At 47.3% G+C, this 144,179-nt stretch overlaps 1 protein-coding gene across 1 annotated transcript; it reads right to left on the minus strand.

Moving 5' to 3' along the window:
- Nucleotides 1-7,341: 7,341 nt before the first annotated feature.
- Nucleotides 7,342-120,833, minus strand: CABLES1 (Cdk5 and Abl enzyme substrate 1). The gene is made up of 10 exons (XM_047087043.1): nucleotides 119,977-120,833; nucleotides 73,745-73,816; nucleotides 68,252-68,344; nucleotides 49,538-49,615; nucleotides 30,629-30,725; nucleotides 29,178-29,334; nucleotides 27,932-28,035; nucleotides 13,273-13,379; nucleotides 11,866-12,073; nucleotides 7,342-8,724 (listed from the first exon to the last, which is right to left on the minus strand). The coding sequence occupies exons 1-10, from the start codon at nucleotides 120,831-120,833 to the stop codon at nucleotides 8,584-8,586; spliced, it is 1,914 nt and encodes a 637-aa protein (XP_046942999.1). The 3' UTR covers nucleotides 7,342-8,583.
- Between the last annotated feature and the right edge of the window lie 23,346 nt (nucleotides 120,834-144,179).

Raw genomic sequence — 144,179 nt, forward strand, 5'->3', positions numbered from 1 at the left:
GACTGCGAGCCTCCAAAACTGTGAGAAACTGACTTTCTGTTGCTGCCCGGACTGCGGGGCTGTGGCTACGCGGTAATGCACCTGTGATACGCGGTGTGGCCTGGGGCGTCTGCTGGGCGGTGAGGGTGAGGAGGTAGCCTCGTCCCAGCCCGGGGTGTTGTTGTGAGTGCTGGCTGCATAGCAGCTGGCTAGGCGGGGTCCGTCTCCCTGCTCGACTGCCCTGGTTCTTCGGGGTGAGCTGTGAAACGGGTGGCATTTCCACCTGGGCTCTGATGGAGACGCGGTGCCAGCGCCTTTGGCTTCTGAGACTCTGGTGTCGGCCCGGTGCAGACGCGGTTGCAGGGCCAAGGGTCAGGGCCCCCCCCCCACTCTCTAGGCTGTTTGTCACCACTCCCTCCCCTGAGTGGGGGACCCAGGCTACCAGGCCCGGCCGCCAGGCCCACTCTGCCCAGGCTTCCTGGTTCTGGGCACGGGAAACCTTTGGGAGGGAGGAGATTAGGGGGAGAGAAGCCACCGGGCGGCTCCACCTGGCAGGGTGACACCTGGGGCTGTGGAGGGAGGGAGCTCTGGTGACACAAGGACTTGGGGTTGCTGCCGTCAGCACGTGGCGGGTAACGAGCTAAAGACAGCAACGAGGCATCCAGGGCCCATTTGCTGGCCGACAGGTGTGGGAGCAGCCACCTTGTGGAGGCAGTCACTGCGCCTCACCCAGCTCGTGGGTCCCTGAGCCGCAGCCAGCACCCCTGTCCCCCCCCAGCAGTGGGGACAAGAATGGAGAGGCGCCTCTCGGGGGTGTGAGAACACGAGCGAAATACCGCTGTGCGCTGCCCGGCACCACGGCCCTCCGACTAGAAACGTGGGATGTGGGATGGGGACATCCGAGTCCTCAGGGCCAGCTCTGGCTGAGGGCTGGTGTAACCGTGCTGTGAACGGGGCGGGGCATACACCGTTTCCGTCTCCGGCCCCGCTCCACGCCTCCGCGCTCTGCCGCTGGTGACCTGGTGACCGTGCGGGAGGGGCTTGTTCCTGGGTCGTGAGAAAATGACATCCAATGCCGTGGGGGGCAGGGGGGCGGGTGTCTGTGAGTGTGTCCGTGTGCGTGTCTGAGTGTGTGGAGGCACGAGGACCCGTCGGGCCTGGTTCACAGGATGAGCGGGCTCAGCTGTGGCCTTGGGTGGGCGCGCAGGTGGCTCAGGCTGGGCCCTGCAGCGCAGGCCACGCCCACAGGCCGTCCTCCGTGTCTCTCCCCCAAAGTGAGGGAGGTCGCTGAGGCTCCCGCTGGGCTGTGAGAGAGCTGGGTGCTCTTCAGCGTCAGCCAGGCAGCTGCACAGTGCTCGCCATCCCAGCCGTCCTAGTGCTCGGGGCCCTCGGGCTGCTCACCACCACTGTCTTTATACCTTTACACACCTGCCTGCCTCTTTGGCCTGCGGGAGTTCTCCTCTAAAAACTTAGGGCTAGAGGGGTCCCTGGGTGGCTCAGTTGGTTAAGGGTCTGACTTCAGCCCAGGTCGCGATCTGAAGGTTTGTGGGTTCGAGCCCCATGCTGGGCTCTGTGCTGACAGCTCAGAGCCTGGAGCCTGCTTTGGATTCTGTGTCTCCTCTCTGCTCCTCCCCTGCTCACTTGCTCATGCGCGCATGTGTGCGCGCGCGCTCTCTCTCAAAAATAAATACTAAAAAAAAAAAAAAAAATTAAGGCTGAAATCCCTAGCAGCCTGAATGCATCAATGTCCCATCAGGCCTGAGGGGTACCTTTTGGGAGGACTGACACAGTGACCCCCACCTCACCTACTGCACCCCAGTAGGACTAGGATTGAGCTGGTGGGTGGGGTCTGGAACTCAAGAGTTTTTTTTTTTTTTTAATTTTTTTTTTTAACGTTTATTTATTTTTGAGACAGAGGCAGAGCATGAACGGGGGAGGGTCAGAGAGAGGGAGACACAGAATCTGAAACAGGCTCCAGGCTCTGAGCTGTCAGCACAGAGCCCGACGCGGGGCTCGAACTCACGGACCGCGAGATCATGACCTGAGCCGAAGTCGGACGCTTAACCGACTGAGCCACCCAGGCGCCCCTCAAGAGTTTTAAAAAAATAATTGATAGTAGTTCTGCCAGAAGATGCCATCAGCCTCCCTCCTATGGACCCACTGATTTTTTTTTTTTTTTTTGGTTTTGTTTTGTTTTGTCATCTTTGATGATCAGCTCCTGTTCAAAGCCCCTCATGAAGGAATGACCAAGAACCCTGAGGTTTCAAAGGAAGGCCCATTTGGTGGAGAGGGGGCCTGGATACCACCCTGAGGAGGGCCGTTTTCAGAATCAGGTTCATTGTAGCCAAACTGTCTTTTTTTTTTTTTTTTAATGTTTATTTTGAGAGAGAGAGAGAACATGTGCAAGCAGGGGAGGGGCAGAGAGAGAGAGAGAGAGAGTGTCCCAAGCAGGCTCAGTGCTGTCAGCACAGAGCCTGATGTGGGGCTTGAACCCACCAACCCTGAGATCATGACCTGAGCCAAAACAGAGTCAGATGCTTAACTGACTGAGCCACCCAAGCGCCACGCCCCCTGCCTTTTTAAGGCACATGATTTTTTTGACTGTTCTCACTTCTTCTTAATGGTTCAGTGGGACAGTTTTCACTGTTTCTTTCCAGAATGATTTGGAAGTATAGAATGCTTGTTTTCCCAATTGCTCCTGCTTGATGAAACACGGTGTCACTAGCCTGTCAACTGGGTGTGCCAGGTGGGGTTGGCACTTGCAATAGGGAGGCAAGTAAAGTGAGTTCAGTGAGCAAACTGTTTATGGACGTGTGGATGGGTTAAGGGACCATGAAGGCCAAGAGGCCCCAGGACTAGCAGGGCCCTTTGGGTGAGGTGGGGGTTGGGCTGTGGAGCCAGAGAGCTGGACCTCCTTCTCCTCCTTCTCTTTTTTTATCCTCGGCAGAGCCAAATCAGCAGCCAGAGGGCGAGGGCGCTTGGGTGCTGTGGTCTGTGGGGTCAGAGCTGAGCAAGACCTGAGCAGAGAACCGACTGATAATTCGCCCCATGAAGGGATTGTTTTGTGATGATGGCTCGTTAGACTTGACCAACATTTATTTGGTGAATTCTGCGCACCACGCACTGCGCTGAGTGCTTGGGGATGTGGCAGCGAGTACTGTTCCTGTCCTCCTGAACCCTGTGGTCTAGAGTAACAGTTAATGACCGTGAAATGGTCTCTGTGCACGTCTGACGAGGCCTGTGTTCTCCAAGTAACATTTGAGGGTGGAGGGGTGAAGTCTCAAGCAGCTCATAACCCCTAAGCCGTTCTCTGGACTCCACTGCAGTGTGGCCTTTCCTGCCAGCTGACTGCCTGCCCAGGTTGTACTTGGCCTCATCTTAGAGAAAAACAAATATGCGTTTCCTAGTCATCTACGGATAGGAGGGATAGCAGCCAGGGAACATGCAGAGTCAAGAGGCAAAGAGAATTTGTGATAATTATAACACACAGTGGAAAACCCATACATAAACAATGGGAAACTGGTCGGATGTTGGTGGCCACCGACGCTGGCACGTTACACTGTGATCTTCCACTTAGATGCAAAAGCCCCTTGGCTCACCTGTTGCAGAAGCGTGTTTTCTACAAAGCCCCTGTTCTCCCAGGGCCCGGAAGCATGTCCCACATCAGCCGCGAAGCCTGCTCGTATCCCAGAGGACAGTGCTCTGGACTTAGCAGCTCCAGATCCCTTCTTCTTTCTGCACAGAAAGGGCTGGTGGCTGCTGTGTGGGTGGGGGGAAGGCCCCCCCTCCCCTGAGGGGCCATCAGGGCAGCAGTTCAAGGGGGACATCTGAGGGCAGCTGAGCAACGGCCTCCCGCTTTCTTAGCTTCTCTGTTTTGACCCAGCTTGAGGCAGGACAGCTGGTTGGGCTTTGGAATGAGACAGACCTGGATTTGAATCCTGCCTTTACCATTTCATAACCGTGTGCTCTTGGGAAAGTGACTTTCAGAGCCTGTCTCTCCATCTGTGAAACGGGAGCATGACCCCTAATTTTATAGTTTGTTTAAGGGTTGACTAAGAACATGTGCTCTAAGTGCCTAGCACAGGTCTGGCGTGTGGAATCTGATTGGTGAGTATGAAGTCCTCCCCGGCTCTGCCCCACCAGCCATCAGTGCACAACGTCCAACCGCCTATCACAGTTCGTGACTCTGGCTTCTCATCAGCCCGCCCAGGCGCCGTGGTAAGGAGTCCCCAGTTTCATCCTGCCTGTCTTTGTGGGCTCCACTCCTAGGACCAAACAATGGCTCTAACTTGGCCTGCCTTGTCATCCAGGTACCAGGCTGACCCCTGGGCAGCAATTATTACCAGCCTGCTGCCTTGGACTCCTCCACTCCAGGCCTGCCCTGGAGCTTGGCTTTTGAGCGTCTGCATTCAGGGGTCCCTCTGGAGATTAGTATCATGGCTCCTGGTAGAGGTGCCTTCTACCCACCCCCAGTAGTCCTTCCTTAACCTCTGGAAGCCCCTTGGGGGCAGGCTCTTGGGGTCCTCTTGTCACCCACAGAGCCCAATGTATTTAAAAATGGTAGGTGGACCCCAATGAAAAAGCAAAATGGAGGTGTGCTCACCCGTGATGTCCCCAAGGTCATGACTATCCAGCCCCCACAGCAGCCCTGGGGAGTTGCGTTTAGTACCAAACTCTTCAGCCATAGGCCCAAGAGCCCGGGGCATAGACCTTGTCTGAGCAGCAACACCAATCAACATTAGATGAGGCAATCTCCTGTGAGCCAGCTCCGATTTACAGTAAATGAGCTGTCGCTCTGTCCAGTTGAGATCTTTCTGGCCATGTGCATCCAGAGAATGTTAGAGGCGGTGGCTTAGGGAATCCAATGTCAAAAGTACCTTTCTGCGAGAGACTGGTGGTATGTTACTGTTGTTGAATTAACCATCTCCAGTGTCTGCCTCTTTTTCTATCTTAGATAACTCTGTATGATAGGTGGTTATTTTTTTTTAGACAAAAAGGTTTTCTGTGCTTATTTGGAACAGTGACTCTAAGACATTAATGTCTGTGGATCTTCATGAAATCTCGGGAAGCTGCAGATTCTGCCTTTGGAACAAGCCCCCAAGTGATGTCGATGCTGTGGTCCTTGGACCACACTTTGAGTAGCCGGACAGTAGTGGCGATGGTATGTAGGCAAGCACCTTACTTGCCAGGGGCGTTTGCATGCTTCAGCCCTGTGTTGCAGACTTTCTGGAGTCTGTCCCTTTATGGGGTGGGGGCTCTGAGCTAGCACTCTAGCATTCCGCAGGGAGGTCCTTTGGCAGTAAGATCATTTCTTTCACCGATCCTTGGTGTTAACGACACGTGACTCCGGATTTATAGCCTTGATGTTTCCTCTCTTCCCCGGCTGCCAGCGCTCTCCTACCTGGCCCTGTCGTGACGTGGCCGGCGTGGTCCTTAACAGCCCTGACAGCCTTCAGAAGAGAAACTCAAGACTACCCCTAGGATGTTCCCCTCATACACCCCATTCTTTGAAGGACTCCCCCCTCCACCCCATCACTGGACATGACTAACAGGTAACAAAACTACCTGGCTCAAATGTTCTCCAGCAGATTGCAAGGCGAGGGTGGGGGGCATGGCAGCTTCAGGCTCTGAGTTGTGGAGGTGGCCAGAGGGAGAGGCCTGCCACCCTGAGCCAGAGACGTCTGAAACAAGTCAGCAGCAGGGGCTGTAAGTTTTATTGTTTGCTGTTGGGGCAGGAAGGGGACAGGACAGAGTAACAAGGAGATGGGAAGGGATATCCAATGTCACCTGCTGCCACATCAGGAGGGTAGGTAGGGGCTGTGGTATGGAGTGGTTTATGTGCAGTAAGGGACCACCCCGAAATGGGCCTGCTGGGTGAAGACCATAGAAACGGGAGTAGGGGGGAGGTTTAAGTTAAAAACAAGAAAACCCCACAAAACGATCAGCTTTGCATTTGGCGTGTTTCCTGTGTCCATCTAGGTTTGACTGGGGGAAATGGAGGGAAAGAAGTGACCTCTGCCGTCACTGGGCTGGCTCAGGCCCCCCTGGGGCAGCTGCTCTGGGAGGCGGGGGCCCTTCCTCCCCCGTGGCTGCCCTAGCCTGTCGGCTCGGTTGGGTTTCATCTCTTACCTAACAGTCCAGTCCGAGGAGAGGCCAGTCTGGGGGAACCATGTGAGGCAGAGCAGCTAGTGCTAGCCTGTGGGACATGTGGCCGGGTGTGGCTTCCCCACAGACATTTGTGCATGGGGAGAGCTGGAGAGGCATCGCAGCAAGTCTGAGGAAGCTGGGCTGGCAAGGGCTAAAACCGCCCCTTGTGGTGGAGGGTGAAAGGGCAGAAACTCACGGTCTTCTAGAACAGTCTGTGGAGTGGCCTCCTCTCCACACAGACTCAGGCTCCCTGACTCCTAGTCAAAGCCCTGGGATGTACCAGATTATGGGGGCTGCTCTGGCAATGACCATCCCTTACCTCGGTCTCATCCTCCTTTACCTTCAAAAAGCTCAGGTTAAGGACAAGCAAAAAGAAGCCTTTTGACAAAAATCTTTCCTTCTTAGTACCCCTCCCAACTAAATTAAAACTCCCCACTCAACAAATCCACAGGCCAAAATAGTTTAAAACTGTCTTAAAAAAAATGGACCAAGTTCAGCTTGCTAACTTTGCTAAAAACTAAATGGCCCCCCATTCAAAAATACTAGCCTGATTTAAGACACAGGAAGGACCTCGGTGGCATGTGTTACCCTATCAGATGTCCCTCTGAGCCTGGCAGGAGATTCAAGGCAGATGGACAGTGGGGAGCTCCGTGGGCAATTTTAGATGCTAGTGGCCTTGCTCCTCAGAAAGGCTTTCCATCTGCCAGGCACTCACCAGGGAGCCGAGCAGGTGGAGAGTCTGGGGTGGCTTATCAGAGAGCAAGTGACAGACACCAGGAGGCGAAGGTCAAGAGGATGTTTCCTTCAGGTGACAGAGACGCTCCAAACACTATGCTTCGTTCCCAATTTGCTTCACGAACAGCGGGTGCCCCTTACACGTTGACTTAGAGATCACGTTCGTCTAGCCCCCACCTGTCTTACAACTGAATCCAGCCAAGGAAATGCGTTGGCAAAGTATTTAGTACGAAGTTCAGTTAACTCTAGGACTCTGGAGCAGGGGAGTATTCAATCTGTTCTCTCCCCAGCTGTTCCTTGAATTCCTGTCCTGTGTGGCGATTTTTTTTTGGCTCCGCTAACCAAAGCTGTGCACGCTCAGCTTCCCTGTCACCCGTTCTCTGGGGTGACCGGAGAAGCTCCCACTCTGTGTGCAGATGGGGACGGGGCAGGGCATGAGGTGACTGGTGACATATCTGCATCTACACATACACACATGTATATAGAAACAAAATATTTTAATTCTTTTTACATGGCCACAGGCTTTCTTGTCAGGTGAACTCCAGCAGGCACCTCTCGTGGCTGTGAGGGGATGGTGTGGTGACGTCATCCCAGCCAGTCCATATAAGCTACAGTCCCCATTCGGCACAGCCAGCCTTATGTGGCAGATACGTCGCTGCCTCCTCAGGTGACCGAACCGCAGCTCAAGAGCAGTTTATCCCAGAGGTCAGAAGCCTCGAAACACCCATCATGCGTCTTACCCCTATTCTGGAATCTTATAAAACATTATATATATATATATATATATATATATATATAGCACAATAAACGTGCTTATTACGCACTCTAACATAGAGTACAGGAACACACACCACGGAGCACAATCCCAGCCGTCTCCACGGTGGGAAAAGTGCGAAGGTCAAACGCATACACAAGGTGTGGCAGCAGAAAGGTATAGAGCACCACGCTCCATGCCTTTCTACACGACCCGACACCGCGAACTTGTCATCTTTGTCCCGTTGGTGGTAGGAGCATTAACAGAAACTACGTCACCTTCTAAGGGCAGGGGATGCCAGACAATCTGGTGTGGAGCGGAGAGTTATTACGATCCAGAGCTGATCTAGAACTAACTGCTGAAGGTCAGCCTGGCTCACGACCCCAGGTGGAGGTCTGCTCTCTGGCGGGCGGGACCGGCTTTGGGGGCCGAGGGCTGACGTGATATGTCAGACACACACATTCTCACACTCACACGCTCCGGGGGAAAGTGCATTTCCAAGAGCTGATACGAAAACAGATTGGCACACTCTTTTGACACAGTGAGGGTATGTTTTCAAAGCGTTCCCCCAGCTGCTGCAAATTCACCTCCCCGCTCTGCTCTAGAACTTTGCACTGAGTTGGACCAGGTCTGGAGAGAAGGCCCTGCACCGCACTGGCGAGGTCTGTGCATGCCCGGGAAGAACAGCAGGGAGGGGACAGCTGCAGAGTGTCGCCAGGGGAAAGGGGAAAGGCCCTGTGCCATCTTACGCACGGTTCTCCCCTTCCCCTGCTGAGTAATAAACTGCTCGTGGGTCATCCCAGCTAGCCAGACCAAGACTCCCTGAAAAGTTTCCGGTACTGCCCTACACGAAAACATGTGGAGAGGAAAAAAGGCTGGTATGTCGAGTTCTATTTTTGCATTTCCAGTAGTAAGTGCTGTTCTGCAAGCTCAGAGGAAGTGGTCCCTGGCCCTTCTTAGGGCCTGTGCTAGGAGCTCTGCACCAGGCGTCTGTAATGGGGCATGACCTCGTGCTCCGGCAGATGAAGAGCAAACTCCAAGGCCACTAACACTGGGAATTCAAAGGCAATCAGTTCTCGTCTATTCAGCCGGAACTTCTCTTCCAGTTTCTGCAACAGAATGAAAGGAAACCAAGAGCATATCAGCTTTGCAATCAAAGTCCTTGCCTTTCTCCACATGTAAGCTCCCTACCCACCAGCCCATGAGTGTTTACAGAGAAACCCATTACAGGCAAGACTGTGGAGGAAGAAAGGGAGGCAGGCTTCAGCTGTACTTCCCGCTCTCAGTCCTGGTGAAAGACTCGAACGTCCCCGAGGACCCACGGTCCCACGACTTCATTTACTCTCTCAATCTTATAAGTTCAATGTGACATTTATGCCCACTTTACAGAGGAGAGAAAACAGGGTCAAGTGGGTAAATAGTTGAGCCTAAGGTGAAATGGGACAGTAAATGGCAACGCTGAGATACCAACTCAATTGAGATTTCAACTCCACCTGTTACAAGTAGCTTATTCAGGCTTAGAGGGAAGACTAAAAAGATCGCACATCACCTACAACAGCAATGACCACCTGGGAAGTTCAGGATTGGGTGGGCGGACTCTATGTAGTTTGGTCCTTTCACACACGAAGACCCAAGACCTGTTGAGATCAGCTCCCTTCCAGGGTGTCACACAGCCTGAGTGTGTGCATGTGAACGGCCGGAGCACGCGGCTGTGTTTAGCTTGCACCCAGGGGCTCCCCGCTGGCACCAGAATACACACCATGAAGCACCTCAGCCATCTCTGTGGCTGGGCGGGGGGGGGGCGGGGGAGTGCGAAGGTCAAACACACACGGTTTGGCAGCAGAAAGCACCACGCTCCATGCCTTTCCACACGACCCAACGCTGAGAATTGGTCATTTTTGTCCCATTGGCAGTAGGGGTAGAAACAAACTATGTCGTCTAAGGGCAGAGGATGCCAATCTGGTGTGGGGCGGAGCTCAATCCACCCAGCTGTGGGCGCTGCTGGAGTAGAGATGAAGGAGAACGACCAGGGGAGGGTGGGCAGGGAAGGCCTTGTTTTTGCCAGGACACATTCTGCTCTGGCTTAGCCGGTTTGGGCTTAAAAAACAGAACAAAACTCCCCCGCAGAGCCACTGGTGGCCACTGATTATAACAGGGCTGGGACCCTGTGTCAAATTAACTGCTACTGCAAATGTGAAAACCACTGCCTGTATATCCTGCATGGACACACTGTCTGGTTTATTACTCGGCTACAACTAAATGTACACAACCTCACACTTGTCAAGATTATTAGTTCAGTTAGTATCTATGTAAACCTGTTGATTCTCAGATTTAGTAACCAAAGTTCCCCTCCATGTTCCTAAAAGTATATACTATATAAGCTAGAGGATTATGCACCATTTCTTAGAAGCAGCAAAGCACTGACCTAAAGAACATTCTTTCTTCCACTGATGGATGAACGGATAAACAAAATGGGCAATACACATAGAGTGGAATATTATCTAGTCTTAAAAAGGAAGGAAGTTCTAACACACGTTACAAAATGGATGAATCTTGAAGACCTAATGCAAGGAGATAAAGCCAGTCACAAAAGACAGTGTGTGATTCCACTTCCGTGAGGTCCCTAGAACAGACTAGCTCAGAGAGGCAGAAAGCAGAATGCTGGTGGCCAGGGCCTGGGAGGCAGAGGGAGTGGAGAGTTATTGCCTAATGGGAAAAGAGTTTCAGTTTTGCAAGTGAAAAGGTTCTGGAGCTGGATGGTGGTGATGGCCACAACAATATGAGTGTACTTAATACCACTCAACTGTAAACTTACGAATAATTAAAATGGTAAATTAAAGCAAAAAGAATGCTCTTTCTTATGTGGGGAATACCTACATTAGCTTCCTTTCTGCTCTCCTTTGCCACGGAGACAGCTGCACAACTAGACATAAAGGGCATCGTGTTAGGCATGTCTTGTGTTTTCTGTATTCTGAGGTTTGACATCTGGGGCCTTGCTGATCCTGGAGGCACGGCCACTTTCAGGGTCAGCCAATTCCTAGAGAGGGTGGACAACCTGCCTGGGGGCACACCTTTCATACCCAAAACAACCGATCCAAGGCCTGCACCCCAACCTTCTCTGGGCCTCTATCCACCCGCCCTAATGACGCAGGGCCAGGAGGTAAGTAGGGCGGCCCCCATGCCCTGAAGTCTACTGAAATTAGTCTAACTATCCAGTCCTAAGCCTGCTTAGGCTGCCTTGCCTGTTCCTTCCTGTGGAAGCCAGAGTGAAGACTCCTGCCCCCAGTGTCCCTTTCTCCCTCCGCCTCCTAACCAACCCTGGTACTTCCCCACATGGCCCCCCCAAGGTATGCTGCCTACCCCGCCAAATGCATGTTGGCACCCTATCCTCTAGCATGATATTAACTGGGAGGCTTTAGGACATGGTCAGGTTGAGGAGCTGATACGTGGAGTCCTCACAATGTGATTGGTGCCCCTGTAAGAAGAGACCAGGGAGCCTGCTTGCTCTTTCTGTGCAAGGGGAGGACACTGCGAGGAGGAAGCCATCCACAAGCCAAGGAGATGACTCTCACCAGGAGATGAAGCAGCTGGCACCTTGGTTTTGAACTTCCCAGTCTCCAGAACTGGGAAAAACCAATATTTAAGCTGCCCTGTCCATGGTATTTTGTTATGGCAGATAGAGCTAAGAGACTTCTTTTGGGAACTGTGTAAGCTAACTTTTCAATGGCAACTGTCTCCTGATCTGTTGGCTTTACTATATCTCAAATTTTCTATGAATACACTGTATTTTAAAACGGGCATTCACATATCCATCTAAGATCAAGGTTGCTTTTCTTTGATGGGGCTCTCCTTTAAAAGAAGCTACTACTGAATCAAACCCACACCTTTCCCCAAAGACGAGGCAACTAAGTCCACAAGAAGCCAAGGTCTGATGGACACGCTGTGGGTCACATTGCTCCTAAGTCCCCTTTCCATTACAGTGGCTTCTGTGGCTTTGAGAATAATTTCACCCCTCATGGTGTCCAAAAATTAATTTTTATGGCCAGACCCAATATGGGGGGGGGGGATCTTGTCAAAGTGGATCATCCCTCTGTTCTAGGACAGCCTTAGATGTGGGGCCAGACATCTGCTGCAGGATGACCTCACGGCCCTGGTCTCGCAGTGGCTACTAACAATCGGAATTCTGGGTGGGATCATCGACCAGGCTCTTCCCAGGTGCTCCCTCAGCCAACAGGACTCAGGTCACTTACGTCAATTAAATGCTTGACTTCGTGTTTTTTGAGGTCACTTCCGATTTTGGCTGCTAATAGTACACATGCTCCAGCACAAAGCTTCCGGTTCTGTTTGTTTAGCTTTCCCTTGAGGGCGAGCTTCTCAAAATAGACAAAGGCCATGGCCACCGTGGGCTCCTCAAAGCCGCAGTCCTCCTGGGCAAGCTTCCGCATCTCTCGCTTTAGACTAGAGAAAGACAGGAAGAAAGGAAGATTATTAGAACTTGGGAGTTTCAGAGGACCCCAAAGAAAAACATTAATCCATCCTGAAAGCATTTCCTTTTTCTCATTCCCAGAATGGTGACGTGGAATCGGACTAAATCCCTAGGAGTGAGAAAATTCCATTACATGTGGGCAACAGACTTAGGCTGCTGGGGCTCTTCTCTGCTGGTGGAATTGTATAGACGATGTCAGTAAGGGACACAGAGGACCCCACTGAACCCAGGTGGTCTGAGAGTCTCTGGGAACTAGGAGTAGAGCTACCCAAAGGGAAAGAGGAAAACTATGATGGGGAACTATGATCATTCCAGAGAGGCACTTTCAGCAATAAATTAGGTGCTTGGTATCAACTCTGCTGAGTATCAGTCACGTTCAAGAACCATGACAGAAGAGGAGTTTAGGCTAACAGCACAACAGCCAGTGTGCTTAGGAACGCTGCCCAGCTAACGGACAAAGTGTGAAAACTTTTTTTTCTTACGTCTCTGGCTTGGAACATGCCAGAATCAAATCAGTATTGGGAGACACAGCATGTAAATATTGGCACATACTCCAACACTGTGTTGGCGTATAGTCTAGCCCTCATCGCTACGCGCACTGAAAATCTGTCCTGGCACGCAGATACAACATCAGTCAGCTCCTCTCCAGCCTGGCAGATGTGGGTCACCACAAAGTCAATCCAATCAGCTGTAGGGGAAATACAGGCCTGATTTTACTTTGGCTGTTTTACTAACTGCTTAAAGCTTAAAGGTAGGGCTTGGCTGTCAACTCTTGGGTGGACGACTGTGGGTGAAGCATTACCTCAAATGCTGTGATGCCTACTCTTTTCTGTTTTGTCTACACTGGAGAAAACAGGGAGTGGTAGGTTTCCTATTTTGAGTTTTCTGTAACATAACTCTTACTGAACTGATTATTCTTTCACTTAAGGAAACCACCCTCAGATGCATGTCAAGAGCTCATGTCAAGAGCTCTGCCATCGGTCCTGCTTCCCTTGGCTCTCACTCATGGAGGCAGGGGCCAGCCAGCATCAGATGAGCTTCTTTTTGCTGAACATGCCTGTGTTTTATTTCCCCAGAACTACAGGAAGAACCATCATACAAAGCGTGAGCTTAATGCATGCCAAGTGAGAGTCGGAATGGAAAGTTCAAGTGGATGTCGATCCTCACATACCTCCTTATTTTGCTGAGTGTTAGTTTAATGTGAGGAAATTTCTCCTTGAAGGTCTCATTCATGTCCTTCTTGAGATCTGAGGGCTTCACGTAGTCAATGACGGTGGTCTGTAAAACATCAGACAACCCGGGTCACTCATTAAAATAAGGGTTCTGGGTGGCAGTTACGTATACGTTACAGCCACCTCACAACTTCTGACACCACCAAGCAATGGGGAAGCCAAGAGGAGAGCCACAGCATGGGCCCTGTTGAACCCGAAAGCCTGAATGGGACGTGGTCTCTGGAGATAGATGGAATCCCTGTGACAACAGGACCTGGTGACATCTGAAAACACCGGCCTCGAGACAATCAGGAGTCAGTGTCTGGAAGGAGTGGAGCCCCTCCTTCAGTTCCTGTAGTTCAGCCTGTTATTCATACAGCATAGTGTTTACAGCATCGAGTGTGGACCCACACACGTGGGTTCAATCCACACTTAACTAGTCGTCTGGCTGTGGGACACTTCCACAACCCCAAACATCAGGTTTCACATCTGTAAAATGAAAACAGTTAACAATACCTACTTCATATGACTACAGGAGAAGTAAAGTGCTCTGTGCGGTGCATGGCATACAGCAAGCACTCGATAAATGTTAGCTATTATTTTTTTTAACTGTGGCAAAATATACATCACGTAAAAGGTACCATCTTAAGCATTTAAAAGCATGCAGTTCAGTGGCATGAAGGACACTCACATTGTTTTGCAGTCATCACTGCCATCCGTCTCTAGAAATTTCATCTTCTTGCAAAACCAAAACTGTGCACCCATTAAACAATGCCCTACCCCTCCACCCCCCACCCCAGCTCCTACTGGCAACCACCATTCTGCTTTGGACTGGACTTCTCCAGGCACCTCATTCAAGTGCGATCACACAGCATTTGTCCTTTTGTGCCTGGCTTGTTTCACTCACTATCGTGTCCTCCAGGTTCAACTGCAGTGCAGGGGTCACAATCCCCTTCCTTTTTAAGGCCGAATCACATTCCATTGTGCATACTTGATGTCAGCTATAGTTAATAGTCCTTTAAACCTTGGGTTTCCTCCTCTCCCCCCACCTCACCCTTTTAGCAGGCTCCATGCCCAACGTGGGGATTGAACTTACAACCCCTAGATCAAGAGTGGCATGCTCTACCGACTGAGTCAGCCAGGTGCCCCTCCCCTCCCCCTTCCTCATCCTATCCGTCCTTAAGACAGGTTCCTCCAAGCCTCTTCTGAGTAGCCAGGTCTTCCCTGCTCATCTGTGCTCTACACTGTTAACTCTGAATCAGACACAGTCTCTGGCTCGGTCTCACCAGCGTAGCCTCATCCCCTCTCAGGAGCGTGCTTTCAAAGGGCAGCAACAACGCACGACTTCTGGCTGGCCATAGCCAGAGGCAATAGCCTTCGCCAGGCAAAGCCAGAAAAAGAAGAAACAGATTCTGACAAGAAGGCCCGTTCCCATGGATGGCTGCTGCCAGCCTCTTCACGGGCAACAGCCTGGCCTTTTCCAGAAGATGCGTTAAAGGTTTCCTCAATGGTTCTAACAAAGGTTGGCAACTATCTGTAAACACCTCTATTCAGGAGATGCTTGGTTGGGCAGGATGTTCATTTTTATTTTCTTCAGGATTTTAATTTTTAAGCAATCTCTACACTCAGCGTGGGGCTCAAACCCTCAACTCCAAGATCAAGAGCTGCACACTCTAGGACTGAGAGGGGCCAGCCAAGCACCCTTGGATGGACAGGATTTTAGCACAGGCACATGAAATGCCTCTGGTGTCAGTCAATAACCAAGAGGAAACAAAGAGCAAGCATGTCCAAATTCACACTGATCTGAACGGCACCTTCTGAACAGCAGCTTTGGGGACTAAAAGCAAACCAGAGCAACAGTAACTCAAACAGTTGCACTGAACTTGTTCAGAACTTTCTCAAATTCTGGGTGGAAGTAGACTTGGGGCAATGCCCAGAGTCCTTCCTTGGAGCCATGTCTTTCTGGCCCTATCAAGAAGGCTCTCCCTCAGCTGGCCCGGGACATGCCCATCCTGGTAGCCACCGTGTGCACCTGCGACGTGCCAGCAAGGGGCAGGGGAGTGGTGATGCGGCAGCAGTGTGCAAACATACACATGCACACGCACTTGCGTGCAGCGACGTTCTGCTGAGCAGTGAGGCAGAGTGCACGGGACTTCATGGAGGCCACTTACTGCCAAGGTCTGGCAGAGAACGCTTCCCCTGTGGCAGCCCTCCAAGATGGCTTTGTCATCCCGAACAAACATCTCCTCTGGGCCGAACAGGATGTAAGAGTTCTCACTTAGGAAACAGGCAGAATGGGGAACTACGTCTGACATTCTTATCTCAAGCTGGACCCACCGGCCAATCAGCCAATCCTTCTGTTTCCTAAACCCCCAGCCCCCCACCCCTCTCTTCTACCCCTCCCCAAGCATCCTGAACTCTGCGACAGCCTCTCCTACTCTTCCTCGGCGGATGAAAGCTCAAGGTTTGCTGTGACATAAGCAGGCTCAAGCAAACACTCATGGGCCCTTGTTGGGGACTGAAGCCCTGTGAGCCCCAAGCAAGGATATCCTAGACTGGGAAGGGTGGTCTGGATCCTTCTCTGTGGCAACCACAGCAGCCCTGCTTTCCTCGGTCTTCTATATAGATCACACAGCACTGCTTGCTCTCTCACCGGCAGAAAAGCAGCTTGTAGGTGCGTTCCAGCCACCTCATCTCACAGATGTGGAAGCAGAGGCTCAGAGGGGGAGAGGGGTGAAGGGGTGAAGGGGTGAAGGGGCAGGGCCAGCACTGGGAGCCGGGTCTCCCAGCTCACCACATGCACTGACTTCTTGTTTCCCTTCTCTATCGGGCCAAAATGAGAGCAGTGGACAGCCTGAGACTGCCAGCAGGTGGAAACGTCTGGGTGCTGGTCAGTGGCTCTGCCTCCAGCAAGCTGGGCAACTCCGAGAAAGACGTTTGACCTCCTTGGGCCTCACCTTCCCTTCTCTGAAATGAGGGAAGAATACCTCCTGTGGCTGCTTCATAGGTTTGTTTACACTGAAGATCAAACAAAGAGAACAGAACGTACCTAAAGGACCCTGGAGAATTTTATCGAGAACACGGAAATGGGAGATGGCACAAAACAGGGTTCTGCTCCAGGCGCACAGAGTCAGGGTGTGAGGGTGGGGCCCTGGATCCACATCATGATGTCACCCAGGTGACTTTCCTACGCATCACAGTCTCCTCCCCTGGCTAGCATCCAGGCCACTGTCCCAGTGATTCATCTTCACATACGCTGTGGCCTAGATACCCAGCCCTCTCCTGGGAACACGCCTTTTGCCGTACTTTCTACTCCTTTACAGCTAGGATTCCAAATACAATTCTGGTGCTTCCTGTCCAGTGCTCCGGCACGAGGAGGCAGCACTGAAGCTGAGGCCATGCTTCTGTTGATTCTGCTGCCAAGAAAAGTCATGGCGGGAGTCCTGGTTTCCCACTCTACCGGTGTAGACCACAGCAGGGCAGCACGGATCTGAAGCCAGGGGCAGTGGCAGCTTCCTAGAGGTGGAAACACCACCATGCCTGAAACCAGCAGCTGGTGTAGCTTCCCAACCAGCAACTGCGGGGTGTGTGTGGGGGTGCTGATCAAGGATGAGGCAAGGCACAGCTCCCCTGCTGGCCTGGCTCTGCAGAGTGGGCTCAGGATCATTCCTGAAATCCCAGCTTAGGTCGTCTTGTCAGCCTCCACAGTGATTCTAGAAGCTGTTTAGTGTCCTGTGATAAATCCTTTTCTTTGTAAACTAGCTCACAAGGATGCTCTTCTTCGTAGTTGAACCATAACTGATGCACACACTACATGGGTAAGGGCAGAGCTGCTGAGTCCTCTAAAGGCCCCAATGTCCTCAGTTCCCTGGGGCACTGAGTCTTGCCCCGGGCCCTCACATACCACTTCCTGACCAGTCCTAACTTTAGAAGGACCCCATGAAGACCAAGAACCCCACTCAGCCTGCAGCCCTGGGCCTAGTCCTTTCAGGGGACACTCTTGTTTTCATAAGCAGCCCTGTCCTAGCTCTTAGGGTACAGAGCAGGGAACTACTTTTCCTGAGGGCAGGAGAAATAGACATGTGCATTTATTTCAAGGCTGGCCCTGGAGATAGGGGGGTGCGGGGGGGGGGGCAGTGAGCTGATGCTGTGAATCCCCCGACCAGTGCCTGTCCCCTAGTGAGGGCAGCACACGGCAGCCACAGGGATGGCCAAGCCCTCGAGTTCATCTCCTAGAGCTGTAGAAGTGGCACTCCGTCACCCTGGTGGAGTTTCCAGCCATATGGCTGTGCCCTAGCCACTGTTCCCCCAGCACGGAGTGGAAAGCCTACTGGCAGCCTGGTCCTCCGCTTATTATTTGGCCGTCACTGGGCTACTCTTTGGGTCTTTTCTAAAGTAGATATGGTGCATTTTGGGGTGGGGGATCTCTGCAAACCTCCACCTGTGTCATTTCCTGACCTCCAAGTGGTTGGCAGCCTCCAGGATAGTGTGGAGAGGGAAGGTACGGGATAGACATGAGAGAGCTGGGCCCAGCATTTCCAGGGTGGCTGCTCTGACAAGTCCAAGGGCATCTGGGGAAGGGGATGGGCATACGGACTCCTGGAGGCTTCCTGCTGCCACACCTGAAGCAGGTGCCCAATGACACCGCCATTTCAGTTCACTTGCTTACATGGATGGCGGTGAGGCAGGCTGGCTTCAGGGGCGCTGAAATGCCTCCAAGACTCAAGACCGGTAGGATGGTGGTGGTAAATTGTGGACGTATCTGAGCACCTAGGCGGACTGAGAATGCAAAAGTGGTTGCATTAGTTTCCTGTGGCTGCTGTAACCAAGCACCATCAACTGCGAGGCTTAAATAACAGAAATTTATGGTCTCAGTTCTGGAGGCTAGAAGTCTGACATTTAGGTGTCAGATGAGTTCTGTTCCTTCTAAGACTATGGCTAGAATCCTTCCTTGCTCCTTCCTAGCTTCTGGTAGTCCCAGGCATCCCCTGGCTTGTACATGCATCACTGTAGTCTCTGCCGATCATCACATGGGGTCCTCCCCATGTGTCGGTGTTCACATGGCTGTCCTCTATCTCTGTTTATAAAGACACCAAGTCGTGTTGGATTAGGGCCCACCTTACTCCAGTACAACTTCATCTTAACTAGTTTATATCTGCAAACACTCTATTTCTAAATGAGGTCACAGTTTGAGGTACTAGGGGTTAGGACCTCAACCTGTTTTTTGGGGACACCATTCAAGCCAGCGCAGTGGCGCTTGCTCATAATGGTGCTGCTACACAGCCTCTCTGTTCTTCCCAGGCTGGACGTAGCTGCCCCCACTGGCCTTAGCTCTGACCCAGGCAGGAGGTGTTTGTTGGCCTTGGCCTCAGTCTGAGGGAGTACTTTCCATGGCTCTCTCTTCGGTCTTACTTTTGTCTCTTTTTCTGAGCTGTGGCTCTGTGGGAGAAGATCACAAACTCTGGAGCCAGAACCCCAGGATTCTGTGAAACTGCTAAGTGTTCTCTGCTTCAGTTTCTTCTTCTGGCTTCTCCATCATCTGCTTATGTCAACAGCTGCAGGACAACTGGCCATCTGTAGGGCTCAAATTCAACTGCTTGGGGTACACAATCAGGGCAGCTGAGTGGGAAGCCCCCAAAGCGACCATCTGCTTCCAGACCCTTACATGCTGCACCCTTGGGCCCACTGACCCATACTGGCCCCGCATGGACCAGACTCTGTGTATTGGGCAAATCACCCTGAGCCCAGGGCCACTATGTCAGGCAGTTTCCAGAGGAGATGACAGTCCTTGCTGTCTTCAGCTCCAGTTCCCACTGAGAACCACTCTCTGGAATACAGCAGCCACAGTTCCACTGCGTGGTCCTATCTGTCTTGGGGGGCCATAAGAGATTTTGATAGGCTGGACCTCCTGACCACCTGGAAGGCACCTCTCCTCCTTCCAGTGACAGAGGTGAGTGAAGGTGGCAGTACCGGAGGCTGAGATATGGGCACGGGGTAGTTACTCATTCCTTCTGGCTTGAGAGACAATGAATTAAAAGTGAGGCCAGTGCTACGTACCAGCTCTCCTACGAGTCTAACTGTGTAAAGACTCCCAATGCCCAGGTTTTGCCAGCACACATCACTACAAATCAAAGTGCTAATAACCAGGCTGTGGTTCCTTCCTGGTCTGGGACAGACCAAGTGACCACTGTTTTCCATGCCACCTAATTCTAGGCCATAGGATTTGCCAGACGTAGGGCTCCTTGTGGCCCACTGCAGAGGCTGACAGCTGGGACAGGCCGCATGGCAGGCAGACAGCTCCAGCCCTGTGGTGCTTGCAATTTTGCAGAGAGGGCCATTCCACTCTTGGGATAAGAGGTAGCTTCAGTGCACTTTCGTGCAGCTGCCTGGCTGCAAGGAAGCTGTGTGTGCACAGCCACATAAAAGGGAAGAGAGGAAGGTCAGCTGGGAGGAGACTATCCCAAACGCAGAATGTCCTGAGACGCAGTTTGGAAGGGGACTGGCCTGCTTGAGATAGGAGGCACAGTCAGGAAGGCTCAGTGGGGGGCTGACACCAAGGCTCCCTTCCGAGATGACAAGAAAAGATGGTAAGACCAGAACTTAGTCATCTAGCTGGAAAAGTCTACCATATCTATTGTGGACATACTGAGACACCTTTTGCTTTTTTAAAAAAAAAAACAGAGATTGACTTATGTTAGGAGAGAGGGAAATGACCTTGACCCGCACCTGGCCCATAGCACCAGTCACAGCGCTGTGCAGTGGGGGCCTCACAGTGGGGTTGGATGCAACGGGAGACAGTGGAGACAGGCAAGGCAGGCAGGTGTGTGTGGGGGGTACATGTACCCCAATGACAATGCCGGAGAACAAAGAGGGGCTCAGAGCTGGTCTGGTTTCAACAGAAACAATATAAAAGGTGCTTCCATTTTGAACCTGAGAACTTTCTCCTTCCTTCTCTATCCTCCTGCCGTGCACATCTCTCCAAGCATTCTTACAAACAGCTCTGAACAGATGTGGGCTTGCTGTAGACTCTGCTAAGGTTCCCTTCTGGGTCACAGGATCCCCTGGGGGCAGAACATTCCAAAGGAAGGATGGGTATCGGGCAGTGATCTCTGCAAGCTCCTTCCAACACCAACAGCCACTGCACGGCCGGGGCTATCCTGCCTGACTGCACTTGTCCCCTGTCCATCGGCGCTCCGAGCTCAGCAGGGCACTGGGAAGCAGATGTTCTGTGCTCGCTAAGGTAATTAAGCAGAGTGGTGGCCTCACCTAGATCAATCTAACCACGAACAGCTGTGCATTTCAGCTCTTCTACGCATTTTTCCTTTTCCCTAAGAGGACAGTAAATCACAAGGAAAACTATGGGAATGAGCAGAGGGCCTTCGCAGCCCCGGGCAGCATTTGTTGCTATTTCTACCCATCGGATTCCAAATACATAATCCCGGATTTACTCTCCCTCCCTTCCCCTTAGGGGAGCAGCTCTTCAATTTCCCTTACCAAAATGAAACCGTTTGCAAATCAAGGAGAGAAACCACAGGAAAAACTGCTTTTGCTTCAGGGTTACACTCTTACATGGATTTACCAGGAAGGGCAAGGTAGGCATAGAGCTTCAGGTATTTGTCAAATACTTATATGGTCCTATAGAAACTTCTAGAGTCCACTCACCTGAGAGGACACTGGGTAGGTGTGGCTTTAAGTTCACACACATACATAATGTATTTGGATGCACTTTTACTATTTTTTAAAATGTTTTATTTACTTTGAGAGTGAGCGAGAGTGTCTGCGGGGCAGAAACATAGGGAGAGAGAATTCCCAGCAGGCTCCATGCTGGAGATTAGGATTCTCTCTCTCCCCCTTCCCTGCTCATACTCACTCTCTCAAAATAAATAAACCTTAGGAAAAAAGAGATCACAAAATGGGCACTAAACCTGAAATAAACACACAGAAAGGAAGCAGATGCTACAACATCTTGGTAAAATGTAAAGCTAGTATTTCATTTTGCATTATTTTTATAAGAAAAAAAAAGATTAAAAGAAAACCACAATACTGATGCATGCTACAGCATGGATACATGCTGAAAACATTATCCAAGTAAAAGCCAGACATAAAAGGCCACATGGTATATGATTCCATTTTTATGAAATGTCCAGAATAGACAAGTGTCCAGAGACAGAAAGTAGATTAGTGGTTGCCCAGGGCTCAGGGGGTGGAGGGTTAAGGGTACAGGGGCTTCTTTTGAGGATGATGAAAATGTCCTGAAACTGATTATGGTGATGGCTACACAACTTTGTGAATATTCTAAAAACCACTTAATTGTACACTTTATTTAATTTTTATATTTTAGTAGGCTCTACGCCCAACATGGGGCTTGAATTTACAATCCCAAGGTCAAGAGTAGCATGTTCCACAGACTGAGCCAGACACCCCTGAACACTTTTAAAAAAGTGAATCGTAGGATATGTGAATTACATCCAATAAAGCTGTCACACACAACCCCTTCCTCCCAAAAAAACCCTAAAACCAAAACACAAAATGCACCACATAATGCAATAGGGCATTTAAAAAGGCATTTTATTTTGGGGCACCTGGGTGACTCAGTCGGGTGGAGCCTGCTTAAGATTCTCTCCAACCCCCCATTCTGCCCCTCTTCCCACCTCATGTGTGGGCTTTCTCAAAATAAAAAAAAAATAATTGTATTTTAACACTTGCATCAAAAGCTGTGGGACAAAGATCCCACTGCTCAGCTTCTGTGCAGGTGCCTGACAGATTTTCCCTGGAGCTGGGGAAGCTCTAAAGCCCTTCCAAGTCTCCAGAAAGGACTAGCACTTTGGTTATTGTAATGACACATTACTTTTCCTAATGAGGGTCTCCTGAATTGAAGGAGCTTTTAAAGCACCTTGAAACCTGAGGGCCTTACAGGGAGGAGCCCCTGGGGCTCAAGCTACTTCATCTTCTCTATAAACCCACACTGCAGACAGGTAAGTAGGAAATCAAGACAGCTTGCGGTGAAAAAGACATACAGTGAGGGAAAGCTGGGCCAACTGCCTGCCACACAGAAGGCTGAATTCGTCTTCCTTTGGTTGAGTCTTTATTATCCACTGCTCAGCATTTCCTACTGTGCGGAAAAAGTTCTAGGACACATTCCCACAACACTGGGGAGGTCTGGGGGTAGGAAGGAGGGGTTTTTCTAGGAGTATTTAGACTGTAATATTAAGTAAATACAAGCATAGGCACTTTATCAAGAAGATCAATCCAAGAGGTGTCCTCTCAAGATTGATACAGATATCGTAAAGGTTATTAGTCGGTTTTTTTTTCTGCTGTCAGAACAGGTCGAGAGGGACTTCTTCCTGAGAAAGGAAAAGGATCCAGAAATCCATTCAAATAACCTTAACTCTGTTGGCACTAGCTCAGTCAGCTCTTTTGCCTACTTTCTCCTCTTAATTGCTCTCCACACCCATAAAGGGAAGAAAAAACAAAACCACTACTGACTTCAGCTGCCAGGTTCTAATGATAAACAACCACTCTCTGGTGAAATTTTAATGACAGGCCAGGCGGCGCATAAGGCAGGAAGCCCCCGCTTCTGACTCGAGGCCTCACGGCTGCCCTCACCACACTGAGAAACACCATCATTAAGCTAAGGCCCTGTGAGAACCCACATGCAGCCAGGAGGCTCAACATACTTTCCTATTCTGTGGTCACCGTCTAGAAACTTTAGGGCCAAAACCACAGGCCCTACTTGTAGCTGAGACTTGGTTTCCAGACCTGCCCCAGGAATCCTTTTTTCTTTACTTCAAAATTTTCCCTTTGCCCTTTCACACTGGCTAATAGTGGAAGTGACTTGCGTACATCAAGGTTAAAAACCAACCTAAGTCTATGTGTGAGGCCAGTTTTAAAGAGGTGCCACTTAAACTTTATATGTAACAGGCTTCTTTCTAGGCCTCAGGGAATTGTTTGCCTCTGGAACGCTTCCACTTTAAGACATGTCCCAACTGTGGCAACACAAGCGGCCTTTTTATATCACACTTAGAACACACAGGAATGAAAATATATGTCCAACTACATCCCGGCTCGCTAACATCACCTACATAATGACTCAGAAAGCCTACTCTTAGGTATTTATCTGTCCAAGAGAAATGAAAATATATGTCCACCAAAGACCTGTAGAAGAATGCTCATAGCTGCAATATTCATAGTGCCTCCAAACTGGAAACTATGGTATACCCATACAATAGAATCCTACTCAGCAATTAAAAAAAAACAAACTACTGACACCTGCAACATGAGTGAATCTCACCTATTAAATCGTATGAAAGAAGATGGGCCAAAAAAAAAAAGCACATAGTATATGATTCCACTTATTTAAAGTGCCAGAGTAGGCAAACTAGTTTATGGTGACAGAAGTCAAAAGAGCAGTTGCCTAGGGGCACTTGGGTGGCTCAGTCGGTTGAGCTTCCGACTTCAGCTCAGGTCATGGTCTCGCAGTTTGTGAGTTTGAGCCCCGTGTCAGGCTCTGTGCTAACCAACAGCTCAGAGCCTAGAGCCTGCTTTGGTTTCTGTATCTCTCTCTCTCTCTCTCTCCCCCCTCCTCTGCTCATGCTCTGCCTCTCTGTGTCTCTCAAAAGTAAATAAACGTTAAAAAAAAAAAAAAAAAAAAAAAAAGCAGCTGCCTTGCCAGGAACAGGTGGGAGGGAGAACAGGATGGACAGGAGGGAACTAAGGGGAAAGAAATGTTCTATCTCCATTAAAGTAGAGGTTACAAAAATCATGGAACTGTACATTTAAAATGTGTACATTTGATCACATGTAAATTACACCTCCATATGAAAAGAGAAAAAAAGTTAATGGCTGCCACTGGATGTGATGGGGTGAAAGGTTTAGCTCATCACTTTCAAGGCTGCCTGATTCTGCAGAGGCCACACGAACATCTCAGACCCTGAATTTCCACAGAAACAGAACACTCCAAAACACTGGACAACAGTCCCTGGCTCTCCTGAGGCCTCTGCTGGGCTGGCCTCACCTGAGCTGCCCTGGGGACCTCAGGGAGATAAGCATAGGCAGCAGGACCCCACAGGCCTTGGGAGTATTAAGGGAGATGGGCATCTTCCGGCAAAGGCCACTACAGGAAGCCCCAGAGAGGGGAGAGAGGAGCCGGGGTGCACAGACTTTGTACAGGTCTGACGTCCACCCACCGGGGGTGCCCTGCCAATGATGAGGGTTCACATCCCAAGAGGAAAGCTCTAAGGCTGGGTTTCTCTACACAGAGGGCCTCACACCCACCTACAGGCCAAGATGTGCCTCAGACCCTCAATGAAGGTTTTCAACAGCCTGGGTCAAGTAACCCTATACCTCTGTCTACCCTGGTAGCCAGAGCCTATTACAAGCACAGTTCCCTGTGCCCGGGGTCGAGTAGGTATGGAACGTCTGTCAGGATCATCATTCTATGGGCCTGCCTTCTCCACCTGTGCGTGTGTGGGAGTATACATGTATGTGCATGTGCGTAGAGGGAAGGACAGTGACTTTTACTGTTAAAAATCTTGATTTTATACACTCGCTCTCTTCCACCCCTTCTACATGACAGTCTTGTGCATAGGCCCCTCCCACCAAGGCCTGGCAAGGCTGCTCCTTCTTACCCCTCACACTCCCCTTCAATGCTATGTCCTCAGGGGAGCCTTCCTGCAGGCTGGCCTCCAACCTCCACCCCCCCAACCCTGCCCCCATCATCTCCTAACCACTTTTCTTCACCCTCCTCCTGACTGCAGTGACTTGTCTACTTGTTCACTGTCTGACTTCCCCACCCACTAGAAGGTTGACGAAAACACTATGTAAGGGAGAACCTGGCCTGACACATAGTAGGGCCTCAGTCAGTATTGGCTGAATGGACAAATTCTATGAGTTCAAGCAAACCAACATGAATCAAAAACAAAACGCTCGCACTTACTCGTGCAAGTTCGCTGCATGTGAAACAGCTCTATTCCATGCCTGCTTCTAAACAGGAAGTTTCCTGGGAGCCAGTCTGAGGCTCTTTGTAACACATGACATGCACATCAGTGATAGAGGACTATGCTGGAAAGCAAATGCCCCACATTTTATCAAAGTACCAATATCTGTGGCCAGAGTAGGAGACGTACATCTTATGGAGCTGACTAGGAAATGCGGCTCACAAGCAATTTTGTTCTCTAAAACGTGTACTGTTACAGGAAGCACAGGCTGTAGATTCAACGTGGTGAAATGAAAAATGAGCCAGTTGGGAACATAAAACAAGGAGGATAGGACGTATATGCTGACTTGGCGAATCATCTGGCACACCGTCCAAGGACGAAAAATCATTTGTGTGCACAGGCACGCAAATGTAGACTGTGGCCCAGAACCTTAAAGCTCACAGTGAAATCATTTAAAGAAAAGAAGATGTAGTACCAGCCTGACACCAGGCCTGTAGAAGGAAAGGTCAATGTTATCACCAGACAGAACATGATCTAGAGAAGAGCTTCCTACCAAACCCCAAGGTCAATCAAAAATAGTGCCCCCCTCTTATTCTCTTGGTTACCTAGAAATCTGGTAACCTGTTGGCCCAAAGAACTATTTTCATGCCCTACCCCAAGGTCAGCAGTTCTGCCACTGACTGCTGAGGGACATGGGGGTCACGGGCCAAGTGAGAAGAGGACCAAGCCAGGAGTTCTAGCCTCGGGCCCCACTTCCTGTCTGGCAACTATGACAGCCTCACTCAAACTCCCCGAACCACAGTTTCCAGCCCCGTCACTTAGTGAATAAAAAGCAGTGAACATAAAGAATCTTAGTCTTACACAAGCCATGACATTTCAGTTGCTCCCTCCTTAACATTAGGGCGATGATTCTGATAATTTATTACACACTTGTGGGCTAGCTTACATGAATAAACTCTGGCTTTGTGAAAGAAGTAAATCATCTTTTTTTTTTTTTTTAAGTTTATTTTTAGAAAGAAAGAGCGTGAGCATGGGGGAGGAGCAGAAATAGAGAAGAGAGAATCCCAAGGAGGCTCTGCGCTCTAAGCACAGAGCCAACATGGGGCTCTATCCCATGAACCGTGAGATCGTGATCTGAGCCGAAATCAAGAGTCAGATGCTCAACCAACTGAACATCCAGGTGCCCCAAGTAGTATATAATCTTAACAGGTCATAGAGTGGAATAAAAATTACACATGGCTCTGGTCTTGCTTTCTGTGTTTAGGAGGTGGGGGAAGAGGATGGGAGAGTAAGAAACGGGCAATTTTTTTTTTTTTTAATTTTTCAACGTTTATTTATTTTTGGGACAGAGAGAGACAGAGCATGAACGGGGGAGAGGCAGAGAGAGACGGAGACACAGAATCGGAAACAGGCTCCAGGCTCTGAGCCATCAGCCCAGAGCCCGACGCGGGGCTCGAACTCATGGACCGCGAGATCGTGACCTGGCTGAAGTCGGACGCTTAACCGACTGCGCCACCCAGGCGCCCCAGAAACGGGCAATTTTAAACTAAGTACCTCTGGTAATTCATTCAGACTCAGCACAGCGTATTAGAATAGGATATATGCTGGAAAGCCACCGGCAAGGTCCCGAGTTCTGCCTGCTGTTCCTCTGATGTCAGCCACTTGCCAAATGTTCAGGGGAGAAGGAGAGGCTGGAGCGTGGAATGCCACTGCTGAGAACTCTCAGCTCAGAGCGCGTGTGCAGGGGCTCGTTCAGTAAATGGGCTCCTGGCCCTTGCTTTTACAGACACATGAGCCCAAAACAGAAGAAGGACCCTCTGCTCCCTCCCAAAGTTAAGGCCGTGGAGAGCGACAAGGGTGGTGGAGGAACAAGGGAACCAGAGCCGGGTGTTGTGAACTGTGCCCGCCCCATCTGGGCCCATCAGGGAGGCAGCAGGGGCATTCCGGGTCAGTGCTCTCCCACCCAATGTGTGTGGCAGGCCTGGCGTGGCAGGTTTCCCACAAGCTCAGCTCTCTCCTCCTCCCACAGCTGCCCAGGATCTGCCGGCCGCTGAGCTGGGGCAAGTCCGCCCCAAGAAAGGACACACGACCCCATCAGGCCCCACTGGTGTCTGGAGAAACGGCAGCCCAAGTGGTGGGAAATGGTGGTCAGCCAAAAGCAGAAACCGAAATTACACAAAGGGAAAAACAGGAAGAGTCCATGAAGTAAAAATGGCAGGGGAAGATTTTGCATTTAACGCCCACATCGTCCTACCTTCACTCTCCCAGGAGATAATTCTGTCATCGGGAGCCCAGTGCCAAACGTTTGCTCGGAGTGCACATGGAGACCTCCAGTCACCATCGATCTCCAGACAAAGCTGAGCTTGATGGGCCCGGTCCTCCCCTAGCGGGGCCTACGAATGTATAAGCTCAGTTGTGTCCCCTCAGAGGTGAGGTCCCCAGCACCGAGCTGGGGGCCAAAGTGGTGTACACAGGCCAGGTGACCAGCCCGTGCTGGTCCTTCCGTAAGCAGCTCACACTGCTTGAGGGGAGACCTCAAGAAGCTTCCCTGGCCAACCAGCGTTTGAACAAGCCCCCCTACCCCAGAGAGCAGCCATCTGTTAGGGTGAGAATACCACCTCCAAGCTACTCCTCAGAGGCAGAGGGGGTGAGCAAAACGGACTGTTTCTCCCCCGCTACTCACCATGTATGAAGGAAAGATCAGAACTCGCTTGTGCTTGCCACAAGGCCACTGGGGGTCATCCAGGAGATTTGGGTCATAGTCCGTGAAGTCTCCCAGGTCACTACCTAAGGATCACACACAAAATGATCAATAGGGGCCCCAGACTCTCAGAAGCAGAGGTGGGGTACAGGGGGAGTGCAAACGCCCAGTACAAAGTTACACCGATGCAAGGCTGGCCTCAGGCCATTTAGCCCAGAGTCACATCGCACACTCTGACCCGCAGGAGACGTCTCTGCATGCCAATGAGCTGTATCCCCTGCAAAAGGGTTCACCAAATACTTAAAATTCCATTGTGACAGGTTTTCCACCTTAGAAAATTATGTATGAATCTCCCTGACCTGGGAGAGCACAAAACCTCAATGGGCGTGAAAGATACAGCAAACAATGAGATCACAAAATGTGGCACTAAAAAAATGCATTTGCTAAACCTGCAGATCAAATTGGTAACTCCAGTGGTGCCATGTGAGCAGCACATTTGTGGTGTGAGCGCCTCCAGGCAGGCCACCATGTCTGTACAAACACAGACAAGAGCAGGCGCCAGTGCAAACAGCTGTACGTGGCCAGAGTCGGTGGATACACCAGGACAGTATGGCCAAGCTCAGCACCTGGGCAGGCCTGAGGAACTTCCGGCTCACCTGGAGTTTCTCCAAGAGTGGAAATAATACTGCCTCATACAGTTTTCTCCCTTGTTCACTTCTTACGGAGGTGTGGAGGCCAAGCTGGAAGCAAGCAAGCCTTCCTTCACAGGCCATGTTAGTTCACCCACCACGAGACTCATAAAGTTCTCACACCTGATCCTGTGTTTCTGGCCCATTAATTGAAAAAGCCAAATCTGAACACTGTGAAAATATAGGCAAGAACCAGGTTGAGATAAGTTGGTAGATTATCTCTGAGTGGTAGAGAGAGGCTGAAGGGAGCGGGGTGGGTCCAGCCATATCTGCACGATACAGCATATGGCATTTCTCCTTGTGGGAGCTTGAGAGTCAGTGGCTGAAATATCTCAATGGTGGGGTCCCCCTATGGCCTGGCTGCATGGCCACACGCATGGCCTAAAATCGGGCTTGCCCAAAAGTCATGTCACCCGTGGGATGAGCTCACGCTCCAGAGGCATGCTTCCTCCAGTCTGTACACAGAGAGACCCACGCACACTGTGCACCGAGGCACCTTCCACCATGCGCTGCCCGGGGCCAGCCCGGCCCAAGGTTACCTGTGTCGAGGCTCCCCTGGGTGCTGCTTGCGCGTCCTATGGAGAGGCTGCGGTGGCTCAGGTTACGGAACTGGGAGAAGGAGGAGGTGGAGTCTATGGTATTTCTCCGGGCTCCGAAGGCATTTGTGGGTAACAGAAACTGGGTGTAAGAAACAGTCTAAAAGGTGAAGATAAAAATCGACAAAATGGATTATTCCCAGACAATGTTAGGTTTGCATCCTGACCAAGCTAAGTTATCACACCAAGTTCACATCCATATTCTTAGCTCTGCCCAAGGAGACCTGAAATCTGTTTTTGGCATTTATTGGTGCCAAAACCTAAACTCAACTGACTTAAGGCTAGGTAAAAGTTTAAATTTACTGTACTTTGGGTGAATGCTCATGTCCTATAACAGAAATATTAGTGTTTGGTAACCATCCCAGAAGCTGTTGGGATGTTGTGTAATACAGGAGGCACATACCACACATGGCTGTTTTTTTCTGAACAGCACACGAGTTTTAATGACCCACCAAGTACGGAATTCCAAAACACGTCAGGCTCCAAGAGTCTCTGATAAAAGGGCTGTGGCCTCCTGCATGTTTTTTTGGCAGATGCGATCTCTGATGCTTGTTTCTAGCTCACCTCTCTCATTCCCAGGTGAGCACTCAAACTTCAGGAATGGAGATGGAACAAGTGTTTTTTTGTTTCACCTGCTTGGAAAAGTGCACCTCATGCACGCCTACTTGTGGCTCGGGGCTGATGCCGTCTGGGCACAGTGGGGACCAGTTGTTCCGGGAGAGGGGCTGTGGGAGGTCACGTGCTGCCCCAGCAGCTTCAGCTACCCTGAGATAGCTTCCCCAAATACTTGCACTGTCTCCACAAACAGGCTTTTGAAGCGCTTACAAAGACCACCTGGATCGAGCACCAAAAGGTCAACTTCATCTTTCAACCTTCACTCCTCAGGCTTCCACCCAGCAGCTCACTCACTGGGTCGTGGACAGGGAGGAATGCGACAGCCTTCCTGCTAGGTGCTCACTATGGTTGACAGACTCAGCTTCTCAGGACCACAGGAAGCCCTCTTCCCCCCCCCCCCCCCCCCGCAAACTTTCTAGTAGCAAGAATGCTGCTGGCTGACAGCATCAGTTAATGCATGTTCAAACCACCCGTCACTCCATTCCAGAAGAGGCACAGGTGTGCTTGTCTGAGACAGTGGTCAGTATCATGGATTCCATCATAAACTGTGCTGGAGGAGAAATACATGTGCTATTTCATCACTGGCTCGGGGGTGGGGGGAGGCAGGGTTCCACATGCACGCTAGGGGAACAGGGATGGGCTGGCATCACCCACCAGGAAGGGGCCCCAGACTCGGCTCCTCCACCACGAGCAAGGGTCCCGGTCTGTCACGCTGCCTCTGCTTCCCAACCCTGGGGGTGTCGGCACAAACCTGCTGGGTGGAAGCCAGAAAGCCTTACCTTCCCATCAGCTCCCAGCTCCACGCCTTCAAGGCCAATGATCTCTTTCAAGCTCACGGCACCTGTTGACTGTTTCCCTCCATCCAACTTCAAATCCCTGGGGAGGACAAGCCCAAGAAAAAATGCTTTGGTGTGTACCCAAAAGAGCCATGATGATGTTTACTATACACGACACCACAGTCACACTGACAAAAATGACCAAGCAGTCCCTGGCCAACAGCATGTCCCTTTGTCCTGCCTCTGAGGCCCATTAGCAATACTGAGGACAGTTCTACCTTGGTTCATCCACTTTGACATAAATGAAATCCAATCAAACAGAAAGCCTGAAGATGAAAGTCAGTTTCAGAAGCTGATGGACCACTGATGTCCCTCTCTGCTGCACAAGGCCCCTTTGCTGAGAGTCATCTTACCGGAAGCTAGACAGCAATCTCTGGGTATGGTGGGACAATGGTTCTCTTGGGCTCCCGCTGCTGGATTCATTTTAAAGCTGGGGGAGACCTCCTCTCCTTGCCACCCCCTTTTTTAGATGGGAGTTAATAAATTCGTGTCTAAACAGTTCTCATTATTACTGCATTAATGAAGGAATTAATGCCACCATAGTCACCCTAGCTATCTCACCAAGGGACCTAGGAAGTGAGTATTTTTCTGTAAAAGAATAATCTCCAGTATTAACAACAAGCATTTATACAGCACTTCACAATTTACCAAGACTTCCACACACCATCTTTCATTCTTTAAAATGATATTATAAGGTATTGTTACGATCTTATTTTATAGATGAGAAAGACGAAGCCCACAGTAGGTTAAGTAGCTTGCCAAGACACAAGATAGTATGTTGTAGAGACTGGTTTTGCATCCAATGTTGTTTCCAGTACATCACATTGCCTAAAAGATGCGAGACAAGCTGGCTGTGGTTATGCTCAGGCGTTAACTGCTCACATTGTCAAGGTCCGTCCCCCTCCTTACAGTAGTCCTCAGACTTGGCTGCAGATTAGAATCACCTGGAGTTCTCTGACCAACTACCACTGCCTGGCTCCCGTCCACAGACATTCTGTTTCAGTTGGAATGGGGTGCAACCTGGGTATCAGTTTTAAACACTTCCCACGGGATTCTAAAACACAGCCACATTTGGGAAGGACTTCCAGTTTCTGTGTCTATGGTGCTTGTTATACACAGCCACCTCAGGCTGGTAGTGTTCTTGCTGTGTGGCCTGGAGAGAAGCACCATATTCAGGGGCTGTCTTCCACAAACTAAGCAAGAGAAAAATGTTAAAGGCAAGACTCTCCAGGCCAAAGATCAAGAAATCAAAGAAAAAGAGAGGGAGCCGGGTGAGTGAGGGGAAGAGAGACAAGAGACATCCCCTTCTGTGAAGGAAAACAGGCATTTTCTGATTTAGCTGAGCAATCACTAGCTCTAAAACCCTACCTTATAATGAAAGAGTGATTAACAGCTGTAAAAGAAAGAGCCCAAATTTGCATCAAATATTGCATTTTTTAAATATTGCGGGGTACCTGGGTGGTTCAGTCAGTTGGGTGTCTGACTTTGGCTCAGGTCGTGATCTCACGGTTCGTGCATTCGAGCCCCACATCGGTCTCTGTGCTGACAGCTCAGAGCCTGGAGCCTGCTTTGGATTCTCTCTGACCCTCCCCTGCTCGTGTTCTGTCTCTCTCTTTCTCTCACAGAAATAAACATTGGGGGAAAAAATTTATATATATATATATATATATATATATATATATATATATATATGAATAAAAGGTACTCTCCTTGGGATGCCATGGTATTGCCATGTTCAAAACTCTCTGGAGCCCCTTTGGAAATTGATAAAGTCTTACAAAAAAAAAAAAAAAGGCAAATAACCAACTTTCCCAATCTTCAAGCTTTATACTTATATATATTTTTGCTCTGAACACTGTTGCTTGAATCAGAATGCCCCCTCCCACCCTCATACCCTACTAACCAGATTTGACTGTAAATCACTTCGGGTAATTTCAGACCTCAAACTCACCCCTTAGGGATGGTGCAGAATTAGGACATTAACATCCAGAACTGTAAACACTTTGTCATCATCCCGTCCTGAGCTCCAAAAATATTCTGAGCAATGGGAGTCCTTTCGGGATGTGCCTACCTTTTCCCAGGGGCACCTTCTCTGCGGGGGGGAACATGCTCACTGAGGGTCAAGGCGTCCAGGATGATTTAAGTCACATCACTTTATAAACATGCCGAGCGAACAGTGACCTGCATTCTAGTCTCTGACCTCAAATCGGCAGCTGGAAGGACCAAGCAAGCAGGTGGAAGCAGAGTGGGGCTCAGCGAGGCCACCAGGACCTTGGGATGGCACACGCCAGAGACCACCTGCCCTTCCGCCCTGCCTCCTACGTGAGCCATCCAGGCTGTCTCTCAGGCTTCCTGAAGCGATGGACAGAGATGATGCCTGCACTAACAAAAGGAAACGCCTACAGAGCAAGAACCTGAACCAGGCAACAAGGCAAAAGTAGCCATGGTGGGCAAGGAGAAGGGATGGCTGCGGCAGCCCAGGAGGCAAGTGGGTACAAAGACAGCAGCGCCTTGTGTCTTATTAAAGGACCTACAGCTCGCTTCCGGGACTTCCTTCTTGCCCAAAGCACAACCCAGCAAGCACGTGCCTCAAATTCCCAACTCCCAAACAACTGTTTCCTTGTTTCTATTTTGCCAGACAGAGAATGTTATTTAGGGCTGAAACTAATTTAAAAGCAGGGCCTATCTTTATGGGGTGAGAAAACAGAAAGAAATGAGGATGACAAAACATGCCCATTTTAAGAGTGCTCTGGCTGCAGGCAGGGACAGAGGCTCATTCCATGATTGTATCCTGTCTACACCATGTCTGATGTGTAGTATTGACTTAAGAAGCCAGGCAGTCTGGCTCTTTGCTGCCTTACCAGTGCTCATTTATACAGATGGCATGGGACATGGGTGTCTATCATGTCCCTTAACATCAGTCTCAATTTGCTCACAGGCTCCTGATTCCCTGGACAGCCTTGCCTTTGCCAGCGGGCCCCCTCCTTGCTGTACGTACACATCCCAGTTCACAGAATCAAACCAGCCACGCTCAAACCACACTCCCCCTGCTGATGCCACCCCCAAGGGAAATGGAGCTATAACACACATTAAATTTTATGTGCTCACATAAAATCCAAGATTCCTCTTAGGAGATAAATCCCAAAACCCATTTAAAGATTTAAACAGGGGTTCTTAGACCCGGTGATTATTCCAATACCTCAGGACACTCTGGACAACATGGGAGAGAGAGGGCAACAGGCAAAGCCCCACCACACCTAGCCACAGGAACCCATCTCTAGAGAGTGTGTGAGTCTGCTCACCATAGCCATCCCTGCCCACCACCCTTCGCTTGTTACCATTCTCCTTTGTCAATAACCAAAGCCAAGCAGAGTCGGAAAAAAGTCAGGAGAGTAGTAGATCCAACCTCAACTGTTCCTAGAAAAAACACACATTACTCACTGTAGACCAGCTCTGCCCAATAGCACTTCCTACAGTGAGGGAAACATCCTGTCTGCGTGGTCTGATGCGGTAGCCACTAGCTCTCTGTGGCAACTGGGTGCTTGAAGTGTGATGAGTTGACTGAGGAACTGAACTGTTTATTTTAGTTAATTTAAATTCAAATAGCTAGCAAGGGAACATGGCTAGCAGCTCCAGTACTGGACCAAGTAAGCCTTCCCACAAGTGGCCTGGCCACTGCCTCAGGATGTTTACTTCCCAGGCCCCAGCTCACTGAGGAGAGATGGTGTCAGGTGTCCCAGAAGGGGTGGGAAAGAGGCGGGACCCTGCAGATGGGAGCCAGCACAGGATTACCCTCAGTGGGGAGGGAAAGGATTATGGGACCCAAGTTCAAAGGGGACCCACACCCTGCACTCCAGCACCTTGGGAACTGGGCTCCTGGCTGTGATCAGATGCACATTATATGTGGGGCACACAGCAGCACATCCTTTTGCCTCGAAGGCCACGGGGACGGGGTGATAAGGGTTTCAGCGACACCAAGCACATTTGCGAACAATGAGCAGCGGTGCTCCCCAAATCCGAGGCATTACAAAAGACTCTAGGTCCTTTGCACATCCTGGTGGGGAGAAAGGAGGATGCCCAGTGATAATTATGTTTTAATTTCCTTTCAGCCTTGGGGTGTGGGGGATGGGCTAATTGTTCATATTAAGATTTTTTTTTTTTTTTTAAAGAAGAAATGAGGCATTTCCTGCACACCACATCTGGTACACTCCTATCTGCTCCATTTGAACTTCAAAACTTCACCCACATGGTAATAAATATCACAACCGCTCCAGAAAATTGATAGCTTCACGGCAGCGGTTGAGGGCATGCTTTCCCATTTTTTCTGGCTCAGGTTCAAGATGAGGTTGTCGCTAACTTCAGGACTGCCACTTTGGTGGAACTGAATTAGAAGCACACTCGTGCACACATCTGCTTGCATAGTGGCATGTCCATGGAACATGACATCCACATCTCGTGTAAGCGATTTCAATATGTTGGTTTCTTTTACTGGCTTTTGAATTTCTATATAGTAAGACTCGTGGCAACTGACAAAAGACGGCTTTCACAAAGAGGCTGACAAACTTCTCTAGGTTCCTTAGCTAAGTGCTCTCGTAAGAGTTGCTGAAATCTTGCATTAACATGAGCCATACAAAAATGCTGTTGCTTGCCCGTTTTGACCTACATACATAGCGATTTCACATCGTGCCACCTAATTTACAGACAAAGTAACTGCTCAGGACTCACATGTGAGTGTGAAGCAAATGAGAGACCTATGACCCAGGAAGCCCCACTGTTTGGGGAGCCAGGAAGAGTTGCCTTTCTGTAAAAGGAACTCTGAACAGTGTTGTTGGTTCATCCAAAAAGAATATGTAAAAAACTCCAGTGAAAAAGAATTAGGCAAAAGTCCTAGGGGAGTAGTGATAAAATCTTGATGTTTTCTAAGATCATTGTTCTAAATTCTCATTAAAATGGTGTATGAAAACAGTCTGGCTCAAAAGCCAGCATGAACCCTCCAGTACCAGGAGACAGAACTGAATTAACACGGAGCTGCAGCTGTAAGTAATTAAAAGCAAACTGAAGTTGGACTTTCCAGTTTCTTTGAAAAGCCTAGAAGATTATTTTTCCCAGATACATCCAGAGTCCAAATATTAATTTACTTATGTTCCACCTCCTTCTAAAAATGGAATAGAGACAAGTTCAAATACCCTATATGGATACTATCCAAAATTGTGTGCATTAAGGTTTAAATGCTGTAGCTTGCATTCAGAGATGAATATGGTTAGTTAGGTCATAGGAAAGGATCTCATTTGGACAGACGCACTAACAGAGCCAGCGGTGAGGAACCACGGACAATGCAAGGGTCTGTTTTCTTCTCTTCCACAGGCCTGGGTGACGCTACAGCTCAGACCTACTTAGCTGTAAGAGCTCATTTCTCATCCATTCAAGTTTCTTTTGCAGAGGCTGTAGGCAACAGACAACACTTTGAAAACCCAGCACAAAGGTTTTCTTACAAAGTCTGGCCACTGGGGGTGGATGGGAGGTGGTTTAAGGGGGGACAGGGCAGGGGCTCACAGAAGATGGGGGAGGGGATGAAAACAGAAGATGAAAATGCATTTGGGGAGACAGCCAGGCAACAGTTCTACCCTTCAGCAAGGGGCAGAAATATAGGTTGGTTCTTTGTGGAGTGGAGCCCTATTCTTCACAGGATGGCCCCATAATTCTTTTAATGTAGCTCTCCTCGAAAGTCTATGACTTCGTGGTTGGAAACCCCCTGGACCTGTCTCTGTTTTGGCTCCCACAGCAAAGAGTGGATGAGTGTGATTTTGCAGTTGTGGAATCATCTGGTCAGAGCAGATGGCCAATCTAGATATCCTGGTGCCCAAAGGGGATTACCTAGGTTGTTATTAACCTCACAATGTCCCAAGTCCTGATTTCATCCCGTGTAACAGGTAAAATGATCTCCCATTACCGATGCTCACGAAGCAGTAATGCACGCAACTGATCAAACGAGATTCCTTGTTAGGTAACAAGAAGTTCAAGGTTAAGGCCCTTTCCTAAAGGAGCATGTGATTAGCAAACCAATATTACTCCTAATAAAAAAAGATATGATTTAAATACTTAACACCTGGGAAGTGGAAATGTGTGCATAATCCAATTAACTAGCTTCCAGGGCTTCCAGCTTCCAAGATGGCCCAACCTCCACTTGTGATCGTTTCTCTAATGGCGCTCTAAACTCGAGACCTTGTAATGCCAGACAGAAGCACCACTGGGCACTCGCTCTTTAAGGAACAACAACAGGTTGAACACTTTGATGCACAAATAATTTAAAAACCAATTAAATATTAATAGGATTTCCAGATCCTTTTAAAAAAGAGAGAGATTTGCTGCAGAGAGTAAAGCTTGAAAGCTGGATTAAGAAATACCACTTGTGAGCTAATTTTAATTAAGAGATTATGCATCCGCTGGAACCCTGTGATATAAAAACATTTATCATCTTTTAAGAAATCCTATTTCTCGCCTCTTCAGATAAAATACAGCTGCCATCTTGGATTGAGTCTGCTTACTTGTAGCAGAGCTGAACGTTACACCACCATAGTTTAGAGTCAATGGAACAAAGCCCAGGGCTGACAGGAAAAAGTGAAATCAAAGCAGCTTTTAGTCTACAAGTCCTGCCCCTCACACTCAGCACTTCACCGATAAGCCATCCCCCAAGGGTAACTGGCAGACAATGAAGGGGCCTTAATGTAGCTTACACCAAAATCTTTGTCTAATGGCAGCTCCTATAAACAGCCGGATAACGGCATGATTCATCCATGAGCTCATTCCAGAATATGTCTCTGTGTGGGAATATGGTTGGTGTGAGCAAAGAAACACAATTTGTGAGTGTGTAATTTTCCACAATGAAAAGAGATGTTCTGGGGGAAACTGGGTAGGGAGGAAGGAGGGGGATAGGCCAGAGCCAGGGAGGAGGCTTTTAGGCTTGGAGGCCCTCTCTCAGAAGAAGTGGTTTTGTATGTCACAAAACAATCAACGCTCAGGAAACAGACCCAAGAAGATGACCTCATCTGAAATGTCCCCACGACAAAAGCTAAGGACATAAGCAAATATCACGTGGGCACTGCTATTTTAAAACATGCTCCCAGAGATACCTTGTGCTCCACTGGGAAGCCATTTGCTTTATCACATGGTCTCAGATACATCTGTAGGAGAATCCAGAGATTATCATTCAATCAGGTCTGGTTATATGAATGGGTCCGTTCCTACACACATCATCATCAAGCTGGAATCATCTATTTTGATTATTTTACATAACCCTGAGTCACAAGTTAACTGGATTCACTGCTACCTCCTGATCAGATCTGTACATACAGAAATACCTAATGATGTCTGTCTGTTTCAGGAAATAAAGTGCATCTGGGCATTTGTGTCAGTCCCCATATACAGAGATAGTCCTGGCACTGGCCCCCAATACAATGCCTGTAGTCTCTCACTCACCAATGGATTGTGTTCCAAAGCCTTTGAGTTGGCCGTCTGGAACTTGGAATGTATTTTCCCACGGACATGATGTTACAAATGGAGATTGCCCACACAATGCTCTTTTAGCCTCTAATGTCACCAAACTAGCCCCACAGTAAGAGCAAGAACTCTGGTTGTAGGAGCAACAGGTCAGAGGGTGAAAGAGGGTGAAGAAATAGGAAAAAGCTGTCTCCCTCTTGGTTTCCTCATTTGGGACTAACCTTCAGTGACATTGTAAAGGGGGTCAAGTTTGCATTCTTTCTACCTCTCTCTGTGAACCTCCTTTTCCTTCTCAGGACCCCAGGATCCTTACTCCTAAGCTGTTCCAGTCTTTCACAGTCTCTCCCGCTTTCTACTTCATTTAAAAAAAAATTTTTTTTTAATGTTTATTTTGTGTGAGAGCAGGGGCAGAGAGAGAGAGAGAGAGAGAGAGAGAGAGAGAGAGAGAGAGAGAGAGAGAGAAACACAGAATCCAAAGCAGGCTCCAAGCTCTGAGCTGTCAGCACAGAGCCCGATGCGGGGCTCGAACTCACCAACCGCAAGATCATGACCTGAGCCGAAGTTGGAAGCTTAACCTACTGAGCTGCCCAGGCACCCCTCCTGCTTTCTACTTCTGAACCCATAAATTCCTTTGCAGCTCCTGGCCCCATGGTGATGGCAAAGCAGTCCAGGGGACAGGGCTGGTGGCACAAATGGAGGGGCAGTGGTCTTAGGTAGAGATATGGACGAGTGGTTTATCAAGTGGGGTCTGCCTGCTTGAGAGTCAGGAAACTTGCTTGCAATTCATTTTGTAAGCAAAAGGTTGCCAAGCCAAACCACAGATCCACACGAAAAGAGAAGGCAGTGACTCATGTGGATAAAAGGCAAAAAGACTCAGTCGGGCCTTGGCAAACTGTTGATTGAAAGAAGAAGAGCTGGTTTAGGGCTGGGACTCTTCCCAGAAAATAGTATAATTTACAAGCTTAATCTGAGAAGGGTGTTTACAGCTATGGGAAGGTTTGATGTTACAGTTATAGTGAAAAAGACGCGCAACATCTGTTCCTCTTCTCAGTGACCAGCTTCTGATAGCTTGTTCTGAAAGGTGGGATGTGGCAAAGCTTCTTCCCACCGGGAAGATCAGAACAAAACAATCAGCTCTTCATATTCCATACAAGCACATGCACTAGGGGATAAGAAAGAAAGAAAAAAAAAAGACTGGAAGGAAATAAACCAAAATGTTAATGAAGGTTTTGTTTAGGAGCTAAGGCTCAATAATTTTTACCTTCCTTTTATTTTTTATTTATTTATTTATTTTTTTAATTTTTTTTTTCAACGTTTATTTATTTTTGGGACAGAGAGAGACAGAGCATGAACGGGGGAGGGGCAGAGAGAGAGGGAGACACAGAATCGGAAACAGGCTCCAGGCTCTGAGCCATCAGCCCAGAGCCTGACGCGGGGCTCGAACTCACGGACCGCGAGATCATGACCTGGCTGAAGTCGGACGCTTAACCGACTGCGCCACCCAGGCGCCCCCCTTCCTTTTATTTTTACATACATTCTAGATTTTTAAAAAATAAGCAGTTAACCACCGAGGAAAACAATTTAAAGACCAAATGAAAGCAGATCTGAAGATGAATCCCTTATGTCCGTAGAAACAAAGCGCTGATGAACTCATCACGAATCGGACTGAGATTTGCTGTGTTGGGGCAGATTTAGGAAGAACAATGAAATAGCTCTGTGACTGGACAGAACAGAACCAAAGTGAACATTTAATGAGTATCTACTACAGCCTGGCAAGGTACTCAGAGCTTTCATATGTAATATTTCATTTAATACTCTCAAAACTCTAAAGCTGACATCATAGCCACTTTTACAGATGAGAAAGCCTGGGATCAGCAAAGCAAGTTAATTTGCAGGGACCCAGGATTCTGCCTGACCGCATCTCCATCAAACACAACCTATGCTCCCTGGCTTCAGATGCCCACCGGCACCAAAGGCAGGGATGTTAGATAAGGACTGTGGTTTTCCTAATGGGACCTTGAAGCACAGAGTAAAAGTGAGTGGGATTCTCATTCTCACCTACTCTTCTGGAGTAACTCTGTGGTTAGCTATTTATTGGCATTTTGTGTAAACTTGTATTGGAGGAGCGGTTTCTTCAGCAAAATGTCTGAAAACCACAGGACTGAACAGTCTCCAAGTTCCTTCTAGCTCTGAAGGTACATCTTTGGAGTTTAAGGGTGCTCCTTGCCATTGAATTCTGAGAAAAGGCATTACCTGGTGTCAGGTATCCTTTGGTGAGTTAGCCTGGGGACACCCAGAGAAGAGGCAACGCCCTTATGACCAGAAAGGGCTTCTACACCCTTACAAGTGGTTTTTGCTCACCAAACTCAGCCTGTAGGCCTGCTGTTATGAGTAAAAATCCACCCCTATTCATGATTAACGGAACTCAAATGCAGTTTACCTGAAAGGAGTTAGTGCAGCCTGTAACCAGTCTTCAATCTAAGCATGCCAACAAATCCTGATATCTTCCTAACGCATGCACTTGATTAGACATGGCCATGCTGGTCCCCAGAAAAGGCCGGACAGTGAGGACCAGTGTGTGTGTGTGTGTGTGTGTGTGTGTGTGTGTGTGTGTGCGCACGCGCGCATGTGCGAAAGTGTGGGTGGGTGGTGGGGAGAAGGACCAAGGCAAGAGCTTCACTTTACCTGATATGGAAAGGGGCTCCAGAGACAAGAGGAAGCTCCCCACTGCCTGGGAGTACTGGGCCAGGGAAAACCACCTCCTTCTAACTCTATGCAAAAGTCAAACCAAAGATGTCCTTGGTTTAAGCTTTAAGCAAGAGCAGTAAACACAAAAGGAAAATCACATGTTGATCACGGGCTAGATAAGCAAGCCAGCTAAAAGCCAGGGAACTCTGATGGGGCTTGGGCAGACCAGGTGGGACATCAGCAAAAGGCCCTTGGCATTCTTGGGTTTAATATTCAGAGTGTTGAGTATTTGTGAGCAACTCAAGCAGCACAGCAGGAGTGATCCATGGTGTTGGTGAAGCCAATAAGAACTGCCCAAACTGCGAGGCTACCATGTGGAGCAGTCACCTGGCCGGGTAGGTCAGGTAAGGGAACCTAGTTGGGGCTTAGCACCTGTATCCTGACACCTCTTTTGTCACTGTAGGCTTAGCAACTTTCATTGTGGACGTGATCATCACCTGCAGAAAAGCAGGGCCCAGAGGTCCATGACAGATCATCCTTGTTGGCACCTTCCAGGCCCCTCCTTCTCCTTGCCCATCCAGCACCACCATTTCTATCAAGTTGCCAACAGGGATGGGGTGCCAGGGTGAGGACTCCAGGGAGTACTTGCTCCTGTTGAAGCAGCCAATCTGGCCATCGTTTTTTGGCACAACGATACATTCATAAAATTAGCCACTCTCAAAAGCCCAGAGACACAGTCCTCAGACATACTGTTTTTACTTATTCATTCAACAATTACAGAGTGTCTACTATGCACACTGAAGTGCTAGAGAGGCCTTGAGAACTAAGACACAACCCACACCTTCAAGCAGGATGAGGACAAATTACAAAGGAGTTAAAATATATTTGTTAAGTGCTATGACAGGCCTATAGGTACCATGGAACACAAGTGGGCTCTCAGCAGGGCTTTGAGATGGGGCATTAGGAAGACCGTGAGGGTGGCCTGAGAAAGCTGCCCGGAGGGGAGATCTGAGTTCCATCTCAGTAAGAAGCTTAAATGGGGTGAGGGGCAGGAAGTCTTTCAAACTTTGCACCAAATATATAAAAGCCCCAAAAGCAAGAAGAACCTGACACGTAGCCAGGCATCTCGCTACGGCCAAGAGAGGCCATGGGAAGAAGGGTTAGACAGGAGAACTGAGGCCAGCCCAAGGCCCTCTATCTGCCGACTAGTCTATAAAATCCTGAGAGGCTTTTAAGCAGGGGTGATAAGCTTTGAGTCAGAAAAATGACAAGTAGACAAGAGTAGAACCGTCCAGGGTGCAAGGGCTCCCACATATCTGACTATGGTTGGGTTTTTCTCAGCTGAATGATAATCACAGATGAAGGCTGGGGTCAGGAGCCAGCAGCGGTGATGGCGAGAACTGAAGGGGTGGGGAAGGGAATGGGAGGCTGGGGCCCAGGGCTGGGAGGCTGCTTCTACCTGCGGGGTGGACATGTATGGAGTCTGATTAGACATGGTCTTCTCATTAAATTGGAAAAAAAAAAACCAAAAAACAAAATGAAGGTGAAACAGACATCTTCAGATAAAAGAAAACTGGAAGCAATGGATCTGTACTACAAGAAATAGTACAGGAAGAGCAATTTCTTCAAGATGAAATGAAAAGATATCCAATGGAAAGTTTAGAACTTTGGGAAAGAAGGAACGCTGGAATGGGTTAAGTATCTGGGTAAATGCAAAGTCTTTTTGGTCCTTTTGCCATTTTCCTCTATCTCTTTACAAATTACATGCCTGTATGAAAACACTGAGAACATCTTCTTTCAGTGAAGCATGTTTGGGTGAGGGGGAGGGACCCCTTACTTCCCTGAGGGTTCCCTCCTGGGGCTGAGACCGGGTTAGGGCTGGAGTCCTTTGGTGGCCTCCACAGGTTCAGTTTGGCCACAGGTGGTTCTTCAGTAAGCCACTACGGCAGAGATCACCGACTGGCCCGCAGTACCCAGGAAGGCCAAACACTCCATTTCCCAGACTCTCGCAGGCAGCAGAGGCTCTATGGAGCAGAAGCCCTCATGTGGAGGCTGGAGGCGGAAATAACTTTGAGTGGGGGTGGGGATCAGAACTTTTGGCAAGTGTAGGTGGAGGCATAAACAGCAGGGTTTTTACAGAAAGAAGCCCAGAGTGTGGCTGCATGTCTGTCCCAGCCGCACTGCCTCCTACTGGGCTGCTCTTGGGTGTTGTTACTGGTTTCTCTGTCTTTCCGGAACATTCTCTGAATGCCCCCTACCCCCAATCCACGGCCTTCCCACAACAGTCAGTGAGGATCCTGTTGTCAGAGTGTACCCCACCCTGCACTCCACCCCTCCGTGCCCATCAGAGCCACTGTGAGTTGATGAGACAGGCAAGACTCTGAATTCTTAAACTAGAAGAGCAGGAACAAAGGACAGTTATTAGGAGCGCTTTGTTTATCTAACAGAGGATTTCCTCAAGTGTTGTATGTGAACAAACTCTGTAAATCAAATGGTATTTTAAGCAATAAAAGAGCTTATTATTAAGAAAGCAAACAAGCTTTTCATTTTTAAAAAGCCTCGTCACCAACCCTTTTGCAAGGACGTGTTTGGTGCTGTGATACAGTCCTCGACTGTAACTACTTAGCATACTTTCTCAAAGAGAGGCATTTTCCACACAGGATATAGACAGGAGGAAGACCCTCACCAGCCCCTAAATTGCTTCGGTGGTGGTGTTTGTGGGGTGACCTGGCCGTGGCTGGGTAGCTACTGGGGAGATGTAAGCAAGTAGCACTCAGGGTCATGACCTAGTGATGCCCACAGACAGCCAGGGTGTCCGCACCATGTCAACACCTGCATTACGTGACCACCCCCACTCTCCACGGGCATTCCTACTCTACAGTGGACGAACACTCAGATGAGGGGAATTATACAGATTATTTTCACCCAAGGCTCCACCCAAAGATGCTGGGGGCTTGGCCTTGGAGGAGCCAGGCTGCAGCATAAACTGGCAACCTCTAAAGCCTTCGGAAGGTCACCACCCACCAGCACGAAGACCACTGCGTCCCCAGGAGGTGGCTCTCCTGTGGCACATACACAGACCTCCACCATCACCCAGATACACACTAGACAGCCAATGTCGCCCACTTGTCACTAGTTCCGGGCCAGCAAGTGCGGCCCCAAGCCACAACAGTGAAGAAAAACACACTTGGCTCTCAGCTGTGTGTCAGTGCTTTGGGACCTGCACCTATGGGGTCTGTCTGCCCCAAAGCAGAGAACACAGCACCTCACGGAGCCTGCAGCCTGTCTGCCCTCCCTCTTACCTCTTGGCACTGCTACTAGGCCAATCTCTTCCCCAACCTTGTAACTGCAAACTGATAACCCCAGAACCCACCTGACAAGGCTGTCGCAAAGATTCAATGAGCAGATGTGTGATGGCACTCAGCACAGTGCCTGGGATACTGGAAGCATGACTTCTGCTTCAGCTCACATTACTTTCTCCATCTTGTTCACACAAATGCTTGACCTTATCAGCTCTTCCTAAGAAAATAGGCTCTTTTCTCAAATACCTTTAGCTATACATCAAAGCAGGGAAAACAGCTTGAAGAGTACGGCAGCTGCTAAATAACCAGGGCAGTCCGCGTTAAGCAGAAGCTCTAAAAATCACAGTGAGTGGTCCTATTGTCAGCTTGGAAGTATAAACCTGGTGGCACGCAAAGTGATCCTAAACATTTCACACCGTTCTCAACCCTGGGCTGATTAAGCCCCTGTCCTTGTAGCCTACACCAGGAAACTATGTACCAAATAAAACCGCAAAGTCACCAGACCTGCACTTTTTTAAAAAATCTCAAATTTAAAAAAAATTGAATGGAGAATTATTCAGAGGGGAACTCCAGAAGCACCTGATCACTAGTGGATGGGAAGTGTGAATGGCACACCTCATTCATAAACTCCTCGTTCAACCAGACTTCCAGCTTCCACATTAGCAAAATCGACAAGGATGACAACGTGTGCAGGACCTTGGAAAGTCTGGTCAAACGTCCATGTTGTACTGAGACCTGGAGCGGCTGAGTGATGGGTCTGTGGCAGTGACATCCCAGGACAGCTCACTTCTGTCCCTACCCCCTTCCCCTTACTACCTAGGTCTAACCACTTAGCTGTTGGTCAGCAACAGGATTCCCACTTGGTTGGGGCTTTACCAAATTCTTTCAACAAGCCAAGCATCACAGAGACTCCCCACCACATCCCCCAAAGTTCCTAAGGGGCCAGACCATCTTCTAACATCCTCGGAAGTCAATGGTGAGGCTGGAATGTCCTTCCCCACTTCTCTAAGACCTCACGTTTCTATGTCTTGATGAAGAGCTGCCAACTCTGGGGAGCATTCCGTGATCCCTCCGTCTGAATTCACTGAACTCCCTCCTCTATGCTCCAGATGCACACTGCTTAGGACTCATTTCGTTGTTTGCTCTTGTGTCTGATGGTCAGTGTCTTTACTACCTTGTGTCTCCTACCGTTAGAGGGTAACGAGGAAAGACACATTTTCCTGTGCACCACTGTATCCCTACTGCTTAGAACAGTGTGCCTGGCAAACAGCATGTTCTGTGAAGGAGTGAATTCTGCTATGCAGCAGGATTGCCTGAATCTCTACCCAGGAGGCAGGCAGGGATGGCAATGTATTGGGAAGGGGAAGGAAACTCACATAACAAACTCTTGGCTTTTTACTGTTGATAGTAGACTCAATGTAAATGTGGATCTTGATAAAGATTTGGGGGAAGTTAAAGCACTCTGTAGCACCTCTTTGTGGCTCCCCAGCTGTCCTGGATTGGTTGTTTACATGTCTGGCTTCCTGGCTCAATAATAAGCTCCTAGAGAGTGGGTCTTCCTCATCCTACACCCTCCCAGCCTCGATCAAGGCCTTGCACCCGCAAGGGGTAGAAAAAATGCATGAGTGAACAAATAAGTAAATGAATAAATGGTAAAACCTCTCCTAAGACTGGCCTGTCTGCTTTGATCAACTGATGTCAAGACCCAAAGTTAAGTGCTCAGTTCAGCTGAAAACCAAGAACAAAGCTTTGGGGTCAGGGTGGGAGGCAGGGCGAGCCAAGATATGAGAGTCAGACTTGGGAAGCTCCAGTGCAGCATGAGAAGCCAGAAAGCAAAACCAGAAAGAGGTAAGGCCATCCTGATAGATGCTTTCCTTGTAAAAGAGGTTCAAGTACACACTGGACGAACTTCTGAGTTTCCTGTTTTTAAAACTTCCTTGTGATGAAGTTGGAGCTGAACATCATCCCTTTTAGCAGTGGGGGTTTACGCGTGTCTGGCATAATCATGCGCCTGTGGCTCAGTCCACGTGCAGAAGCACAAAAGAAATGTGGCGGCTGGAAACCACAAGGTCAGCAGGTTAAGATGGCTGGGGTACAGGGTTCTGGTGCTGCTGGTGCTGCTGGGCATCCACCTCCATGCCCGAGGGGTCCCAGCTCTGAAGCAGCGAGGCCAGGCCAGGTCATCTCTGAAGTTCTTTCCAGCCCTGAAATTCTATGATTTGTGTCCCAGTCACACAGAGTTAACTCTTAGCATAAAAGGAATTTTCCACAGCAGAAAGGTATTAGTTACTACAGGCATGAACTAAAGCACTGTAAAAATATATATGCATATAATTTACTAGCATAAATAATTTTATTATTTGAGCACAGTGGTTTCCCAATAATTAGTGAAAAATAATCCTAAGTTTAAGTGGCATTCACTAATAAGATGTCTGCTCATCGAAAAATTTAAAAAGCAGAATCGCTTCTTCACCTTACCACTAAATGACAGTATTTTGAATGGTGTGCAGAGTTTCTCATGTGAGTATTTAAGTAGAATGTGCTGCAGAAAGAAACAGGCATGGTCTTTTCTGTTAGGTATTGCAATTGATCTGATTATGTGTTTTGTTATAGAAAATTAACCTTACTGCACTTTGGTTTCCTCATCTATAAAGTTTGAAAGAGTTTATTCATATCTAAAATGTAAAAGGTTATGTCCTGTGACCCCACAAACTCACTCTGCTTCTTAATCTGGGCCAACCGGCAGAACAGCTGTATCTGCCAGTAACCCTATGACAGATCTTCCTGAAACATCCAGGGCCTTGTCAGCAGCAGCCAAGGAGACTGCGGCACTGACAGACACCTGTTTCCCAGCACACTAGCTGGGATTTCCTCCAGGTGTTAAAATGGGGGGGGGCACATATTTCCAACAAGGACGTCAAACAGTTTGGGTGATCTCTTCCTGGGTAATTTAAATTTAAATGTGTTCCCATGAGTTCTGCATAAAATGCAATGATCTTCAAAGTAACGACACAGGTAGTAACTTGATATCCCCATTCTACAGAAGAACAAGCAGAGGCTCAGAGACAAGTAATTTGCCCAAGCAAAAAACTATAAGTCTCCCAAGTTCTCCATGCTGACCTCCCACATTCTGTTTAAGAATTTGGAGACCCTGACAAGTGGGCCCCACCTACCTCTTTGTGTGAGGTGCTGTGCTGGACCTTGTGTACTCAGTTGCCCCAGGAGCCTCAGTTAACCCCTGCGAGGCAGTTACCATAAAAGCTCCATTTCAGAGATGGGTTTCTGTGATTATGAAGCCTGTTTTGCCCATTGGCCAGAGTGAGTCAGGGAAAGTCCTAGAGCTGGTCAGAGTTGGGTTCAAATTCCCATTCTGGCCCAAAGTCGATGTTTGAGACTGTAACTCTTAAAGATCAGTGGTCCTATCTATAAAACAGGGTAAGTACTTCGGTACCCTAGTGAGGGGGCCCCAGAATTTGGAAATAAGATCACCATTCCAGAATGAAAACAGGCATGAACAGTTCCAAGATGAAAGCACAGAGAAGCCAGATTATGTTAAAGACACTGAATAAGTTCTCAACCAGGAAGACTTGGCAATCATCTGACTGAGTATCTTTAGCCTTAATTAGAAGTAGTAATTATGTGTGAAATTTCAACGTGCCTTGGTTTAAGTTCCAGGGGGCAGGAACCAGGCACAAGTTTCGCTACGTTTATCCCAGTACCTAGTCACATAGTAAGCACTCAATAAATGAACCAATGCAACATAGCTGAGGGAAGAATACATCAATCAGAAAGGCTAGCAAGGGCAGCCCAGAGAAATAAGGCTAACTCCACAGTGACCATCTAAGCTCGCGGTGAGGGGAAATATTTACACAGCCTTCCACTGCTGATTCAGATCTCCCTGGAAATGTGCTCATAAGCTGGTCACACTGCAGCAATCCGAGCCCTGGGGCCATTACTTGTATAAGAAGTTTAACAAACTTGCCTTCTGGGTCACACATAGGTCCGTGAGCTGGTACAATCTAGTCTCCATGAGGAATAAGCCTGCTCTCAGGTGCAGCCGAACCTGGGACCACAGTAGGTTGGTAAGGTAAAGCAGGCCTCCTCACAAGGTCTCCTGTGGGCAGCCCTGCTGGCCACACCCAGGTGGCCCCTGAACCTCTGAGCCGAAGGATTTGCTGTTACTTTTCCATGAACACCTACTTTTGCAAGGTTGTTGTAAGGATGCAGGGAGTGAAAAGGACTGGCATAAGGTCCTCAATCAATAGTAAGATTACCATTGCTCTTTCAGACACATCTAATAAATGACTGAGTCACAATTCCACGAACAAAATGTGCCACTTTCTGTCCCACGAAGCTTATGGTGTAGAGTACAGACAGAAGTGAACTGAACGGATAGAAGTCTGACAAGTCTATGTAGGAAAGGGAAAGCCATGATGAGCAGGAGCAACCAGCAGAGCTCATGGAAGACAGACTACGGTGAATCTGCCCCAAGGCCACACTGCCCTCCCACAGGGTGGTGGTCATGAGCAGGTAGGGTGTGGTTGTCACAGTGTCTAGAGGGCACTTCCAGCATTTAGTTTATAGAGCCAACATCCCACAAGGCTCCCGCATCCCATGCAGTAAACTGTTCTACCCTACATATCAGCATCTCCCTGACCTCAAACACAATATGCAGTGACAGGTGAGGGACAAAGCAGTCAAGACTCAGAGGAAATGAGCACAGAGTTCGGCATGGGGAATGAGGAGGAGAGGCTCTGCAAGGACAAAGCCTCACTTACCTACTTTTCTTCAGAGCGAAAGGAGGAGCTGGTTGATCTAGAGAAGTAAGCGTTCCTTTGGCCTGTGGTGAATCGCATAGGGCTGTTCCTGGTACCATTTTGCTTTGGTATTTACTCCGGCTTCCTGGTCAGTTCCCAGCCCCAAGCCCAAAATGCAAAGAGGCAGGATGTCCACATGGTTTGTATGATTCCTTACCTCACCTACCTTTCTCCGAAAGTTGACATGGCCCTGAGGAATGGGGTGGGTCCCCATGTTGCTCGTTTTACAGTATTGGAAGAGGTGACAAAATGCACATTTAGAAATAGCAGGCAATATGGAGAGGACTGGCACGGGCGCGCGCGCGCGCGCGCGCACACACACACACACACACACACACACACACACACACACATGCGTGCGCACAAATAACAAGGAAGCTTTCTGGCTGAAAAGAAAGTGGAGCTTTTTTTCTTTCAAGTTTACAAATCCTGAATTTGCAGTGTCAAAGGCAAGGCATGTTCTTTGAATGGGAAGGGTAGCCACATTATGCACAAGGTGTCACAACTTTTCACCCAGAGAACTATAAAGCAAGCATGCATATACATACCCTGCTTGGGCACTGTCACGATAGGGCAGCACTGAAAATATACTACAGAAGGATCTTCTGCCACTGATAAGGACTATTCTAAAAAATAAAAATAAAAAGAACAAACAACAAACAAACAAACTAAATGCAAACACTCTTAAATTAAAAAAAAAAACAAAACCGTAGCAATTAAGCATTCATGGAATTCACAGCAATATTTGCACACTCCTGCCGCCTCCTCTGGCAGATGGTGTTCTGTGCTCCTTGCAAAATGCAACCTCAGCACAGCACAAGTACATGGCTTTCTCCTCATCCGAAGGTTAGCGCGTGTGACACGGGCGAGAGTCTCTAAGGCGCACACACGCATCATTTCTCTGCTGAGAGCTCCTGGCTGGGGGCTGCACGGCAAGACAGAGCAGACAGAGCCACGAGTCTGGGGGCCCAGTGTTGCCAACAGTCATGCCACATTTAAACCACCCTTGTCTAGGGGCGCCTGGGTGGCGCAGTCGGTTAAGCGTCCGACTTCAGCCAGGTCACGATCTTGCGGTCTGTGAGTTCGAGCCCCGCGTCAGGCTCTGGGCTGATGGCTCAGAGCCTGGAGCCTGTTTCCGATTCTGTGTCTCCCTCTCTCTCTGCCCCTCCCCCGTTCATGCTCTGTCTCTCTCTCTCCCAAAAATAAATAAACGTTGAAAAAAAAAAAAAGAATTTTTTTAAACCACCCTTGTCTACTCTGCAGTGAACAATGCAAGAGCACTAGTGCCAGAAACCGTGAGCAAGAGAGACATTCAGATGCCATTACGATCGTCAGGTTTTTTATGTGCTGGCAGAATGTTAGGTTCTGAGAATAAATTAAGGGAACAATTACATAATCAGTCTTATCTTCCATTCCTGCTATAAAGAAACTACTGGAAACAGTTCTGCATTATGCTCTTATGCAATCAAAGGCCACTTAGGAAAATATTAGGAAAAAAACCTCAAAAAAGTACTTATCCTAGCATATGAAAATAACTTTTGCCAAAGACAACTGCTGATTAAAAAAATGAGAAACAAGTGGAGGATGTTAAAAAAAAACGAACGTTCTTTAACACAATAGCAACAAACATCAGATACGGAACTTACTGACTTTTGTAATCTTTTCCTTCAATAATCATGATGATACAACCAGAGAAACGACTACTACTAACTGTATCAAGGTTTGGAGATTCTGCCCTTGTTTTAAAACTGTGATATTAAACTGTCGACCTGCCTAGCATAAAGTCGGGTTCCCCAGCATGGCAGAGCAGGCCCTCTGTCTTCTGGCTCTTTCTGCCTCTCTGGTCTCAACAAACATGACATCCCTTTGGCACTTCATCATCCACCCATCCTAAAGGACTTGCTGTCCCCCACCTTTAAAAGACCGCTGCTGTTTCATACCCCTGTCCTTTGCATGCTATTTCTTCTGCCTGCTATGCCCAACTTGGTAGGCTTAGTGAACTCCTACGTAGTCTTCAAAACCTAGCTCAGAAGTCCCCGCCCCAGGAAGCATTTTCTCTCCCTTCACTGAGTTACTCATTCCCTTTTTGGTGCTGTTGCTGGCTCCGGATTTCCACTGCCAGGAGTGCACCGATCACAGAGGGCTGCTCACCACTGCCTCCCTCTTCTTCTACAAGGGGCGTCCAGAGGCTGAATACATGGCAGCCCCTCCATCAACAGTGTGGGCAGTGCTGTGCTTCAGAGCAGCACCTGAGTGTCCATCCCCGGGAAGGCAGGACCATGGCTGTCTGTTCATCCCATGGGGATTCATCTGACATAGTTAAGGGGGTGGAAGCAACAGTCCCAGCTGCAAACAGCTGTGTCACCTTTGCGTGACTTCGGACCAGTGTCAGTTTCCTCAACTAAAACGACAGGATAAAACTGCTAACTAGCCTATTGGAACGCTGTAAAGAGTAAATGAGTCTATCCTGGGAAAGCCCTCAGAACAGTGCCTGGCAAATAATGCACACTTGATAAATATTAACTGATTTTACTGGGGACCACCTTATTGGGTTGAGGGAGGTTTCACCCTGGATTCTGAATCTCTTCAGAGCTCTCTGCTAAAACACACAGGCCCGCGGGGCACCTGGGTGGTTCAGTCGGTTGAGCATCCGACTTTGGCTCAGGTCGTGATCTCACGATTCGTGGGTTCGAGCCCCACGTCGGGCTCTGTGCTGACGGCTCAGAGCCTGGGGCAGGCTTTGGATTCTGTGTCTCCCTCTCTCTCTGCCCCTACCCCACTCATGCTGTCTCTGTCTCTCAAAAATAAACATAAAAAAAAAAAAACAAAAACACAGGCCCGCAAGATGTGAAAGGTGCACTCCCAGGACAGCTGAGGGATGACACACGTGGCCCGTCTAACAACCTACACATAACACTCACACGGGCGGGGGGGGGGGGGGTCTCTCTCCTCTCAAGGGAGAGGTTTCTCGTCAGATACCACGGACCCAAACCCTGTCACTGCTGCCAGAACAGAAGTGTCACAGAGTGGACCACCAAGGCGTCAAGGGCCAAGAGGTAAATAAATTGTGAGCACACCACCTTGCGAAACAGCAACCAGGCTCCTTGGGCTCTTACTCGGAGAGACCAGAGACAGATCCTGACGCTGTAATGCCTGTGTCCATTTATTTAAGCAGACATAATAATAATATTTAAAACTTACTAAGTATCCATTAGATGCCCCATTCTAAATGCTTCAAATGAAGAGAGCAAGTAAATGACATGCCAACAGTGACACACTAGCAGGTGAGACCCATTGGGGATCTGAAGCCATGCTCTTTGCCACTATGTGCCTTGATGCTTTGCCCTTCTCTAAGACTTACTAGAAGAGTCTGCTCCTGTAGGTTTGACGGGGTATTCATGGACTTCCTAGACCCAAGAAGTCTGCCTTCATCCACATTTTCTAGGGTGGCTTTCCAGCCTGGCCTGCAGGTCACCAGGCTAGGAATGGGTGGGGCCAGAGGGTGACCCATCACAACAGCCCAGATAGAAGTTGCCAGCACCACCGATGCCTCACTCTCCTGCTCTGCTCAGCCTGGGCCCTTTTCCAGACAGAAAGAGGTTCTTCACACAACCCCCACCATCCCCGGCCATCCACCCATGAGAAAAGCCTGGAACTGCCCATTCCTGGTGGTGCTCAACATCCGTGCCTTCTGCAACACAGAGGAAGGAATGTGTTGAGCAAACTCAACTGGCTTAGTGTTAGTTCATTTTCTTCATTACTTTGTGCTAACGTACAGTTCCTTCCCACACACTGAATTTGTTTGGACATTTTTAATAGAACGAGAAAATGAGAGAACATAAATGCATGTGAAATTAAATATTCTTTCCAAAGTTCCAACCACAATGTGTCTATTAGCAAACAGGCAGCATTAGAGTTCTGCTAAATGAGTGCTCATCTGTGTGGTCCTCACCATTTAGGTCTAGGAGAGGCTGACAGCCTGAGTCTCATTCAGAAAAACATGTTATTCTAACACATAGGTCAGGTTTACCAACTATGAATATGGAACGTTTTCCAGCAATCCAGTAGGGTTGGTCCTTTCACAGTTGACCATTCTCAAGCAGCTGGAGTGGGGAGGAGAAAAATAAGGACCACTGAATCTTTGGGCACTTCCCTTCCTTTTTGGGGTTGAACCATCCTGTTGACTTCCACTTTATGCAGGGTTCAGAGGAGGAATACAGAGCAGAGACCCACACAGCAGCTCTGCACAAGTTTGTGGCTGTTCCTGGGGAGTTTGAAAGAGCTGAAAGAGTTCCCAGGTACGCATCCAACGTGTTTCCTGAAGTAGCTCTGAATCCAGGAGGGGCTTCGGCCTTAGCCAGAGCAGGCAAATAACAACAAGTGGCAAGCTCTCGCCTTTTGTCTCCTCCAAGAGCAACTCTGAGCAGTGTAAACCTAAAGGCAGGCCCCTCGTAACCAAGTGCTATGCCCCAAAGCTGGAGTGTTCCTGTGAATTTGCAGCTTTCCTCTCTGTGAGTACTGGGGAAATCTCCATCATCATGGTGATGTCCAAGAAGAAAATCAGATTTATTTGCCTTCTTAAAGTGCTTCTGTATTTGTGGAAGAATTCAATCAGATGGCAGTTGTCAAGAATGACAGAAGACAGCCAAACTCCATTTCCAGTGGGCTTCGGAAATTGGCCACCTCCATGTCTTGGCCTCCAACCGATACAGTTATTTTCTTGGATGCCCAAATTGCATGCAGAAAGTCCACATAATTTTCCTTTCTGTAACATTTAACACTTTACTTGGAGTCAAAATGACCAGAAAGCATTACACAAAAGATTGTAACTTCAAAAGAGGAATTAACTCCAGAAGGATAGGTCTTTAAGGAATTAAAGATCACATTTCCATACAAACATCTGCCAAAGAAGGAAAAAAAAAAAAAGACAAAAAAACAAAATAAAACAACAAAGGGAAAATCTCCTAGGGCTGCAGCCCACATGGGGAGAGCTGCTTCTGGATAGACAACATTTTCCAAACCCTTCCAGGAAGCATGAAGAGCACTGTCTTTCTTCTTCATAAAACTTCATTTCTTTGCTTAGGAAAGTGTTTCTGGTATGAGGAAACCAGGGCTTCAGGCCACAAAGCTTCCAAAGGCACACACTGCCTCTGAGATACTGGAGTGTTCCAAATAGCCAGGAGATACACAACGGGCCCCATGGCTAACAGAGCACCACAGACCATAGTCATTACATCCACTCTCGACCCTTTAGACCGGAGCCAGCAATGTCTGACCAGGGAATATTTCATGACATCCTGGACCCTCAAATGTCCCCTCTTACGCCAAAAACTGGCTTTTTGTTCTATTTCCAGAATCCTGGGGCATCTCTGTTGGCTGTAAGAAAGTTCACTCTCTCCCGGGTGGAATACTCCATTATAGCAGAAATATGCTCTTAAGGACATAAAACAAGCAACTAACGTTTACTCTAAAGTTAAAGAAAATCACACTCGCAACAATGGTGGATGAGCATGAACACAGCCCAGGGTGACACTTTAGGTACTGGGGACAAGTGAATACCGCATTCCCTAGTTCTGTAGCTCATGCCCTACACGAAAGAGAAAGAACACACTTTTAAATGCTGGGGTCAGCGGTTGAACTGTGTTCCCTAAAAAGACACGCTGAAATCCTAACATGTTGAAGTCCGTGGCACCTTGAACTTTGCATATGTCATCAAGTTGGGATGAGGTCATCCTGAACTAGGGTGGGCATTAGAACCAATGGCTGGATTTAATCAGGACAGACATTGGGGACCCTCCCGTACACACAGAGAAGGCCACGTGACAATGGAGGCAGGGACTGGAGTGGCGCAGCCAAAAGCCTAAGATGCCCCGCCTGGGATTGCCGGCCCCCCTCAGGAGCCAGAATGGGCGAGAGGTGACACTTCCCTAAGAGCCTTCAGAGGGCACACGGCCCTGCTGACACCTTAATTGTGGACTCGTGGCCTCCGGAGCTGCGAGAGCACACATTTTTGTTGTTTTAAGCCACCCAGTCTGGCAGCCCTGGAAAGTGAACACAGCTGGCGTGCAGTCACTTTATTCCCATGGCTGCGCAGTGCCACCCATCTCCCGCTCGGCCGTCTTCCCTGCGCTCGTGCACGGTTGCTGGTGCACAGAGAAGGTAAAGCTGTGAAGACTGATGCCAGAAAACAAATGAGTTTTGTGAAATCAGAGAACTAGAGCCTGCCAGGCACTTTCTCTTCCCAGCCCCCGCTCCCCCCCCCAGCTGCTTCCTCCTCCCACAGTGCTATGTTACAAGCTGGGGGGGGGGCTTGACACCCCTCTCTCTCTTTCTGAAGGGCTGATTACATACTTGAATGAAAATTAAAACAAAACCAAAACGTTCTGTTTCCTCTATTTAAACTCTCATTAGCCATGGGTGGGGGCGATGCTTTTCCTCCTTAGGAACAGGCCCCTAACCGCGGCATGTGCTGAGCTTGGGAGGAGGGCAAAGAGCAGACAACCTGCAGAATTCCAAGCCCTTTCTTCACAAAGAGATCTGTCTCTTCCATCCTGAAATGTAAGAAAAGCAATCTCCCAATTCTGGGAGTCAGAGGAAGGAAGGAAGGAAGGAAGAAAGGAAGGAAGGAAGAAAGGAAGGAAGGAAGGAAGGAAGGAAGGAAGGAAGGAAGGAAGGAAGGAAGAAAGAGAGGGAGGGAGGAAGGAGCCTGTGGAGAGGAGGGACCTAGAAGCCTGAGCACGAGGCAGGGCTGAGGCCAGGGGCAGGGCAGGCCAAGGAGGAGCAGTGGGGTTCCAAGAGGTGAGAGGAGGGAATACAGAGCACCAGATGAAGGGAAACATGGTGATCACAGTGATGTGTCAGGCCCCCAGCTGGTCGGGGTGAAGGAACTGGAGGCCCCAGGGCTGGCATGGATTAGACAGCAGAAAGCACCTGAGGGTCTCCGCTCAGTAGCCTGCAAATACAAGCTGGTGAGATTCTCATCAACGGATGTGTGCATCTCCTTCTCACGACTGCTCACACCGCCCCAATCTTCACAGCCCCCCCGGGACTGCCAACACTGCTAGCACCCGAGCACAGCCCCTCACTGCCGGCTCAGGAGGCACACTTTATCTCACAGAGCAGGAGTGGTGGAGGGCTCCCGAGAAATAGCTGTGTGTGCTCTTCCGCTCCTCTCTCCCTTCCACAGATACTTTCTGAGCACTTACTCTGCCAGACCTTGGGGATCGGAACTGACAAAGCCAAGAGCTCCCTGCTCACAAAGCTTCCAGTTGGGTAGGAGGTACATTTACACACGGGTGGGAGTGCCCTGACTGAGAAGTAGAGGTTGTTATCTGAGGGACCGGTAACCTGGCCTGAAGGAGGCAAAGTGGGCTTCCTGGAAGAAGTGACACCAAAGTTAAGACCTAAGGGATACGGGGCAAGGAGAAGATAAACTGGCGGAGGGACTGCCTAAGTCAATGCTGGGAGGAGAAACAGCAGAAAGCCTCTTGAGGAACGCAGTGTGCAAGAAAACTCTGCTGACCTCCATGTGCCTGAATCACCAGGGTGAGTCACTCTGACCAACACTCACCACACACTCAAAGCTCAGGTGGGGAGGCTTGTTCTCTAGAATATACACTCTGAGTTGTTTACTTACGAAGAGTTAATTATGCACATCCCCAACCTGTTTACTCCAGTTGTGCTTGCTACTTGTATTTGTTCAACAAAAGCTACACAAACTGATCAAATGTGAAGGGGAAAAGGAGATAATGCTGTAAAAACACCAAGTGCTTTAAAACATATTCAAGCAAGGCAAGTCACTGAAAAAACTGGGGGGGGGGGTTACTAGAAAGATTAGGAAAACACTGAATATCCAATTGGATTTTGCACTTAGATTCTTGGGTCACTTTATTTTTTTTTTTATTTTTCTTAATGTTTTTATTTATTTTTGAGACAGAGAGAGACAGAGCCTGAGCAGGGGAGGGGCAGAGAGAAAGGGAGACACAGAATCCGAAGCAGGCTCCAGGCTCTGAGCCATCAGCACAGAGGCCGACGCGGGGCTCGAACTCACAGACTGTGAGATCATGACCTGAGCCAAAGTCGGAAGCTTAACCGACTGAGCCACCCAGGCGCCCCTCTTGAGTCACTTTAAAGAAGTCTAATCTGGGGGTGCCTGGCTGGTTTTGTCGGAAGAGTATGTGACTCCTGATCTTGGGGTCAGGAGTTCAAGTCCCACGTTGGGTGCAGAGATTGCTTAAAAACATAATAATCTTAAAAATAAATAAAATCTTTTAAATAATAAAATAAATCCAATCTGGACATGGCAGCAATAGGTGGGAATAACGATATGTGGCTTTGATGCCACAGACAGAGTCTGATCCATGGGCCCAAAAGCAAAGAAAAACCTTTTTTTGGCATCAAAAAACCTGCTGAATGGGGCACCAGAGTGGCACAGTCAGTTAAGTATCCGACTCTTGATCTCAGCTCAGGTCACAATCTCACAGTTTTAGGAGTTCGAGCCCCACGTCCGTTGGGATTTTCTCTCCCCCTCTCTGCCCCTCCCCCCTCTTGCACTTTCTCTCAAAATAAAATAAAAATAAACTTCAAAAAATAAAATAAAATGTCCTCAATAAAACAAACAAACAAAACAAGAAACCTGCTGAACGGATGACCACCAATATGCTTTAAGTTAAAGCACAATATTTCAGCTCCATATGTAATTTCTGTGGCTATTTCTTCCATGGATCACTAAACTCTTCTCATAACCATGCAACTACTGTAAATAATTCTGCATAGCTAGATGGTGGCTTGGCAGTAGAGGAGGAGCAGAAACAGGTTAAGGTTGCAGGCCAGCTCCTGAAAGGCTTCCCAAACTGGGGAGGGAGTGGGTCCCGAGGCACAAGAAGCCTGGGGGTGGTTAAGATGGTGACTGGTGACCGTGACGGTGACAGTGACCATGACCGAAACTGTGGCTAGGTGAGCTCCCCACAACAGGACAGGCAGTGGAGCTCCTAACAGCCACGCGAGTAAGAAAGGGAGTGTGTCTGCAGGGGCTGCCGTAACAAGGGGCCACGTGCTGAATGGCTTACACACCAGAACTGGTGGTCTCTTGCTCTGGGCGGCCCAGAGTCCCAGTCCAAGGTGTCCACCAGGCCGTGCTCCCTCTGATGAAGGCACCAAAGAAGGGTCTGCTCCAGGCCGCTCTGCCAGCTTCTGGCAGTGCCTCAGCAGGCAGCAATATAACACACGGCATTCTCCTTGTGTGCAGGTCTGTCTCCAAATTTCCCCCTTTTAACAAGGGCACCAATATTAAGATTATGGGCCTACCTTGCTCTGGTACAATCTCAACTAATTACATCTGCAACAACTCTATTTCCAAATAAGATCACATTCTGAAGTACTGGGGTTGGGACTCAGCCTAAGAATTCACTAACAGGGAGATGGGAGGAAAACAAGCCGAGCGCAAGTTTAAGGGAGTCTCCCCTCGAGCCCTGGAGCCCTCTGCTACCTGCTCTCCTGCACTTCCAGGATAGCACTGGTAGCTGTGTCGCAGGCCCTGGCCCGAAGCCATCTGCATTATGGTTTTCTCCTCCAATTGCTGCATACCACTGGTGGGGACCACGATCTGGTCTCCCCCGGGGCCCCCAAGCCCTCTCACCAAGCAGAGAATTGAAGCAGAACCACCAAGAGAAGGTTCTGCCCAACTCCCAAACTCTTTCTCTGTGGCTCATTTTACTTCCTGTAAATCAAACCGGTTGAAAAGCAACAAGTGCTTGTACACTTTGAATACATCTGTGCATGCGAAGCACTGACAGTAATCCCTGCAAAGCTTGGTGCAGAGTCCCAGTATAACCTCCCTGTTTCTTAGACACAAATAATAGAAGCTAGCATGTGGTGCGCACCCCAAGGCACAAGCATCCCTGGCGGTGGTCTACGTGCCCAGCTCCTCCCTCGCTCCTGCCACTCGCAGCACCAGGGAAGGTGCAAAGGAAAGCCACTGGGTCAGCACACCGGGGGGTGATCCTGGGGGCCGTTTCGGGCCAATCTAAGTGAGGCTTGGGGATTGCCGAAGGCTTCTTCAGTCTGTCTGCTCGTAGCCCCCAGGCCTGAGGTTGTGCTGTCGGCTGGTTACAGACAGACGAATACAAATAAGGATGCCTCTGCGCCAGCCAGTGCTACTGGGGAATGGCGGGTTCTGGTTTTGTAAGGAGCAACAAGAGTTCTTTGATGGGAAAAGCCTGTTTGGGAAGGGCAGATGTTGCACGGAGCCTCACAGAAGAGGCTCACCATCTATCAAGTCAGATGCATTCATTTGAGGGAGAAAAGGCAATGCCATTTTTCCACTTTCAAGAAGGCCAGTCCACAACTTAACTAGGGGTTTTATTTTTTTTGAGATGTGCCATTTCCTCCAACTCATTTTTCAAACTAAACTAGGCTGACAGATTGGGACTGATGAGATCACAGGCAAGCTCTTAATTTAGTTATTACCCGTCCCCTGCCCTCCCTCCAAAATTTTCAGTATAAAAAGGAAAGGCTGCAACCTGACTTCAGTTACCATACTTTTACCAACTGACTTTGGAAAGCAGATAAAGGGCGCCGAAATCTTTTATATTTTTTCCTTCCTACTGAGTCCACACTTCAAAGACGCAATGGTCTAGCTCACTTCTTTGTCATTCTCAAACCCTTTTAAACCTCTTTGAAAATTCCTTCCAAAGGAGGAGACAGTCCAGTCAGTCACGGCAAAGAACATTTCTCTGCCTGTTCTGAGTGAAATGGTTCTCAAAGCAGACCCGGGAGGTGGGCACTTCCAGTGTACTTGGCAGCCAGACGTCTGAAAACCAGATGACTTCCAAACAGTGCCAAATAATGGCTATATGCCTGAGGGGGGGGGGTCACCCATCTGAAATGACGGCTCTTGTCTCCTATCATTCTCAAAGACAAATGTTTGTGGCTCGGGAACTGGAAGCACCAGGAGAAAAGGTCCTTTCCTAATAGGACCATGAGGGTCACTAAGACGTTCCTGAAAGGTCACTGGGCCACCTGCTAGTCTTTGATCTTCAGGCTTAGAGGCTCCACTTTCCATTCCGATGGCCCAGTTCTACCTCACCAGCAATCAGCTCTCCACTCGTACTAGCTGGCCTTGTAATGTTGGTCATTTTCAAAGGTGTATCTTGTCCCTGAGGACGAGGTTTGCCTTCACTTGTGTTTAACCTCTTGTCGCCAGCAGACAGTGGGGCTCTTAGCACAGATGAAGAGGAAATCAAAGGGTACCTGGCTTTTCTCTACTCAGCAGCAGATCCCGCTTGCCAACCACCCTCCTTCACAGGATTTTCGGGGAGCCTGTTCCAGACACTCTGGCATGGGATCACTGTTGATCACTGGTCACCTCTCTTTTGTGACAGAGGGTTTTGCTCATATATTTGTAACAACTTTCTAGAGACCTCAAGTCATTTTTAGAAGTTTATTTTGAGACAGAATGAGTAGGGGAAGAGCAGAGAAAGGGGAAGAGAGAGAATCCCAAGCAGGCTTGATCCTGTGAGCCATGAGATCATGACCTGAGCTAAAATCAAGAGTTGGACGCCCAACCAAGGCACCCAGGCACCACTCAAGTCATTTTTAAACTTCATTATCGGGGCGCCTGGGTGGCGCAGTCGGTTAAGCGTCCGACTTCAGCTAGGTCACGATCTCGCAGTCCGTGAGTTCGAGCCCCGCTGTCAGGCTCTGGGCTGATGGCTCGGAGCCTGGAGCCTGTTTCCGATTCTGTGTCTCCCTCTCTCTGCCCCTCCCCCGTTCATGCTCTGTCTCTCTCTGTCCCAAAAATAAATAAACGTTAAAAAAAAAAAAAAAAAAAACAAAAAACTTCATTATCAGGGGCACCTGGGTGGCTCGATTGGTTAAGCGTCTGACTTCGGCTCAGGTCATGATCTTGTGGTTTGAGCCCCACACAGGGCTCATTGCTGATAGCTTAGAGCCTGGAGTCTGCTTTGGGTTCTGTGTCTCCCTCTCTGCCCCTCCCCTGCTCATGCTATCAAAAATACATAAATCTTAAAAAAATCTTTTAAAAAACTTGTCTCTTTTAAAAGACAATACACAATAAACACATTCCCTAATTTTCTGTAAGAATAAGGTTACCAAAAAGGTCCTGCAATGCTTGCCCTTGATGGTTGGTTAAGCTCCTGTTCAAATGCAAGTCAGACCACACTGGTCCTCTCTGCTCAGCATCCTCCATGGCTCTCATCTTGCTGACAATAAAAGCAGACATCATCACAATCTATCCTGCAGGACTTCTCAGGGTTCATCTCCTCCTCTCTCCCTCTCTCTACTCCACCGACACCAGCTTTCCTAAAGTTCCTCAGACACACTCGTCAGTGAATGTTCCAGCCTTAGTGACTCTGCAGTTGCCATCCCACCCACCTTCCATGTCCTTCCCCACTGGCGGGGACGGCACAGGGTTGGCTCCCTCACCTCCTTCAGACCTCTGCTTAAAAGTCTCATCAGTGAAGCCTTGGCCCACCACACGCCCTGTCTCCACACCCCCAACCCCTCAGCTACTTCAGCTTTCCTCCACAGCACATCTGTCCCATCTCTGACAGGACAGGTTTTCTTGGCTGCCTCCCCAGCTAGCCAGTAAGTCCTTAAAGCGGGATCTTTGTCTGCTTCATTTACAGATACATCCCATCACTTGAAACAGTCCCAGCACAGGGCAGGCCAGTACCTCTACGGGTATCACTCTGCATTCCGTGTAGTTAAGGAACTACTCTATCGGCACCTTCTGTCTGGATGCACATGTCTCCTTCCCCCACAATGGCTGTTTATATATAAGGCAGTTCACTGAAACGAGATGGACAACCTGGCTGTTCCCATTCGATACACGTAATCATCCATCCTTCCGTAAAGAAGGGGCTTAGAAAATCCTAGTCCGCTGCAGTGAGGCCATCCCAATACAAATCCAGTGTTCTAAAACAGGGCACTCAGGCTGATCGCAACATGGCAGATTGGACTGACCCAGGCTGGGTGCGAAAGCGATACATTTCCCTCCATTAGGACAAGTTAATTAGCTCACTCTGTAGTTCCAACACACTGCTAGGCTCTCTGGAAAACACGGTCTATCTAAATTCCACAAGATCTTTCACACAAACTTGTGAAAAGCCTTTATCCTGTACTGTAAATGATCATCTACCTCGACTGCATTTATTATCCCTGCTGAGTTTAATCTCAGTGAGCTGGGCCTAGCATTTCCAGCGATTGTGGGACTGAGTTGCGTGGTCCTCATCTGTAACATATTCTCCTTCTCTTCCTGCCTTTGGTCTCCCGTTTGAGGCGTACTGGCCTTCCCTCTGCAGAGGAGGCAATACGCTCGAGGGAATACCATGTGCTATTCTTCTTCAACCTCCCTTCAGGCTGACTAGAGCCGGCTAACAACTTCCCACTGCCTGCAGGTTCTCCAGCTTCACAATCACCCAGCAAACGCTAGCATGTGTAATAATGACGAACAGTCTAACATTTCTCCGAGATCAAGAAATGTCATGTCTATGGCAGTCTTCTCATTTACTACCCTAGTTATTCCATCAATACAGAGATGAAGTTAACTTAGCATGACTTTTTCTCAGTAAAGTCATGCTGACTTCTGAAAACCATCTGCTTCCCAGTCCCTTCCAGAGCTTTGCTCGCAATCCGCTCTAGGTTTGCTTGCTAGCCTGTGATTATTAGAACTCACCCTCTGCTACCACCTTAGTCTCTTTTTGACTTTTTGAAGGCAACATCTGGCTGCCATTCGACTTAGAACTTCTTTTATTCTCCATGGCATTTTAAAGATCATCTGTGTGTCTGAATTCTTTCCATTTCCTGGGATCTAGTCCCAAAGACTAGAACTCACTTAAAATGTAAGGCTTCTCCATTTGCTTCTTCCACAATAAATGATATGTTTCCTGAGTGCCTCCAGTATGCTGAGAACAGTGCTCCGAGAACACTGCTCTGTTTACAGTCTGTACTTCACAGTTGTACTTGAAGCTAAAACAGCCAGCAGCAGACATTTGCTCTGTCCTTGTACCATTAGCCCCAAGAAGTTTACCATCCTTCCCCTCCCTCTTTTGAATATGGTTTTAAAAGGACCATAGCTATCGCTGGCATTTTCTTTTATTGGCACAAAATACATTATATGTATATGTAATATACATTTGACCGTTTTTCAGGGTACAATCTAGCATCATTAAGTACATGCACAATACTGTGCCATCATCACCACTATTTCCAAAACCTTCCCATTGCCCCAAACAGCAACTCTGTGTCCCTTCACCCAGTCCCTGGTAACTGTTCATCTGCTACTGTCTATAAATTTACCTATTCTGGATATTCTATATAAATGGAATCATACACTATTTACCTTTTGTGTCTTATTTCGGTCAGCATAATGTTTTCAGGGTTTATACATATCAAAGCATGTATCAGCACTTCATTCCTTATTACGGCTGAATAATATTCCTTTGTATGAACATACCATATTTTGTTTATCCACTTATCTGTTCATGGACACTGAGGCTGTTTCCACCTTTGGGCTGTTGTAAATGATGTTGCTATGCTATGACCATGGGCATACAACTATGCGTTTGAGTTCCTCTTTTGAATTCTTTCAGGCATTAACCTGGTAGAAGAATTGCTGGGTCATAAGGTAATTTTATGTTTAACTTCTTGAGGAACTGCCAAACTGTCTTCCGTAGTGGCTTTTACATTCCCACCAGCTACGTATGAGGGTGCCAATTTTTCTTTCATCAGTCTTTCCTTCACTATGGACTTTAGGGCCCTTGACACTATTCTTATAAGTTTTCTTAAGCCATTCTTTTATTAGTCTTTAGTCTTTAGCTAATGGATTTTAAAAATTAGAATTCAATAGTTTTCTCAAATTTCACCATGACATGCTGTCTTATATTTGGATTTTTATCGCCCACCTTTCCCTTATTAGGAGAATGAGTTTTAAAATCCGATGCCTGGATGTGGATTCCACCCCCTACTTTCCAGCCATTGCACTCCAGCTTCCTCCCTTGTTAACTGGGATGATGAGTGTTTTCGTTTCCTATGGCTGCAGTAACAAATTATCACAAAGTCAGTGGCTTAAAACAAAGGAGTTATTATGACTCTGGTGGTAACAACTCTGAAACGGGTCTCGTGGTGCCAACACAGAGGGGTTAGAGCCAGTTCCCACTGAAGGAAGGCTCAAAAAAGTACCTGTTTTCTTGCCTTTTCCAGGTTCTAGGGGCCGCCATATTCCTTGGCTTCTGGCCCCTTTCTCCATCTTCAAAGCCAGCCATGGCCAGTTAAGTCTTTCTCACATCACTCTGACACCGACTCTCCTGCCTCCCTCTACGGCCTTTAAGAACCCAGTGATTACTTTGGGCAAACCCAGACAATCCAGGATAATCCTGTTATTTTAAGGGCAGCTGGTCAGAGACCTCAGCCCCCCCGCCCCTTGCCATGTAACCAGCATATTTACATGGTTACGATAAGGACATCTCTGGCAGGCATCATTCTACTTAACGCAACAGCAATACCTTCCTCATAAGATTGTTTCAAGGATTATCTGTGTTTCTAAATTCTTTCCATTCCTCAAGATACATAGTTCTGAAGACTGAAAGTCCTTTGAAACCTCTGTCCACTCCACAAACACCTCCTGAGTTGAGTTAATGAAATAAAGTACTTAGAGCCTGGTACCCAGTAAACACTCCATAAATGTTACCCATTATCACTTTACGATACTCATACTTTATAATCCCTTTGGACATGTGGTTGCAGCCACCAGAATCGACTTCGTAGTCTGAATTTTCTGAGATCTTTCTAAAACCCAGCCACGCACTGCTTCTTTTCACAAACATCAAGTCCGACACAACTTTCCCATCACCAACCTGTCTTTGTGTTAGAACAGAAGTGAAACCAGAGCGCAGCAGCTCCCTTCACCACTTCCCCTAGCTGCCAGGAGCTGAAGCACCATGCAGTGCTGGTAAAGAACTCATGATGGCATGTGGTCCCAAAGGCAGAGCTGAAGCTTCCATCACTGGGTCTGTAACCTATGCCTAGGCTCCATCCTTTGCAGCCCCACCTTGCTTAAGGGTCTGCAACATGACCCCCAAACACCCTGAGCTTGGTGCTCTGTGCTTTATCCGCACACAAAGCCTTCCAGCAGGTGCCCAAGGCCAGTCACACAGAATCCACTGATTCTGAAGGTGAAGGTAGTTTTTCATTAAAGCAGATTCCATCCTCCATCAGAACCACATCTTCCATTGAAGGTGCTCACCTCTGCTTCACACATCAGTAGAGATTCCTCTAATGTCACAGAGAGAAGTGGGAGAACACGAGGCTGGCTGAGACCCCAAAGTTTGTTTCTAAGTGGTTACCTTTGATATTACTGATCATTTTATACCCACTTGGGCTGGATGCAAGTATGGTCTTTTATCATACTTGGTTCTCAGTTTTTCTGATTTTTTTCTCCTTCTCATCTTAAGTTGTGCTTCACACTCACAGGTTGGGCACTGAGTCTCACAACAGATGCTCTCCTCTCCCGGGGTCAGCCGCACTGGTCCTTGCTGAGCTTTGAGCCCAAACCCCCAATCGATACTGGTGCCTCAGTCTCACGGTCAGCGGGCTTGGGGACAGAGCAGCCTCAACACCGAGGTCTTCAGTTCCAGAGCAGCAAATGGGCCCCAGATGCGGGTGCAGTCTTGAGAGGCTGGTCTGTGCTAGTCAGTGGTCACAAGGTGACTTGGGAGCTGGCACAACCATGAGTGGGAACTGCTGCAGGACTGGGCCTGGGGACTCTGCAGGCCCCTTCTCAGTCTTTTTCCCCAGTTAAAGAGGAGTCAGGATACCAGTACCGAGGCCATTCCATTTTCTGTACAGCCCTCCAAGCTCTTTAATGAACACCTCCAGCCTTCTCCGTAAAGCCTCATTCCTCCCAACACAGGCAAGAAACCTGAGTTCGATCCTCACTGCAGGAATGCACCCTCTGGTGTGGTGTGTGCATGCGCCTCAGTATGTGGAAGGTGGGAGATTCAGAGACCCCTGCTGATGCAGTAGTCCTCTCTTCCAAGAGCATGACCAGGATCCCTCCTCTCCACTGCTGCTGGACCAGAGCTCATCCACATGTCCCTCTGCCAGGACGATCTCATGCCTGCTGCCCAAGGGTGGGGTGGGGGGGGCAACTCTCCTTTCCTTTCTCAAAAGGCTGGTCACATCCTCCTATTCATCAGCTCTTGACCACAATTTCCTTCTGTCACCTCAGAAACCATATTATCTTCCTGGTGTCCTCTCCAGTTCTTTCTTTCATCCATCTAAGGTTGATACACCCTTGCTAAAAACACAGAGGACGGAAGGAGAGCACCTGCAGCCCTTTCATCTTCCTCTGGCACAGGAAAAGCAGCTCTTACCTGCGCAGATACAACCGGCCGTGGCACAGACCACAGCCTGTGGCCCCACAACAGCTCTCAGCTTGCTTTCCTGCCATCAATTCCAGTTCTCAGATCTTCAGATAAGCTAATAATCCTTCCTGGCTCCCTCTGAAAATTCCCCAGCAAAACTGCTAGCAACTGAATGCTTTCTGGACTGTTTATGTTGTTCCCGGGTCAAGGGTGTGCCGGGAAGGCCGGCTCTGTCATGTGCGCTGGCAGTCCCATTGGCCCACACATTTTATTAACTACGTCCTGTCACTACCCCACCAGGCCAGGTGGTCAGCTGCCTCTGTGACCTCGACAGCATCCCCACCTTGAGAGATGGGGAAGGCTATCCTATCCGTTTGGCACACTCCTTTGGCTTGGTCTTGACTGGATTTAGGAATTAAAGGCTATCTGTTTATTTTATGGTTAAAGAGATTATGAAAAGAACACAAATGTAAATAAACAATGAGCAATTATACTAAAAATGGCATGAGTGAGGTTTAAGTTAAGAGCCTCAAAGGAAGAATAAAACGCTATGGTCAAAGGAATAAAGCCCAGTAAGCGTGAGGGAGGGTGAGATGCAGTGAGAGAAATTCAGAGCAATCTCTGCAACAGAGGACAGCCGGGTATATTTTCACTAAAAGCTCTATTTAAAATAAGAATATACACTAACTACGTAAACATTATTTGATGAAAGAGCGCAGTTCTGCTATTCTGAAATCACGGAAGAGCTGTAAAATTATGTTCCCTATTTAAGTCGGTTTAAAAAATCAGATATTAACTTCAAGAAAACAAGTCTTTAAAAACTGTAATCATCAGTGTTATTTTGGGGGTTATACAGTGTTTTTTATACCAAATAACAGGCAAGTATGCTGGGCCTTAGTCATTCCACGAGTCTAACTACAGACTTGTTTACCAATTTGCACTTGGTATGGATTAGAGATTAGCGGGGCCCATACAGTTTTCTGTATATCAGGAGGCAATAACACAAAATGGTCTTTGTGGCAGGACCTCTGCTGAGGCGATATCTCTAACTCTCCCATTCAAGAGAAACCACTCTCCAGGTCATGGGTCAGTGGGAGGGAGACATTCCTAAAAGGTACAGGGCATGAGGGACCCCGAGAGTTATGGGGCTCTGTCTCCATGCTGTTGTCAGGCTCCCATGAACGGACGTGGCTATTCAGTCATAAGCATGCCAGCAACAAGGATTCTGCTCTATTTGTTGCGGGAATTTTAATACCAAGGTTATATGAATTTCAATTACGGTAATTTTCATTTAATAGTACTTTCCAAAAGAGCAATGGAAGAGCTGGAGAAACATGTGCTCCAGATGTCAGCAGGGCCAGGCATTCGAATCAGCGCCCAAAAAGAATCTGCTGGCAAAGTTGTCATTCTGCTTTCCTAAAGACAGTCAGCAAAGTTAGCACCAAAACCAAGTTCAGGCACAGATCTGATGGGATTATTTACTGACCAGAGCATGTAGCCCTCATGAAAAAAAAAAAAAAAGAAAGAAAGAAAACAAAGCCCAACAAAGCAGAAAAAGAAAAAAAAGCAACTTTTTCCTCTTCAGTTTTCTATAAAAATATATTTGAGTACTATTTAATATTCCATTTGCGGTTAACCTAAAACTCTCACCAAGCTTTTGGGCGCTATCAAGCAGCATTATTTTTTATAGACTTCTGGTGGGAGGGGGTTAGAAAAGAGTCTGGGAAGGTTCCATGAAGTCCTGTTCATCTTAACAGTGTGGGTTTCTCTTTGCGGAGCTCTGGCCATTTAAACGGCCCCCTCCTCCCATCCACACCAGACCCTCCCTCCCCTCCCACAACAGGGAGGCTGGTGGGGCAGCTTCTGTCACAGTGGTACCTGCCATTCCTGGTATCGTGCTGCCGCATGTTCTTGATAAAATGAATCTTCTTAAAGTTCTTTGGTCTGGGCGAACCTGAGAGAGTTCGACATCTGAAAAATAAAGTCATTTCAAAAACCCGGTCAGTTGCCTGCAGGACAGCTGAGACATCTCCACACAAAGACAGGAAGGAAGACCAGACAAATGGTTTGAATCATCCCTGAGGATAATGAGGACAATACGGCTGGAAGCAAGGAAGCTTTAAAAAAAAAACAAAAAACAAAAAAACAACGAAAGACAACTTCCTTGATAATCCTGATGATAATTTATATGGGTCTCTGGAAAGCCAGCTAATGAAAACTATTGTCCTCAGTTACAATAACATAACCTACACGGATTCCAAAGTCATTATTCTTTCTTGTCATCTTAAAAAGAATTCTCCTGTATCAACAACAGTAATGGGAACTGAAAATGGTAAATTTAAAGAATTTAGAGGGGGAAGAAAAACATTGGAAAATTCAGTTTAAAAACAACACCAAATCATTTTTCTTCTGTAGCAGGACTCTACCCTGAGCCACCTGGACAGCTGCTTCAATGCTTAACTTGACTATGCCTGGAAGCAGCGGCCCAGCTAGTGGCCGTTTCCTTTCTTTCTTTCTGTTTTCAAGATAAATTGTAAATGAATATTTGTTGAACAAAATGACTTGAATTCCAATTACCTTTTTCCTGGAATATACGGCATTTGCTTGCACTACAGGACTAACAGAACTGACCCACAGGCTAAAAAGAGCTTATTTGTCTATTTTTCAAAGTTCACCTGGCAACTGCAAGAAGCAAAACAGCAATAAAAAAAAAAAAAATCAACAAACAGGAGTTTGAAATTTGGTCTTGTCTTGAGAAAGGGAGCTGTGATATTTCTATTTGGGTTTTTGCTACCAAAATTTTTGTCTTACTCAAGCCTTTCTGACCATGGGTCCCAAGGGCTGGCTCCTGCCATGGGGCCTGGGTACCTGGGACCTTATGCTTCAAGAATGAGTTTTGGAGTAGCAGTGCCTGGCTTCCCAAAGCCACACTGAGGTCTGGGCTGGGGCCACCAGCTAAGTTTAGTCAGTTCTGAACTTTGAGGCTTCAGGTAAGACTAACAAGATAACCCAACAAGGATGTACAGTTGAGCGCAGGTGGGATGTGGGGACGGGCTAGGGTACAGGACTGGGGAGCGGGCAAGCTAGCAGACCTGCATACCCACTCTAAGGGCCCAGCTCAAGGAAACTGGGTGTTGTCCCCAGTCCAGACCTCAGGTGTACATCCCTCCAAGCCCCCTTAGCCAGCCTCTAGTAAGGGCCAGTCTTCCTAAAAGCCATTCCCTGAGAGTGCTGAGAATGATTTTTTTTTTTCCATTTAATTTGAAGGAAAAAAAAAATCATACTGAAGTGAATGCAGTACAGGCTAAAGCAGAGACATCAGATCAGATATCTGGTAGCTTTCACGAAGGAAAGCCTCCCTTCAAATCATGTCCACTACATCAAGGCAGGGTCCGTGGACCATGCTCAGAGCCTGTGTGGCCCTGCAAGACACTTCAGAAACCAGTCTTCCCTTCCTTCAGCCCCAAACTCACTACCAATTCCGACACCCTGACCTATCACTAGTAATATTTCAGATCCTTCCTGGCGTTGTTGTGAGAATGAAATGTTAATAATACATAGGAGAGAGTCATAAACTGTCAAGTGACACATTCAAACACAAGCATTGACACATTCAAATACAAGCATTCACATTCATATGCGTGTATACACATGTAAATATTCATACACAAATTTCAGTGCTGTGATTAACCAACCATTAGCTACAAAGGATGCATATTTTGTTATTATTTGCTTCCTATATTCTTAAAATTGCAGCTGTGACTAAGGGTCCTGAATTTTTGGTTTAAGACGGATTCTTTTAAAGACCTGTATTTAGTAGATGCTTCCTGTGGCCTTCAGGCAGGGTTTGAATAGACGGCACCCATCAACCCCTTCCTAATCCAGGGTTCCAAAGTTAGATTTAGTCTTACTGATGTTCAAGGGCATGGAACCTCACTCTGCCTTCTTTGGGCGGCTTCCCGGAAGCAGACCCAGGACCCTAAACTGCCTCAGTTCTATCTCCAAAATGACTCTTTGAGGCTGCAGCCCACCCAAGGTCCCCAATTGTCTCTCACACACACTGCAGAAGATTCTAGAGACATAGCCACTGGAGAGAGGAGAATCTCTGAAAGCAGAAGGTTATGCTTCCTTTGGTTTCTGGATAGGGCCTAAGTATCCAGGAGTGTCCTCACACCCTTACCCTGCTTCCTCCCAAAAAGGAGAGCCTCCTGAGCCACCCAGACGGAGGGCAGTGAGCCAAGAGCTAGACTGTGGTGGTAGTGGATAGGTACTCCTGCCCCCAGCAGCAGGAAGCTGGTACCCAGCCCAGCCCAGAAGACAGAAGACCTGAGCTTCTCTCTGCCTCCCATGCCTGCAAAAAGAAGAGCTGTTTGTTACCCTTCAGGCTGGAACACAAACTACCCCCCCCATCTTCTGCTAGAACTGGAAGGTGGCAAAAGGGCCACAGGTGGTTTTGCCACTCTCAGGGAAGGGAGGGGGCGTCAGTTAACACTTTATGGTGCAGTAGCCAACTGAGACAGGCTGAAAAATAGGAGCAGGTGGAGACAGCTGCCAAATTTGCCCACTGAACTGAGGTTTTTCTGGGCACCTCGTAGCAATGTCCCAAGTCCTTAATACTGGAATACCAGGTAACCACCAGGCAGGCGGAAAACTCCTCAGTCTAAATACTCTGTGAATGCTTAATTCATTCTAGGTAGGTGCAGGACCCTAACTTACTAGCAAACTGATGTGCCAGAGACAAGCAAGCCTTTGAAAAAGATAACATATCAGCACATGATTATAAGGGAATATGCTATTAATCCAGCCTCTCCTTCAGCAAGTTGTTTGTTGTCATGCATTTTTTTTTAAAGCATTCAACTCAACCACCAGAGAATCTAAGAAATGCTTTAAAAGAGAACTGTGGCATTAGCAACAATTGCCAAGGAAACTGGAAGACTAAGCACTCAGCTTGTGGCAGGTTAAGCAAAGAACGAATTAATTTCAGTACCCATTTAAAAACATACATTTTAAGTGATGCAAAATTAAATTAGGATAGAATTAAATTAAAAACTAATTTAATGAAAGATTAGCTCTTTCTTGTTAGCACTGATTACAGGATACACTTAATTATGCAAAAGGTTTTTAATAGATGCCTTGCAGCCATTTGTTCAATGTGCTGAGTTTAAAAGCAAGTTGGGCTAATAGCCTTCCACCCCCACAGTTCCCAAAACAGTTCAGTGTCATTGCTGGTACATTCATTTCACAAAACTGGGAGCTGGAGAGGACCTTAGAGATCAATTTCCCCTCCCTTCCCATTTTACAGATGGGAAAACTGAGGCCCCAGAGAAGCTAAATAAAATGTCCAAGGCCATAACCAGCTAGTAGAAGGATCAGACCAAGAATTCAGGCCCCCTGACTCCCAAACTAACATCCCTTCTATACCATGTCAACTTTACTTCCTAGGAATAAGTACATTTCTAAGGTAGTTATTATTTTTAATTCTAGTATAATTAACAGTGTTATATTAGTTTCAGGTGTACAATATACTGATTCAACAAGTCCATACATCACCCAGTGTTCATCATTTCTAAGTAAATATTAGAACTTTTTTTAAGTTCAGAAAAGTCTAATAGGGAAAATAAAGCCTTCTCAAACTGCCCAAATTCCTTTGGTTTCAGACTTGTTTTTTAAATTTTATATTTACATGAGACTTTTTGGAATTTAAGTATAGTATTCTATAAGTAAGCATTGGATAAAGTTATAGTTAAGGCAGATAAGCCCTTTTCAGTATGCTCAAACGTGGTATGGTAGGGCTGAGGGGTAGAGGGCAGAGGATCAGCCTGAGAGATTCTGAGAGGAGGGTACAGAGGTGACCAAGCGGCATGTGACCAGAAACGTGACACGTGACCAGAAATACAGCACGTAGTTCCTCCTCGCCCTCCCCCACCCCTGCTGTAACCACCTGGAATCCCCAAGGATGCAGTAACATTTTTTTTACCTGGTTTTCCTTAACTCACAGCTATCACACTGCTTTAACCAAGGCTTCTCACAGCCTCTAGAAATACCAGGAGCTTTTTAGTGCTATTCATTGATTTCCCGTTTGTGGCAGGAGTGACCTTACCTGCCCAAATGCCAAAGCCGCTCAGTGCCACCTGAGAACCTCTCTCCTCCACTCTCGAGGATTACTCTGGACCAGAGCCAGCTCCTTAAGTGGACTTTTCATGCAGCTTTTTGTACGGCTACTTCAGGAAAGAGCTTCTCTCAACATTTAATAGTAAGGGATAGAAGAACACTTGCACCCAAGCCACATTAATCCCACAGCCACACGCTCACCCTACGATGATCCCAGAGGTTACGTACGTTTTCAGAAAGACTTCAAAAGTGGCCCGGACTTTCTCTTTGGGATGACATCACCGGCGAGACTCACAGTCACCCAATACTTTCGATCAGATCCCCCCACCTGTCTATGCTCCACATTCCATCCAGGAGGTCTGTGGACAGGACTAACCCGGGAGTGAAACCTCCGGCGGGAAAGGGAACGGCTCCAGGGTGAGACCTATGCCGGCACCCTCCCAAATGCCCGCACTCCCCAGCCGTAGCCAGGGCCTAAAGCACAAGGTACGCAGACATGGATTCCGGAAGCTGGTGAGAGCCAATGGGAACACACGTTCTCCCGCGGGCCTCCCTCTGCGCCATCAGCCACGCATGCCCCGTGAAACCTTGGCGCATGCCCCGTGAAGCCACCGTGTTCTAGGCTGCCTCACCTCCTTCGGGAGCAGGCCAACCTAGCTCCCCTGCCGCAAAGACTAAAGGAGAAGTCCTGTGTGAATACCGGCTCCTTCACTGACAAGGGCCAGGGGGACCAAGGCACAGAAGGGGGTTGGTGGTAAGGTGCAGGATTAGAGGAAGGAAAGCTGCCAGAGGCCTGGCACAGCTCAGCAACTGCCGTCACCCAAACACAGATGCCTCGCAAGCACCTTTCTAATCCCAATGGAAAAATCACTTTCAGCCCCAAAGAAGCCCCCAGGGCGATCCTAATGGAGTTTCCCCAGCAACTACTGATGGCACTTGCTAATGAAGTCCAGGACTTGATTACTGTGTCACTGAACCTAAGAAAGCTGAGACAATAATGGGCTCGTCTTCATCAAGCAGCAGCTTTCAAATTGAAAAGCAAACAGCACCCAAATCCACATGCAAACTGCGCTTTTCCAATACATAACTGAGATTTAATAGTGCCCTAATGGTCCTCAGGGTTGGGATTTCCAAACTATGAGTCTGGAGATGAGGCCATTATTTTAAAATTTTAATTCTGTAGATTAAGGACAAAAAAAAAAAAAAATCAAACTGCTGTATTGTAATGCAGGCCATTTACATGCAACAGTAAAAACTTACCTCCGTAGAGGGGCATTCTCCTCAATATCTTCCAGGGTTTCCAAGGATGATCTCTGGGAAATGAGGCGACGTCTACAGAGAGAGGGAAAAACCTAGGAGTTAAAACCGCATTGTAAAATGGATCACACATTTCTGTAAACCTGAAACTGTTCTAAAAAATAAAAAAAAAAGACTTGACACGAGCTATCTTAAAGAGGCTGCCATGTTCCCAGCCTGCACCCTGAATGCCAAGCCCATCTTGCCTTGCTGAGTTCTGAGCATTCTCCCTGGTTAATAGGGCCGCTTTGTGGTGATCAGGGAAGGTGATCCTTTTATGCTAGGATTCCCTCAAAAAAGACAAGGTGCCTCTTATAGTATATAACTTGGATACTGTGTGCAGTTTTTCTAAAGCATTAGATAATACTGTTAAGTATTCAAATATCAGTGGTCTGAACCAGGTTAACTGATAAATACTAAATTTTAAAGTCATATTAAATAAAATCTGAAAATCATTAGGATGTGATAAAAAAAAAAAAAGTTGTGATCTCTGGAAGACATTACTCCTTTAGGAGAGTTTCTCACACACCAGTAAGAATAGATATCAGGGCACGATTAGGCAAGATATGGACTCTTCCGGGCTGCTAAAGAATTGCAAACCATCTGCTAAAACCTCCTTAATCTAGTTTCTTTTGCCAGATTAAAATAAGAACAGGTCCTAGTTAACAGAATATCTGGTATAGGGACCAGGGTTGCATGGTGGCTGGTAACTTTACAATCAATCCATTTGAACAAAGACCATCATTTCATAATAAATGGTTTGGCTGAGGAGGGTGGATAGAAAAAATCCGATTGGGTCTTTACTTTGAAAAAAAGGGACTAAAATGAGAAGGATAAGCCTATTTTATAATACATTTGATAAAATTAGGTTAAGAACATGCAGTTATAACCATGTTCTAATTTGTCCTAAAGAACAAAAAATGAAACATGTTTTAACTTCTGTCTTGTGTGTACTTTTTCTGAACAACTACATTTCGCTTTATGTTTTACTTTTAATAAGATAATCAGAAAGGTCATTTTTGCCAACTATTCAAGGGCTTCATCAATTTTTGAAGAACCTTTCTTAATGTTTTGGTATCAAATCCTTTCTAAAGCAGTCATCTAGAACAGTCTTTGCTCTTCAACAGTAAGCGGGCATTCTCTCAGACCTTCATTTGTCCGTGTGGGAGCACCAAGAGTTCTATAACGCTACCTTCAGTGTCTTCCCGACACACTGGACCTTTTGCAAGATCTGCAGTGTCACTCTGCAATTGACTTACAGTAAATTTCCATTTCCATCGTATTCCCAGATTTCTAACAGTCAGCCCAGACCTGAGGCAATGGTTGTGAGGAGACAATGATCTTACCTGAGAGAGTCCACAGGTGCTGAGGGGGATGGGAACGGATTTTATAGTTTATAAGTGGCCAATTCATTAGTAAGGGGGACTGTTGTGCGCAGCCCCATAACTGCAGGGACTCAGCTATCCCAGGGCCCCTGTGACAACACCTTGCAGCTGTGGTTTTGACATACCTGGACCTTTAGTTGAAGCACAGCCCTTCTGGGTACTAAATCTGCTTGGTACAGAGTCCCAGGCTGGTATAGGGCAGATACCCAGTCAGTCATACCCCCCCACATCACAGCTCTCGGGGATCGGGCCCCCCGCATTCCCCATCCAGAGGCAGGTGGACTTCCACAAGGACCATGCACTCTGAGTCAGACAAACTCAGACTTCAGTCCTGGGGTTCAGGGGCTTTGGATATTTAGAAAAGTCCTTAATCTTTGAGACTCAGTTTCCTCATCTATGAAATAGGAAAAGGAGAATAACTAAGAAACAGAGAGTCCCTGGCACAGGACAAAACATGATCAGTAGCTACTTTTTTTTTTTTTTTTTTTTGAGAAAGAGACAGTGCGAGTGGGGGAGAGGCAGAAAGACAGGGAGACACAGAAACCGAAACAGGCTCCAGACTCCGAGCTGACAGCACAGAGCCCGACACGGGGCTTGAACTTGTGAACCCTGAGATCATGACCTGAGCCAAAGTTGGACACTCAACCAAAAGAACCACCCAGGCACCCCGCTACTGGGTTTTTCATGACACGCCAGTTCCCCCCACTGAGGCTGCACTCTGACCTGGCACCTCCCCCACCATTCCCTCACCCCAGCCCAACTGTCTAGGATTAGGCTGGCTGTCCTAGCTCTGGCCCCTCCTCCAACCCCAGTCAGTAGCCGGGGCACTCAAAATGCCTTGTGCCTGAGCCCACGCGCAGCACATGCTCCTTCAACACCTACCTATACCCTCTAAGCATAACTACATGGCACCTTTGCTGATGCATTGGTCATCTATAAAATCAGCACCCCCAACCTTCTCACTTAACACCAGTATTCTCCTCCACAGCTAGAAGGGAGTCACTGAAATGTTTAGTCTGTTGATCTCTGGATAATGTTCTGACTTTTTAAATCAAAAGTCAAATATTAACTTAAGTATGCACACCTAAATTGTCATTAGACCTAATTTACATCCACAGGCAGAAATAAAGTATAGGTTTCAGATCCTGGAAATCTCAACAAATTCTGTTACACTCTAAGCCTTCTTTTGTGGAAGAGCATTTTCAGACGGCCAGTAAATAGACATTTTCATGTTCTGCACAATCTACAACCAGGGTGAGTGACAGAGCAACCTCAAAGCCTCCTCCCCTCCTACAATTATCCTAACAGAGGTCCACTGAGAAGTTCTGGGGTTGGCTCCTTGGGGAGCAAAGATACAACCCAAGGCCCCAGCAAAGGCCAGGCTTGTGCATTTTCTCAACATACCCTGTGCTGACCCACACAAACTATGAGCCTGACCTGTGGGGAACACAGAGCAGACCCAGGCTGGACTCCTGTCCTCAAGGAGCTCATATTCAAGGGGGAATCCATGGAACAACCTCCAAGGAATTTCATTAATAACCCCTCAATCTCCTCCAGCATTTGGGGCTGCCTCCCATGCTCTCCAAGAACGCCATGGCCAGCACTCCAGCTGCAAATGCCAAGTGAATCCCATGGTGAATACACGAGACCCTTGTGGGCAACTGGGACCCCACAGGCTCTCGTCCAACATTGAGACCAGGGTGTTCACCCTGGAAAGATAGGTCCGTTCACAAAAGCACACAATCTGATAATTTCCCTATCAAAAAGCTGCCTGCAGCTCTTCCTATACCAGAAAAGAAAGGTGCTTATTTGAAAAATAACCAAATTCAAATAGATCTTTCCATACATTTATGAGGATTTTTAAAAAGTAATCTGTATGCCCAACATGGAGCTTGAATTCACAATCCCAAGATCAAGAGTCGCATGCTCTACTGACTGAGCCAGCCATGTGCCCAGGATTTGTTTTTTAAAAGTCAATACATTTGATATTCTCTTCATGAGCTGAACAGGTATAGTTTCTCTCTCTCTCTCTCTCTCTCTCTCTCTCTCTCTCTCTCTCTCTCTCACACACACACACACACACACACACACACACACACACACACAGGAATTTAAGGTCTGGATTCCTTAAAGGGGAAAAAAAAATCCCCAAACCCAGATACGTACTTGTTCCTCTAAATTCAGTGGATGTGACTCCCTTCTTCATGAATGGGACCAAACAATCTGCACTTGACCCTTGAACACCACAGGACTGACTGTGCAGGTCCACTTACATGTGAAGTTTCTTTGATAAACACCAAACGGTACTGTAAGTGCATTTTCTCTTCCTTATGGTTGTAACATTTTCTTGTCTCTAGCTTCCTTTATTATAATACAGTATATAATGCATATAGCATTCAAAATATGTGTTAGTCGACTATTTGTTATCAGTAAGGCTTCAGTCACCAATAGGCTATTAGTGGTTTGGGGGGAGTAAAGAATAACATAACAAATCTTCCACTGTGCACAGGGGCGGGGGAAGGGGGGGGCAGTGCCCCTAAACCCCCATGTTGTTTAGGGTCAACTGTTTGTTTTTTTTTAAGAGAGAGAACAGATAAGGACAAGGGCAGAAGGCCAGGGGAGGCAGCAGAAGGAGAGGGGGACAGAGAAAGAGAGAGCAAGAAAGGAAGAGAGAGAGAGAGAGAGAGAGAATGAATCTTAAGCAGGCTCTGCGCTGAGCATGGAACATAGGGCTCAATCCCATGACCCTGCGATCATGACCTGAGCAGAAATCAAGAGTTGACACTCAACCGACTGAGCCACCAGGCGCCCCTAGGGTCAACTGTATTCTTTGAGATGGACACACAGAGTCTGCAAAGAACATTATGGTCAAAAGGCACCATGAAAACAAAAATGCAGTGCCTGCCCTTCCCACATAAAATAAGCCTTTGTTCACTGCCATGAGGGCATGCCCTGTGGTGTTAACCCAGCAGTGCTCATCTCTGCCCCTTGTTAGATCCTTTCAAGGTATGTAATAACCTCCCCCTTTGCTTTCTATCTCCGGAAGCCTGAAATGGAAGAGAAAGCTTAGGGAAGGTGGCCAAGCTTCACCAGGCACTTTTCACCCTGCAATCTGCCTCATAAACTAAGTCCATTACCATGCAAACTCCTCCTCATCAGGCACAGTTAACAAGCAGGGGTCTTTGCAGGTTTTAATGACTGAAAAAGAATACTTGGCCTTCTTCTTAAGCAAGTAGACATTAAGTAAGAGCCCAAGCATTACGTGTGGACGTGGTCGAATGGGAAGAGTCCATGACTGGTCCTCAGGGCGAGTCGTCAGAACTCAAGGTTCCCTGCCCAGTCTGACGGTTATGATTTGGGCCCTTCCACACTGTCCCTTAACACTTTTGAGGCCAATGTGGCTCACATTCAACGACTGTACATGCCAGCCTCCCTAAAGTCCCCAGTATCTTTTGAACGCTGGACTCTGTCTAGATAAGGAAATGCTAATTCATGACAAGACTGCCTATCTGGATACACCTACCTGGACCAAATTAATCCACTTTATCATTAGGGCTGATGGTTCACTGCAGAGGAAGTCACTGTGAGCTCCTGGGACCCAGGGCTGGTTATAATAAATCCACTTACACTGAAAACTTAAGGAAAGGTCACTGGGAGAAGAGAAAAATATCACACAGAAAAACAAGTGACCAGGCTAACAGGGGACTGGACAAGGGAAGACCCAGGGCCAGGATTCTGAAAGTGTCTTTTAGGCACAAAATGTCAGCAGCTCCACTTTCAGGGCAAGAGCAATGACTACCCACACAAACTGATGGGGTGGGGTAAGTGCGCCCAGCCGCCTGGCCATCCTCAAAGGCTTGGCCATACCTATTGCCGGCCCAGTCAGCAGTGATTCTGGGGACCCCAGGAGAGTAAGGGGCAAGGTGGGAGCCATGCCCGGGGCATCTTCATCAGAGCTTCTGGAAAAAGGCCATCTCTTCTTAGCAGAGTATCTCAGAGAGAGAAAGAGAAAGAGAAAGAGAAAGAGAAAGAGAGAGAGAGAGAGAGAGAGAGAGAGAGAGAACGCTGATGTGGGCAGGGGGGCAACTGCCCAAAGAACCTCACCAGAGCTGGACTCTGGGCTCGCTGCTGTCCCTGCTGATCAGTGAGGCCAGGCAGGGTCATCCTGGGCCAGATGATCAAGGCCAATCCCCCTATGGGGTGACCTGAAGAAGCAGCTTGGCCCAAAAGTGAACATCAGGCAGAGGGCACCACAGGGGACAGCATGTGACACTGACAGGACCAGCATTTGACAAGGAAAGTGGCCCCTGGCCTTAGGCTCAGTGTCAAATGAGGGAGTAAGGCTGGATCAATGCTCTCTCCCTTGACTGCCCACCGGAACCCTGGGGCCCGTTAAAAATCTGAGATCAAAACATGAGCTTTGAGAGCAAGAAGGGACGTACGCCATCTGGGCCAACCAATGCTATCCTAACAAAAAGGCAATTTCCTCTGTGGCTCCAGTTTTCCCCCATGTAAGGAGCCCCCTTCCTGGCTATAAGATGGGCCACTGGCAGGCACAGTTATGTCTTCACACGTGTGAAGAAGTGAGGGCATCACGGATACCTGCTACACAACTAATGGGCAAGCTGAGGTCATGGCTACCTCAGATCCGTTCAGACAGTTATTATGACCCAAAAAAGGAAAAACACAACAACCATAAAAATAACCTATTAACATGGTCACAAGACATGTGCACACTTGTAATTTATTTGCTTTGTTACCTATGTCTGTCTCTCTCCCTCAGACAAAACTGAACCACACTAGACAATGGGCTGGCTTAGGGAAGGGACCACTTTTGTGGCCTAGGGATGGAGCATGTTCAGCAAACAGTAGGTACGCAGTTCAGGCTGGCTGAATGCAACGACGAACTCCATCAACAGGCAGGTGGGTTCTTATGGACTTTTCCCAGAAAGCACCTGACCTTCCACTCAATGCTTTTCTATGCACAACTATTGGTAGGCTCTTCCTATTCAATATATGAATTCCCAGTCTGGTCAACAGAAGCCAGAAGTCACCCTCAGGAAGCTTCCCAATGCCTCACTGCAACAGGAAGTAGAGGGAGACAGCAGACGCTCATCTAGTGGGACGGTGGGAAGGGAGAAGGGACAGCTGGGCAGTTGGCAGGTAGAAGACGTGATGTTTAAAATGAGTTTCTTCTCTTTGAGCTTATTAAACATTCGTTTTCCCAAGTGGAATCTGTACTGCTTTTGTGACTATAAAAGTAATATATCTCACTGTAAAAAAAAAAAAAAAATCAAATCAGGAAATGTATGAAGTAGAAACTAAGAAATGAAAAGCAAACCCCAAGGGCCAGAGGACACTCTTTATACGTCTGGTGTATGTGGGGGTGCCTGGTGGCTCAGTCAGTTAAGCATCCGACTTTGGCTCAGGTCTTGATCTCACAGTTCATGAGTTCAAGCCCCACGTTGGGCTCTGTGCTGACAGGTCAGAGCCTGGAGCCTGATTCTCATTCTGTGCCTCCCTCTCTCTCTGCCTCTCCCCCACTCACTCTCTCTCTCTCAAAAATAAACAAGCATTAAAAAAACAAAAACAAAAAACCCAAGAGTCTGGTGTATATCCTCTCAGGCTCTTTGCTAGTTCCACATCTAATTATAAATGTAAATATAAAGATTTGTCAATGATTGAAACCATGGAAAGGAAAAGCAAGGGGTGGAAAGGAAAAGCAAGGGCAGTGGGAACAGCACTCCGCCTTGGGATAAAGCTGCAATTTGTCTCCATCACTGGGGACACTTGCAGCATCTGAGCAGGATAGAAGAATGGGAGCCAATAGGGAATCCAGGATTCTCTCCCAGGCTGGGCAGCCATCCCTAGGGCTGGGTACCCTGTTCTCTGGCTATGGACCAGCAAGCAAGAAAGGTGGTGGTCAGCAGAGATGGGAGGAGAGGGATCAAGGACCACCAGCGGAAGCAAGAAGCAGGGCTCCAACCTCACCTCGAGGCCTGATCCCGATGTCCACAGGTTCACAATGTCAACCTGCAGGTGTGGGAGCAGTGGTCTGAGACATTTCTGGGGTCTCAGAAAACTCTGAAGACTATCAGGATACAGACCCCCTTCCCCAGGTAAAGCTGGTGGTACCCGGCTGCGGGCAAGGAGACAGGGCTGGACATGAAGTCCCACTTCAACCAAGAGACTACGGGAGCCTTCATCTCCTAGTCTCCTTTTCGGACTTAGAGTTCAAAGCTTCCAAGGGGCCCAATTAGGGCCCAGCAAGAAAAGACAGGGAGCCCACTAGCCTAGAAACTAGCTGACCTTTTTAGCAGATAGAAAATCTCTGTAAAATGTCCTGAAATCCTACCCTGTTTTCTTGTATCTCCACATCACAGACATATTCTTTTGTTCTAAAAATAGCGCTCAGCTCATGCAGAAAAGGTGTTCTTGGAAAGCAGAGTCTAAATCTATAATTGGTAAACTTATTTACTATGGGAGCCTACTACTTAAAGGAACCCTAGGGAGAAGAACCTCCATATATCCAAGAATTACACTTTCATTGATATCTTTTGTGAAAATGCTGGTTTTCGAACAGTAGGCTCTCTGAAAGCCAAGTGCACCTCTAACATGCACTCCCTTCATTTCTCTAACATAGCTCTTAGTTGTTAACACCACGACATCATGAGCTTACTCTCCAGATTCAGCAACTAAGTTATGATAATTTCGTTCATGATTTGGCAAATGTCAAAGTCAAGATTCCAGATGCTCCTTTAGCAGAAGTCAAATTAGAGTGTGCTCAGTGAAGAAGCAAACTCCTTCTCCACCAATACATATGTGTTCACAGATGAAGAAAGAAAAGTCAGCTGTCACCTCTTAAAAGAAGCTACATCCATAGTCTTAGAGCAAAATTGGCCTTAGCTTTAGCACAAAGACATGTTTCTTAGAGCCATGCTTAATTCTGCTTTCCATGGATCTAAAGCATTGTCCAGCAGCAAAGGTGGTGATGGACTCAGCATGGCCCTTACGTGCTCACCTGGCAACGGCTGCCTGTCAGACTGTGGAGGAAATCCCAGAGGAGAGCCACGAAATCTGCCATCACGGTGGCAGACTAGCTGGGCCCGGACACCAGGCTGGGGTGATCCACCAACACCCTACTGGGCCAGTCAGTCCTTGCAATGCCTGTGAGCAAAAGGCACACAGTTGGCTTGCCTGTGCAAGGAAAAACCTCCTTTGCCCATAATATAATAGCTTGTGTGCCTAAAGCCAGATCCATACCCCATACCTGGGATACAGAAACATGCAACCCCCCTCCCCCGGCAGATCATGGAAGTCTTCCTTGTAAAAGAAGGAAAACAGATTATCTTAAGAAAAGGAAGAATGGAAACGGACTTTCAAAGTGGCTATGTTTTAAAGCTTGTAGCTGATGAATCAGGCAAAAATCAAATTTTAAAATCCATCCACTAAGTGTTGCAATCAGCTTGTTCAAATAAGATCTGTTTCTACATTTTTATACGCAGGTCAAGAAAGCAACTTTAAATGTTTCCAGAGAATACAAAGGCACTGGGCTTGCCTGAGTTTACTTTCGCTTGAAAGCTCTCATCAAACTCAACAAATCCTGGAAAACCAAGGTGTGAGGTCATCTTGGTATTTAGGGCTGTTCGGAGACAGACCTGTTGGCAGGATTTAGTAACCGGCCAGGTATTCACTCCTCAGAGGCCTGGGTCCACCCTGCCCACCACCACCCTAATCTTACAAAACACCCTTTCCATCATGTCATTCCCCAGTATGAAGATCCACGATGATTCCCTCTGGGGACAAGTTCAAACTGCCCTGACAAAGACAGTGGACAGGGAGGTCAGAAGACAGCAGTCTGACACAGCACACTGGCTACCGCAAGGCACCGGTCCAATCTCCTGGGACATCCTCCAGGTATCAGGAAATAAAGGGGCCAGCCAGGGCCACAGGCTCGGTTTCAGTGCTGCATCCTAATCCGGGCCCAGCCTCATCCTGGAGGGAAGGGAGGGGCCTTGCCCTGCAGCTGGAGGGAACAAGGTGGCCAAATGTGCAAAAGCAAAAACCAAAAGCAGGCTTATAGGTTGAAAAGAAAAAAAAAAATTAGGATCCAGAGAGGTTTGGGGTTTGTGTGGCTGAGATAAGTGATGCTGTCCTTGCTACAAAACATGCTGGATACCAATGAGGGGGTGGTGGGGAGACAAGTGGGGACCAAGCCCCGACAGGTTGAGGGTGGGAAAGAGACACGAGCAATGGAAAACGACTCAAAAATAAAAGGGTTGGCTTCAGCCTGGAAGAAAATAGCTCTGTCAATCTAATGTAACCAGTGCAAGAAGCACAGTGCCAACTCACATATGTTCTGGATAGCCTTCAGAATTCAACCCCTCAAATCCAGGTGTTCTCTGCAGAAGGGATTCCCTGAGCCAGGTGGGAAGGGTGACTGGGAATCCAGCACCCGGTCCAGAGTTTAAGGCCAGCACAGACTAGGTACAGAGTACGGGGGAGACAAGGGAGGGCATGAGTGAGCTCAAAGGAGAACCGAGATTTAACTGGGAAGAGGCAACCAGACTATAGTGGGAGAGTCAAAAGGTAAACTCAGAGTGGATTTCTCAGACACATGCCTTACCAGAGCTGAACAGGATGGGCCACCAGGTAAGTAAGCACAAGACATAGAGGCAAAGTCAGGGAAGAGCCTATAAAAGGAGCCAGGAAACAGGCCCCCAATAAGACGGAGAGGGTCGGTTCCAGGAGGAGCTGGACCAGATGGGTGGGGCTGGGGTTGGCACCACATAAGTGTGTGTGCAAGCACACTTGTGCAGCATTTCCTTCTGACACCAGAAGAACAGAAGAGGTGCAGGAACACTGCAGGGCTTCAGATGGGAGAGGAGGGTGCAGATGCAGAGGCTGGGGTTGCTTCCTCAGAAAGAGGCTGACCGTAACCATTTCCTGAGCCTTCTGAAGGCCCACGAGCACCGAATCGCGTCTGATGGACGCGTGGCCTCCACTCATCTCAAGCCTCTTCAGGAAGTGTGTTTCATCCCAGACCCTCTTCTCTGCACTCAGGACGGGGCCTTCTCTTAAATACTCCACGCTGACAATGGCCTGGGCATGGGTGACCGCACCTTTCTTTCCCAATCACTAGGAGGACTTACTGATCCCTTTGCAAGAATGCCTATGCAGGCGAAAGACTTTCTAAGCCAGATACCTACATATTTTCCATTCAAAAGCAAAATAAGGGCTCTCTACGCCCGGCTCTGTGGGGTCTGCCGCACAAAGGCTGGGGTGCACACACTCCAGGAGAAAGCCCAACTCTGCCGACAGGTGCACTCTTCTCCCAGGCGCCCCAGTTCCGGAAAGGTGAGAGGTCAACGGGAGCTAACTTAATTAGAACCAGCAGGAAGTCAGGCAGGCTGGTTACTTCCACATCAGTATTTAAGAAGACCTTTAGGAAGCTGCCTTCCAGCATAATCGCTCCCCTGAGTTTCTCCCTTGGTTTCCAGCTTGACCTTTCCCTGTTCCAAAGGGCCTTCAGTAGAAATGGATTTTGACAGCTCAGAAACAGCATGCAATTATTTATAGCAAATTCAGGATTGATGGGGTTTCATCAATCTTTATTTTCTAGTTTTTCAGATTAACCTCGGCCCACGCTCAATAGCAGTTTATGGAAACAAAGATTGATGCTTCCTTGTCCACCCGGCTCCAAAGCAATTACGTCCTTTTTCCTAACAAGGGGCCCAAGTGATCTCATCCCTTTCTGGAAGGCTTTTTAAAAATGCCTGCTCCTCCTTCACCACGATGTTTACTCCCTTTATGGAAGCTGAGAGGAACCGGGGACTTCCGAGTCGGCCTCATAACAGGTTTATGGAGCAAGGAATGCCTCAAGGGTCACCAAATCTTAGTTCAACAGAAAACTCAGAATCTGCTTCACCTGCTCTTCATCCTTCCAAATCCTACAGGTGCGGAACCACCTGCTCTGTGAAGCTGCCCCTGACTGTTTCGGAATTCCTACATTTGGTATCTTCACCGTATTAGGAAATACTCCTATCTAGACACTTGTAGAATGATTTCATTCTTATTTTACACCCTGTATCTCCAACCAGACTGCCAGTACCCTGAAGACACATAACTAGGTCTTCCCTTCTTTGAAACCCCTTTAATAACTATGTTACTTTGTCATAGTAAGTACTCAATAAATGCTTAAGTACAGCAGGGGCAACTGTTTGCAGCTACAGGTGGCCCACGCGAGGCGACGATGGATCTTAACTGCTCCTGGGAGTCAGATTAACATCGCTCTGGGGGACTTTCCCGAGACCCTTGGCAAGCCAACAGAAGCCAAAGCCATAATGGGAATGAGGTCCAAAACCAAAGCTGGGACCTCAGAGTTTGTCAGATCACTGAGGTTCAAACTTTTGAGCAGCACATTTTTTTCAAACGAATCTATGTCAAATCCCAAAATATAAAACAAATTATAAATTTTATAAATTGACCATATAAAATGTACTTATAACTCAACCACTATTAGAGCTATTTTGATGTACAAACAATATGAAACCAGGAATTATGGATGACATTTCTACTCTTAAGATCAATCTTAGCATCTAATTTGCTTCTTTGGTCTTGGTTGTACAGTACAGAGATAATCTCAATTGACACAGATAAGTATGTGCCTATGGTAACCATTTCTAAAAATCTCAGGACCCAATTCAACTAAAAAAGATGTGGCAGGTGAAGCTTAGTTACAAAAAAAATCAACTTCCTCTGGCAGCAGAAATTAATTAATGCATAATTAATGTACAGATGGTCACCCATGTGATAGGGTTATAGAACACTATTAGTTTATGTTTTACTACAATTTTTTTTAATGTTTTATTATTTTTGAGAGAGAGAGAGATAGAGCGCGAGCGGGGAAGGGGCAGAGAGAGAGGAAGACACGGAATCAGAAGCAGATCCAGACTCTGAGCTGTCAGCACAGAGTCTGATACAGGGCTCGAACCCATGAATTGTGAGATCATGACCTGAGCCAAAATCAGACACTTAACCAACTGAGCCACCCAGGTGCTCTTACTGCAATTTTTAAAAACATTTTATATACAACTACTTATATTATACATTATGCATATATTAAATATATATTATATACAACTATATATATACATGCACTGTACATCTTTTATTGTGTATGTATATATTATACAACGTAAATTATACCTCAAAATGTTAAACACAGAATTACCCCATGTAAGTGGCAATTCCATTCCTAGATGTAATCCAAGAGAAACGAAAGCATACCCATGCAAAAAACTTGCACGTGAATCTTCAAAGCAGCATGATTTACAAAAGCCAAGATGTGAAAACTACCCAAACGTCCAACAACGGATGAACGGATGAGTAAGATGCAATATTACACAGCCATAAAAAGGAATGAAGAACTGGAGCACCTGGGTGGCTCGGTCAGTTGAGCATCTGACTCTTGGTTTCGGCTCAGGTCGTGATTCCAGGGTCATGGGATCAAGCCCCATGTTTGTCTCCATGCTCGGGGTGGAGCCTGCTTAAGATTCATTCTCTCTCTCTCTCTCTTTCTCTCTCTCTCCCCCCCCCCCATTGCCCCTCTCCCCAGCTCTCTCTCTCCCTCTAAAATAAACTTAAAAATTTTTTTAAATAAAAAAAAAAATAGAAAGGAATGAAGTACTGACACATGCTACAAAATGGATGGACCTTGAAAACATGATGCTAAGTGAAAGACACAAGAGACCACATATTGTGGGATTCCAATTTATATGAACTGCCCAGAACAGGCAAATCTGTCCAGACAGTACATTAGTGGTTGTCTAGGGTTGGGTGTGGGAAGTAGGGGGAATTGGGAGTGGCTGTTAATGGCCACAGGGTTTCTTTTTTGGGGTGATGAAAATGTTCTAAAATTATACAATGGTGGGCACCTGGGTGGCTCAGTCAGCTAAGTGTCCGACTTTGGCTCAGTTAATGATCTCACAGTTTGTGGGTTCAAGCTCCGCATCGGGCTCTGTGCTGACAGCTCAGAGCCTGGAGCCTGCTTCAGATTCTGTATCTCCCTCTCTCTGCTCCTCCCCTGCTCATGCTCTGTCAAAAATAAATAAACATTAAAATTTTTTTTTAATTACACAATGGTGATAGTTGCACAACTTAGTGAATATGCTAAACCCACCGAACAGTATACTTTAAATGGATGGTGGTGTGAATTGCAACTTAATCACGCTGTTAAAATACTTACATATGATATATAAATGTTAAGATATGTAAGCTATCTAGGTAGAAAAATATGATTGGGGGAAAATAAATCAACCGCTTATGGAGCTGCTAGGGCTCTTGCTGAGATCCTTGAAGCTCTAGGGAACACAATGTTGAAAACTATTGATCTGGTTCAATTTCTCTCAACCAGGGCTACGGAGACGGAGAGCTTGATGGACCGCCCAGGCCAGAGCCAGACGGTAGGAGAGCCAGGGTGCAGACTACCTCACCCACCTCACTACAGGGCTGGTCCCTTTCCTTTTTAATGGGGGTTGAACTGCTCCTTTTGGTTTGTGTCCAGCCCACAGCAACAGGCAGCGGGTGGGAAGGGAAGGTGGACCCAGGCCGACCTGCTTCACCCACCACCTGCTGACTGCCCACCCCCCTCTTTCTCCCTGCAGGCCAAACAGGCAACCTCCCTGATGTACACATCAAAGTGTTGTTTGTTTGGAGCTCTGAGACTTCAATTTCCCTAACTTCTCATTTCCCTAGCCTCTAAAGGAAGCCACGCTTGCAAAGAACTCTCTTTTTATTAAAGGCTGATCCTGGGGCGCCTGGGTGGCGCAGTCGGTTAAGCGTCCGACTTCAGCCAGGTCACGATCTCACGGTCCGTGAGTTCGAGCCCCGCGTCAGGCTCTGGGCTGATGGCTCAGAGCCTGGAGCCTGTTTCCGATTCTGTGTCTCCCTCTCTCTCTGCCCCTCCCCCGTTCATGCTCTGTCTCTCTCTGTCCCAAAAATAAATAAACGTTGGAAAAAAAAAAAAAAAAACTTTAAAGGCTGATCCTGTTTTCTAGGAGAGAACCAGAGAGCGCTTTCAGGCATCCAAGAAGCAAGACGGAAGACAATACCCGCTCTAAGGTCCTTCTGTGTTCCTGTCAGCATCTGGGGAGGTAGTTTAATTTTTTTAACAGCTCTTTCGGAGCCCTTTGAAAATATATTATTAGCACATCTGCCTCATCGTATAGGTAATTAGCAACCACAGTTCTAATTACCGGGCTGTTCAGGAAAGGTTTCCAAAGTGAATTTGTGGCACAAGAGCTGTGCCTAAAACCACATGAATATTCACTTAGATGTAACTGGGTTCAACAGCAGTTGAATTACATTCTTTGCAAGAGCCTGTCCCAGGGGTCTGAATGGCCCCTCATCGGCAGGGCTTCCGTGTGATACCGCGTGGTTATTGTGGAAAATAAAATATTCGTAACAACCTGGAAGGTGGGGGATACACTGTTTGCAACCAATGTTTTCAGAAAGCAGTGGGCTAAAATAAATGCAATCAGCTACCATTTTATTTCCCTAAGGATGTTCAGTGGTGTCATTCTTTAGCACAAGATCCTTAAACCTGGGTGCCTGACCTCCTAGGGGTTCTGTACACTTTTAAAACCAGAGGTGAAGTATGTATGTGTGTATGTACATATGCCCATTTTCCACTCTTTTCTAAAAGAAAGTCTACATGATCCCAAAAAAGATTAGAGACCACTGTTCTCAAGCAAAGGCTGGTGTTAATGGGGTGGCAGGGGAAACAGGCAGGGCTCCAGATCCAGCCGTCTCTATCATATGAATCTAAGCAAGATGGCATTGTCGGCATTATTAGTGTCACCATCACATACACACAAGTGTTCACAGTCCTAGGTGTCAGGGACAAAGAAGAGTGAAGAACCTTGGTCCCTGTTCTGGGTGGCTCCTGACATAGTATGGAGACAGGGCAAACATAGCTCTAAAACTTCCAGATAACTCTCACAGGCCAGAGCTTGGAATGCAGGTGAGCTCTGAGCTGTGCCCATTCGGCAGGGACACAAGGCCAATGGAATCGTGGGGAACCAGAAGTCCAGGGAAGGCACGTGTGGTGGGTGGAGGTCTGGTGGGGGCCAGCCCCAGGTGGCTGGGGTCAGGGAGTGGCAGAAACTGAGGGATGACATCAGACTAGAAGTGAGAGGGCCTGGGTGGCTCAGTTAAGCATCCAACTCTTGATTTTGGCTCAGGTCATGGTCTCACAGTTCATGAGATCAAGCCCTGCATTGGGCTCTGCACTGACAGCATGGAGCTTGCTTGGGATTTTCTTTCTCTCTCCCTGCTCTCTTTCTCAAAATAAATAAACATAAAAAAAAAAAAAAAAAAAGAAGTGAGAGCCCTCTCTGAAAGCTGGGTAGATTCCTAAAAATCACAAGGAAAAATAATAACACCTTGATCTGTCAAAAGTTAGATAATAACAAAACAGAAAAACTTCGTACAGCTTTACCAAGAAATAGAGGCACAAATAAAAAGACATGCAGGGCTGACAAGAAAAGCATATATACCATGGGAAGGTTCAATGCCACACCTTCTCCCACACCACCTGGGACAAAGCTCACCGGAATTATAAACCATCCCTTGGGTATGCATTCAACCATTCATTCATCACTTGTTACACACCTGAGACAAGGTACTGGGGAATCGAGGATGAAAAGAGCATAGTGTTGCCTTCAAGAACAACCTGGCAGAGGGGCGCCTGGGTGGCTCAGTTGGTTAAGCATCCGACTTTGGCTCAGGTCACGATTTCACAGCTCGTGGGTTCGAGCCCCATGACAGGCTCTGTGCTGACAGCTCGGAGCCTGGAGCCTGCTTCCGTTTCTGTGTCTCCCTCTCTCTGCCCCTCCCCTGCCCACGCTGTCTCTAAAATACAAATAAACATTTAAAAAAAAAATTTTTTTTTAAAAAGAACAATCTGGTGGGGAGACACATTAGGAGAGAATTTAAAAAATGGAGAATGCCCCAACAGGTGTGTTCAAGGTGTCGTGGGAGCAAGAAGGAGGGAAGACCCTTGCTCAGGCTAGGTGGGGGCAAGGAGGAGCAAACCAGGGAAGTCTTGCTGGGTGTTAGCACTGAGAGGGACCTAGGCGATCACTAATCCAGGTGAGGGGACTGCCCAGCTGCCCAGGTCACATGTTAGCAAAGCCCAGGAGACCCCTATCATGTGCAACACGATCTGATCATCCCTAAAGGGAAGTGCAAACTCTTGCCTTCTTTGCAGCCAACACATGTGAAAAAAGGTTTTCATCTTTGCTCTATAACCTGAAACAGCCCTGCTCAGTCTGAGACATTCTGTTCCTGGATTCGGACACGTGTCCTTCAAACCTGAAGCCCGTCAAGATTCAGGACAAGTAAGGCTCACTCTGATGCTGGTCTGTGCCTATTAAATTGGCTCCAAGATTTAACGCCTCACAATCATCAAGAGCCCATTTTCCCAGGTTCATAAAAACCCAGCAGTTGGCTTCTGCATTTAGACTAATAAAAAGCATGGGGGGCATAAAGGGAACCAAGGCCCATCAACATGCTGCCTGAGGAGCCTTGGCTGAGCGGTCTTGGAACCCAGAAACATGGAGTAGAAGGCTTGGAAGCATCCCTGCCACCCAGCCCTCCAGAGGCCAAAGCGAAGGTGTGGAAGAAAGGGGACAGTCATGCTGAGGGTGCTCAGACATTCCTTCCAACAGCACTAAGGCTCTCAGGAGGAACATCACACCAGATCAAAATGCTGACAGATCCTGGTTACACTTCTATTTCATCTTCTGAACATTACATACCAAGCACTCTGCCAAAGGCTTTATAGATATCTTGGTTTACTTTTTTTAATTAATGTCTATTTTTGAGACAGTGTGCTGGCATGAGCAGGGGAAGGGCAGGGAGGGAGAAAGAGAATCCCAAGAAGGGTCCCAGCTGTCAGCTCAGAGCCCGATATGGGGCTCGAATTCAGGAACTGGGAGATCATGATCTGAGCCGAAATCAAGAGTCAGATGCTTAACCGACTGAAGCACCCAGGTGCCCCTCTGTGTGTGTGTTTGTGTATTTTAGGGTTTTATTTATTTTTGAGAGAGCACAATCAAGGGAGGGGCAGGTGCAGGGGATCTGAAGCAGGCTCTGTGCTGACAGCAGCAAGCCCAATTATCGGGCTTTGAACTCATGAACCACGAGATCATGACCTGAGCCACCCAGGTGCCCCCCTCTTTGTGTTACTTCTAACCACATCCCTGTAAGGTAGGTACTACTCTGACTTCCATTTTACAAATGGAGAAACTGAGGTCCCAACATGGTGTGTAATTTGCCCAAGGCCTCAGAGCCAGGAGGTGGTAGGTAAGGAACGGGGCAAGGTCTACACTACACAGTCTGAGGTGGCACTTTGGAAAGGCAGATTCATTCTCGTGTCTCGCCTCTTCCAGAACTACGGCTCACAAGAAGGAGAGGGGCTGTCTTCCAGAAGGGAGCCGGGAAGGATGGAAGGCTGCTCGGTGATCCCTCCCTCCCACAGGGCTGGCTGACCCACTCAGGGCCACCGCCAAGCCAGGCAGGAGCCACCTGCCTTGAGGCCACCCATGACCCCACAGTCGGCTGGCTCCAATTAGGGGAAACCAACAGAATTTCAAAGGAGTCTCAGGAGAATCTCTGCAGGTCACATACACCACTTCAAACCCCCTCACTACTTATGTGAGCACTGGGACATCTGTCCCACAGTCCTTTCAAATTCTGATGAGTTCTCCAGAAGTTTATTTCAAAAGAAGTGAAGCTCTTTCTGTCTCTGCTACCTTTGAAAGCTCTTTTAGCTTCAAACAACTTCAAAGTTTACTTTCCAATGAGAGCTATTTTGCCAAAGAAATAAGAAAGTTTTACCCAACTGGGGAAGAATGATGGGTTTTCAAAAAATTAACTTTGGAACTTTGGACTGGGCCAAGGCAAGCTTTGCTCTTGGAACTCTAAGGCTCCATGAACAGAATAACTGTTTTCCTGACAGAGGCAGCTTCTTTGTGAAAGGTCTGGCGTTATGGGTTTAATGTATTTAACCACCAGACCAGGGTTTTAGGCGGCTGGAGCCTAGTGGAGACCCTGTGTCACGGGTACCTGTTGTGGGGTCGGGGGGACCCTCCGGCACAGACGGGCTCGTGCAAACGTCTGACTGCTCTTCTGCCGCAGGACAGCCTGGTCCTTGTTGTCATCGGCAGGGATGTGGAGGGGGAGCTCCTCCTGAGGAAGCAAGCGGAGGGGCCAGGGACTCTTCCTCCAGGTTCGACAGGCAGCCCCAGCCTGGAGTGCAGCTTTGCTCTCTGCCTTGCTTTTTTCTGCCATTAAAACGTTTTTTTATTGGGGCGCCTGTGTGGCTCAGGCAGATAAGAGTCCAACTCTTTGATTTAGGCTCAGGCCATGATCTTAAGGTTCATGGGATCAAACCCCACGTCGGACTCCAGGCTGACAGCGCAGAGCCTGCTTGGGGTTCTCTCAGCCCCTCCCCTGCTTGCGCACATAGACGTTCTCTCTTAAAAAAACAAAACAAAACTTAAAGAAAAACTTTTTTTATTGTGATAAAATTTGCGTAACATAAAATTGCCATGTCATCCATTTTTAAGTGCACAATTTAGTGGCATTAAGTACATTCACACTGTTATGCCACCATCAGCAGCATCTATCTCTAGAAATTTTTCATTCCAAGCTGAAACACTGTGCTCTTATTAAACACAGACTCCCTAGTCCTCCCCCCCCCCGCCCCCCCCCCTTGCTGGCAACCCCCACCCTACTTCCAGTCTCTGATTTCTGACTAGGTCAGGTACTCCATGTAACTGGAATCACTCAGCATTTGTCCTTCTGTGTCTGGCCTATTTCACTTAGCACAATGTCCTCAAAGTTCATCCATTTCATGTATATGTCAGAACTTCCTTCCTTCTTAAGGCTAAATAGTAGGTTCAGCCTTAGTAGTTTCAGCTATTTGGTTGAGATATGCATCCATTGATAGAGACTTGGGTTGCTTCCACTTTTTGATTTTTGTGAATAATGCCACAATGAATACGAGTGGGCAAATACCTGATTGAGTTCCACGCCTGTTTTTTTTTTAATGCTTATTTTTGAGAGAGTACGCATGAGTGGGGGGGAGGGGGAGGGGGAGGGGGAGGGGGAGGGGGAGGGGGAGGGGGAGAGGGAGAGAGGGGAGAGGGAGAGGGAGAGGGAGAGGGAGAGGGAGAGGGAGAGGGAGAGGGAGAGGGAGAGGGAGAGGGAGAGGGAGAGGGAGAGGGAGAGGGAGAGGGAGAGGGAGAGGGAGAGGGAGAGGGAGAGGGAGAATATCTGAAGTAGGCTCCATGTTGTCAGTGCAAAGCCCGACATGGGGCTTGAACCCACGAACCTTGAGATCATAACCTGAGAGGAAGTCTGATGCTCCACCAACTGAGCCACCTAGGCCCCTCCCCCCCCCCTTTTTTTTTTTAACTCTTAAAGAGCAAATTGGCAACAGTCCCATCAGATACCTCAAGGGTTGCCCTTGGGTGACCCTGAGGGGCCTCAGGTGTGAAAGGGGCAGCAGTAGTCCCAGGAGCTGCCACCGTCTGTCCTGCCCACAGCCATGGCTGTCACCCAGAGAGCTGTCAGCTCAGCTCTACAGTGTTGATGAGAAACTGCCTGTTGCTTCTAAGCGTGAGAATGGACAGAAGGGCACAAGCCCTTGCATGCCCCGGTACCTTTGCACATCCTTCCACTCCCCCAGACACACCCTTCCTTCCAAAGAGGGCAAACAACCTGCTGAGCTCCCCCAGGGCATAACTTAGGGTGCAGGGGCTCAGGTTTAGAATGGCCCCTTCCCTCCTCTCAAGAGAGGCTCTTGCCTCTCTTTGCAGACAGAGCCCCGCCTTGCTCCCATTGTCTCCTGAGCATTGCTGTCACTGCAGCCCTGCACCTTCCCAGTGAATTTTCTTGACTAGCTCTCTAAGTGATTCACAGGTCCTTAAGTCCAGAACTAATTCATATTAGGTGTACAGTAAACCCCTGAAAAATGACTGAACAAAATAATCAGCACCTCACAAATCCCCAAGACAATCAGCACCAAATTAACACTATACAGATTACAACCAGAATCTAACCAATATGATTTCCATAAGGATGGCACCTTGCTAGCCTTTTAAAGAGGAGTATTTTGAATGAATGAGCTAATAAAACCGCCAAAAAAAGAAGGCATCTGGTAAATAAGACAGACTCTGAATTTCCAAACAGCTTTTGAAAAAACTGGCCCGCTGCTGGCCTGAGGATTCTCAGTGCGGGTGGTGAGGGGATGGTCCCAGGCTTATAATACAGGTTTCCAGCCACGTGAGAGGAAACATCCCCAAGTCTCCCAAAGAAGTCTGGAAAGTTTTTCATTTTTTTAAGTGGAAAAAAAAAAAAACAGACATGGAATTGAAATTACCATTAAGCAAACAGAAAAATATTAAAGCATACTCCCGGGAGATTAGGGATAATAATTTCCGCTGATAGTGATCTTGAGATTAGCTTTATAGAGTGAATCAAGCACCAGGCAGTGAATGAACGATCTGGTTTCTATTTCCAGCTTCCCCCGTCCTGGTTAAGTCATTCAGACCTAACTTCTACTCCTTGTTTTTTCTACTGTAAAATGAGGGAAATGCCACTCTCTCTCCTCCATTAAGATCTTCAGCAGAGAAATCACGCTCCACACAGAACTCACAAGACACCTGACTCCCACGGTGTCACCTCCACCGAGAGAATTCAAGACATTTCTGAGAATGCACTGCTACCCAGGCACCAACAGTCACACTCAGGATATGATTTAATGACAAGGGAGGGTGTTCATAAAGGCTTCCTCAGTGAAAGAAGAGAAACTTACAAATCAGTATGTGCAGTTTAGGGGAGGGGCAGAGAGAGGGAGAGACAGACAGAGAACCCAAAGCAGGCTCCAGGCTCCAGCTGTTGGCACAGAGCCCAACACAGGGCTTAAACTCAAGAACAGTAAGATTGTGATGCTTAACTGACTAAGCCTCTCAGACGCCCCCTTAGTATTTAATAAGAGAGGATACAGGGGCACCTGGGTGGCTCAGATGGTTAAGCATCTGACTCTTGATTTCAACTCAGGTCATGATCTCACAGTCTGTGGGATTGAGCCCAGGTCAGGCTCTGTGCTGACAGCAGGGAGCATGCTTCAGATTCTCTCTCTCCCCACCTCTATGTCCCTCCCGTACACGTTCTCTCTCTCTCAAAATAAACATTAAAAAAATTTTTAATAAAATAAAAACAGAACACATACATATACCATAATAAACAATAACTGACAGATAATAACCCACCCATGTGTGTGCATGTCCTATACCAAAACATTAACTGGTCATCTCTGGGTGATAGGTTTATGGGTAATTTGAATTTCTGTTTCTTCTAAATGTCTCAAACAGGTATTCCTTTTTATTAGGAAAAAAATACGTAGTTTTGAAAAATGATGTATTCGTATTACATAGAGATATAAATACATACTGTTATGGTATATCTAGGTAGTATTAAAGTATCGATTGACATCATTACTGAACAAAAAAAACAGGGGGAAGGGCAAGAAATAACAGGTTGATAAGATAGCCCATTATGATTAATTTCTTAACCAGTTGCTGGCACACACATGAAAAAAAATTCGCTAGAATTGCTTCTTTCCAGCAGACAGGAAATCAGTCATTTCCCTTGAAATGTGAACTTTCAGGCACCAAGTTTGATGAGAAATCATTACATTCAAACCAACCAACCTTTGTAAATCACCCCTAAGTGAGAGATCGTTTCTAGTTGGTGAGGGGAAAAAAGAGCAAAATCTTTAGTGTGATTTTTACCAACACTCATAGCACTATTTTCACAATAGCTGAAAGGTGAAAACAACCTGAATGTCCATCAACGGATGAATGCATAAACAAAATGTGCAATATCCACACCACGGAATATTATTCAGCCTCAAAAAGGAAGGAGATTCTAACACATGCACAACATGGAAATACGTTATGCTGAGTGAAAAAGCCAATTATAAAAGGCAAATACTGTATGATTCCACTTATATGGGACACGTGGAGTAGGCAAATTCCAAGACAGAAAGCAGAATAGTGGCTTTTCGGGGTTGGGGGGAGAAGGGGCAATGGGAGTTACTGTTTAATGGGTACAGAGTTAGAGACTTGCAAGATGAAAAGAGTTCTGGTGATTAACTGCAAAACAATGTGAGTGTTTAACATCACTGACCTGTATGCTTACAAATGGCTAAAATGATAAATTCTATGTTATGTAAAGCTTAAGCATGGTGGGCTTACACGCTCTGTTCGGTTTGGTTGACGGATGCAGGGAGCAATTTCTGATGCACAGAAACCCATCTTTTCCCGACATCACACCCGTCTTTCAGCAGAGGCTGGCCTGTGGTTAAACCTCACGCAGGAAAAAAAAAATCTCATTCCCACATCTGCAATTGGCCACTCAGGTATAGATGCTTTAAAAAATACACTGGAAAACACAGCCCACAAGTGGCCCATGCACTGCCTACGCTGCTGGCTGATTTGGGGGCCCTGGGAGGTCAGGCCGCACACACTTGGGGCAGACCATTGCCATGACAACATTAGCCCGCATCAACTGGGAGGTGGGGGCACTGGCCGAGAACAACACACACAGTCATGGGCTAAAGGGAGACAGCCTCACCCTAACTTGCAAGGTGAAATTAACTATTCATATCCAGATTCATATTCATTTCCGAATCCAAGTAATCAGAGATGAAAGAGCCATGAGATACTTCTAGGGTAAGCAGCGTTCTAGACTACGGAAAGTTTCTGAAACGATTCAACTTCCTTATGATGTTGCCCCCTTCAAAGAAGGGCAATGACAGACCACCTGGGTGGCTGCAGAGCCCCAGTGGTGGCATGGCACACCAGAGGAGAGCCCTGACTCTAGAACCTGACTGTCTGGGTTCAAACGCCAGCTCCCTAACTGCTCAGCCCTGGGATCTTGGATTAACTAAATCACTCTATCATCTCTCTGTACCTCTTCCCCGGGTGAGTCCACCCTCTCCCTTGGCCTTGAACACCATCTACAGGCTGATGGTGCCTAAATCTGTTTCACCAACCCGCTCGTTTTGGAGCTCCAGGCCCCCATGTGCCCAACTGCCTTCCTTAAACCTCCACGAGGCATTCTCATGGGCAGCTCTAACTTCATGTGCCGAATTCAACCTTCTCCTCTCCCATTAAACCAATCCCCCCTTGGGCTGCCCTACCTCAGCTAGTGGTACCAGGAAGCCAAGTCACAAACCCAGGACTCATCTTTGACTCCCCAACACATCCACGTTCAGTGGCAACAAGTACTGCCCAGACTACTTCTGAAACAAACCTTGAACCCTGGTTTCCCAGCCTGGTCACGGCTCATCTCCTGGGTAGCCAGTGTGAACTAACTGGACCTTGTTGCCCTGGGCTTCAAACCCACTGAATGTCTCCCGCTGCACTAAGAAGAAACTACAAACCCTTTAAAGAAGCCCACACAGCACAAAAAGTGTCCGTATCTCCCCCGCTGACCCCATAATTCTCAGCCACACTGGCCGTCTTTCATTTCTTTCCCCAAATAGGATCTTCCTAGCCACATGGCCTTGGAACATGTCATCATTTCCTCTGCTGTATGTATGTCTTTTCCACACACTCCTCACGTACCGGTGGCTTCTCTTCCGGCTGCTGAAGACACCTCTTTCAGGTAGCCTTCCTTGACTCCACCCCGTGGAAGCTGTTATGCCTCCTCCACTAATCTCTTCCACAGCCCACATTCTCTTCTTCCAGGACACTTAGCAGAACTTATACCCATATTTGTACTTACTTGTTTACTTCTCTGATTGTCTGCATCCCATCCAGAACTCTAAGTTCCCTGAGGGTGAGAACCAATGACATTTTGTTCAACCCTCTCTGCCCAGGCCCCGGCAAATGGTGTTTATCAATAGACGTTTCCTGAAAAAATGAGCCTAATGGAAACCAACATCAGGTACATGCCCCCCTATGCCGCCTAAGTTTCTGGAAGGACATCAGGACATTAAGGGTACTAGGACATTAAGTAGCTGGTTATCTAAACTAACAATATCTTGCTCTTGCTTAAAAAGAACATAACACACCCAGAACTCATTAGAGGTGATTATCTAGATTATAAAAACTTGCTTGCAAAGGATTTATCACAATTTTATTTATTTACTTATTTTTGAGAGAAAGCATGAGTGGGGTAGGAGCAGAAAGAGAGAGAGAATCCCAAGCAGGCTCCACACGGTCAGTGTGGAACCCCCTGCGGGGCTCAAAGCCCTGAACCATGAGATCATGACCTACACCAAAGTCAGATGCTTTACTGACTAAGCCACCCAGGTGCCCCATCACAATTTTTTTTTTAAAGAGTCTAGTTGATATGGGGGCATCTGGGTAGCTCAAGTCGGTTGAGCATCCAACTTCGACTCTGGTCATAATCTCACAGTTTGTGAGTTGGAGGCCCGTGTTGGGGAGCCTGGAGCCTGTTTCGGATTCTGTGTCTCCCTCTCTCTCCCTCTCACACTCCTCCCACTCACGCTCTCGCTCCCTCTCTCTCACACACACAAAAATAAACATTAAAAATTTTTTAATAAAAAAAAGTCATGTTGCTACTTTACAAATGTGGTTCTTTTTTTGCCTTAGTGAAAAAGAAAAAAGCAATCCAAAACACATAAAGCATGATACCACTTACAAAATACAATATGCAGGCACATGCACATCTTCGAACTCTGAAAGCACAGTTCGTGCCCACGTCCTGTGCCTGGTCTAGTCCCGGTGGTCACGGGTCTGAGAAACGGGGGATGGAGGGTGGAAGAACGATGGAACCCCACCCCAGGAGTAACACCAGTGTTAGCAGTAATGGGGCTACAGCTGATTTTACTTAGATTCTGTCATTCGTTTTTAACACAACTGTAATTTAGATACAACTTTTCTGACACACAGATTCCCAAAAAGTATCAGCAAACTGTTTTATGAGAAAGTATGAAGGCAAAACATAACAGATAAAGTGAGTGTTGGTTTCTGGGTTTTGTTTGTTTTCAGTTTTCAAAGCAAGATTTTTATCCCAGTCCACAGGCCGGCTCATGTTTAGAAGGGCCCTTCACCTGAGCACCTGGCTGGCTCAATTGGTGACGCATGCAATTCTTGATGTAGGGGCTCTCAGCTCAAGGTCCATGCTGGGTGTAGAGATTACTTTAAAATAAAATCTTAGGGGCACTTGGGTGACTCAGTTGATTGAGTGTCCAACTTTGGCTCAGGTCATGATCTCACAGTTCATGAGTTCAAGCCCCAGGTTGGGCTCTGTGCTGACAGCTCAGAGCCTGGAGTCAGCTTCAGATTCTGGGTCTCCGTTTCTCTCTGTCCCTCCCCCACTCATGCTCTGTCTAGCTCTCAAAAATAAACAAACATTAAAAAACATTAAAAAAATTAAACCTTAAAAGAAGAAGGGGACCTTCACGGACAAGGGAGTCTCAAGATGAAGACCAGTCAGGAACGTACGGCCCCTGCAAAGCATGTCTGGGAACCATTTGGAGAAACGCCCGGGACCACCACCTCCCACCCTGACATTGGGCCTTCTACTGACTTCGGACAGCAGATGGGCCGAGGTCCCTTCAAGAAGGGCCAGCTGGACAGACGCGCTAAGGCAAGGACAGCGCACGGCCATGTGGCATCCACTCTGCACACCGTGTGCCTGGCCCCAAACCTGGGCGCAGGGCTTACAAAAGAAAACTGGAAGAGGACTTTGCCTGTGACTTTTCCCATTTCTCAATTCAAGACTTTAGTAATCCATCACCAAAACACCTATTTGAAAGTCAACACATCTTTTTGAAAAGTCCTTGCTTGGAAGAATCTTATCTTACGCAGGCAATTTCAAAGGAGCCATAGATAAGAATTACCTTATAATTCTCCAGAGACTCGCAAGAGTCCAGGCACGATGTGAGGATGTTTTAACTTGACAGCGAGTTTAAAAAAACAAAACAAAACTCAAACCTTTATCATTTTTTCTACCTAGACCTTTCGATGAAATGAAAAAAAAAAAAAACCACCATGAATTCTTTTGAGAAAAATATAAAGAACCTCTATAATATAACAGACTAATTTTAATCTCACTAGGACCAACAACCTTTAGTCTGTGCATGTGTTTTAATTATTTATTTTTGAACTTAAACAGAGGTCTTTTATAAACTCACACAGCCAGGATCATCTGACTGGAATCTATTTAGCAGTGTTATCTCACACCGTTGCCTCGGGCTGAGCAAACGCAGCCTCTGAAGAAAGAATTACTTTTTCACTGATAAAAAGCGTATACTAGAAAAAACTATTCTAGTGTAAAAGGTCTACTTCAGATGGGTCACAAAACACTTGCTTATAGGAAAAGTGCCCTGTTCTCTTGCTAGGAGTTTTCAAACAAGACAACTTTATACTTTATTATGGGCTTAGACCATGAATCCAAGCAGGTTAGGCAAAGCAAAATTTACTATTAGATAATAGGACAATCATGACTTCAGGTCTGCATTTTTCTGTAAGCAAATAACAGAAAGCCTCCACCACCATCCTCCAGGGCTGGAAAGTTCCAAACCCTATTTCCAGGGAGTAAATAGGAATCTCCTGAGTTGCTCTCCTCGTCTACTGCCCTATGTCCTCGCTTCAGACTGAAGCATCTCCTCTAAAGAATTTTGTGAGACCTGGGTTCATGGGGGCAGGGACAGAGAAATGCAGAAAATTAACCTGACTGCCCCAAATCAGGGCTTCGAGAGAAAAGAAAAAGAATCGATTTTCCAAATAACTACCGTACCAGAATTGTACAGATCTGGAAATATCTTTACGTTCTTTGCAATGGTCTTCTGCTCGTGACACCAAGGTATTACCAAGGAAATGGGCTGGCTGCCGGAGGTCTGCTTAGAAAGATACAGGTCTGATGGGTCCAGGGATAGCTTCTGTTTGGGGACCTTCCACACATATGGTGTCCCCATCCCTGTGGGGCACACAACTGCTTTTTACTGACATGGCTACCAGATGCCGACTAGCAGAAGGAAGGAAAGGAAAACTCTGGCAATTTTAAATACTTAGTAGCTGTAAAGATGGAGATCTCAGGGTGACATGAAAAGGTGCTCTTTATAGGTGTTAATCATGCTCTGCCTTGTGACATCTCATATTCTTGCCTTCTATCACTCGAATGTTCACTGTCAGGGACTATTAAACCCAGCAGGTGCCCACTCATATTTGCTCATCTGATTAGCTGTCCACTCACCAAAAATGACACAGACTTGACAAAAGTCTGTTTAATCTGCTGACTACTGACAGTCAAACTGGATAAATAAATCCCTAAAACAGACTTTCCAGGTCTGAACCATGTCATCCAAACGGATCAAAAGGACTGGAAAATCACAAAATCTCCTCTTAGCTCTGGGCTGTGAAATTACAACCAAACGTTACCATTTGCCTAATTTTTAGAGTCATCATTGATGGACTCAACATGAATCTCCTGAGTACCCATCCTGCTAAATGATAATCATGGCTAACACAGAGGGTTACAATGTGCCAGGCACAGATCAAAGCACTAAATATGAATTCACACAATTCTCACATGAACCCCACACATTGGGTGTCATTACTATTTTTATTTTACAAACCATGAAATCAAGAGTCACAAAGATTTTACTTTACTCATCAATTACCCAAAGTCATACACAGGTAGTGAGTAGCAAAGTCAGGATTCAAGGTAAGGCTGGCGCCTAAATTTACGCTCTTAGTCACAACCCTATGCCACCTTTATCTCATGAGATCACTGAGAAATTGTTAGGAAGATAACTTTCTGGACAGTATTAAAATATGATGTCAGCCTTCAAATTCTATTGTTTAAAGCACTTGTCCTATGTTGCACCTACAGCTCTCTGCACAGCATGGTGGGAAGAAAACAGTGTTCAGAACCAGAAACGCAGATTCGATTAAAATACTGGGACCCGGGGACAAGTCAGCTCTCCAGTTCTTGGTTTCCTCATCAATAAAGGGAAGACAATAAAGCCAGCCCTTCCCCTGTCAAGGGTGGTATCAGGAATAAATACGAGAAGGCACGGAGACAGGCCTTTGTAAAACAGAAAACATACTCCTTCCAAGACAGCCTCCAGCACATGGCAAGCACTTAATACCTGAATAAAGTCCAGTCGATTCTCATTATTTGCCGATTCTATACCTGTAAATTCACCTACTTGCTCAAATTTATCTGTAACTCCCAAATCGATACTTAAAATGCTTTCACAGTCATTCGTGGACAGGTGCATAGGCAGAGCAGAGGAAATTGTTACAAGCTGAGGTGACAAGACGAGGCTCTGCCCTCCTGTCTCAGCTCCCATATTGTAAACAAGCGTCCTTTTTGATGGACTTTCAGTGTCACATTTTTCACATTTTTGTTGGTGACTTTGCTGTTTAAAATGGCCCCCAGGCAAAGAAAACCTGAAGTGCTATTTGCTGTTCTGTGCAAGACGGCTGCAATCTGCCCAATGGAGAAACACGTGTCTGAGAGAAGCTTTGTTCGGGCATGAGTCACTGCTGGCTGGAAGTTCAATGTGAAGGACTTAATAGCTATTAAAAAAGGTATCTTCACACAGGACCACACATAAAACAAGGTTATGTATTGACTGGTTGATGAAAATGTGACCAGAGGCTCACAGGATCCCAACTCCGTCCCTCTTTTAGAAGCTCTCAGTGCTCAGTGTCTGCAGCTAATTCAGACTTTATGGAACAGGACTGCCGGAACAATAACTATACATGTAACCCCAGAAAAACGTGGGTTTGAATTTTGGGGGTCTATTTATACAAGGATTTTTTTTTTTTTTTTACAGTACTGTGCTCTAAATTTGCTTTTCTCTTTCTTATGATTTCCTTAGTAACATTTCCTTTCCTCTTCCTTACTTTAAGAATTTGGTATATAATACATATAACATACAAATTGCATGTTAATTGACTGTTTATGTTATTAGGAAGGCTTCCAGTCAACAGCAGGCTATTAGTCAAGATTTGGGGGAGTCAAAAGTTCTATGCAGATTTTTTTAAATGTTTATTTGTTTTAAGAGAGAGAAAGAGCACTCATGTGCATGTGCATGGAGGAGAGGCAGAGAGAATTCCAAGCAGGCTCCACACAGAGCAGAGCCGGACACAGGGCTCGATCTCACGGCAGGGAGATCATGACCTGAGCCAAAATCAACACTTAACTGACTAAGCCACCCAAGTGACCCAAGCATTTGGTATATAATACATATCACATACCAACTTTGTGTTTCTTGACTGCTTATGAGGAAGGCTTCTGGTCAACAGCAGGCTATTAGTAGTTAGGATTTGGGGGAGTCAGAAGTTATACGCAGATTTCTGACTACATGGGGGGTCAGCACCCTTAACCCATGTTGTTCAAGGGTCAACCGTATAATAAAAATCCATTCCCTCAGAATAGATGCAGCTAACAGAGGAGGACAAAGTTGGGATGGGCTAAAGAGGAAATGCAAAAGTACTTGCATCACTCAGTCTTGGCACCCTCCAGGTCTCTGGCCACAGCTGAGAAGACTTTGACCAACATTAGCCCCAGTGAGCAAGGGCAAGGGCTCTCATCCTTTTGTTCCAACATACAGGGAGCTCAGGAGGGCATGGCAGCCTCACTTCTCTGGGCCTCTTGAAGGTCCCTTCTCATCCATCTGAAAATCTGCAGCTTGGCCCCTGTAAGAAATACCAAGGCCCATCCGGGGGCTGTGGAGTGACCTCACTCTATTCTTGCAGTCCTCCAACCGCTCAGATCTGATATTCCTGTTTTCCAGACTGATTCTCACCAAAGTCTGACAGCATACAAGGTACAGAGCCAGAATTCAGACTCCGCTCTCCCAGCCATCCAGGCAACTTTGCAACAACTCAAACGGGAAAATCAGCACATACTCTCACACAGCAGCACCTTTTAGAAAGCATTCGGGGAACACAGCAGAGGCGTCAGGCCACTCAAAACTCATTTTATGAGTCATTCAAATGCCAGCAAGAAAAACGGCCTGTAGGGGATGGGAACACTGTTGAGTCCAAACCGAAGGAAGACTCAAGACCAAAGGCCACGTTTTTGAAACCATAGGGGAAAATGGACAAGCCATCCCATGAGCCGGGGTCCTGCCACAGGGAGACCACACGAAGCCGGCTATCCCAGACAGAAGTGTTCTTGTGCTTCTCTTCTGACCTGAGCTTGGAGGAAAATGGAAACGAAACTACTAGCTCTGGGCATGGTTACACGGGGCTGAGCCAGCTCCCAGTGCAAGTGGGAGATGCCAATGTTAATAAAATGTCACCTCAACTGCTTTTGCCAGGGTTATAAAAAGAAACAGGAGACCTCCTCCCTTGGGGATCTTCTGTTAATTGCCATTTATAAAAGTTCTGTTTGCTAGGCCTGGAATATGCATTATTTTCCCTTTGAAAACAAAAAAGAAACTTCTAAAATATCAATCAGCATTCCAAATGGCAAAGTGATTTGTTTTCCAACTCACACTCTCGGATCAGCTCGGTAGTCTGAAATGCAGGCATCTGGTAACAATTTGTGACAATATAAAATCAAAGCTAAACTCCTGTGTAAATATATATATTTTTAGCCCAGATTTCACCAGCCTGCACGTATCTTATCCATTTCCTTATATTCCAGCCTTGACTTTTATTTTCCTGGCTCCAAAAGAACTAGAGTCACACATAACGAATGTCACACCTCTTAATAAGCTCTACAGGCTAAATTCTTTCCAGCTCTGAGAAATACAGCTTGCAGAGAGGGTGTATCCAGCCTGGGCGACTGGATTGAAATATATCCTTCCCATCTCTTCCAATCAGCCTGGCCTCAACTGCAGCATTGCATTTGCAGCAAACAGGGCCGAATAAAAAAACCCGATTTAGTCCCTCTCTTTACACATAGCTGCTCCCCATGGACACATCCATACTCAAATATGGGCTGAACAGGTAAACGACACCAAACACCAGCGTATATTCTTAGACAGTGACAAGTGTTGGAATAGTACAAGCGCCAAAAAACACCACCTGGATCCTCAAACAAAACCCCTTTTGCTCGGGAAGGTCACAAAACTTGTTTGGATAAAACGATGCACGTGTCAAAGGCAATAAAGCACAGTGGCAGAAGTATGGTCTTACGCGTTAGACGGGATCCCTGCTCTGCCCATCTCTACGTGACTTGGCGGGAAAAGTAAACTCCCTAGAGTTCAGTTCCCTCACTTACAGGGTGACGTCAGTCCCTACAAAATCTGCAGAGAACGAGCAGGGTACATGGGCTGTGATAATCACATCAGATTTTTACTGAGAACTCACTATGTGCCAGGCACTGTGCTAAGTGCTCTACAGAAATCATCTGGTTTCATCTCGGCAGCCATGGCATGAGGTATCTGATTATTAAATGCTACTTCCTCTTCTTTAGAGATGAGAGCTGAGTTCCACAGGGATTACGGAATCTGCTTAAGGTCGCACCCAGGAAGTGGCAGATCTGGGATGTGAAGCGGCTTCCGTATGGCTCCATCGCTCAGAATGCCAGTGTTCAGTAAGCATGCCGTGATTATGAGAAATCACCGATAAAACCAGAAAAAGATGCAACTGTGGCTGCCATCCCGGCCATACTGAGAATCACCGAGCAAGTATGAAATCACCCCGACACTGCGTCCTTGTCTAGTTCCTGCAGCCGACCATTGTGCAGATTCGCAAGCACATCTTTTTCTCGTGGAGATCGTATCTTTACCCTCCACGTTCCAGATCACCCAGACTTCAGCACCTGGTAATTAACTGCAACTATGTGCAAGCGGAATTAGGACCTGTCTGAAAAATCTTACGATCTCAAGGAGATTTTTGTTTTCTTTAAAAAAGAAACTGTATGTCTTTAACTGAAATTAAATGAATAAAAACTGATTTATGGGTTTTTTTTTTAATTGAGATGCTCAACATTCACCTTAAAAGGTAATTATTAGAATTTTTAGGCCAAAAAACTTGGAAATGAGCATTAACTTGAGATCGTGTCTGTCTAAGCAGAAATATCATTCTCCCCTTTGAGAGAAAAAGGAAAATGTACGCACTTCAAGCTATTTGGAGGGTAAAAGCATAAGCTTGGTGGGGTGGGGTGGGGTGGGCGATGGAGACAGTGAGAAGCGGGTCTTTTTCAGGTCTGTAATTTTTCTTCAAGCTACTGTTTCTTTAACCCCTTGGCATTGGATCATGTCCGTGCCCCCCTCCCTATACCAGGGATAGCACTACCATCCTGTCAGTCCACACACTAGAAACCTGGGGGTGTCCTGGATGCCCCGGTCTCTGGTCTCTCCCACCCTCCACGGCCAATCCATCTCCAAGACCATTCCGCCGCATTGCAAGCCCTAAATCCCTGTGGAACCCACCCACTTCCCCCCACTCCCGTCACCACCAGGCTCATCCAAGCCATTTCCTTCCTGGACCACGGTGGTGGACCCTGGTTTCCTCCCTCCCACCTACAGCTCCCCGCATCTCATCCTCTTCCATGCTGCAACGGAACAATCATTTCCAAACAGAGGTCTCATTCTGATTCCACCCAGATGGAAATCCTCTGATGGCTTCCCAACCAATCTTATGATGACAATCAACATCCTCGGTGCAGCCCTGAGTTCACCTGCTCTCCTCATTCTCTGTGCTCTAGTCACGGCCCTTTGTCTGCTTCCTCCAGGGCTCTGAGGCTGGTCCTGTGGACTGCCCCAGTCCTCCCGGCCCCACTAACTACCCGCCCGACACCTGCTCACCCTTCGGACCTTAGTTCAGTGGAAACCCCTGGAAGCCAGCCTTCCCCACCACACCTGGGTTGGACCCACCATGGCACTTATGCCCACCTCCAACAGAACTGAGGACCTCCCCACTGCAAAACACACCAGAGCAGCCATCTTACACTTGCTGGGTGATTATCCAAGTCTGTCTCCAACTGGATGTAAGCCCCGTGACGAGGGGGACCACCAAGTCACCTACAATTTCTGTCAATTCTGTTCGATTTGCAGCCCATCACCCCCTCACCATCTCCACCCTAGGCCAGGCCACCATGTCTCTTGGCAGGATACTCACCTGGAAGCAGGAGGCTCACAGATTTCTGCCCACATCCATGCCTGTCCTCCTTCGAGCCGTTTGCCACACAGCCATCAGTGGGCCCTTAAAACATAAGCCAGGGAGCACAGCTCCCCTATGTAACTCTCCAACCGCTTCTAACTGCAGTTGTAAGACAGTGGGAACGCCCCACCATGTTCTATGAGGCTTTGCTGACTGTGGCCCTGCCCAGTTGTGGGGCCTCAGCTCCCTCTGGCCCCCCATTCACCAAGGTCCAACTACCCTGGCCTTTTTCTTCCTTAAACATACCATGTTTCCATCTCAGGGCCCTAGGACACATTGACCCCAGTGCCTGAAACCCATGTCCCACCCTAAGTGGCTAACTGCTTTCTCATCTTAGAAAAATCTTTCTTGGCCACTATGTTTAAGAGATGCTTACAGACCTCAATGATTCCCTCCACAGCATTCTTCAGAATTTGCTTTATGTAGTTTTTTATGGTTGCTCCTTTTTTGCCCACCTCCCACACTAGAGACTAAGACCGATCTCTGATGGCAGGGACCCCCAGCTCGCTGGTGCCCCACAGTATCCCCAGGCCTTGGCACAGGGCAGAATGCTTTCAACAAACCTGTTGGAATACTTGGACAAACAGCTAACACCTTCAAATAGAGGTCAATAGGAAATGCTTTAGGACACATAAAAAAGAGAAGAGATACTATCACCAGAGAGAAGAGGCAGGGAAAGTTAGTCTGAAAGGGACCCCTCAGAGCCGCGTCTAGAAGTTCACCAGATGGATGGAAGGGAAGGTACAGAAAAGGAGGGATGAGCCTATGGCAGTTGTGTGGAGCCTCAAACCCGAACTATCTGGACTTTCAGCAGAGCCCCACGTCAGGAGAGAGCTTCCACTGCTGATTTGCACCAGGATAAATGTGATGAAGCAAAATAAAAATGCTTCACCTAACACCAGACACTGTTTACATCTTCCAGGAGGTACAACAGAGCTCGAGACACACAGAACTTTGTCTACAGCGCTGTTCCCAGACCTTGCATGGGCCCCAGATGCACTTCAGTGGCCTTCAGAGACAGACTGCTGGGCCCCACCTGCAGAACTGCTGATTCAGGACGGCTGAGGTGTGGCCTGGGAAACTGTATTTCTAAGTTCCTAGGTGATGCTTGGGCTCCTGGTCCAGGGACCACATTTGAGAACAAATGGTTTACGGCCAAAGAACTGAACAAAAACACAACTGCTCACCACAGAGTTGAGGTTTCCCCCCACCGCCAAATAAATCCCACAGAGCCCCAGCCACCCACAGACATGCCTTCAGGCTGTGCTTTGGGACTTGGGTCCTTTCCCACAGCCAGGGAGAGAAGGCTGGTCCATATGGACAGAGAGCCAAATCCAAGTCTAACTCTGAGACCCCACCATGCCCATTTCCTAGGGCTGCCATAACAAATTAGCACAAACTAGGCACCTTCAAAACACAGAAACTTAATCTCTCACAGTTCGGGAGACTAGATGTCCAAAATCTGGTGTTCCCAGGTTGGGTTCCCCTGGAAGCTCTAAGGAATAGCCCTTCCTTGCTTTTTCCCCTGCTTCCGGTGCTTGCTGGCAATTCTCTGGCTTCTATCTCTGTTTCCATCTTCCCTGGGTCTCTCTGTCTCTCATGCATTCACTTGGCCTTTTGAGGACACGGGTCACTGGCTTTAGGACCTACCCTACTCCAGGAGGGCCTTATCTTAACTCATTACAGCTGCAAAGATTCTATTTCCAAATAAGGTCACCTTCTGAGGCTCCAAGAGGACATGAATGTTAGGGGACACTATTCAACCCACTCCACACCTCAAGAGCTGCACAGGTGGGTGACCCAAGGGACTTCAGAGATTATAGGTAAAGCTGAGACCGGGGCCATGCCCTGAATCCATGTCACTACGATGACAAGCTAGGGTCCCATGCCTGTGATGGTCAGAGGCCCTGGCACTGCTTCCGCATTCAGACCCTCATCTTCCTCTGGGACCCCTAAGCCAGCTTCATCACTGAGATTCCCTCCCCACAGGGAGAATTTCTAAGCCTCCATGAACCCCCTAATACTCTTCCTAAAATTCTGCATGTGTAAAAAAGTAAATGAACTCTCTAAAAATGAGAGATCGTGAGGGCTATAGCATCTTCAAGGGAAGAGAGCAAAGGTACACCTTCTAGAATTGTCTGTGGAGGTAGCAGTCCTCCACGTGTGCCCTGGGGCAGCATCTTCCACATGCCTGCGTGTGGGCCAGACCAGCTGTTGCCCTTAACCTCACCACTTTGCTGTTCCAAGCGGACAATGCTGAACATGTGAATTCAGCCCTCCTTGATTCTCTGTCCCTGAGACCTTTATTTTGGCAACGGAAATTGTCAAGACTCCAGTGTAAATAGAGGCGAAATGCAGTGCCTAATGGAAGGGGTATTATTTTCCTTCACTGCTCTGATTTTACTTTACTACTATTTACGAAGTTAAGACTGCAGCAAATTATCTGTTCAGTGTACCATAGCATAAGCTCCACCAAAGCAAACACCTCCACTCCAGATGATCTTAGCAGACCTTGTCAGGTGTCTCAACTGCTTCTTGACAGACCACATAAGGCACTAGGCAATTGTGAGTGGAACTGACAGCTACTATTTTACTGATCAAACCACCAAGGGTCAAAACTCTGCAAGGTGCTTCACGGTACATTCTCATTTCGGTGCTTGCAGTACCCCAAAAAGGCAGGAATTCTTATCCCCCTTCTACAGAGGAGGACACTGAGGTTCAGAGGGATTAAATGAGAGAGCTGTCTAACTCCAAAGCTGGTCTTTCCAGTCTTGAATCTGTTCACCCAATTTGCTGAGAAGTAAGCCAAGCAGTGAGCGGTGAGAAGCAGGAACAGGCAACAAACTTATTTGGAGCAAGATGTTGTTACTGGGGAAATTTTCCACAACCAGGCTTCTTTGGCCCGCCCCAGAGGTTATCACGTGAAAATCAGCAACCACGCCTGCTGAGAGGCGCTGGCTAGCCAAAACCGTGGCACAGAATTTTTTCGTACTTTAACACACTGAATACAAAATTCCTGCTCTGCCATATACACAGTTCATGTTCTTCATGGTCTTGATTTGCTAATCTATAAAATGGCTACCACACTGCCTTTTTGAAATGACTTCATGAAATTATATGAAAATATTCTGCACACTGTAAAGCCCCAAACAAGCATGTAGAGCTTCCATCATCAGATGTTTTGTCTTGTGATGGAGAAATCGAGTCCCTCAAGTACCCACACATTACTTTGGACATCTGTAATCTTATCTTCCTTCTTCACTATTCCCCCTCCAAAAGCAAACTTGATTCAACTCATTAAATGTAATACTTACTGAGAACTACCTTTCAACATCAGATCAACCATTTGTCCCCTAACACGCCAATGTTTGTCCTTAAGCAGAACTATAGACTTTACTTGTCCTCCAGCTACTGACATTCTTCTCTTCCTAAGACAAAGTAGACATTTTGTTCTCATAAATCATTGGGTTAATGAGTAAAATGCTTTAAAATTAAAAAAAAAAAATCAATGTGCTATGCATATATAAATCTTTGGTATTCTCAGGATTTTAGTATTTTCTTCTTGAACGGTTTGTTATCTGCCATGGAATTGAACTTAGGCATAAGTACACGCTGGCCTTTAAATCAAGCACAAGACCGGCCCTTTCTTTCATGCATACACATTTTATCACAATATTCCAAGTCCTAAACTTCTAGCACTTGCATGTTCTGCTTTACAAGCTTTTGTCTTTGTAACTAAGCGTGCAGCAATAAACTCCAAACTACGTTAATGATAACCCTGTTAAATATAAACTAGCGTGCAATTATCCAAAATGCTAACACAAACAAAAAAGGGGGCAAAAAACACAAGGAAACTCCGACTGGTTTTTAAAAGCCTCCAAGAACATATAATCAAACAAAAATAAAAATATAATATCACATAGTTTGTAAAAGAGAATAATAGCTAATACTTTTGTGATTCCCACACATAATATTAAACAGTGTGTTTGAGCCCTGTGGTTGTCTGTGAAAAGCTTGCTTTTTAAATTGCATGTAGGCTGAAACTTTTTTTTTTTTTTTTTTTTGAGATGAAAAGTAAGTGGTGGTGACCCTTGGGGAAATTCACAAAATTATGTCAAGTAACTGATTCTTATAAAAACCTGTGGTTTTCAACACTCTTTCCCCTGATGGTGACATTTTGTACAGCACTCCCAAAGGGAGAATGGAACCAGAAGATATGTAGTGTGGCCTCGGTACATGTGCGGATAAACCAGCTCTCTGGAAGAAAGGGAAAAAAAAGAATCCCTGATTCCCTGAATCATAAAGCTGACTGATTCCCACAGTGTAAATACTCCTATTAGGACTGATTTCAGACTATCAACCACCTCAGATTCCCCAGTTGGTTGTTTCTGCCATGTCCGTAGGAGCCAACTATCACACACCAGGTCTAGCAGAAACCAGCTTAGAATCCAGAGAAACCGGAGTTCAAATCCCAGCTCTAGATCCCAGTGAGGCCTTAGGCAAGTTTCCTTAAGCCCTCCAAACCTCAGCCTCCATAGCTCTAAAATGGATAGAATCCCTGTTCCTCAGGATTGATGAATAAATGAAACAAAACAATGCATGGAAAGCACACAGGTCGTTGAGAGGCACTCAGAACTCCATAAGTGTTCCTCCCCTCCCCGGGGAAGGGGAGAGGCAGACATGGATGCAGTGGGTGGGATGGGGCTACAACTTAGATGACCTGTCTCACCCCCACGACGGGGACAGAAACACTCAAGTGGGGAGGTTCCTTATTGTAAGATTGAGGAAGGAGGTGGTAGGGAGACTGTGACCAGTGCATGAAAATACAAGACCTAAAAGGTTGGAGGGGGTTACCAGGATTATCAGGGGGACTTTGAGGACAACGTTTTAAGAGGTTTTGCCAAATTTCCCTACTAACAGGCTCGGAATGTGGGTTTTGTTTGGTTCTGTGGTTGCTCTATAGAGGCAGCTGCTCCATTTTGCTGAGAGCCAGCCCTAGGTCATCACCAGCAAGCCCCTAAGGGGCTGGCAACGAAGGAGGGGCCTGGCAGGTATGCAAAAACCCACAGGGAAGGGAGAAAGTCTATGCTTCTAGGAGAGTGTGCTCAGTGCCAAACGTGAGGGCTCTGCTGGGTGACGGATCAGAAAGGAAAGGGGCATCCGATGGGAGTAGAGCCGGGACCCTTCCCATGGAGAAGCGTGTGAGTACCTGACCCTGCGGGCCCCGTGGAAAGCCAGCACAGCATGGAAATGGAGGGTAGCGTGGGGTGGGGGGGTGAGGGTGGCATTCAGGGTGGGAGGGGGTGCGGTGGTTGTCAGAGGTGGCCACACGTGAAATATACAGAATTCAAAACTGACAAGGTCAGATGTGGGTTTCAGAAAGTTCCCTCTATCAGCCAGGGGGAGAAGGAGTAGGTCTAAACAGGAGCGAGGAGGCTCCAAAGGCAGAGACAGTGAGGGCAGGCAGGGAGGGACAGGGGGCCAGTGCACACCTTGGCGGTACAGAGTGCGGCTGGGGCGGGGGGTTGCACACTTCTGTGAGGACTCAGAGAATAAATAGTTTAGGCTTTGTGGACCATGTGGTCTCCACCATAACTACTCAATTCTGTTCGTGGAGCACAAGGGCAGCCAAAGACAATACAGAAATGAACGGGTGTGGCTGTTTCCCAGAAAACGTTATTTATAAACAGCCCGTGGGCCACAGTCAACCGACCCCTGAGTTAGGGGAAAGGGTACGGAGGGAGAAGATTCAGAGGGTCCAAACAAAGGAAACACACCCAGAAAGGAGGTAGGATTACTCCCATTTCATGGATGAGAGCCTCATGACAAGGTAAGGGGCAGGGCCAGGGCCACAAACAATTCTAGGAGTGCCAGGCTCACGCTCCTGTGCCGCTCCTATTCTGTAAACTATGGAAGGCACTTCGTAAAGCACGAGATGCATAAAAAGCAGCAAGAAAAGTGAGAAGGATCTAGATGTGGCTGAAGAGAGTTCTGGAAGCAGGGCAGGCACTGGGCAAGGCTGGATTACTGGAGTCCCAGGAATCCTTGTCCACCTTGGACCGTCCTCTGGGCCCTCACCCACAGAGGTCCTCCCTGAATGACAGAAAGGCAGAAACCTAAATAAGGAAACCACAGGGTTAGCAAATGCTCTTGGGTCACTTAGGCCACCTTCTGCCCAGTTCAGCTGGAGCCAACTGAACAAGCATTTACAAGCCTGACTCAAACCGCAGCACAGAGTGGAGCGAGCGGGTGAGGGCATGGACTCCGGAGCCGGACTGCCTGCGTTTGAACCCGGCCCCCGTGTACGGGCTCCGGGACCGTGGGCAAGTAATTCAACCTCTGCTTCAGAACGGGGGTGACACAGGGGCACCTGGGTAGCTCTGTCGGCTAAGCATCCAACTCTTGATTTCGGCTCAGGTCACCATCTCACAGTTTTGTGAGTTTGGGCCCAGTATGGGCTGTGTGCTGACAGTGTGGAGCCTGCTTGAGAGTCTCCCTCTTTCTCTGCCCCTCCCCCACTCACACTGTCTCTCTCAAAATAAATAAATAAATAAACTTTAAAAAAAAAAAAGAATGAGTGTAATCCAGTAGTGCTGTCATCTCAGGGCAGTTATAAATATGAACTTGCTTAATCCTCATGTAGTGCCTGGGACATGTTTGGTAAATAAAAATACTGTGTCAGGGCCCTGAGCCAGGTCCCACAGGGGAGGGCATTTAATGCTCCTGCCTTGGTAGGGGCTCAAACAAGTGCACCTCTAACCAAGCCCTCATCAGTGGAAAAACTGGCCTGTTTCTGTGATTCATGTCTCCCGACAGACAGGGACCACCTTTTTTGTCTGTATCTCTCATGACTAGCACACCAACAGCTCATAATCGATAGTCATCATGTTCACTGTTTGTTGAATGAATGACACAAGGCAGTATTCCCTCTACTACATACCTGACAGATAACAAAGCACCTAAGGTCACCCTTTGCCCACTCTGTGACCTTGGATTCCTGCCCCTCCATGGTGTCAGGGGCCTGGAATCGATGTCCACAAAGTGCTTTGTAAACCCGTAGGCCCGTGAGCAAGGGAGGTGGTAACTCCAGTTCGCTTCCTCAATGGGGTGGTGTTGGTTGGGGACTGACCAACTCATGAGGGAGTGGTTTCCAGCTTGGATGGCTTCCTAAAATGGCCATTCCAGTTATGACACCTTCACTGCCAGAGGGAACATAGCTGAAGGTGTTTCATAAAGTTCTCCCTTACACCAGGGGAAACCCATTCATTCCTTCGTTCCTCACTACGTGTCCTGCCAACCGGAGCCACGTGAAACCAACTCAATGCCACTTCTACATCCGATGCTAAGGTTAGGTTATCTACACATCCCAAGCTAAACACACCCCAGCCTCGGCAGCAGGCCCAGGACTGAGCCGCCCAGAGCCCTAGACCAGGAAGAACGGCAGCTCACCTAACCCAGCCCTTTAAATCCATAAGGAAACTGAGGCCAAGGGTGTAAAGTGACTTGTCCAGGGTCACCGGGCATGGCAGGGGCTGGCCCAGCATCCAGGTTTGCCAAGTGCCGATTGGCATTCCTGATCCACAACATGTCACCTCACCTGGCCTCACCTATCTTTCCCTCCCAGTGTGCTTTAAAGGCCACCTGCCCTACACCCCTCTCCCCACCTTAACAGCTCTCCTTCCCATGGGAAAAAGTCCATGCAGGCGAGGCTCCCCAGGACAGGTGTGGGGACATGGTACAGAGCCATGCTGAGGCTTCCCCACCCCCTTTCCAAAGGGCAAAAGGTCACACTTGAACTAGCTGCCCTTTCTGGGCACACGCCAGGGGGGAGCAGGCTTCCGATTTATTTCCCCTTCTGCGTTCACCCACATTACAGGCTTTGTGAGTGCAAAGGGGAGGGCAGCAGGTGCGCCTCGGGCCACTGACCTCAGTCCACAGCAGGGCATGGCCTCTGCCGCGTCTTGGGGAAGCGTCCTGACCAGGGCCTGGCCGGCCTGGGACTGCAGCTTTGGCCTCTGTCATTCATGGTGCCAGAAAGATGGCTTAACAGTAACCTGGGTTTGCCTACTGCTGGAGGAGATCAAAGTCCTTCACAGGTTTCTAAAATCCAGCCAGGTCAGGTGGCTTACAACAGGAAAATGGAGTGGGAACTTGCCTGAAATCACAAAGCAAGGAAGCGACAAAGCCTGGGGGAAAACGTCCATCTCCTTTCTCTTACTCTGGTGGTCGATCACCTAGTTAGCCCACATCTTTCTTTTCAGTGAAGACAGGGGTCACAGATACAGAACCCGGACATTCACCCCAATAGGGGCAATACAGAGGGAGGAGTACTTAGAAGTTCCAAAGCAGTGTGAGCTCTGCCCCAACAAGCTGAGTGACCTTGAGCACTGTTACTTAACATCTCTGAGACCTCGCTTCCTCAATCTTACAATTGGAACAATCCTACTACCCAGCCAAGCCTTCCTTCTTAAAAGGCTACCCATTAGCATCCCACACAGCTGTGTGGAATTGAGGCCCTCCCAGACCTGCAGGATCAAAATCTTTGCTTTTTCCAAGGTCCTAGGGAATTCTAAAGACATTTACATTTGAGAAGCCCGGATATAAAGCATTTGGGGCATGCCCACGCAGAGTCAGCCCTCAATTATATAAGCCCAATTCACACTTGACAAAGCCCAAGACACAGGCCAAGGCTCTCTAGAGGAAACAGAACCAGAAAGGCTGATTAACTTGCCCAGGGTCATGCAGTGGCATCATGATTTGAACCCAAGACTTGGGAATTCTTTTGCACCATACGCCCTCTTTCCATGTACGAACTAACTCTCCATCCATAAGGCATAATGCTAACGCAGGTGCTCTAAGAAGCAAAACCCTCATGCTTTTTAAAATTAATTCCCTGGTCTACTTGCAGGGTCCTCAATCAGGCCTGATGGCACACACTTGTTCTCCTGGGCTTGACTTTGCTTCTGGGCGGCTGTCTGCCATTCAGAAGCTCAAGGAAGTGGAGTAACCCAGGACTGCCACCAGCTGCTGCCAGAGATGAAATTTTTAAAGTGGAAGTAAGCCTTAAAACACACCTTATAAATTTACACTCCTTTCCACCTACTAACACTTTCCCTGTGCGGCTGGCACTGCCTAAGCAGAGCGCACGACAGGGTGTCAAGCTAGAAGGCATCTTTTTGGCTTCCCACCTCTGACACCTAGCCAGAGAGCAACCCCCAGTGTGTTGGCTTCCCAGGGGAGGAGCCCTGCCCACCAGGCTGGGAAGATACCCAGGCCTACAGGACTGGGTTTCCTAGGTGCTCTAATGGAGATGTGAGCAGAAGCTGGGGGTTCAAAGGTCAAATGGCAGGAGAGGGGAGACTAAAGAGTATAGAATCACATCAGTATGACTAGCCTGCTGTATCCCAAACATTTGCACTCAATAGCTCCAAAATTCTTCTTGGGCCTACCACATGCAAAGCATAATGATACAGTTGAGTGGCAGAGGAAAAGACGCCAGGCTTGGATGTCAAAGATCCAGGCTCGTATCTGGACTAAACTAGGTCTGTCAATCTACACATGGGGTGGCTGTGAAGCTTCAACCTAGGCAACCAGAAATGGTGCCTAGGCCTGGGCTGAGGAATTTTCCCCGAGTCGTATTTCAAAGTTTGGAAGTCCAAGCAATTACTGTGATTGGTTATACAAGTGTCCAGACGGAAATAACAAAAAAGAAAGCATTTCACGATTTCAGACTGAGAAATTCTGATTTTTATATATTCATAACAAACCCAATATATCTCAAGTTGATTATAAAAGGCAGATGATTTCAGATTAACTACGGCAATGCTTTCCAAACTTTCACATGTATATGAATCATCTGGGGATCCTGTAATCTGGAGTGGGACCTGAGAGTTTGCATTTCTTTTTTAAAGATTTATTTTTGAGAGAGCGCAGAAGGGGGGCGGGGTGGCAGGGGACGGACAGAAGATACGAAGTGGGGCTCTGCGATGACAGCAGCGAGCCCAATGCGGGGCTTGAACTCAGGAACCGTGAGATCATGACCTGAGCTGTGAAATCATGAGGCTCAACCGACTGAGCCCACCCAGGCCCCCCTGAGAGTTTGCATTTCTAAGAGCTCTGGTAAATCTGCAGGTCCCAGAGCCCAACTTTTGAGTAGCAAGGCTCTATGGAATTCCTTAAATAGTAAAAGACACATCCGAGGCAAGTATAATTTGATTTGAAAAGGATATCCCAAGAGAACATCCATGAAGTAGGATCTAGAACTACCCTGGCTAGCATAGTTTCTTAAAGGGAGGCACAGCAGGGAAAGCCAATAGCATTCTTCTAAGTTGGTCTTGGGCCCAATTCAAATGAGTTTGTACTCTACATCACACTGTCTAGGCAGGTGAAAGTACTCTTTAGTGGTCATAAAAACAGCATGCTTCTGACAAAATTCTCAAAAGCAGGATGGTGTAAGAAACAAAGCATCCTAGAATATTTGAAGTTCATGACCAATGCAACAGCTATAGCCAAGCTAGGCTTTTTAAGGCCTTTCTTAAATCCCCGTTTCACCCATTTACCTCCTCTCTGTACATGACATTTCAAGCTGTTACTGTTGACAGCTGTAATAAAAAAAAAAAAAATGCCTCTATCAGGTTGCCAGATATGGATAATTCCTAAGTAGGAAGATTAATGGGACTATCAGGAAGCATCTTATACTGACTCATCTTACTTAAAGCATGTGCTGGGGAGTAGGGGGATCAATAAAACAACCAAGGGGTTCATATTTATGGGACTGGAAATTAAATTCTGGCTATTCTTTGGATCAGAAATACTAACACAGGGGCGCCTGGCTGGCTCAGCTGGTGGAGCGTGCGACTCTCAATCTTGGGGTTCTAAGTCCGAGCCCCATGTTGGATGTACAGAGTACTTAAAAATAAAATCTTAAACAAAAAAAGGAATGCTAAGACAGAAGATCCTCCATATCCCCTGAAATGAGATTCTTGGAGACAAAGTGTGAGGTAATCTGATCTCCAGCTGCTTTTAGCACAGGAACACATCTGTCTAACATGAGACACAGGCCAGCCTTGCATACTGGCTTAGAATAACATGTATGTTTATTACAATTCCTGTCATGACCCTCAGGCCTGGCTGGGCTTACGCTCAAACTATAGAGTCATTATGAGCCAGAGTGTGATGTCAAGCGGTAACACCAAGCTGCCCAGAAACTGCTGAGTACGCACCACTCACCCAGAAAGGAAGGGATTCCCCTCCTGTGCACTGGCCCGCTAATGGAGAGATGCATGCTCTGACAAGAAATGCCAGAGCCAGACTGTCACCTGTGCCCAGCATCGCTAATTCACCCATGCAATCACAAGGCTGCTTCTCTGTTCCACACCCCTCCCCGCAGCCCCTGTGCACTCACAACGTGAGGCTACACACCAGACAGGGTCATGATTTCACCCATTTGGGAAGAAGGAGACTCAGGCAAATTTCTGGATGGGACTGGCTTGTTTTTCCCCATTTGCCTGTTGGGGGAGGAAGTTAAGTTTTCCAGTAGGCCACCTTCTTAACTTAGGCCAGCAAAAGCCTGAGCTTTCCCAAGAGCAGTACAGGAAAGAGACTAACAGAAAAGGTTCTCCCTTCTCATCTTGAGGCCTGCAAAATGTTTCCATTTAGGAAGGGAAAAACTGAGGCCCCAGGAGGTTAAAATAACTGACCCAAGGTAGAGCCCAAGCTATAACTGACTTCACAGGAGGCCTTATTAAACTAACAAGGGAGAATACTCCCTCCCAGGAAGGAAAGAGGCCTGCATTTCTCCACTGCTCCCCACTCAGATTCTTTTCCAAACTCTGGCCTTACTGCTGACACAGACCTAACTCCCACCTGTCCTTTCAACATATGGTGACAAACTCCAGCTATTTCCTTCACAATAAGCAAATGTCCAACATTTCATATTTTTGCTAAGATGCCTAAAACCAGCAGATGACATAAGCTGGCAAATATAACAAGCTTCTAACTAACTCTAGCAAATTCATCTTGGAATGGAAAAAAAAAAAATCATCAAGCCCTATTTCCTCTCGGTGTCCAACCTCCAAGGCCCATTGCAAAGAAATGCAAGGATTTTCCATTTCTTAGGAAAGCAAAAGGAAAACCCCAAGGTTTCCCGGGACACCGGACTACTATGAGCACAAGCAGGAACTTTTCTCAGGAGGGATTCACCGCGAGTCTGCAAGAAGTTCAGGCTTACACGCGCCACTCAGCCACCAGCTGAACCTTTGCGCCCCGCCAAGTCTTGCCTGGCGTGGGGAGAGAGCGCCTCTGGGTCTGAACCCGGTTTCTGAAAGTTGGTGATCTCCTTACAATGGGAGGTTTGGGTGCGGCTTTTTAATGGACTCCCGCAACTCCCAACTCCGGACTCACAGCGTGAGCGTGATGCTTCTGCTCTTTGAGTGCCGGGCTCATGCACACACCTGTGAACACAAGTCCCTGGGGCCCCTCTCTCTTTACGGGCCCTCGTGGTTTGGAATTTGGGCCAGAAGCTCAGGGTTCCGGCAGGGCGCGAGAAGGTGGGAGCGATCCGTGTTCCGCGGCCAAGAGCCGGCTGGGAGGGACGCGGGGGCGAGGCGCGCGTCGCATCCTGGATACTCACCGGGACCTCTGCAGCTGTTCCAAGGCGCTGGTGCTGGCCCCCTGGCCCGGCTGCTCCAGAGAGCAGTAGTTCTGCGAGGTCTGCCTGGAGAAGGCGATGGGCAGGATTCCCTGAGTGAACGAGTTGAGGCGACCTCGACTGCCGCTCCCACTCCCGGGGGTCCCGGAGGCCAAGAAGGCGGCCGTCGGCACCTGCACGCTGGAAAAGGCATCGTCCTCCTCCAACTCCTCCTGCCCGCCGTCCCCGGGCCCGTCGGGCAGCTGCGGCGAAGCACAGGAGACGAAAGGCGCAGACCGGGGCGGCTGTAGCTGCTCCCCCGACGCCCGGCCAGTGCCCAGAGGGCTCACGAAGCCCCGTGCCGCCCCGGGACCGGACCCCGGAGCGTGGCCGCCGGGGGCCAGCGGCGGCAGCGGCGAAGGCTGCGGGAGGCAGGGGCCCCATCCAGCTGCTACCGCCGCCGCCGTGCCCGCTGCAGCGAGCGCGTTGCAGCCGCCCCGCTCGGCGGCGGCGAGCAGGCTGAGCCGAGTCCTCGCGCCGCAGGCGCTGCCGGCGCCGGGCTTGGCCGCGCCACTCTCCTCGCCGCCGCCCCACTCCTCGTCTTGCAGCGGCGGCCGTCCGTCTAGCGAGATGTTGGTGAGGAAGGAAAGGGCAGCCTGACGGCGCCGCGGGTCCATGCGCGGCTTCCTGGGGGGCTCGGGCGGCGGTGGTTGGGCCGGCGGGGCGGCCGCGGGCTGGGGCTGCTGCGGCGGCTGCTGCAATCTGCTGGTGCCCGCGGCGTCGGTGCCGGTGCTGCTGCTGTTGCTGCTGCAGGCGGCCGTGCCGGCGGTGGCGGCCGTGGTGGCGGCAGTCGCCGCCATTGTGTCCGTCTGCGGCGGTATTTCCGCGATGCCCGGAGAAGCGAGCGGCGCCCGAGTGCTAAGCAGCGAGCGCGAGCGCCGGTGACCCGGGCTGGGCAGGGCGCGGGGCGCAGGCGGCGTGCGCGGCGGCCCGGCCCCCCCGCGGGCGGGCCATGCTCGCCCCTTGGTGCTGCGGCCGGGGACGCCGCGGCCCGGGCCCACGCGCGCGGCTGTGTAGCTCGCTCGCTCGGTCGCTTGCTTCCTTGCTGGCTGGCTGGTCGCTGATCGCCAAGTCCCAGGCCCTCCCCACCCTTGCGGTCTTCGGCTTCCCAGACCCGGTGTCCGTATTTATAGGTGCGCGCGCCCTGCGCTCGCGCTCCGAAGCGCTCTTTGCAATAACACAGTATCACGTGTGGGGAATGAAACCTGGGAGGAAAACAAAGCCGCAGGCGGCGGCCGCGGAGGCAGGCGGCGGGAGGCGAGGGGCCAGAGGAGGAGGAGGAAGAGAAAGCCGAGCGGGTGACGGGGCGGGGGTTATCTGCGGCGGGTCCAGGTACTCCGAGCTTTCTGCGGGGAGTTCTTGGCTCCCGGGGTGCGCGGGCGCCAGTTAAGGGAGGCGAGCACGTTTTGCCGCCGCGCCCGCACAAGGAATCGGGAATCGCGGGCGGGGGTGCAAGCAGAACCCTGGAGTCCCGGCTTGAGGAAGTGGTCCCGGGAGAGTTATGGGTCTGCAGGACAGTTACTCGGAGGGAAGCTGAGATCTGGCCCACGAGCTTGTTAACTGGACCCCGCGCTGCCGTTGGGCCCTGAGAAGTAGATCCTTATTAATAGTTATACGAGTAGGTTCACAACCCCTTACGTGGTCAGTCCCACCTTAAAGCTGTCGCTTAACGACTAAGGTTATGTCTCATTCATTTGCAGGCCCCTGAGATAATTGCGCACCCCTGGGTGCATACAGAGCCCAGGCCCAGGTGAACATCTTCTGTACGGGCTAATTTCTACATCCCCACTTGATGGTGCTGTCACTTTTCATCTCTTTCTTAGCAAAAGCCAACATCAATTTTTACTCTATGAAGACCAAGATAAGCTAAAAAGGCCTCACGCCCTTTTCCTCTAGTCACCCTGCAAATGTTGTGGATTATGATCTCTTTTTATCCCATATAAACTGGAACAATATGCACAGTTACTTTCTGTCATTTAGTTCATAAACATTCGTTTGGCATCTACCATGTCTTCTTTTAAGATGGGTTCCTGCCCAAGGATTCAATGACTGGACAGCAAGTCTGGACCTGGGAGGAGACACAGAATGCTGTACCTTGGCCCCAGCCCCAACAAATGCCTGTGCTGGCTGAGGGCGGTGGGAGGCCAGAGGGCACCAGGAGCTCTCTACAAACGTGTACCGGTTTCCCTATGCGGTAAGGAACAATTGTCACACTTTATTAAGCTCTGTGATGTCTAAGACACCTCTATACACTTTTCTGAGGGAGAAGCAATGCATTTAAGATCAAGGGATTAATTTAATTAAAGGTTTAAATTTAGCCCTGGAACTAATGGGTAACTCTACATTGAAATTCCACTCCACTTCAAGTTCAGGAAAGTAAATTGAGTAATGGAGAGCAAATACAGCCTGTCCAGAGATGGGCAGCCAACCTGGAGTATATGAGATATGGGTGAGTTTCAGGTTACATTTGCTTAGGACAAACAGGCACTTGGCCCTTCGCATGAAAAATTGCTCATATTTTATTTTATGCCATTTTTAGGCCTTTTGAAACAGTGGAGAGTGAGATCCATTTATAGCAGCCTTACAGCAGCTAAGTCAAAGCTTGGTGACCAGCTCTGTGAAATTTCATTAGTTTAATTATTTTGTTTAACTAACTACCTTGAAACTTCCAAGAGGCTTTATTACCATTAACTTAATTTGCATGACCACTGGCCTGGTTGTGCTGGTAGGTAGCGTTAAATGAAAGACACCCAATGAACTATTTTTTATTACAAACGTGATAAATGTTAATTGCACAACATTTAGAGAATAAGGTAAGTAAAGAAGCTTGGGGTTTTTTTTTTAAGTTTATTTATTTTGAGAGAGAGACAGCACATGTGTGGGAGGGGCAGAGAGAGAGAGAGGCTCCCAAGCAGGCTCCAAGCTGTTGGCACAGAGCCCCACTCTGGGCATGAGCTGAAATTAAGAGTCAGGGGCTTAACCAACTGAATCACCCAGGTGCTCCAGTGAAGAGAAGTTTTAATAAAAAAACACCACTAATGGTTTCATCTGCTACAGAAATAACTTGAACTTTTTATTTCTATCCTGTATTTTTAACCAAGTGAAAGCACACAGTTTGTGTCTTGTGATTTTTGCTTGCTGTGTTAAGATCATCTTTTCATTTAGAATATTCTTCTATAGAATCATTTTAATGATTAATAGTGTTTAATTTGATGGGGAGATTATAGTTATTAAATCTGTACCCTAGGGGCACCTGGCTGGCTCAGTCAGAAGAGCGTCTATTGATCTTGGGGTTGTGAGTTCAAGCCAGCCCCATGTTGAATGTAGAGATTACTTAAATAAATAAGACGTTCAAAAACTAACAATAATAAAAAGAAACTGTACCCTACATTGAACATTTAGGTTGTTTCCAGTGTTGCTTTTAGGAAGAGTATGGTGATGACTTCCTGTGTTTTTCTAAATCTCCTTACTGTCCAATATTTTCTTGGGGTAAATAGATATGGGGGCAAATGGCGTATCATGTTTTTAAGGTTTCCATCCAGAAAGTTTGTCCCAGTCTGCTTCCTCACACTCGTGCCAGCAATATCAATTTTTTCATCAATATTCATTTCTTTGTCCATTTGCTATAACTCTGCCTGTTTTAAGTGTCAAACATGCAAACTAATTTCAAATACTTATTTAAGCATCAAACAAGAATCAATATTTTATTTAACCTACACACTGTTCCTGTGCTCAATCCTCTTGTAGGGATCATGAGAGGTATGGTTTACTGTTCACCTACTGTGTGCCAGCCACAGAATATTTCTAATCTTTTGCACTCTGCAAGTTGGGGGGGGGTGTGTTATTACCAATATTTACAGATGAGGCTCAGTAAAATTAAACAATTTGCCCAATGACCCCCAGCTCTTATACCGGGCCAGTATACAAACCGGTCTTAGAATAAGACCCATACATGGTCCTGCGCCCTCTGCTGGTGAGGATGTATGATGGGGGAGTACATCTCCAGATTTATAATCTTATATTTGTACTTAAAAGTCAACTGTACTGAAAATAGTACAAAATTTGGAGGAAGAGGATCTGAGTTTCAAGAGCAAGTCTCTTAACCTCGCCAACCCAATATTCTGGGCAGTTTATTTTGAGATACAAATGAGACTGCTCATGAAACATTTTGATGAATCTTAAAGTACCCTTTAAAATGTCTGTTGTTGGGGTTCCTGAGTGGCTCAGTTGATTGAGCCCCCCAACTCTTGGTTTCAGCTGAGGTCATGATCTTGAGGTTTGGTTTGTGAGATGGAGCCCTGGTCGGGCTCTGCACTGACAGCGTGGAGCCTGCTTGGGATTCTCTCTCTCTCCCTCTCTCTCTGCCCCTCCCCTACTTGTGTGCGTGTGCTCTCTCTCTCTCTCTCTCTCAAAATAAATAAACTTTAAAAAAGTAAAATTTAAATTAAAAAAATTTTTAAATGTCAGTTGTTATTTATACCAATCCAATCAACCTACTCCCTGAATTATTCCAAATTCACTTATTTTTCACCTATTTAATCACTATTTAAATATTACTGAGCAACTTCTATGTACATGGAAGCTCCTTGCTACAAAAGCAAAAAAAAGAAGGGGTGGTTCTTTGCTCTTGTGCATTCTATAGCAAAAATATGGGAAAGCAAAAGCTCAGAACACATTTAAACAAAAATGCAAGGCAGGCTCCAATTAAGTGATCGATCAAATGAGCAATCAGACTGGTACTGTGAATGTTATCAAAATATGAAAAGAACCTTTTTATTTGAGGTGAGGTCTGTGGGGTGGCCTCAGGGAAGATCCTGGATTTCAACTGACCTGGATGCTAAGGAGGGAAGGAGGGGAACACTTTAGGAAGAGGAATTCTGCATACAAATTCCTCGCGGAATGTGGGCACAGAGGACTAGAATTTGAAATGTAATTATTGGTCTGCTAAAGGTTTTTGTTTTGGGGTCCCCCCCATTTACTTTAATATTGCCCCTTTACAGTGCCCATTCTAAAAACTTTTTTTTTTGTATGCACCCAACAGTTTTGATTGACACACACAAGAGTCAATTTTTGAAGGAAAGAAAAAGAACCTACAGGTAATCACTAACCCTTAAAAAAAAATAATTTTGACAGAGGGCACCTGGGTGGCTCAAGTGGTCAAGCAACCAACTTGGGCTCAGGTCATGATCTCACGGTTCATAGGTTCGAGCCCCACGTGGGGCCCTGTGCTGACAGCTCAGAGCCTGGAGCCTGCTTCAGAGTCTGTGTCTCCCTCCCTCTCTGCTCCTCCCCTGGTCACGCTCTGTCTCTCTCTCAAAAGTAAATAAACATTGGGGTGCCTGGGTGGCTCAGTCGGTTAAGCGTCTGACTTTGGCTCAGGTCATGATCTCGTGTTTCAAGGGTTCAAGCCCCGCATCAGGCTCTGTGCTGACAGCGCAGAGCCTGGAGCCTGCTTCGGATTCTGTGTCTCCCCCTCTCTCTGCCCCTACCCTGCTTGTGCTCTCTCTCTGTCTCTCAAAAAATGAATAAATGTTAAAAAAAATTTTTTTTAAATAAACATTAGAAAAATATTTTTTAAAATAATTTTGCAGACAAGAAGTCTGAAAATTAGCTTAGAGATGACAGTGGATATCACTCGTAACAAAAACCATCTGACGCTGTGGAAATAACAAGGGGGTCTGATGCCAGCTTAGGTTCTTACAAACGTGTGATCTCTGGGGGCTCCAGCTTAGGAAAATTACAAACCTTTTGCATTGGTTGCTTCATCTGTAAAGGTAGGTTTAGTAATATTTTACCTTGCAGAGCTGTGAGGATTAGTGATAATATAAATTATGCAACTAACAGAGTATCTTAAGTAGGTAGCTATTATTAGAAAAATGCAAAATATAGAAGGTACACACAACAAAGGCCGGGATATTTTAGCCTCTAGGTTTTTGCAGTTTTCACTAATCCTGCCAGGCCTGCAGGACCATGAGAAACGTCAGATGTGGGCTCCAGTTCAGATCAGATTATTTTACTGCATGTTCCATAAAAGTGCCGCCGCTGCCCACTGCTAGAACTCCCACCCAGACTAGTAGATCTAAAATACAGGCATGGTGCCAGTGAGAAACTTGCTGCTGGCCTCCATCAAATCAAAGTTAGATTGCCAAGACTAGAAATGGAGAATGCCCAAGAGGTCGTTCTCAGCGCCCCAGCTCTTCTCCCTGAAATTTACCTTCCCCATGGGGACTTCTGATCATTTCTGTTGGCCAAAGAGAAAGGCAGGGAGATGGGGGTATCATTGTTTTCCTCTTGACAATTTGACATAGATACTTTAATTTCCTTCCTTAATTTCTCCAAGACATCTGAGACCAGATGCAACACTTAAATAAGACTTGACTAGGGGCACCTGGGTGGTTCAGTCAGTTGGGTGTCTGACTCTTGAGCTCAGCTCAGGTCTTGATATCAGGGTGTTCAAGCCCCACGTGGGGCTCTGTGCTGGGCGTGAAGCATACTTAAAAGAGGGAGAGAGAGAGACTTGACTAGAAGCTCAGGGATATTTAATGAAGAATTGAAGTCAGTGAGTAACATAGAGCCATAGATAGCAGCTTACAAATTGTGACTTGCTCATAGTCCTCCTTCCAGTATTTCCTAAATGGCAATCCCCTGCTAGGTTCTGGGTTAGGTTCTGTGAGTGCCAAGGAGAACAGGCTACGATCCTGTCCTGGAGCCCTCAAACTAATGGCAGAGAAAGCCACATCCATATTGTCACCAAAAATACATCAAAGTACTTAAAAGAAAGGGCTGTATGCACAGGGTTCAACTAACCCCCAGCAAACCTCCTGGAACTGAGGCTGTTTCAACCTTTGCCCTACCACCACCCACCTAAGACCTCCTCCTCTCCCTACACAAGAGATGCCCAGGGGAGACTGTGTTCCTGCCACTTCTTGACATAGGGCCAACTTCCAAGTCTCCTTGTCCTGCCTGAGGTCCTGCCCTTCCCTCAGTGCTTGGTACCGGCAGTCCCTGACATTGTCCACACCTAGGCCTAGGTCCACATAAGACCATTTTGCCTCCAGACCCCTCGCACTATGTGGAAGAAAGAAGGAGAATATTTTACTGCAGTCCCTGCCTAAGATGATGTAGGGCCTCCAGGCTCTTGCAATTTGCATGAGAAGTTGAGAAAAATAGGTGATGGGGCATGTCCATGGACTGTAAGGACAGTCAGGTAAGCCTGTGTTACTAATTTGTTAAGGACAATAGTTCAAGCCAAGAATGGATTTAAATACCTCATTAATCTGGGGAGATGTGTTTCAGTAACTCTTCCTCATCTCCACTATATGTTTAGAGTAGATATCCAAAGACAATAGTGCAGATGCATTTTCTCTTCAGATTCCTCTGATCCATCAGAAATCTCCACTGGATACAGCCCAGCAAACTGTGAACAAAAAGGGATAACCGTCTAGGGTGAAGTGGCCTATCCCGCCAGCCCACCATGGGAAGGGCATAGGCTTGAGTTTGCAGATCCCAACTCTCTCACTAACTCTGTGACGCCCGAGCCTCAACTTCTCCGTCTCAAGGCTGAAGCACATCCTGTCTGCCTTGCATGGTTATTGTGCAGATTGGAATCAGAGCGTGTGTAAAACACTTCACCCAAGTGTCCAGCCCATAGTAGGTGATTGAGTGCTGGCTGTTGTCATGATACAAGGAACCCCAGAGAAGCACACTGTTGAGCTAGTGGGCAGAGGAGGACATGGTAGAAACCTAGCATCGGACTGTGTTAGGAAAATACATTTCAGATGCTTCCATGAGATGTCCTCAGTCTTCCAAAAGGGTATTGTTCTTGCCCATCATGCCACCCATCATCCAACTGTGGAGTTTTTATAGTATTAGCATTTTAAAGAAACACACTGAATTTTCTTTGTAGTATTACTTTTATACTTAAATCATAGCAAACGCTTAGCTTTATCATCTGAAAAGAATAAATTTTTTATTATACCAGTATGCATGTATAGCCAGCCCATGGACAAAAGAAGAAAGCACTTCTCATGCAATCACAGGGGCAGAACATGCAACTGACATATGGTCTGCATGCACGGGCCGCCAGAGGAAGGCTCCTGTCCACTCCGAACAAACAGGCGGGCCTATGGGGCTCTACGTCTCCAGGCATAAAAGCATTATTTTTTAGTGTTCGCATTTGTTCAGGCCATTCTCACATCAGAGTGGGATGGATGTGACCAGATTCTGGGGGACAGGGCGTCACTTTGCCTGCCACTGGGAAGTTCAGCTGGACAAACTGGCACAGTAACCTTGACTGTTAAATGGGCAAACATCATGAAGCAACAGCACATGGCACACGATGCAGATACCTGGCAATCACTTGGAAGAGGGATGATTGAGAGTGATGGGTACCCATACTGCTGGTCGCATCAATTGGAACAACCTTTCTGAGAAGTCTGGCAACAATATGTATGAAGAGTTTTAAAAAGTTCATGATTGAAAGCATGATCTTTGGAGTCATACTGCCTAGGTTAAATTTTCGCCCTACTATCATGGCTTTGAGCATAGAGAGCATGTAATTGATTTGTGCTTCAACATTGTCATCTGTGAAATGGGAATATCTACAATATTCAATATGCTAACAATTCAGTAAATGCTTGGTACATAGTAAACTCCAGAAATGTAGCTGTTGTTTTTTATTTTTTTTTAATGTTTATTTATTTATTTGAGAGAGAGAGAAGCAGAGAGAGAGAGAGAGACAGAGAATCCCAAGCAGGATCCACGCTGTCAGCACAGAGCCTGATGCAGGGCTGGAACTCACAAACTGTGAGATCATGACCTAAGCCGAGATCAAGAGTTGGATGCTTAATTGACTAAGCTACCCAGGCGCCCTTATTTTTTATTTTTTTTTAAGTAGGCTCCATGCCCAACATGGGGCTTTAACTCAAGACCCTGAGATGAAGAGTTGCATGCCCTACTGACTGAGCCAGCCAGGCGTCCCAGAAATGTAGTTATTGTAATAATCCTAAGAAGCTATTGAGAAACAAGGTCAAAGATTTATGCACAAAAATATTCATTGCAGCATTATTTTAAGTGAAGAAAACTTGAAAAAAGAAACCCTCAATGTGAACATTGGAAATACTAAGTAAATTATGGTTTACTCAAACAATGGGATATTGTGCTTCTATTTTTGAAAAAATTATCTTTACTAAGCTTTCTTAATGACATGAAAAATGTTTTTTGAAACAATGCTAACCAAATAAAGCAGAATAGAAACCAGATAGATCACAATATCTCAATTGAACCTCAATGAATGGGATTGTTGTTTTAAATACTAAGACGTGTCTAAAGGCTACATTGTGACCAGAAGTTAAATCACTGGCTAGCAGGATTATGATGATTTTTATTTGCTTCTTTTTGCTTATCTAAGTATAAATAAGCATGTGGTCATTATAGGAACTGCTTATTCTCAATTAACAAAAAAAAAAATAATTTTTCAATGCATGGAAATAAGTTCTGGAATAAAATGTGCCCAAACAAATGGTGGAATTATTGGGGACTTTTTTCAGTTTCTTTAGGGATATTTGGTGACATCTAGCTTTCTCTAAAGCTAGGGTAGGACGTGGTTAGTCAGAGAGAAGGAAATGCCTTTTGGTGAGGGGACCAAGTGTGAATGAGGGATCAGAGAGGAAAGGCTTTTTGGAAGCGGCTGGCAATGAGTGGACCTGCCAGAACAGCTACTTTCAAAGAGCTGTGGCGGTGAATTATGGGATATGAGGTTGAAACCAGTATACAAGGCCAGGTCATGAGAACCCCCACATCTGAAATAAGAAATCTGAAGGCGCCTGGCTGGTTCGGTGGGTAGAGCATGGGACTCTTGACTTTGGGGTTGTGAATTTGAACCCCATGTTGGGTGTAGAGGTTACTTATGAATAAAATCTTAGGGGCGTCTGGGTGGCTCAGTTGGTTGAGCGTCTGACTCTTGATTTTGGCTCAGTGGTGATCCCAGGGTCATGAGATTGAGCCCCTGGTTGGACTCCGTGCTGGGTGTGGAGCCTGCTTGAGATTCTCTCTCTTCCTCTCCCCTCCCCCTCAAAAAGTAATAAAAATAAAAAATAAAATCTTTAAATAAATACATGAAATAAGGAATTTTAATCCATAGGTAGTAGAGAACCATAGAGGATTTTTAAACAAGAAGTAACATTGTATGTTGAAAGCCAAATTGATGGAGGATTAATTTGGCAAATGTGCATATGGGGTTGAACAAAGAGTGTGAAGGAACGGAGAGGGTTTTCTATTCATTCTTCCATTTATATGTTTGTCCATTCAGCATGCATTGGGCTCCTGCTCTATGTCCTGCTCTCTGCTAGGTACGCGGAGTAAGGTAAGAGCAGAGGCCTGAAAGAGTTGACAACTTGCTGAAAAAACTGGGAAGCAGAGCAAAGGGAACAAAGGTGGGTTCCCTTTTATGTGCAAGCCCTGAAATGGTCATTTCTACAAACTAGTTTATCAAATCCTCACCACACCCCTGCTATTTATCCTGTCTGTTGGATGAAGAAATAGGCTCAAAAAAGTTAAGCATGGTGACGTGCCTCTGGTCACACAGCTGATCCCTGGATAGTTCCTTCTGTAACATCTTAGGGTGGAGGCCTGCGTCAGCAGGGGACAGAAGAATCCCAGGGGTCAAAGAGGCCCCACAGAGAAGGTGATATTTGAACTTGGACTGCAGTATACAAGTGAGATGGGACATTTGGGGTCATGCAAAGGCACAGTGGCAATAACGTTAGGACTCTGTTACAACAGGCAGTAAAACTTGGAATTGGCAGAGGGAATGGAAAAGAAGGGTCAAATGCAAGAGACATTAAGGAGAAACTGGCTTCCAGATTTCCAACGGCCGGGTGGGGGAGGGGGGGGCAGCTGTAATTCCTGAAAGAACCAAGACTACTCTAGGGAGAAGAGAATACATGAGAGCGTAAAATGCTGGCTAAATTTCGGCATGAGTTCCTGTCCTACACCACACAGTGGCCTAATGGAAAAGCTAAGAAGATATTTTTCTAAATCACAACTTTATTGGTCTTTATCACCCTGAAAAAGAAGTAGGCTTTAGGTTTGCACTGGCAGTCTTCAACGTGGTTACAGATGGGCTCACAGGGTGCCTGGCTGAGAACACTGGCCACTGGAGCCCCTGCGCTGGCCATAATCACACACTCCATTTGCCCTGTGAGACACAACTCGAAGCCGAAACAGCATTCTGGCCCCTGTTTGGGATGTGCTCCTGTTGATGCTTGAAAAAGAAACCCTTCTGGGATCAGACCAGGTTCAGCCATTTCCTGGGATCCCTTGTCAAAGCAGCTTAAGGAGAATGTATTCTAAAAATCTTGGGAAGAGTCTGGAGGAACACAACAGGGAAGCAGCTAAAGCCCAGCCAGGTGCACAGAGAACTGTGGGCATGAATGCTTGGGCACTCGCCCTTTCTTGCCCAACCTTCTAGGGATCCTGATTCAGGCTCCATCTCCTTCTACAGATTAGGGTCCTCTGCTTCTCTCCATGGGCAAGAAATGCGGCCTATCGTAGATACCCCCCTGTATAACTCACAGAGCCTGGCCCCTCTAGGTTTCCATTTCAAGCATATGAAGAAAGACTGATCGGCAAAGCTTGTGGGAGCAGGCCCTGGCCCCCTGAGCTTGGCCAACAGGTGTCGGCTGTTGGAGGCGATGGACGGTGGGGGGGGGGGCACAGCCAATTCCCAGAAGGGAAGCGAGGGGAAGATAAAACAGTAGGGATCTAGCCTATTGGGGCACTTTCTTAATTTCTCTAGGCTTAATTTTCTTGCTTGGAAAATGGAGATACACTATCTATCTTGGAGGTTCTTATTTGAAGATCAAAGAAGACTTTAAAAAATGTCAGTGATACTCAAACTTCCCACCAAGTGCTCCTACAGACAGAAGAGAGAGCTCCTAAATGAGTCTCAAACATTAAGAAAAATAAAAAAAGAGGGGCCCGTTGGTGAAGCTTGAAGCAGGACATTTCTTTGAGGTCCTCTTTTTGGTTTAAAAATGCATGAGCTATGGTAATTTAGCATATGATAGAACTGACATCTCAAATCTGTAAAGGAAAGAAATTATTTAGGCAATGATATTGAGACAACACAGTTGCTAGTTGGGAAGGAAAAAAAAAGATCCCTCACAGTTTATACCAAATTAAATTCCCAACAGAAGAAAGATTTCATTGCAAATGTGAAACCATGAAAGTACTTAGGGAAAGTACTAAACGCCTTAGCAAAAGAACTCAGAACATGTACTGACGGTTTGTTTAGTTGAGCATTGTGACTCTAGTACCTAGAGCAGTGCTCGGCAGAGTCAGACCTCAGTACATTTTTGGCGGCATGAATTAATGAGAGTTTTTTTTAATCACCTCAGTTAGGGGAGAAGCCTCTTTAAGAATGGAATAAAACCCAGAAGTTATAGGGGCGCCTGGGTGACTCAGTTGGATAAGGGTCCAACTTCGGCTCAGGTCATGATCTCACAGTTCATGGGTTCAAGCCCCGCATCAGGCTCTGTTCTGACAGCTAAGAGCCTGGAGCCTGCTTCGGATTCTGTGTCTCCTTCTCTCTCTGCCCCTCCCCCACTCATGCTCTGTCTCTCTCTCTCTCCTTCAAAAATAAATAAACATTAAAAACAACAACAAGAAGCTGTAAATGCAAAGGTAAATTCTACCAAAAAATAAAATTATAACTGACTACATGGGAAGAGGGGACCAAAAGACAAACTAAATCAAAAGACAGACATACTGGAGGGAAATATTTGTAATTCAAATCACAAGTTACCTTTCCTAAATATTGATAAGAAAAAAGCCAACAATCCAATGGAAAAATGGGCAAATGATATGAAACAACAACAACAACAACAACAAAACAGTTCCCAGAATAAGAAATACAAATGGGTCTTGGGGTACCTGGCTGGTTCTTTCGGTGGAATGTGTAACTCTTAATCTCAGGATCATGAGTTTGAGTCCCACACTGGGTGTAAAGATTACTAAAAAACTAAAAAAAAATGAAATAAATGAAATAAAATCTTTCATTAAATTTTTTTTGTGTTTATTTTTGAGAAAGAGAGAGAGAGGGAGAGCAGGGGAGGAGCAGAGAGAGAGGGAGACACAGATTCTGAAGCAGGCTCCAGGCTCTGAGCTGTCAGCACAGAGCCCGATGCAGGGCTCAAACTCACAAACGGCGAGATCAAGTCAGACACTTAACTGATCGAGCCACCCAGGTGACCCTGAAATAAAATCTTTTTAAAAAGAGAAATACAAATGAGTCTCAACTATTAAGAAAAAAAAGAGGAGTGCCTGGCTGGCTCGGATGGTGGAGTATGCAACTCTTGATCTCAGGGTTGTGAGTTCGAGTGTCACGTTGGGCACAGAGATTACTTAAAAAGATACATACTCAAACGTCTCCATAATTTTAGAAAAGCAAGTAAAAATTCTAACGAGAGGGGTGTCTGGGTGGCTCAGTCGGTTAGGCGTCTGACTCTTGGTTCTATTCAAGTCACGATCTCGTGGATCATGAGATTGAGCCTCTTGGTGGGCTCTACACTGAGAGCACATACCCTGCTTGGGATCCTCTCTTTCCCTCTCTCTCTGCCCCTACCCTGTTCAGACTAGCAAGCACACTCAAGTGCTTTCTCTCTCTCTCTCTCTCAAAATAAATAAACTTAAAAAAAAATTCTACCAAGATACATGTTTTTACATATCAGATTGGCCAAGGTCAGAAAGCTTGAGAACACATCATTGTCTATTGTATTGGCTGAGGGAGGAGAAAACAGATGCTCTGATATAGTGTAGGTTGGAAGACTCTTCTTTTTTTTTTTAATGTTTATTTACTTTTGATTGAGAGAGAGAGAGAAAGAGAGACAGACAGAGGTGTGAGCGGGGGAGGAGTAGAAAAAGGGAGACACAGAATCTGAAGCAGGATCCAGGCTCTGAGCTGTCAGCACAGAGACGGACACGGGGCTCAGGCTTGTGGACCATGAGATCATGACCTGAGCCAAAGTCAGACGCTTAACTGACTGAGCCACCCATGCGCCCCAGGAAGAGCTCTTCCGAGGGCTACTGGACCCTATAGCATACCCTGTGATCCACGTCTAGGAATTCTTCCTACAGACACACTAACACAGGTACAAATGAAGAATATTCACGGTCATATTTGTTGTAGTGTTGTTTATAATAGGAAAATATTGGAAATAACCATCATAGGGCTGGTTTACAAATTCTGGCACATCCATACAATGAGATATTGTGCAGCTGTTACAATAATGACATAATTCTTGATGAACATGTTATGAGAAACTCTCCAAGATGTAGTGTTATCTGAAAAAAAGCACACTGCAGAGCAGTGTGTATTTTATGCTATCATTTTTTACAAAACCAAACAAAACAAAACAAAAAAACAACCATATACATAGGTATTTACTTGTACTATGTTTAGATTATCTCTTGGAGGATTCCCAGGAATCTGGGAATACTGGTTGCCTCCTGGGAATAAAGCCAGGTGGTTGGAGAACAGAGGGCTACATTTTCATTCTAAACTCTTTTTTATACTTTTCAGATTGTGTTTCATGCATGTATTACCTCTTCAAATAATACATTGAGGGGGAAAAATGTGTTAATTTAGCATCCTGCTCCATAATCTCTCCACGACTGATTTAATGTAAAAATGTCTTGAATTACTTACCTTACACTAGTTAACTTTCCCTCTCAAATCTTTGAGTGAAATTAGCATTCTAGAAAGACAGCACATTTACCCTGGACTCTGTCCCCTGGGCACACACCAGCAAGCGTCCCCTTTCTGAAGAGAAGAGAACTTTGTGGAGCGTCTGGCACAAAAGTAGCTGTGCCACAAGTGTGAGTTCCTGTCTCTGTGGGAACGGAACTGCTCCTGCTGGGGCAGCACCGAACGGGACCTCCGCTCCCTTGGCAAGAACAGAAGGCCGATGAGTGTCTTACGCCCTAAGCAGGGCCCTGGGACACGTTATCCTGTGAAATCTAAGGTTCTACAGGGCCCACATTCTTCAGCCCAGCCCAGTGCCTGGCACATAGTCGACACTGTTGATGTAATGAATGAACGTACCAAGAGTTACAGGATCTCACCTGAGGGAGGGACAGACGCCCTTGGGAGGCTTTGGGGAAGTCCCATGAATCGGCTTAAAAAGGAATCCTCACCCAGCAGGCAAGGGGGATAAAGCAGGCATTTCCGGCACGGAGGACAGCTTACCTCTGGGATGACAGTGGAAGTGGGGGAGGCTGGCTGGGAAGGCCAGCAGAGCTGAACACACAGGACTCCCACCTGCCCCGCTGGGAGCAGTAATCACATGTGGCCAGGCACCTCGGGCATCACCTAGGGTGGCGGTTACCTGACAAAGTTATTTTACAAAGGTCCAGGAACTGACAGACAGGAAAGAAAATAATCAGGCCACATTCACTTGAACGTAGAGGAGGTTTGGGAAGGGGAGAAGCTCAGGGGTAGGGTGGAGACCCCCAACCCCAGGAAACGGACTTTGAGTGGTGGGTGGAGCTGTGGTCTCAGCCTATCAGATCCAGCACCTCTGCCTCATGATTCCCCTTCCTTATGGCCAAAGTGAGAGCCACTTGTAATAGAAGCCTGTAATCTCTTATCCAGAATCCAAAAAGTGTTGAAAATCCAAAGCAGTTTTTTTTTAATTTTGTCAGCAAAACCTGCCCTCAGCTCATCTGAAGCTTCGTATAGACTTTATTCATCCCACGCTAAATGTCTATTTATATGTTTTGCTGGAGAAATATTAGTGTGCTTGATTAGAGGATGCTGTTTCAGACCTCGCTGAGGGGTTCTATAATACATCGTATGTGCACCACACTACTTTTCTAAAATCTGGAAAATTCTGAAACATATCTGGCCCCAGGAGTTTTGGACAAAGAGTTGTGTTCTAATATAATCGACCAACTCATATAATGTTTAAAAGTAAAAGTGATGTAATGGCCTTGAATGTAAAATAAAGAAGAAATAAAAGACTAGAAAATGTTAATAACACAATGTATATTTCAATATGTAAATGCTAGGGCAGGACTACACTGGAAGACCTAAAAACTGAGTTGGATGCTTGCCCCTAAAGGTAGACTCTCCTGAATGTGGCAATTCAAATGTATGTGATAGGGGAGCCTGGGTGGTTCAGTCGCTTAAGCGTCTGACTCTTGATTTGGGCTCAGGTCATGATCTCATGGTTTGTGAGTGTGAGCCCCGCGTCGGGCTCTGTGCTGATAGTGCGGACTCTGCTTAGGATTCTCTCTCTCCTCCCTCTCTCTCCCTGTGTCTCTTAAAACAAACAAACAAACAAGCAAGCAAACAAACAAAACCCAACAGGGGTGCCTGGGTGGCTCAGTTGGTTAAGCTTCCAACTTTAGCTCGGGTCATGATCTCCTCGACCGTGGGTTCCAGCCTCGCATCGGGCTCTGTGCTGACAGTTTGGAGCCTGGAGCCTGTTTCAGATTCTGTGTGTGTGTGTGTGTGTGTGTGTGTGTGTGTGTGCGCCCCTCCCCACTCATGCTCTGCCTCTGTCTCTCAAAAATAAATAAATGTTAAAAAAAATTTTTTAATGTAACTGATAAGGTTGTATATGCTTTTTTTTTTAGCTCAAATACTAGGAATGGCATTGCCATGATTTTACAAAATGGTGAACAACTCTAAGTAAAGTTCCAAGTATAATAAACATAGTCTCCCTCAATGTACTCAATAGTTGCATTCCTGGAAAATCTGGTGCATGTAAAAAACCAGGCAAAATGTCTGTGTGTTCATTTGTAAAACATAATTAGGTTTTAGGCTCAGATCATTATAATGAGGTTTTCACTTACAAGATACATTTTAATGAGACGGTTGAAAGTGATTCAGGATGCAAAACAGTTTTTTGTTGTGGGCCACTGCCTCACACATGGCAGGGAGGCTTGTGTCCCTGGCCCCACAGATTAAATATCAGTAGTGCACCCAAACCAGACCATATGACCACCAGGAATGCCCCTCACATTCCCACAAAGCCCCTGTGGCAGTGCCCCCTGGGAGGGGAACACTGCCCACCACTCAACCCCGCTGGGAGCCACCAGGTGGAAGAAGCCAGCAAGGGGCTGGCAGATGAGCCCATGGTGTCCCAGAACAGGCTCTGGTCCAGCTGGAGAATCCTGCAGTCAAGTCTGGACTGAGAAGTTAGGATTGGAAAGCCCTTGTCTTCCCCAGAATGTAAGTCTCAGGGATACAGACTGGAAGTGAACACCGAAGTTCCTCATCGGGTGTGCCAGTGTGGCGCTGTGGAGCTCCAGTTGGCTAACCCGGAGGACGTTCTGGCCTCAGCCGCCTTTTTCCCCTGCCAGCAAGGTGGCGCCTTCTGGAATGGGCTGATGGGCCGACTGCATGGTACTCGGCTGGTCTGCAGGTTAGTGGTGTCAGGCAGTCCGTGGGTCGTGTGCCCCCCTTTAAGAGTCACTCAAAGTCTCAATGCGTCTTAGTGGTTAAGAGTTAACCACAGCAGCATTATTCACAACAGCCACAATAGTCAAAAGAAGCAACCTAGGGGTCCCCCCGTGGGTGAATGACAAACAAACATGTTGTATATAGATAATGGAATATTACTCAGCCTTAGAAAAGGAAATTCTGATGCACGCTACAATGTGGATGGACCTTAAGGACAGTATGCTAAGTGAAAGAAGCAGTTTAGAAAATACCGCAAAAACCCACTACCTAGAGTAGGGAAATTCAGAGAGACAGAAATTGGAATGGTGGTTGCCAGGGGCTGATGTGGGGGAAGAGGGAATGGGGAGCTGTTGTTTCATGGGGACAGAGTTTCAGCTCTGCATGATGGAAAAGAGCTCAGGAGATGGACGGCGGTGATGGCCACACAACAAAGCGAATGTACTTCATGCCACCGAGTGTACTTCATGCACACTTTAAAATGCTTAAGATGGGTGGCCCTGGGTGGCTCAGTCAGTTAAGCGACTGACTTTGTCTCAGGACATGATCTCATGGTTCATGGGTTTGAGCCCCGCATCAGGCTCCATGCTGACAGCAGAGAGCCCACTTCGGATCCTCTGTCTCCCTCTCTCTCTGCCCCTCTCCCACTTGCACTCTCTCTCTCAAAAATAAGTAAACATTAAACAAAAATTTTAAATAAAAATCTTAAGATGGTAAATTTTATGTGATGTGTATTTTGCCACACATATAATGTAGATAATAATAAATTAGAGGAAACATAGATAACAAAATTAAGAAAACAAGTAAAAAGCTAAGGCTATGATGGAAAGACTGGGAATCAAGTTCTGGCTCTGCTACTCACCAGGATATGGTGGATCTTGGCCAAGTTACCCTCTCTAAATCTCAGTTTCCCCATCTGTGAAACAGGAATAATGACTGTACCCTCCCTTTGGGGCCTGATGGAGCTCACTCCAGATGGTGTGTGTAAACCATGGGGCACAGCACCTGCCTGGCATGTTGTCGGTACTCAAGAGGTGTGACTATTATCATGCGTGCAGATTTTTTTTAAGTTTATTTATTTTGAGAGAGACAGAGAGACCCAGTGGGAGAGAGGCAGAGACAGAGGGAGGAGAGAGAGAACCCCAAGCAGGCTCTGCACTATCAGCACAGAGTGCGATGTGGGCTTGAACTCACAAATCATGACATCCTGAGATGGACCGAAATCAAGAGTCAGACACTTAACTGACTGAGCCATCCAGGTGCCCTCTGCGTGCAGATTGTACATATCCGCTGCTCATGGAAGCAATCCGCCCTCTCAGACACTCCCATAGAAGCATTTAGGGCATTTGCCTTAACAGCAAGGTTAGAAGGACACTGACAAAGAATGACTGGGGACCCAGGAGCAGGGGTGGTGGGGTGGTGTGCATGTGTAACTTTCCTGATCCTTCCTGCCTGTGGGTCAGCATCCTCTGGGGCCACAGCCAAAGGTCCTCAAGGGCACCCAGAGCAACTTTGCTGTATCTAGAGAAAGCCTTTCTTAACTGGCCCCCCGAGGGACACTTCCTAAATTTAAAACTGCCATGATTCCCATTTAGACTCAGAGGGAGAGTTGATCATTGTTGTTGACAGCAGTAAAAGTCCATTTTCTTTTATTTTTGGTTAAACAATAATTTGATTGGAAAATGCTTCCTGGGGCAGTAATTAATGGCTGGTTGGAGGTAAAGCCAAAAGCGTTTCACCCAGAAAGTCATTAGTTACCAGGAAATGCTAGACGTAGAGGGGATTCACCGCTGGTACAAACTCTGAAATTGGTAGGAAGAAAAAGAGAATAAGGAAAATGTAAGCAATTTCTTTTTATGCAGTGAAAAGTTTAAAAATGGAGCGTTGTGTTGCCATAGACACCATTTCTGGCTCTGGGCGGCCCTGGGCGGTCCTCGGTGCCTGCATCCAGCCACACAGCAATTAGACACGGTTTTCAGCCTGGCGGCTGTGCCTTCCAAGCACCTATAATGAATATCTGCGGCTCCAGGCTCCTGCGGAAATCCTCAAGCCTTGACTTGTCATCGTAATTTCCTTGGGAAGTGTTTCTAATTACACATTTCTTACTGCCTGCCCCAGGTCAAGTCTTCTTGTATACAGTATACGAATTGCATAAAACCACAAAGCAGTAAGGGTACCTACTCCACCCCCTGGAGTGGTCCAAATTGCTATGTGGTTGTTTTTAACCTAGTAGTTAAGCATTGCTGGGTGTAATAGGGCGTCATTTGCATGAGCAAGAACAACATTAAAGGAGCAGCACGCGCCTCATTCTTTATAACTCTGTAGAGGTTTGAACCCATTTCAGCAAGACAGCTATATAATAACAGAACTTCCAACTCTAACACACAGACTGTTTATTTTAACTATTATAGCAGGGTCTTTGAGAAGAGGGATTTAATTATTTTGTGTTGTTCCCTGGGACCTGCCATTTAGGGAACTTCTGGCGGTTGAGTTTCCTGGAGGTGAAAGCATCATTACCTTTGGACTCTCTTGGTTGAGGAAATTCTCCAAGACTTGAGACAACATTCGCCAAATACTTTTAAAGGAAACTGAAGTCAAGTTAAATCTAAATCCAGATGCTACTGTTTGGATGTTAAGTTTTCTTTGAAGTTGAGCGAAATGGAGGCTTCTTTAGCTCTTGAAGAAGGGTCAAAAATGGTTTTCTAAAAGAAGGGTTTCTCTGGACTTGGGCAACCGCATCTCCACAGGAAGGGTCTATGGACACTACCCTCCCCTCCTTGCGTGTGTTTTGGAAGACTGAGAAATTGCAGGAACCAGCGGTACTGACTGATCACCTTGGTGGGGCTGAGGAGTTGGGCTCAGCTGAGCCCCTAGGCAGTGCCCACTGGGGAGGGCTGTTTCTGGCCCCATGTAGCAACTGCTGGCCAATGCAAGAACCTGCCCTGACCCCACTTCCTAAGGAATTTCATAAGGAAGGAGGAGCAGTTGCTGCAAAAAATGACTTTTGCTCTAAGCTTCCTTCTACCCACTGGCTCCTCTTCCTCCCATTCTCTAAATGTTGGGTGCCCAGGGCTCAGTCCTGGACCTCTTTGGTCTACATTTGCTTCTTAGGTGATCTCATCAAATTGCAAAGCCCTAAACAATTACCATCTGTAGTAAGTTGTATTTCCCAGGATTGTCCACAAAAACATTTCCATCCTACATGCTCTTCTATAATGTAATCTTCACATTCCTCCATCAAGAGAAGGGATCTGTATCTACCCACCTCACCACCTACTTTGAATCTACTGTCTTGTAGCCTGGAGAATGGAGTGGAAAGGGTGCTGCATAGCTTTCAAGGCTAAGTTAGGTAAGGTGATGCAGCTTCTGCCTTATTCATTGGTACACTCACTTATGGAGCCCTGAGCTGCCATGTACATAGTCCAGCCATCCCAAGGCTTCCATGCTGTAAGGAAGCCCAAGCCACATAGAGAAGCCACTATGAGTAGTCCAGTTGACCACCTCTGCTCAGGTCCCAGTAACTAGCCAGCCTGAATTGGCAGATTTGTGAATAAAGTTGCTTCCAAGTGATTCCAAACCCACCTTACGTGTTGCCTCCAGCCTTAAAGTCTTCCAAGCTGAGACCCCATTGTGGCATAGAGACTAAACATTCCTGTTGTGCCCTGCCTTAAATTTTTTTTTTAAGTTTCTTTATTTATTTTGAGAGGAGGGAGAGGCAGAGAGAGAGAGAGAGAGAGAGCGAATCCCAAGTAGGCTCTGTGCAGTCAGCATGGAGCCCTATGTGGGACTTGATCTCATGAACTGTGAGATCACGACCTGAGCTGAAACTGATGGTCAGTCACTTAACTGGCTGAGCCACCCAGGCGCCCCAGCCCTGCCCTAAATTCTTAACCCATAGATTGGTGGGCAAATGAAATAGCTGTTTTAAGCTAAGTCTTGAGGTCATTTATTACACAGCTATTGTATCTGGAACACCATCTATATGCCATGACTCCCATGTTTGTATCTCCAGCTAAGGCCTCTCAAGGCTCTAGACTCACATTTCCCACTATTTATTTCACTTTTCCACTTGGATATCTAACAGGCTTCTCATAGAACATTCTCAGGATCAAATTAATGACTTATCTTGCCTTGAAAAGCTACTCTTTTCTTAGGTGTTTTCATCTCAATAAATGACACACCATCACTGACCCAATACCTAACTTCTCAGGCTAACAATCTAGATATCATCAGTGACTCCTCTCTTTCCCTCCCAACTCCCATCCAGTCCATCAGCAAATCCCATAAGCTCTACATTCAAAGCATTTCCCAAATAGGACTACTTCTTACCTATTTCACTGCTATAACCCTAATCCAAACCACATCATCTCTGTCATGGGTTATGGCTAAAGCCCTTAACCTATTGTTCTTCCTACCTCCACACCTGATCTGTTGTCCCTTTCCCCCCAGTCAAGTCTCCAGAAGCCACAATAATCATCTCAGATGTAAATGACATCATAAGCTCCAACTCTTCCTTGTTCACTTGTCTGGCTGTTGACCAGGAATCTGGTTGGCACTATTGACCAGGAATCTGTGTGGCCTGGACTTTCTCACAATATGGTGGCTGTGTTCAGAGTGCAAGTGTCCCAAGAGAGAGAAGGAGAGCCAGCCAGGACTGCTTTTTAGGCCTTAGCCTTGGATGTCATGCCACAGCACTTCTGCCACATTCTACTGGTTGAGGCAATTATGGAGATCCACCCAGGTTCAATGGCAGGGAAAAGAGACTCCACCTCTCAATGAAGCCTGTTACAGTCACCTTCTAAGAAGAGCATGTGAGATGGGATATATATTAGTGCAGCCATCTTTGGAAAGTACAGTCTGCCACACCATTTGAAAAGATTTAACTATGTAACAAAGAAAATTGTCTACACCCCCCCCCCCCCAAATACCAGAAGCAAATTGTAAATGCAAAAGGCAGTATAAAGACATGCCAACTCTCTTCACTGAGCCCCTCCTCTGGGCATTGTGGGTTGGAAACCTTTTTTTATAGTACTACAGAGAGAGATTGGGTCAACTGCGCCTGTTTCTTCTCTTTAAGGGCAGGAGGAAGAGTGTTCTCTCCTTCATTTCTACCTGTAAATCTCACTTCAGATGCCATTTTCTCTACAGGCCCTCCCTGATCCCCATCATGTGAGCAATGAGAGTTTTTACCCATCTCACAGGCTACTTCTTCTTTCTCCCTTGTACTACAGTTACTCACTTGTCTCTTATAAATCTTGCCTCTCCAAGGGTGCCTGGGTGGCTCAGTCAGTTAAGCATCTGACTTGGGTTCAGGTCATGATCTCACCACTCACTCGTGGGTTCAAGCCCTGTGTTTGGCTCTGTGCTGACAGCTCAGAGCCTGGAGCCTGCTTCGGATTCTGTGTCTCCCTCTCTCTCTCTCTGCTTCTCCCCCACTTTCTCTCTCTCAAAAATAAATAAACATTAAAAAAAAAAGTTGAGGGGCTCCTGGGTGGCTCAGTTGGTTAGGTGATTGACTTCAGCTCAGGTCATGATCTCACAGCTTGTGAGTTCGAGCCCTGTGTTGGGCTCTGTGCTGACAGCTCAGAGCCTGATGCCTACTTCAGATTCTGTGTCTCCCCTCTCTCTACCCCTTCCCTGCTCCCGCTCTGTGTCTCTCTGTCTGTCAATGATAAATAAATGTTAAAAAAATTTTTTTTAAAAGTTGAAACCTTGCCTCTTTAATCCCCTCAAGAGTGTATTGCACTTTATTTTTTTTTTTATTTAAAAAAAAATTTTTTTAACGTTTATTTTTGAGACAGAGAGAGACAGAGCATGAACGGGGGAGGGGCAGAGAGAGGGAGACACAGAATCGGAAGCAGGCTCCAGGCTCCGAGCCGTCAGCCCAGAGCCCGATGCGGGGCTCGAACTCATGGACCCCGAGATCGTGACCTGAGCTGAAGTCGGACGCCTAACCGACTGAGCCACCCAGGCGCCCCAAGTGTATTGCACTTTAAATTTTCGGGGCGCCTGGGTGGCTCAGTCGGTTAAGCAGCTGACTTCGACTCAGGTCATGATCTCGCAGTCCGTGAGTTCGAGCCCTGCGTCGGGCTCTGTGCTGACCACTCAGAGCCTGGAACCTGTTTCAGATTCCGTGTCTCCCTCTCTCTGACCCTCCCCCATTCATGCTCTGTCTCTCTCTGTCTCAAAAATAAATAAACGTAAAAAAAAAAAATTAAAAAAAATTTTTTCAAGGGTCAGGGAGTTTTAAAAATTTCTCCAGTTCCCTTCCTGCCCTGGTCTCTGTACTCGTCACATGTGCTAATTATTCAGTTATTTGCTGGGAAAATTCACAAAGAAGCAGTTGCGTACAGGTGTCTAATTCATTTACATTTGGAATGCAGTGGGTGCTCAGTTAAAACATGTTTTTAGTGAATGGATTGTATTCGACTAAACTCAGGACACTTAAGGCGGAAGTAAGAAAAAGAGCTGGTCCTGGCCTTCACAATAATGGAAGAGCTATTAAGACAGTAGCACATGGCTATGATTTATTGACAAAAGTCTGTGGGACTTAGAGAAAGCTTTTTAAGCCTATACAACCAAAGTCAGAAAACAAAAGGGAAGATTAATATAGTTTCTACTGCATAAAACATGAAAACAAAACACTTCTGTACATTAAAAAAAAATCACAAATACAATTAAG

Source organism: Lynx rufus, unplaced genomic scaffold, assembly GCF_022079265.1.
Source record: "Lynx rufus isolate CCGP_SWC_20201006 ecotype Redwood Valley unplaced genomic scaffold, mLynRuf1.p SCAF_22, whole genome shotgun sequence".
Classification (NCBI taxonomy): Eukaryota; Metazoa; Chordata; class Mammalia; order Carnivora; family Felidae; genus Lynx; species Lynx rufus.

Coding starts and splice junctions, on each gene's coding strand:
- CABLES1 (XM_047087043.1), bottom strand. CDS start 120,833: ATGGCGGCGACTGCCGCCACCACGGCCGCCACCGCCGGCACGGCCGCC. Junction 49,616..68,251: donor CACGATACCAGGAATGGCAG/GTACCACTGTGA, acceptor TTTATTTTTTAG/AATAGTCCTTATCAGTGGCA. Junction 29,335..30,628: donor AGCTGGGAGCTGATGGGAAG/GTAAGGCTTTCT, acceptor TTCACCTTTTAG/ACTGTTTCTTACACCCAGTT.